This window comes from Triticum aestivum, chromosome 7B, assembly GCF_018294505.1.
Source record: "Triticum aestivum cultivar Chinese Spring chromosome 7B, IWGSC CS RefSeq v2.1, whole genome shotgun sequence".
NCBI lineage: Eukaryota > Viridiplantae > Streptophyta > Magnoliopsida > Poales > Poaceae > Triticum > Triticum aestivum.
In genome coordinates this window covers 46,767,368-46,911,546 of record NC_057813.1, presented here as the reverse complement: position 1 = coordinate 46,911,546, position 144,179 = coordinate 46,767,368, and the positions used below count along the sequence as shown (strand labels likewise).

The 144,179-nt window shown below is 44.9% G+C and overlaps 5 protein-coding genes and 1 long non-coding RNA gene across 6 annotated transcripts; 5 read left to right on the top strand and 1 right to left on the bottom strand.

Annotated features, from left to right (window-relative positions):
* The first annotated feature begins 23,698 nt into the window (after nt 1-23,698).
* Nucleotides 23,699-47,590, top strand: LOC123160270 (ABC transporter E family member 2-like). The gene is made up of 8 exons (XM_044578071.1): nt 23,699-23,889; nt 24,201-25,013; nt 25,123-25,340; nt 25,446-25,641; nt 25,744-25,926; nt 46,381-46,656; nt 47,099-47,344; nt 47,471-47,590. The coding sequence occupies exons 3-8, from the start codon at nt 25,234-25,236 to the stop codon at nt 47,588-47,590; spliced, it is 1,128 nt and encodes a 375-aa protein (XP_044434006.1). The 5' UTR covers nt 23,699-23,889; nt 24,201-25,013; nt 25,123-25,233.
* Nucleotides 47,591-48,917: 1,327 nt separating this feature from the next.
* LOC123157625 (uncharacterized) lies at nt 48,918-50,979 on the bottom strand. The gene is made up of 2 exons (XM_044575885.1): nt 50,751-50,979; nt 48,918-49,912 (listed from the first exon to the last, which is right to left on the bottom strand). The coding sequence occupies exons 1-2, from the start codon at nt 50,977-50,979 to the stop codon at nt 48,918-48,920; spliced, it is 1,224 nt and encodes a 407-aa protein (XP_044431820.1).
* Nucleotides 50,980-51,458: 479 nt separating this feature from the next.
* On the top strand, nt 51,459-54,336 carry LOC123162687 (uncharacterized). The gene is made up of 6 exons (XM_044580464.1): nt 51,459-52,040; nt 52,935-53,106; nt 53,197-53,384; nt 53,668-53,810; nt 53,900-53,965; nt 54,062-54,336. The coding sequence occupies exons 3-6, from the start codon at nt 53,207-53,209 to the stop codon at nt 54,212-54,214; spliced, it is 540 nt and encodes a 179-aa protein (XP_044436399.1). The 5' UTR covers nt 51,459-52,040; nt 52,935-53,106; nt 53,197-53,206; the 3' UTR covers nt 54,215-54,336.
* Nucleotides 54,337-62,959: 8,623 nt separating this feature from the next.
* LOC123157208 (uncharacterized) lies at nt 62,960-66,201 on the top strand. Its single transcript, XM_044575466.1, has 4 exons — nt 62,960-63,843; nt 64,140-64,469; nt 65,472-65,646; nt 65,740-66,201. The coding sequence occupies exons 1-4, from the start codon at nt 63,764-63,766 to the stop codon at nt 66,013-66,015; spliced, it is 861 nt and encodes a 286-aa protein (XP_044431401.1). The 5' UTR covers nt 62,960-63,763; the 3' UTR covers nt 66,016-66,201.
* Nucleotides 66,202-71,050: 4,849 nt separating this feature from the next.
* On the top strand, nt 71,051-85,177 carry LOC123157210 (uncharacterized). Its single transcript, XR_006478808.1, has 3 exons — nt 71,051-71,170; nt 71,255-71,295; nt 84,901-85,177. It is a non-coding gene; the product is annotated as an uncharacterized lncRNA (long non-coding RNA).
* Nucleotides 85,178-138,940: 53,763 nt separating this feature from the next.
* LOC123160919 (uncharacterized) lies at nt 138,941-143,662 on the top strand. Its single transcript, XM_044578765.1, has 7 exons — nt 138,941-139,080; nt 139,333-139,677; nt 142,025-142,199; nt 142,287-142,515; nt 142,912-143,054; nt 143,144-143,212; nt 143,345-143,662. The coding sequence occupies exons 1-7, from the start codon at nt 139,001-139,003 to the stop codon at nt 143,489-143,491; spliced, it is 1,188 nt and encodes a 395-aa protein (XP_044434700.1). The 5' UTR covers nt 138,941-139,000; the 3' UTR covers nt 143,492-143,662.
* Nucleotides 143,663-144,179: the final 517 nt, after the last annotated feature.

Sequence of the window (144,179 nt, the reverse complement as noted above, 5' to 3'; positions counted from 1 at the left end):
AAGCCCTCCGTGGTAGATGCCCCCTCCGGCGGAGCTCTGGAACAGGCCCCAAGATGGGATCTCGTGGATACAGGAAGGTACGGCGGTGGAATTAGGTTTTTGGCTCTGTCTCCGATCTGTTGGGGATACTTAGGTATATATAGGAGGAAGGAGTACGTCAGTGGAGTGTCAGGGGGCCCACGTGGTAGGGGGGCGCCCTCCACCCTCGTGACCGCCTCTGGCGCTTCTTAGAGTAGGGTCCAAGTCTCCTGGGTCACGTTCGGTTGGAAAATGATGATCCCGAAGGTTTCATTCCGTTTGGACTCCGTTTGATATTATGTTTCTCCAAAACACTGGAATAGGCAAAAAAACAGCAATTCTGGGCTGGGCCTCCGGTTAATAGGTTAGTCCCAAAAATAATATAAAAGTGGAAAATAATGCCCATTATAGTCCAAAACAATAGATAAAGTAGCTTGGAGCAATCAAAAATTATAGATACGTTGGAGACGTATCAGGCATCCCCAAGCTTAATTCCTACTCGTCCTCGAGTAGGTAAATGATAAAAAGGGAATTTTTGATGCGGAGTGATACTTTGACATAATTTCAATGTAAATCTTCTTAATTGTGATATGAATATTCAGATCCGAAAGATTCAAGACAAAAGTTCATATTGACATAAAAATAATAATACTTCAAGCACACTAATCAAAATAATTATGTCATCTCAAAATAACATGGCCATAGAAAGTTCATCCCTCCAAAATCATATAGTTAGGCTATGCTTCATTTTCGTCACATAAAGATGTTCCCAACTTCTATACCCCTGATGAAAAGACAACAAATTGTTTCATACTTAAATAATCAAAAACTTTTTCAACCTTCACGCAATACATGAGCGTGAGCCATGGATATAACACTATGGGTGGAATAGAATATGATGATGGAGATTGTATGGAGAAGACAAAAAAGGAGAAAGTCTCACATTGACGAGGATAATCAACGGGCTGTGGAGATGCCCATCAATTGATGTCAACATGAGGAGTAGGGATTGCCATGCAACGGATGCACTAGAGCTATGAGTGCTCAACAAAAGAAAACTAGTGGGTGTGCATCCAACTTGCTTGCTCATGAAGACCTAGGGCATTTGAGGAAGCATATCGTAGGAATATACAAGCCAAGTTCTCTAATGAAAAATTGCCACTAGTATGAAAAAGACAACTTATGAGACTCACTATATGAAAAACATGGGGCTACTTTGAAGCACAAAATAGGAGACTCACTACTTGAAGAACATGGTGCTACTTTGAAGCACAAGTGTGGAAAAAGAGATAGTAGCATTGCCCTTTTCTTTTCTTTTTTTGGGCCTTTTTTTGGCCTTTCTCCTTTTATTTATTTATTTGGGCAATGCTCTAATAATGATGATCATCACACTTCTATTGATTACAACATGACGATTACAACTCGAAACTAGAACAAGGTATGACTCTATATGAATGCCTCCGGCGGTGTACCAGGATGGTGCAATGAATCAAGAGTGACATGTATGAAAAATAATGCATGGTGGCTTTGACACAAATACGATGTTAACTACATGATCATGCAGTGGCAATATGACAAAAGTAATGTATGTCATAACAATGATGAACGGAACGGTGGAAAGTTGCATGGCAATATATCTCGGAATGGCTATGGAAATGCCATAATAGGTAGGTATGGTGGTTGTTTTGAGGAAGATATAAGGAGGTTTATGTGTGATAGAGCATATCGTATCACAGAGTTTGGATGCACCGGCAAAGTTTGCGCCAACTCTCAATGTGAGAAAGGGAAATGCACGGTACCGAAGAGGCTAGAAATGGCAGAAAGGTAAAAGTGCGTATAATCCATTGACTCAACATTAGTCAAAAGAACTCATATACTTATTGCAAAAATTTAGAAGTCATCAAAAATTCAAGTACTACGTGCATGCTCCTAGGGGGATAGATTGGTAGGAAAAGACCATCGCTCGTCCCCGACCGCCACTCATAAGGATGCACAAGCCAGGTACACTTCATGTTTCAAATTTGTTACACAACTTTAACCATACGTGCATGCTACGGGACTTACAAACTTCAACACAAGTATTTCTCAAATTCACAGCTACTCAACTAGCATGACTTTGATATTATTACCTCCATATCTCAAAACAATTATCAAGCATCAAATTTATCTTAGTATTCAACGCACTCAAAAGAAAGTTTCACATATCTTGAACACCAAGTATATTAACATTAAGCAAATTACCATGCTAATAATGACTCTCAAAATAATCTAAGTGAAGCATGAGAGATCAAGTTTCTTTAAAACAAATCCACCACCATGCTCTAAAAGATCTAAGTGAAGTATTAGAGCAAAAATAATTATCATGCTCAAAAAGATATAAGTGAAGCACTATGAGCAAATTATCAAGCTCAAAAGATATAAGTGAAGCACATAGAGTATTCTAACAAATTCCAAATCATGTATGGATCTCTCAAAAGGTGTGTACAGCAAGGATGATTATGGTAAACTAACAAGCAAAGACTCAAATAATACAAGACGCTCCAAGCAAAACACATATCATGTTGGTGAATAATAATATAGCTCCAAGTAAATTACCGATGGAAGTGGACGAAAGAGGGGATGCCTTCCGGGGCATCCCCAAGCTTTGACTTTTTGGTGTCCTTGGATTATCTTGGGGGTACCATGGTCATACCCAAGCTTAGGCTCTTGCCACTCCTTGTTCCATAATCCATCAAAAGAATTCACCCAAAACTTGAAAACTTCACAACACAAACTCAATAGAAATCTCGTGAGCTCCGTTAGAGAAAGAAAACAAAAGACTACTTCAAGGTACTGTAATGAACTCATTATTTATTTATATTGGTGTTAAACCTACTGTATTCCAACTTCTCTATGGATTATAAACTATTTTACTAGCCATAGATTCATCAAAATAAGCAAACAACACACGCAAAACAGAATCTGTCAAAAACAGAACAGTCTGTAGCAATCTGTAACTAACGCAAACTTCTGGAACTCTAAAAATTCCAACCAAAATAGGACGTACTGGAACATTTCTTTATTGATCAGAATCAAAAAGAATCACTGCAAAATCACGTTCCTGTGATTTATTGATTTTTTTCTCGTGAGCGCAAAGTTTCTGTTTATCAGCAGAATCAAATCAACTATCATCATAGCTTATCCTATAGGTTCTACTTGGCACAAACACTAATTAAAACATAAAACCACATCCAAACAGAAGGTAGATGGATTATTTATTCCTAAACAGAAACAAAAACAAAAATCTAAAAATAAAATTGGGTTGCCTCCCAACAAGCGCTATCGTTTAACGCCCCTAGCTTGGCATAAAAGCAAGGATAGATCTAGGTTGTGCCGTAATAATAAGATAAATCTTGAAAGCTCATCTCGTATTCCATATGTTCGGCAGCAAGTTTTCTTTGAGGCAATCAAAAATAATCAAAAGGGCTAAATTTAGCGGGACAAAAATCCCCAAGATCAATCACGGGAGGAACGGGTTCCTCCCTTGGCCCTTCATAGTGCACAACTATTTCATCACTGAAAGCATTCTTTTGGCAAAATCTTGTGAGCTTATATTCGAGAGAGTATCCTAGCTCATTATTTCTAAGGGCAAAATCATTATTAAGCTCGTTAATGCAATCAACTAAGACATTGATAGGGACCTTTTTTCTAAGGTTTTCATTGAAAGTGACATAGTCCAAACATTGAAAACGTCTAATTTCCTCTTGATCATAGAGGATTGCTTCTATGGGTGGACGACCGGCGTCCACCCTATAGTGCGCAAAGATTTCTTTGGCTTCTCTTATGATAAATCTAAATTCATGAGCCAAAAATATAGTAACAGCGCGCTTAATAGAAGAGTGCTCAATATTAGAGAATTCTAAGAAAATTCTCCGTATGCAAGGGTGCATATGCATAAATTGTCTTTCAAGTTCAACCACAAGCATAGCTATAGCATCCGCAAGGCTACTAGTTCTATGAAGGATAGAACAGCCCATGGAAGGTAAAGCACCGGCACAAGTAAAGAAATCTTGAATAACGCCTTTGCCAATGATGTTACCACTACCGATTCGAAATTTTTTGGTATGCAAGATAGGAGGTTCATCGGCCGGAGCCTCGGGATTTTGTGTATTATCATTGTTGTCCATCTCGATGATAATCTCCCAATTTCAGACATAGCGGCAAGCAACCAAACTGACACACAAGCAAACAAAAGGCGACGGGAAAAGGCAAAGGGAAAAAGAGGAGGAGATTGGGAAAGAGAGGGCAAACAAAACGGCAAAGGTGAAGTGGGGGAGAGGAAAACGAGAGGCAAATGGCAAATAATGTAATGCAAGAGATAGGGATTGCGACGGGTACTTGGTATGGTTGACTTGCTTGCATGAGCCTCCTCGGCAATGGCGCCAGAAATTCTTCTTGCTACCTCTTGAGCACTGCGTTGGATTTCCCCGAAGAGGAGAGGATGATGCAGTAAAGTAGCGTAAGTATTTCCCTTAGTTCTTGAGAACCAAGGTATCAATCCAGTAGGAGACCATGCACAAGTCCCTCGTACCTACACAAAACGATAGCAACTCGCAACCAACGCTTAGGGGTTGTCAATCCCTTCACGATCACTTACGAGAGTGAGATCTGATAGAGATAATATTTTTGGTATTTTTGATAGATAGATCCAAAGTAAAAAGTAAAGGCAAAGTAAAAACAAAGCAAGTAAATAAAGTGATATAGATTGATATGATGAGAATAGACCCGGGGGCCATAGGTTTCACTAGTGGCTTCTCTCGAGAGCATAAGTATTCTATGGTGGGTGAACAAATTACTGTTGAGCAATTGACAGAATTGAGCATAGTTATGAACATATCTAGGCAACGATCATGTATATAGGCATCGCGTCCAAAACAAGTAGATCGAAACGATTCTGCATCTACTACTATTACTCCACTCATCGACCGCTATCCAGCATACATCTAGAGTATTAAGTAAAAACAGAGTAACGCCGTAAGCAACATGACATGATGTAGAGGGATAAATTCATGCAATATGATAGAAACCCCATCTTGTTATCCTCGATGGCAACAATACAATACATGCCTTGCAACTCTTTCTATCACTGAGTAAGGACACTACAAGATTGAACCCAAAGCTAAGCACTTCTCCCATTGCAAGAACTACCAATCTAGTTGGCCAAACCAAAACGATAATTCGAAGAGACTTGCAAAGATAACTCAATCATACATAAAAGAATTCAGAGAAGAGTCAAATATTTTCCATAGATAATCTGAATCATAAACCCACAATTCATCGGTCACAACAAACACGCCGCAAAAAGAAGATTACATCAAATGGTTATCCACAAGAGAGGGGGAGAACATTGTATTGAGATCCAAAAAGAGAGAAGAAGCCATCTAGCTACTAGCTATGGACCCGAAGGTCTGAAGTAAACTACTCACACTGCATCGGAGGGGCTATGGTGATGATGTAGAAGCCCTCCATGGTAGATGGCCCCTCCGGCGGAGCTCCGGAACAGGCCCCAAGATGGGATCTCATGGATACAGGAAGGTACGACGGTGGAATTTGGTTTTTGGCTCTGTCTCTGATCTGTTGGGGATACGTAGGTATATATAGGAGGAAGGACTACGTCGGTGGAGCATCAGGGGGCACACGAGGTAGGGCGGCGTGCCCAGGAGGGCACCCTCCACCCTCGTGACCGCCTATGGCTCTTCTTGGAGTAGGGTCCAAGTCTCCTGGGTCACATTCGGTTGGAAAATCACGATCCCAAAGGTTTCATTCCGTTTGGACTCCATTTGATATTCCGTTTCTTCGAAACACTGAAATAGGCAAAAAAAGCAATTCTGGGCTGGGCCTCCGGTTAATAGGTTAGTCCCAAAAATAATATAAAAGTGGAAAATAAAGCCCATTATAGTCCAAAACAATAGATAAAGTAGCATGGAGCAATCAAAAATTATAGATACGCTGGGGACGTATCAATATGCTCATAACTATGCTCAATTCTGTCAATTGCTCAACAGTAATTTGTTCACCCACCGTAGAATATCTATGCTCTTGAGAGAAGCCACTAGTGAAACCTATGGCCCCCGGGTCTATTCTCATCATATCAATCTCTATCGCTTTATTTACTTGCTTTGTTACTTTGCCTTTTACTTTTCACTTTGCATCTATATATCAAAAATACCAGAAATATTATTTTTCATCTCTATCAGATCTCACTCTCGTAAGTGATCGTGAAGGGATTGACAACCCCTAATCGCGTTGGTTGCGAGTAGCTATTGTTTTGTGTAGGTACGAGGGACTTGTGCGTGGTCTCCTACTAGATTGATACCTTGGTTCTCAAAAACTAAGGGAAATACTTACGCTACTTTACTGCATCATCCTCTCCTCTTCAGGGAAAACCAATGCAGTGCTCAAGAGGTAGCACCAACCGGGACCAATGGGCCTTGCACAATGGTGTGGTGGTGGGAGTTTAGTCCCACCTCGCTAGCTGAGAGAGAGCCGCACCTGTTTATAAGGTGCGATGCGCCAACCCTCTCGAGCTCGTCTCTATAGCAGGCTTTCGGGCCTAATCTGTCTCTATGTGCATGTGGGCCTACTGGGCTTACTACGGGCCTGAATCCTGGCCCATTGTTGGGTTTCTAGTCGTATTCAGGCCGTGGGGGCCCAATAGGAGGCACTTTTTTTGTTTTTTTGTTTTCTTTACTTATTGTTGCTATTTTTATTTTTTTCCAGTTTTTTTGTTTTGTTTTCTGCATTATTTATTTTCTTTTGTTTTTTGCTTTATTATTTAATTCTTTTTGCTTTTAGTTTTAGAGAAAATATAAACTTTCTGTTAGTGCCATTAGTTTTCAAATTTGAAAACACTTTTTTTGTTTTCTTTCTTGCTTTATTTATTTTATTTTGTTTCTACTTACAACAAAATACTTATTGTTGCTATTTTTATTTTTTCTAGTTTTTTTGTTTTGTTTCCTGCATTATTTATTTTCTTTTGTTTTTTGCTTTATTTTTTAATTATTTTTTGCTTTTAGTTTTAGAAAAATTATAAAGTTTCTGTTAGTGCCATTAGTTTTCTAATTTGAAAACACTTTTTTTTGTTTTTTTGTTTTTTTTTGTTGCTTTATTTATTTTATTTTGTTTCTACTTACAACAAAATACTTATTGTTGCTATTTTTATTTTGTTTCCAGTTTTTTTGTTTTCTTTTCTGCATTATTTATTTTCTTTTGTTTTTTGCTTTATTTTTTAATTCTTTTTGCTTTTAGGTCAGCAAAATTATAAATTTTCTGTTAGTGCCATTAGTTTTAGAAAAATTATAAACTTTCTGTTAGTGCCATTAGTTTTCAAATTTCAATAGTTAAAATTTGAATTCTTTGAAATTTGTGTGAATCACAAGTTTGTGATTAACTTTACTAAAAAATGAACATAGATGCGCCTATAGAGAAAATTCAACCTAAATTCATAATAAATTGCTATGACTTTCAGAGAAATTCACTATGAATTTAGGTCAAATTCCCTGTATAGGGGCATCTATTTTCACTTTGAGAGGAGCTCAACAAGGCAGAGAGGGACGGGCTTATAAACCGGTTTGAGCGCCCTTCGGTTGGCGAGGTGGGACTAAACTCTGAGCGCAACGAGGACCAACCCTTTAGTCCCGGTTTGTGGCACAATCCGGGACTAATGGTCATGGGCTAGGGGCGAGGCGCATTAGTCCCGGTTAGTGCGTGGAACCGGGACCAATGGCCCATGTGGCTACCCTCTTGAGAGTGTTCTTGGTGAGAACATAGTTGACAAGGAGCGAACAGGATTAATGGTATTACGAGGGCTGAACCATAAGACATTAAAGCATTTCAAATGAACTCTGAAAAAGTTGAAAGTTGGCATGGTATCATAATTTCACCCACATAGCATGTGCATGTACAAAACAGACAATGGTATCATACTCGTCTATTACAAAGTTGGCATGGTATCATCATAATAGTTGCGGGAGAAAGTCTTCACTTTTTATTCACTTGTGTCATTTGCTTATTGCGCCGTAACCATGGATAATCTTCATCATTTATCAGGATGTTGGGGTCAGCCTTGACTTTGAAGGGAGGAATTTCATGAAACTTTTCATAATCTTCAGACATGTCTGTCATGCCCTCCACTCCCATGATGTCCCTTTTTCCTGAAAGAACTATGTGGCGCTTTGGCTAACCGTATAATGTATTCGCTTCCTTATCTTTCCTTTTTCTCGGTCTGGTAGACATGTCCTTCACATAGATAACCTGTGCCACATCATTGGCTAGGACGAACGGTTCGTCAGTGTACCCAAGATTTTTTAGATCCACTATTGTCATTCCGTACTGTGGGTCTACCTGTACCTCGCCTCCTGACTGATTGACCCATTTGCACTTAAACAAAGGGACCTTAAAATCATGTCCGTAGTCAAGTTCCCATATGTCCACTATGTAACCATAATATGTGTCCTTTCCCCTCTCGGTTGTTGCATCAAAGCGGACACCGCTGTTTGGGTTGGTGCTCTTTTGATCTTGGTCAATCGTGTAAAATGTATTCCCATTTATCTCATATCCTTTGTAAATCAATACAGTCAAAGATGGTCCCCTAGACAACAAGTACAACTCATCACAAACAGTGTTGTCACCTCTGAGACGTGTTTCCAACCAACTGCTGAAAGTCCTGATGTGTTCACATGTAATCCAGTCGTCGCACTGCTCCGGGTGTTTGGAGCGCAAACTATTCTTGTGTTCATCGACATACGGGGTCACCAAGGTAGAGTTCTGTAGAACTGTGTAGTGTGCTTGAGACCAAGAATATCCGTCCCTGCATATTATTGAGTCCCTTCCAAGCATGCCTTTTCCAGTCAGTCTCCCCTCATACCGCGATTTAGGGAGACCTATCTTCTTAAGGCCGGGAATAAAGTCAACACAAAACCCGATGACATCCTCTGTTTGATGGCCCATGGAGATGCTTCCTTCTGGCCTAGCGCGGTTACGGACATATTTCTTTAGGACTCCCATGAACTTCTCAAAGGGGAACATATTGTGTAGAAATACGGGCCCCAGAATGACAATCTCGTCGACTAGATGAACTAGTACGTGCGTCATGATATTGAAGAAGGATGGTGGGAACACCAGCTCGAAACTGACAAGACATTGTGCCACATCACTCCTTAGCCTTGGTACGATTTCTGGATCGATCACCTTCTGAGAGATTGCATTGAGGAATGCACATAGCTTCACAATGGCTAATCGAACGTTTTCCGGTAGAAGCCCCCTCAATGCAACCGGAAGTAGTTGCGTCATAATCACGTGGCAGTCATGAGACTTTAGGTTCTGGAACTTTTTCTCTGGCATATTTATTATTCCCTTTATATTCGACGAGAAGTCAGTCGGGACCTTCATACTGAGCAGGCATTCAAAGAAGATTTCTTTCTCTTCTTTCGTAAGAGCGTAGCTGGCAGGACCATCATACTGCTTCGGAGGCATGCCATCTTTTTCGTGCAAACGTTGCAGGTCCTCCCGTGCCTCAGGTGTATCTTTTGTCTTTCCATACACGCCCAAGAAGCCTAACAGGTTCACGCAAAGGTTCTTCGTCACGTGCATCACGTTGATTGAAGAGCGGACCTCTATGTCTTTCTTGTAGGCATATTCTTCCTGCAGCTTCCCAGGTATATACTATCGGTCAAGTAAACAGTGCGTGCATGTGTGGTATCCCTTGTTTGTTTGTCCTAAAAGGTTACTGATAGCGAGCCAATCGTTGATGGTCACGAACAGCAACGCCTTTAGGTCAAATTCCTCCTGTTTGTGCTCATCCCATGTACGTACACCGTTTCCATTCCACAGCTATAAAAGTTCTTCAACTAATGGATTTAGGTACACATCAATGTCGTTGCCGGGTTGCTTAGGGCCTTGGATGAGAACTGACATCATAATGAACTTCCGCTTCATGCACATCCAAGGAGGAAGGTTATACATACATAGAGTCACGGGCCAGGTGCTGTGATTGCTGCTCTGCTCCCCGAAAGGATTAATGCCATCCGCGCTTAAAGCAAACCATACGTTCCTTGGGTCACTTGCAAACTCAGCCTAGTACTTTCTCTCGATTTTTCTCCACTGCGACCCGTTAGCGGGTGCTCTCAACTTCCCGTCTTTCTTACGGTCCTCACTGCGCCATCGCATCAACTTGGCATGCTCTCCGTTTCTGAACAGACGTTTCAACCGTGGTATTATAGGAGCATACCACATCACCTTCGCAGGAACCCTCTTCCTGGGGGCTCGCCGTCAACATCACCAGGGTCATCTCATCTGATCTTATACCGTAATGCACCGCATACCGGGCATGCGTTTAGATCCTTGTACGCACCACGGTAGAGGATGCAGTCATTAGGGTATGCATGTATCTTCTGCACCTCCAATCCTAGAGGGCATACGACCTTCTTTGATGCGTATGTACTGTCGGGCAATTCGTTATCCTTTGGAAGCTTCTTCTTCAATATTTTCAGTAGCTTCTCAAATCCTTTGTCAGGCACAGCATTCTCTGCCTTCCACTGCAGCAATTCTAGTATGGTACCGAGCTTTGTGTTGCCATCTTCGCAATTGGGGTACAATCCTTTTTTGTGATCCTATAACATGCGATCGAACTTCAGCTTCTCCTTTTGACTTTCGCATTGCGTCCTTGCATCGACAATGACCCGGCGGAGATCATCATCATCGGGCACATCGTCTGGTTCCTCTTGATCTTCAGCAGCTTCGCCCGTTGCAGCATCATCGTGCACATCGTCTGGTTCCTCTTGATCTCCAATAGCATCATCGTATTCAGGGGGCACATAGTTGTCATCGTACTCTTCTTGTTCGCCGTCTTCCATCATAACCCCTATTTCTCCGTGCCTCGTCCAAACATTATAGTGTGGCATGAAACCCTTGTAAAGCAGGTGGGTGTGAAGGATTTTCCGGTCAGAGTAAGACTTTGTATTCCCACATATAGGGCATGGACAACACATAAAACCATTCTGCTTGTTTGCCTCAGCCACTTCGAGAAAATCATGCACGCCCTTAATGTACTCGGAGGTGTGTCTTTCACCATACATCCATTGCCGGTTCATCTGCGTGCATTATATATAATTAAGTGTGTCAAAAATCATTACAGAACATCATGAATAGATAATTAAGTGACCAAATTAATAGATGTTCATCATCACATTAAAATCAAAGTACATACATAGTTCTCATCTGAAGGAAATATGCCCTAGAGGCAATAATAAAGTTATTATTTATTTCCTCATATCATGATAAATGTTTATTATTCATGCTAGAATTGTATTAACCGGAAACATGATACATGTGTGAATACATAGACAAACATATAGTCACTAGTATGCCTCTACTAGACTAGCTCATTAATCAAAGATGGTTATGTTTCCTAACCATAGACATGTGTTGTCATTTGATTAATGGGATCACATCATTAGGAGAATAATGTGATTGACATGACCCATTCCGTTAGCCTAGCACTTGATCATTTAGTATATTGCTATTGCTTTCTTCATGACTTATACATGTTCCTGTAACTATGAGATTATGCAACTCCCGTTTACCGGAGGAACACTTTGGGTGCTACCAAACGTCACAATGTAACTGGGTGATTATAAAGGAGTACTACAGGTGTCTCCAAAGGTACATGTTGGGTTGGCGTATTTCGAGATTAGGTTTTGTCACTCCGATTGTCGGAGAGGTATCTCTGGGCCCTCTCGGTAATGCACATCACTATAAGCCTTGCAAGCAATGTAACTAATGAGTTAGTTACGGAATGATGCATTACGTAACGTGTAAAGAGACTTGCCAGTAATGAGATTGAACTAGGTATTGGATACCGACGATCGAATCTCGGGCAAGTAACATACCGATGACAAAGGGAACAGCGTATGTTGTTATGCGGTTTGACCGATAAAGATCTTCGTAGAATAAGTGGGAGCCAATATGAGCATCCAGGTTCCGCTATTGGTTATTGACCGAGAATAGTTCTAGGTCATGTCTACATTGTTCTCGAACCTGTAGGGTCCGCACACTTAAGGTTTCGATGATAGTTATATTATGAGTTTATGAGTTTTGATGTACCGAAGGAGTTCGGAGTCCTGGATGAGATCGGGGACATGACGAGGAGTCTCGAAATGGTCGAGACATAAAGATCGATATATTGGACGACTATATTCGGAGTTCGGAAAGGTTCCGAGTGATTCGGGTATTTTTCGGAGTACCGGAGAGTTACGGGAATTCGCCAGGGAGTATATGGGCCTTATTGGGCCATACGGGAATAGAGGAGAGAGGCCAAAAGGAAGGAGGCCTGCCCCCCCCCCTCTGGTCCGAATTGGACAAGGGGGCCGGCCCCCTTTTCCTTCTCCCTCTCCTCCTCTTTTCTTCTCCAACAAGGAAAGGAGGAGTCCTACTCCCGGTGGGAGTAGGACTCCCTCCTTGGTGCGCCTCCTCCATAGGCCGGCCGCCTCCCCCCTTGCTCCTATATATATGGGGGCAGGGGGGCACCCCAAAGACACAACAACAATTGACCCTTGAGATCTATTAGCCATGTGCGGTGCCCCCCTCCACCATAGTCCTCCTCGATAATATTGTAGCGGTGCTTAGGCGAAGCCCTGCGACGGTAGAACATCAAGATCGTCACCACGCCGCCGTGCTAACGGAACTCTCCCTTGACACTCGGCTGGATCGGAGTTCGAGGGACGTCATCGAGCTGAACGTGTGCTAGAACTCGGAGGTGCCGTAGTTTCGGTGCTTGATCGGTCGGGCCGTGAAGATGTACGACTACATCAACCGTGTTGTTCTAACGCTTCCGCTTTCGGTCTACAAGGGTATGTAGATTACACTCTCCCCTCTCGTTGCTATGCATCACCATGATCTTGCGTGTACGTAGGAAATTTTTGAAATTACTACGTTCCCCAACAGTGGCATCTGAGCCTGGTTTTATGCGTAGATGTCATATGCACGAGTAGAACACAAGTGAGTTGTGGGCGATACAAGTCATACTTCTTACCAGCATGTCATACTTTGGCTCAGCGGTATTGTCAGATGAAGCGGCCCGGACCGACATTACGTGTATGCTTACGTGAGGCTGGTTTCACCGTTACAAGCACTCGTGCTTAAAGGTGACTGGCGGGTGTCTGTCTCTCTCACTTTAGCTGAACCGAGTGTGGCTACGCCCGGTCCTTGCCAAGGTTAAAACAGCATTAACTTGACGAACTATCGTTGTGGTTTTGATGCGTAGGTAAGAACGGTTCTTGCTAATCCCGTAGCAGCCACGTAAAATTTGCAACAACAAAGTAGAGGACGTCTAACTTGTTTTTGCAGGGCATGTTGTGATGTGATATGGTCAAGACGTGATGCTATATTTTATTGTATGAGATGATCATGTTTTGTAACCAAAGTTATCGGCAACTGGCAGGAGCCATATGGTTGTCGCTTTATTGTATGAAATGCAAACGCCCTGTAATTGCTTTACTTTATCACTAAGTGGTAGTGATAGTCGTAGAAGCAATAGATGGCGTAACAACAACGATGCTACGATGGAGATCAAGGTGTCGCACCGGTGACGATGGTGATCACGACGGTGCTTCGAAGATGGAGATCACAAGCACAAGATGATGATGGCCATATCATATCACTTATATTGATTACATGTGATGTTTATCCTTTATGCATCTTATCTTGCTTTGATTGACGGTAGCATTTTAAGATGATCTCTCACTAAAATTATCAAGAAGTGTTCTCCCTGAGTATGCACCGTTGCGAAAGTTCTTCGTGCTGAGACACCACGTGATGATCGGGTGTGATAGGCTCTACGTTCAAATACAACGGGTGCAAAACAGTTGCACACGCGGAATACTCAGGTTAAACTTGACGAGCCTAGCATATAACAGATATGGCCTCGGAACACGAAGACCGAAAGGTCGAGCGTGAATCATATAGTAGATATGATCAACATATTGATGTTCACTGTTGAAACTACTCCATCTCACGTGACGATCGGACATGGTGTAGTTGATATGGATCACGTAATCACTTAGAGGATTAGAGGGATGTCTATCTAAGTGGGAGTTCTTAAGTAATATGATTAATTGAACTTAAATTTATCATGAACTTAGTACCTGATAGTATTTTGCTTGTCTATGTTTGTTGTAGATAGATGGCTTGTGCTGTTGTTCCGTTGAATTTTAATGCGTTCCTTGAGAAAGCAAAGTTGAAAGATGATGGCAGCAATTACACAGACTGGGTCCGTAACCTGAGGATTATCCTCATTGCTGCACAGAAGAATTACGTCCTGGAAGCACCGCTGGGTGCCAGGCCTGCTGCTGATGCAACTGACGACGTTAAGAACGTCTGGCAGAGCAAAGCTGATGACTACTCGATAGTTCAGTGTGCCATGCTTTACGGCTTAGAATCGGGTCTTCAACGACGTTTTGAACGTCATGGAGCATATGAGATGTTCCAGGAGTTGAAGTTAATATTTCAAGCAAATGCCCGGATTGAGAGATATGAAGTCTCCAATAAGTTCTATAGCTGCAAGATGGAGGAGAATAGTTCTGTTAGTGAACACATACTCAAAATGTCTGGGTATAATAATCACTTGATTCAACTGGAAGTTAATCTTCCTGATGATAGTGTCATTGACAGAATTCTTCAATCACTGCCACCAAGCTACAAGAGCTTCATGATGAACTATAATATGCAAGGGATGGACAAGACTATTCCCGAGCTCTTCGCAATGCTAAAAGCCGCGGAGGTAGAAATCAAGAAGGAGCATCAAGTGTTGATGGTTAACAAGACCACCAGTTTCAAGAAAAAGGGCAAAGGGAAGAAGAAGGGGAACTTCAAGAAGAACAGCAAACAAGTTGTTGCTCAAGAGAAGAAACCCAAATCTGGACCTAAGCCTGAGACTGAGTGCTTCTACTGCAAGCAAACTGGACACTGGAAGCGGAACTGCCCCAAGTATTTGGCGGATAAGAAGGATGGCAAGGTGAACAAAGGTATATGTAATATACATGTTATTGATGTGTACCTTACTAATGCTCGCAGTAGTACCTGGGTATTTGATACTGGTTCTATTGCTAATATTTGCAACTCGAAACAGGGACTACGGATTAAGCGAAGATTGGCTAAGGACGAGGTGACGATGCGCGTGGGAAATGGTTCCAAAGTCGATGTGATCGCGGTCGGCACGCTACCTCTACATCTACCATCGGGATTAGTTTTAGACCTAAATAATTGTTATTTAGTGCCAGCGTTGAGCATGAACATTATATCTGGATCTTGTTTGATGCGAGACGGTTATTCATTTAAGTCAGAGAATAATGGTTGTTCTATCTATATGAGTAATATCTTTTATGGTCATGCACCCTTGAAGAGTGGTGTATTTTTATTGAATCTCGATAGTAGTGATACACATATTCATATTGTTGAAACCAATAGATGCAGAGTTGATAATGATAGTGCAACTTATTTGTAGCACTGCCGTTTAGATCATATCGGTGTAAAGCACATGAAGAAACTCCATACTGATGGGCTTTTGGAATCACTTGATTATGAATCACTTGGTACTTGCGAACCGTGCCTCATGGGCAAGATGACTAAAACGCCGTTCTCCGGAACTATGGAGCGAGCAACTGATTTGTTGGAAATCATACTACTGATGTTTGTGGTCCAATGAATGTTGAGGCTCGCGGCGGGTATCGTTATTTTCTCACATTCACAGATGATTTGAGCAGATATGGGTATATCTACTTAATGAAACACAAGTCTGAAACATTTGAAAAGTTCAAAGAATTTCAGAGTGAAGTGGAAAATCATTGTAACAAGAAAATAAAATTTCTACGATCTGATCGTGGAGGAGAATATTTGAGTTACGAGTTTGGTTTACATTTGAAATAATGCGGAATAGTTTTGCAACTCACGCCACCTGGAACACCACAACGAAATGGTGTGTCCGAACGTCGTAATCGTACTTTACTAGATATGGTGCGATCTATGATGTCTCTTACTGATTTACCGCTATCATTTTGGGGTTATGCTTTAGAGACGGCCGCATTCACGTTAAATAGTGCACCATCAAAATCCGTTGAGACGATGTCTCATGAACTGTGGTTTGGCAAGAAACCAAAGTTGTCATTTCTTAAAGTTTGGGGCTGCGATGCTTATGTGAAGAAACTTCAACCAGATAAGCTCGAACCCAAATCGAATAAATGTGTCTTCATAGGATACCCAAAAGAGACTGTTGGGTACACCTTCTATCACAGATCTGAAGGCAAGATTTCCGTTGCAAAATTCGGATCCTTTCTAGAGAAGGAGTTTCTCTCGAAAGAAGTGAGTGGGAGGAAAGTAGAACCTGATGAGGTAACTGTACCTACTCCCTTATTGGAAAGTAGTTCATCACAAGAACCGGTTCCTGTGACAACTACACCAATCAGTGAGGAAGCTAATGATATTGATCATGAAACTTCAGATCAAATTTCTACTGAACCTCGTAGATCTACCAGAGTAAGATCCGCACCAGAGTGGTACGGTAATCCTATTCTGGAAGTCATGTTACTTGACCATGAGGAACCTACGAACTATGAGGAAGCGATGATGAGCCCAGATTCCGCAAAATGGCTAGAGGCCATGAAATCTGAGATGGGATCCATGTATGAGAACAAAGTATGGACTTTGGTTGACTTGCCTGATGATCGGCAAGCCATTGAGAATAAATGGATTTTTAAGAAGAAGACTGACGCTGATGGTAATATAACTGTCTATAAAGCTCGACTTGTTGCAAAAGGTTTTGGACAAGTTCAAGGGGTTGACTATGATGAGACTTTCTCACCCGTAGCGATGCTTAAGTCTGTCCGAATCATGTTAGCAATTGCTGCATTTTATGATTATGAAATTTGGCAAATGGATGTCAAAACTGCATTCTTGAATGGATTTCTGGAAGAAGAGTTGTATATGATGCAGCCAGAAAGTTTTGTCGATCCAAAAGGTGCTAACAAAGTGTGCATGCTCCAGCGATCCATTTATGGACTGGTGCAAGCATCTCAGAATTGGAATAAACGCTTTGATAGTGTGATCAAAGCATATGGTTTTATACAGACTTTTGGAGAAGCCTGTATTTACAAGAAAGTGAGTGGGAGCTCTGTAGCATTTCTGATATTATATGTAGATGACATATTATTAATTGGAAATGATATAGAATTTCTGGATAGCATAAAGGGATACTTGAATAAAAGTTTTTCTATGAAAGACCTTGGTGAAGCTGCTTATATATTGGGCATCAAGATTTATAGAGATAGATCAAGATGCTTAATTGGACTTTCACAAAGTACATACCTTGATAAAGTTTTGAAAAAGTTCAAAATGGATCAGGCAAAGAAAGGGTTCTTGCCCGTACTACAAGGTGTGAAGTTGAGTCAAACTCAATGCCCGACCACAGCAGAAGATAGAGAGAAATGAAAGATGTTCCCTATGCTTCAGCCATAGGCTCTATCATGTATGCAATGCTGTGTACCAGACCTAACGTGTGCTTAGCAATAAGCTTGGTAGGAAGGTACCAAAGTAATCCAGGAGTGGATCACTGGACAGCGGTCAAGAACATCCTGAAATACCTGAAAAGGACTAAGGATATGTTTCTCGTATATGGAGGTGACAAAGAGCTAGTCGTAAATGGTTACGTCGATGCAAGCTTTGACACTGATCCGGACAATTCTAAATCGCAAACTGGATACGTGTTTTTATTAAACGGTGGAGCTGTAAGTTGGTGCAGTTCTAAACAAAGCGTCGTGGCAGGATCTACATGTGAAGTGGAGTACATAGCTGCTTCAGAAGCAGCAAATGAAGGAGTCTGGATGAAGGAGTTCATTTCCGATCTAGGTGTCATACCTAGTGCATCGGGACCAATGAAGATCTTCTGTGACAATACTGGTGCAATTGCCTTGGCAAAGGAATCCAGATTTCACAAGAGGACCAAGCACATCAAGAGACGCTTCAATTCCATCCGGGACCAAGTCCAGGTGGGAGACATAGAGATTTGCAAGATACATACGGATCTGAATGTTGCAGACCCATTGACTAAGCCTCTTCCATGAGCAAAACATGATCAGCACCAAGACTCCATGGGTGTTAGAATCATTACTGTGTAATCCAGATTATTGACTCTAGTGCAAGTGGGAGACTGAAGGAAATATGGCCTAGAGGCAACAATGAAGTTATTATTTATTTCCTCATATCATGATAAATGTTTATTATTCATGCTAGAATTGTATTAACCGGAAACATGATACATGTGTGAATACATAGACAAACATATAGTCACTAGTATGCCTCTACTAGACTAGCTCATTAATCAAAGATGGTTATGTTTCCTAACCATAGACATGTGTTGTCATTTGATTAATGGGATCACATCATTAGGAGAATAATGTGATTGACATGACCCATTCCGTTAGCCTAGCACTTGATCGTTTAGTATATAGCTATTGCTTTCTTCATGACTTATACATGTTCCTGTAACTATGAGATTATGCAACTCCCATTTATCGGAGGAACACTTTGGGTGCTACCAAACGTCACAACATAACTGGGTGATTATAAAGGAGTACTACAGGTGTCTCCAAAGGTACATGTTGGGTTGGCGTATTTCGAGATTAGGTTTTGTCACTCCGATTGTCGGAGAGGTATCTCTGGGCCCTCTCGGTAATGCACATCACTATAAGCCTTGCAAGCAATGTAACTAATGAGTTAGTTACGGAATGATGCATTACGTAACGAGTAAAGAGACTTGCCAGTAATGAGATTGAACTAGGTATTGGATACCGATGATCAAATCTCGAGCAAGTAACATACCGATGACAAAGGGAACAACGTATGTTGTTATGCGGTTTGACCGATAAAGATCTTCGTAGAATATGTGGGAGCCAATATGAGCATCCAGGTTCCGCTATTGATTATTGACCGAGAATAGTTCTAGGTCATGTCTACATTGTTCTCAAACCCGTAGGGTCCGCACGCTTAAGGTTTCGATGACAGTTATATTATGAGTTTATGAGTTTTGATGTACCGAAGGAGTTCGGAGTCCCGGATGAGATCGCGGACATGACGAGGAGTCTCAAAATGATTGAGACATAAAGATCGATATATTGGACGACTATATTCGAAGTTCGGAAAGGTTCCGAGTGATTCGGGTATTTTTCGGAGTACCGGAGAGTTACGGAAATTCGCCGGGGAGTATATGGGCCTTATTGGGCCATACAGGAATAGAGGAGAGAGGCCAAAAGGAAGGAGGCCTGCGCCCCCCCTCTGGTCCGAATTGGACAAGGGGGCCGGCCCCCTTTTCCTTCTCCCTCTCCTCCTCTTTTCTTCTCCAACAAGGAAAGGAGGAGTCCTACTCCCGGTGGGAGTAGGACTCCCCCCTTGGTGCGCCTCCTCCATAGGCCGCCCGCCTCCCCCCTTGCTCCTATATATATGGGGGCAGGGGGGCACCCCAAAGACACAACAACAATTGATCCTTGAGATCTATTAGCCGTGTGCGGTGCCCCCTCCACCATAGTCCTCCTCGATAATATTGTAGCGGTGCTTAGGCGAAGCCCTGCGACGGTAGAACATCAAGATTGTCACCACGCCGTCGTGCTGACGGAACTCTCCCTCGACACTCGGCTGGATCGGAGTTCGAGGGACGTCATCGAGCTGAACGTGTGCTAGAACTCGGAGGTGCCGTAGTTTCGGTGCTTGATCGGTCGGGCCATGAAGACGTACGACTACATCAACCGCGTTGTTCTAACGCTTCCGCTTTCAGTCTACAAGGGTATGTAGATTACACTCTCCCCTCTCGTTGCTATGCATCACCATGATCTTGCGTGTACGTAGGAAATTTTTGAAATTACTACATACCCCAACATCATCTAACAACATAAAGCTCTGCAGAGCATCTAAATTAATTAAACCATACATTGAAACTATGTTAAACATTTCAATGCGAAAACAAATGTGATCATAATCGCAATCAAGGTAACAACTGATCCAACGACATAATGATACCAAGCCTCGGTATGAATGGCATATTTTCTAATCTTCAAACGCATTGCATCCATCTTGATCTTGTGATCATCGACGACATCCGCAACATGCAACTCCAATATCATCTTCTCCTCCTCAATTTTTCTTATTTTTTCCTTCAAGAAATTATTTTCTTCTTCAACTAAATTTAACCTCTCGACAATAGGGTTGGTTGGAATTTACGGTTCAACAACCTCCTAGATAAATAAAATCTATGTCACGTTGGTCGGCATAATTTTCATAAACAATAAATGAACCAATAGTTATGAAAAGACAATATATACCACATCCGAATCATAGACAGGACGAGGGCCGACGGGGGTGGATACCAAAACCATCACACTATATAAGATGCAATAATAAAAGTAAGAAAATAATACAAGTATCTATCTAAACATACAAGTAAGAATATTTTTTCTTTTAGAAAGAAGATAAGAACAAGAGGCTCACCATGGTGGTGCCGGCGATGAGACCGACGCGGGTGATCGACGGCGGTGAAGATGGGGACGGGGCGTGATGGACCGCTAAACCTAGACAAATATTGAGGAAAATGGAGCTTGGAGGTCGAGCTTGGAGAGGAGAAAGCTTAAGTAGTGTGGCTCAGGCATTCCATCGAACACCTTGTGTGCATAGAAGGTGAGCTAGAGCACCACCAAGCCCTCTTCCCCTTGGCGGCCAGAAAAAACAAAGCAGTGTGCTCTCCTCTTAGGCGAGGGGGTATATATAGGCACCTCATTGGTCCCGGTTGGTGGCATGAACCGGGACTAAAGGGCAGCCTTTGGTCCCGGTTCAAGCCACCAACCGGGACCAATGGTGGTGGGCCAGGAGCGAGGCCCATTGGTCCCGATTCGTCCCACCAACCGGGACCAAAAGGTCCAGACGAACCGGGACCAATGGCCCACGTGGCCCGGCCGGCCCCCGGGGCTCACGAACCGGGTCCAATGCCCCCATGGGTCCCGGTTCTGGACTGAACCGGGACTAATGGGCTGACCCGGCCTGGACCTTTGCCCCCTTTTCTACTAGTGCTCGATGTTGCATGGTTCACTTGATCAATACAACCGAACATTTGGTTGAATTGGTATTGAATGGTACCCAACGATGCTCAAGAGAGCTTGGGTTCAGTTTGATGTGACATCCATGTAGTTTTGTAGTACTCGTCAATTCTCCCCCGACAGTGCATTCTCTTCATCCACCAAGAATGTGGTTGGTGAGGAAACATTCTCATCTTGGGAGGACCGATGGCTAGATGGTAGGGTTATCTCTGAGATGGTGCCTAAGCTACTTATTTTAGTCAGGGGCCCATTCAGAAGCGTCGCACTATCCACGAAGCTCCAGTGGATAGACGTTGGATCACGAACATCAAGGAATCGAAATCCTGGGAGGCTTGCTAGGACATCACCAAGAGTGGAGTTCTTCATCTAGCTCTGGCTTGCCAATATTGGGTTGGACCACGAAAGGCTTGCTAGGATAGGGCTTGAACACCCCCCCCCCCCCCCTCTTGCTTTTTGGTCAAAGGACATAACCATGAACCAGATCCATACTGGCCGGCACTTCTTGCCTACCTTGTGATATGAGGTGCTATCACAAATATGATTGATTGCCTGGCTCCCAACCCGACGGATATATTTTTTGATTGGCGATATTGGAGTGTCCACTCCACCCCCAACACCCAAGAAAGGGAAACTCTTCCATGGTCATGCTCACACCTTAGTCAATTTGGGTGCAGTGGAACACGGCCATCTTCGCTAGCATGCACCCGACATTGCTAGCCCACTTGACACAATTCAGGCTGAGGCTTGACTCTGGGTGAAGAGGGGAGTACTACATTGTGGTGATACTTCGAATGGTTCTAGCTCGTAGGATTGTAGGGTTGTAAATTTGGGTGTGGCCCTTCTATGGCATGTACATAACCTTGTTTCTCTATAAATTCACTGACAAGCCTTTGCTTTTTATCAATAAAAATTAAATTACATTTTGACATAGTTCATATTTTGGATCCAAGATGAATTTGTCTAATGAGAGATCACTTCACTTTGCCACTGTTTCTGTCATAGACTGCTGATTCTTTTCACAAGTTTACAGGACGTCAGTGCATAGAAGTTACTACATCATCCAAGTTGTCATTAATTTCGGAGGATCTATGCATTGGATGTGCTATTTTTGTGAAGGTCTAGCTACCTGTCCTTTTGGGGTTATTTCTGGGTACTAATCAATCATAATATGCAACGGAATCTTAATAACTTTCTGTTGTAATGTTACTCATACAGGTATGTCCCTTCAATGCCATCCAAATTATTAACTTGCCAAGTAGTCTTGACAAGGAGACGACACATCGGTACGGGCCAATTCCTTCAAGCTCCACAGGTAGACAAATCTTTTTCATTCTATAATATTCGGTCACCCCACCGCTGTCCTTAAGTTCCAGTTATTGTATGCGAGCTGCTGACTTGGTCTGCCTCGGCTGTTCCTGAGAAACATTTTAAATCTTTTGTAGGCTTCCTGTTCCAAAACCTGGCCAAGTTTTGGGGTTGGTGGGCACAAACGGTATTGGGAAAACTACTGCACTTAAAATATTGGCCGGGATTTTAAAACCGAACTTGGGTAATTTCATAGTAAGTGACGCCCATTTATGTTTGCTATCTTGTTGTGCCAAAACTGGGGTTTTCTTATATTGGGGAGCCAATACTGGTAGGTTATGAAACTAATTGAGAACTTTTGCAGGATGCCCCAAGCTGGGATGAAATTTTTAGGTATTTCCGCGGATCTGAACTTCAGAAATACTTCACTCGTCTAGTGGGAGATAACATGAAGGTACTCCCCTACAGTAATCTATGAATGCAGCTCATGAAACTAATATCACTGGCTATTCTATTATGTTGTCGTGGATGCCCACAAAAAAGAATTTGATTCCTAATAATTATTTCTACTGTTATAGAAATTTTCATTGTGCATCGACGATTTTGAAATTAAATAGGAAATATGATAATGTAGCTGATAATTATAGAATATATTTTCTTCTACGTGATAACAAATATTTTAGTTTACATTTAGACATTTTCTTGTACGTGAGAATTGTTGCGAAATATTTTCTTCTGAATAGCCTTGAATACCAGCATATAGTATCATTAGTATAGTCGCCCATATACTAGTTGGTCGTAGTTCGAGGACATTTCTGCTTCCTTTTTGTGTACTTTTGCATTAAGCTGTGTTATGCATTCTGTGTAACATCTATGGTGCATGGTTTCAGGCAACTATGAAACCTCAATATGTTGACAATATTCGAAAATCTGTTAAAGGGAAGGTTGGGGACCTTCTTAACACGGTAGATGAGAGACAAGTGAAGGACACGTTATGTGATTTTCTTGAACTGAATAAAGTTATGGACCGAGACGTCTCAGGCAGGGCCGGCCCTGGGGGGGGGGGGGGGGGGGCAGGGGGGGCGGCCGCCCCGGGCCCCCAAAATCCAAGGGCCCCCACCCAGGTACGCAAAAAAAAAAAAGAAATATGAAAGGGCTGGGCGCTGGGCTTTAGTCTTTCACGTACGAGGGCAGCAGGCAGCAGGCCGATCGCCCACCCCAGCGATCGATTCAGCCCCGGCGAGTTCTCCACCTGAAAAAAAGAGCGATCTACGCGAGCCTTTCCAATTCCATCAAGGCAATCATGCAGGCACATCTATTCGAGCCCTAAGCCGCCGCCGCCGCCCGACGTTCGTACCGGTATTGGCGTATTGCCGGCTCCTATCTCTCCTGCGTCCTGGTAATTTCCTTCCTAATTAGCTGCTGATTTCAATTTCTAGGGCCCCCATTGTAATTCTGTATAGGCAGTTAGGAAAACGTCTAATCTAGTTTGCGGCTGATTTCAATTCCACGGACTCCCATCTGCAATTCTATGTTGGCACTTGGCACACGCACTAAAGCTCGTCACTATCACCGAATCAACCATCAGGTAGTATATCATATTGTTGTTCCTTGGTGCATAAGTCGGTACAGTTCACCAATTGAAGCAACATTTGTTTTTCCAGCATTGTGTGTTATCATGTTGTAAAGGAAATAAGACATATGCATCAGGTAGCGATAAAAGGAAAATAAAGAAGGCCGTGGAAAAATTGGTACAATCACAACAGGGAGATATGCACAAATTTCTCAGGAGTAAAATTGGTGCTTCCACTGCTTTTGATAAAGCAAGATGATGAGTTGGCGATGGTTGCCATAGAGGAAGAGTTGTAACCTATTGGGAATTCAGAATATTACCAGGGAGAAGAAAATGTCGACACCAACATCGGAAGTAACAATGTAAGTGACTTTGATCAGAATGTAAGTAATTCATCAGATGCACACACATAGTTTGCTAGTCTTGATGAACAACATGTTCATACTCCTAATATTTATGATCCAAGCAATCGGGATAATCTTGATACTAAATCAAGAGACATTTTAGTTGAGAAAGGGCTGTGAGAGAGGAAAAAAAATGGAATACCATGTAGATGGAGCAGGAAGACATTTTTCATATGCTCATTATCATAGGAAATTAAGCAATGGAGAGAAACATAATAGAAAGTGGCTAGTTTATTCAAAAGTTCTCCATAAAGTTTTTTGCTTCTCTTGTAAGATCTTCTATTGTAGTGTCTGCTATGGAGATTTTCGAGCATTGTCAGAGAAGTTGATTGCTATTCTAATATCTCCATTGCTTTCACGGTCGCATCGGCCGAAAGAAGCTTTCCAAAGTTAAAATTATTGAAGAATTATTTGAGGTCAACAATGACTCAGGAGAGGTTAAATGGCTTTCCTGCATTTTGCATTGAGAAGAAATTATTGGATGAGATTGACATCGACCCTATCATAAGTGACTTTGCATGGAGGAACGTAGAAGAAAGTTTTAAGGTAATGTGTATAAATTATTTGATTCGAATAGTAATTTTGAATTCATTTAATTGCTATTGATAATATTTATTATATACACATTTCATTGTTATTATTATGATGTCTATAGTAAGGGCCCCGGGTTTTAGTTTCGCCCCGGGCCCGCAAAATCTCAGGACCGGCCCTGGTCTCAGGTTTATCTGGTGGTGAGCTGCAAAGATTTGCTATTGCTGCTCGTGCCATGAAGGAGGCAGACATTTATATATTTGATGAACCATCCTGCTATCTCGACGTGAAACAAAGGTTGAAAGCTGCACAAGCTATCCGTTCATTGCTTCAACCCAAAAGGTAAAGAGGACATACGTCTCAATTATCTCACAAAATATAAGATTCCTAGTAATTTGATTTATTCATTATACAGATAAGAGAAAATACGCACTTTATATTTTGCAGTTATGTAATTGTTGTGGAGCATGATCTTAGCATTCTCGACTACTTATCAGACTACATATGCTGTCTTTATGGGACTCCAGGAGCATATGGTGTTGTTACTTTACCCTCTTCAGTCAGAGAAGGAATTAACATTTTCCTAAATGGCTTCATACCAACAGAAAATTTGCGTTTCCGTGAGGAGAAACTCACATTTCGAGTAAGGATACTAAGATTGTGGACAAACAATTTCTCATTAGAGCGCCAATTTAGTACTTGCGATGTGATCTTGTATCTAAGGCAATCTTGCTTTGCTTCATAGGTCACCGAGTCTACCGAGGAGAAAACAGAGGGTCAGATACACCAATGCTACAACTATCCTGCCATGATCAAAACAAGACGTGGCTTCAAGCTTTCGGTCACAGAAGGTAGCTTTAATGGTTCCCAAATAATTGTCATGCTTCGTGAGAATGGTACCGGGAAGACAACATTTATTCGTATGCTGGTATAATCCTTTCCCTCAAATATGCTTGGCAGCTACCTACATGTAACACCCACGATACGGCTATATCTCCCACGTGTCGAAGCACGACTTAGAAGCATAACCGCATTGTGGTTTTGTTGCAAGAAGGGTCATCTTCACACAATCCCATGTAATGAACAAGAATGGGATAAAGAGTTGGCTTACAATCGTCACTTTACACAATGAACAAATAATAAATCATACATCATTCAGAGTACACACATAGTCCGACTACGGACGAAGCCAAAAGAAAAGAAGATAACCCAACTGCTAGATCCCCGATCGTCCCGACTGGGCTCCACTACTGATCAACAAGAAACAAACATAGCAACAACTAAGATCTTCGTTGAGCTCCCATCTGAGCTCGGTTGCATCACCTGCACTGGTATCATCGGCACCTGCAACTGTTGTGATAGTATCTGGTGAGTCACGAGGACTCAGCAATCTCAAAACCCGCGAGATCAAGACTATTTAAGCTTATGGGAAAGGAAGGGGTAAAGTGGTGAGGTTGCAGCAGCGACTAAGCATATATGGTGGCTAACATACGCAAATAAGAGCGAGAAGAGAGCAAATGGAACGGTCGTGAACTAGCAATGATCAAGAAGTGATCCTGAACTCCTACTTACGTCAAACATAACCCAAAACCGTGTTCACTTCCCGGACTCCGCCGAAAAGAGACCATCACGGCTACACACGCGGTTGATGCGTTTTAATTCGGATCTGGTGTCAAGTTATCTACAACCGGACATTAACAAATTCCCATCTGCCTATAACCGCAGGCACGGCTTTCGAAAGATTATACCCTGCAGGGGTGTCCCAACTTAGCCCATGACAAGCTCTCGCGATCAACGAAGGAATAGACCTTCTCCCAGGAAGACCCGATCAGACTCGGAATCCCGGTTTACAAGACATTTCGTCAATGGTAAAACAAGACCAGCAAAGCCGCCCGATGCGCCGACAAATCCCGATAGGAGCTGCACATATCTCGTTCTCAGGGCACACCGGATGAGACTAGCTACGAGTAAAACCAGCCCTCAAGTTTCCCCGAGGTGGCCCCGCAGGCAGCTCAGTTCGGACCAACACTCGAAGGAGCACTGGCCCGGGGGGGGTTAAAATAAAGATGACCCTTGAGTCTGCAGAACCCAAGGGAAAAAGGCTTAGGTGGCAAATGGTAAAACCAAGGTTGGGCCTTGCTGGAGGAGTTTTATTCAAAGCGAACTGTCAAGGGGGTCCCATAAATCACCCAACCGCGTAAGGAACGCAAAATCCGGGAACATAACACCGGTATGACGGAAACTAGGGCGGCAAGAGTGGAACAAAACACCAGGCATAAGGCCGAGTCTTCCACCCTTTACCAAGTATATATATGCATTAATTTAAATAAGAGATATTGTGATATCCCAACATAATCCTGTCCATCCTGGAGCAATCTTCAACTTCACCTGCAACTAACAACGCTATAAGAGGGCTGAGCAAAGCGGTAACATAGCCAAGCAACGGTTTGCTAGGAAGGGTGAAAAGGTTAGAGGCTGACATGGCAATATGGGAGGCATGGTAAACAAGTGATAGGTAGCGCAGCATAGCGATAGAACGGAGCAACTAGCAAGCAAAGATAGAAGTGATATCGAGGGTAATGGTCATCTTGCCTGAAATCCCGCAAGGAAGAAGAACGAGTCCATGAAGAAGACAAACGGACGTAGTCGAACAAATCCGCACAACTCCGGAACGAAACCGAAGCTAACGAGAGAAGCAAACCGGAAAGAAGCAAACAACATGGTAAACACACAAGCATAAGCATGGCATGATGCACAACCAAATATGATGCATGTCCGGTTTAATGAGGCATGGCATGGCAAGGTGAAGCAAACAACACTACAATTTCAGTGGAGCTCAATATGCAACGAGTTGCATATTGACGAAACATCACATCGAATTATTTAGTTCTCTCTCGTTTAGGTACAACAATATTAAATGTTATTAAACATGGCAAGGGGTGAAGCATAATTGAACTACATGTTTAGGCAAGTTTAAATGAGGCCGGAAACAACAAACAACAATTCCGGAAAATCCCCATATGTCATTTAGCAATTAAAGCAAACAACAATTTTAAGCATTTTAATTGTTGTTATCATGATGCGGATGACATATGCAAGTTCTATGCAATTTTTATGAAAATGTTGACATGAGCATGATAGGGAGCATCTGGTCACCATGGCAGAACAAAAGGGGTGCCACGGCAACGATAACGAAAATGGTGCCACGACAACGATAACAAAAATGGTGCCACGGCAGCATATCCGAAAATGGTGCCACGGCAACATATCGGTTCCGGTAACTCGATTGAGATACCGATGCAAGAGAGAAGTGTGCGGATGTGCGCAACATGCTAGAGCTGGTGGGGTGCTCCCGACTTCCGGGTTCCCACGGGACGGTGGCATGGCAAACGAGTGACAATTCGGGCACGGTGCAAACATATGGTGCATCTCATACAACACATGCATTTGTTCACGGGCGGTCGCCTCGGGGTTTATACCTTCGAAGCGTGCATTCGGGGCGGAACGAGTTCGGAGCGGTGTAGAGGAAGTAGGCATTCACGGGACGTCGTGGAAGTAGTTGTACACGGTGTCGGTAGAGGAAGTAGTCCTACACGGCGGCGGCGGTAGTGGAAGTAGACGTTCAGGGGATCTCGGCGGGTCGTCGTGTAGCCGTACATGTTCGAAGCGGAACTTGGCGTATCCATGTAGTAGGCGTTCCGGTCCTGTAGTCGTTCGAGCGTCCGTGTGGTCTTGCCGGTGGGGTACTTGGCGCTTGCGGTCCAACTCCGAGGTCATAGCCGTGTAGTCGAACTTGACGAAAACAGGTCTCGCTGGGGACTTGGCGCATCCATCAGGAACTTGGTGGTACTTGGCAAATTTCACGCTCGTTGACCGTTGGGCTTGGCGTCAACAGCAACAGGGGCGCGATGCTGGGACTTGGCGCGATGCAGGAGGCTGGCGCAGCGACGGGGAGGTAGCGATGCGGTAAGGAGCTCCAGCTCCTGTCTATGACAGGCAGAAGAGCTCCGGCAGGACCAAGGCGGCGGCAGGGAGGACCCTGGTGGTCACGGAGAGGCGCAAGGCCATGGCAGCGGAAGGAGCGGCTCGGCCGATGCTGTTCGGTCGAGGACGAAGCCAGAGAAGTAGGGGCGGAGCTGGGAAGAAGCGGCTGCAGCAGGAGCTTGGGGTCGGGTTGGCCATGGCGTGGAGGATGAACCAGGTGGCCTCGGCGAGGAGGAGGCGGTGGCAGGCCGACGGGAGCAGCAGCTCGACGGCGAGGCGTGGCCATGGAAGGAGGGGCGGTCTCGCGGACGGAGGCGCGGGGCGACATGGACAAAGCGGCCGCGGGGCTCGGCGCAGATGGATCGGGAGGAGCGGTGCGAGCGAGAGGAGGGAGGAGTGCAGGGAGGTGAGCGCGGTTCAACGGGCGCAGCCGTGGACATGGACGATGCGAGGAGGTGGTTGGGCGAGGCGATGGTGGGCACGAGCAAGGGAGAGGGAGAGATGCGGGAGGATCGGGCAGGGGGTGCAGCGCGAGGAGGAGAGATGCGGGAGTGCGTGCGATGGCACTGGAGGAGGAACGGGGGAGGAGAAAGGGATCGAGCAGAGCTGCGCTGGGAGCGGTCAGGCTAGGGTTGGAGAGGGGGTTAGGTGGGCTGGGCCTTAGAGGGCGGTAGCTGGGCTGCTGGCCTATGGAGAGCTGGGCTGCGGATGGGCCTAGATGGCCTGCTGGGCTTACCTCTCTCTCTCTCTCTCTTAATGAATAAAAACAGTACAGAGAAAAGAAGAAAGGAAAGAGAGGTTAGGGGGAAGATTTGCGCATGGGGATAATTTTCCCAGACTCACAAAAATGAGCTCGATCCAGGAAAAATAGAAAAGAGGCACGAATGCACGATTTAAATTCTTGAGTTTAATTCAAATGGGTTTGAACGGAAGTGAGGGTTTGGGAAGGTCCGAAAATGTTCGGATTTTTGGTGGAGCTCCGGAAAATGATGAAATAATTTATGGGCAAGGTTGGAGACCAAGAATTGAGATAACAACAGCATGGGATATTTTGCAAGTGTGTTATGATCAATTTCAAAAATGAAATATTTAAATATAGCTCCCTAAATATCGGGAGGGTATGTTATAAAGAGAAGTCCCCATGTGAGTTCCCTCGGTTTAAATGGACCGAAGATCCATGCAATTTATTTAGTTGAGTTTTAAAAAAATTAAATGGCATGATGGCATGATGACATGATGCAATGCAAAATAAAAGAGCAAGCACAAAAGAAAACACATGGCAAACTCGGAATAGCTGGAAGTCTTCTGGAGCGTCGGTCTCGGGGCGTTACAACACTCCACCACTACAAGAGGATCTCGTCCCGAGATCTAGGATGGCACCGGAGAGAAACGGAAGAGGAAGAGAAGAGGTAAAACTAAGTTGCTTCTTTGACGAACGAGTGAAACCACGAACCTTGAGAGGTTGAAAAGTTGAAAGAGAGAACACAATGGAGTTGAACACAATTGAGAGCACTGCGGTAGAAAAATAGAAACAAGGAACACCATTTGAACCTTGGAGGTTGCAAAGCTATGAATGACGAGTACAATGGACAAGAAGGAATTGGAACCACTCTGGTTGAAACGAGATAAACAAGGAACAAGGAAGATCAAATTCGGACAACACTCCGATAGAAAAAGAGATGCAAGACTTGATAAGATGAAAAGAACTTGAAGAGATGACACAACATTCCGGTTAAATGGATAAGCACGAAAAAAACACGATCCTCAATTCGAGAAGATGAGTGAAGAGAGCAACATCACAATGCCTCCGGAAGAAAGAATAGAAGATAGATCATTGGAATAACAGAATGGAGAAGAAAATGCCAACTTCTGCCACAAATGAGCTTGGAAAGCACCCTTCCAAGAAGGTTAGAGCGGAGTTGTTGGAAAACCAACAACGAAAGCACAAGCTTGTTGTGGGCTTATGGAAAACATCTCAAAATTATGAGGTGACAATCTGCCACTAACGAAAACAATGCTTGCTTGAGATCAACGAAGAGATGAAAACTGCTTTTGCCGAGAGGATAGGAGAAAACTTGGATCATTGATAAGCACCACAATACAACATTCCTTAGGGAAGGCTTTAGGTGAAATCTATACCAAGATAACTCCAACGAAGAGATTGATGGATTTAAAATACCTCGTTCTTGACAACATATGAATCATGAAACATGAAGGAAATTGTCAAGAGTGACATAACACCATCTCAAAAGATAAGGTAGAAAGAATAGCACTTTGAAATGCAAGAAGAAGAATACTTGAACTCCTCTGAAAAGAATCTCGATGAACACTTTGAGAAGGAATTAAATCCTTGATGAACCATCATGTAGAGCCTCCATGAAGAACTCCGGTAATAAAAAGGATGATAGAAAGAAAGAGAAGTGAAAATACAAGGTGAAGCCTTGTGATGATTTAGATGGAGCTTCGCGACGAGATAATGCGGAAAACTTGGAACTCCAGAAAAGAAAAGATGAAGCATCTCGAACCGAGAAAATGACATGATGAACAACTCTGGAAAGAAGAAACTAGATCACTTGGATGAAACAATAATAAGAATTACGTTATGCGCATCCTTCACCAATTTAAATTGATGACAAGCAACGGATTTGGCATACTACTTATTCTCGTAGAAAGGATTAGGAGAGATATAGCGTAAACTTGAGAAGGTATTGATGGAACCACCGGTGGAATTTGGAAACAATGAATGAATTGATATGATAATGAAGGAAGTGAAATATTGAACAAACCACCGTAAAATTGGAAAAGAGAGTAGCAAAGGCACAATTCACCGGGAAGAATTGGAAAAAGAATGAAAATACTTGAGGGGATTTGGATACCTGAGAACAAAGAGATCATGAACTGAATAAAGTAAACTTGAACGATGCACCGGTAAGATTTGGAGAACTGAAAGCTGAAAGTTGGAATGAATAATTCTGAGATGATTGGCTCCGGAGAATGAAACTGAAAAGACTCCTGAATTTCTCTGGATGGGTGAAATGAATTCTCACAATCGAAAACAATTATGAGAGGATGGCATAAAGCTAGAACCATGAATCTTCAAGAGAACGGACCAAGATTTAGGAGAAATCCTTCTTCGGTCTTCAAAATTCGAGAATGACAACGAGAAACACCACCATGAATTGTTGAGATACTCCGGGATGAAAATTAGAAAAATTGAACCAACAACGAAAAAAATTGAAAGATCTTGGAGAAAGACATATGACTGATGAAATTTCATTCTTACATCAAACTTTGAAATGAATTTGGGAATAACTCCGAGAGAATTAGAAGAGTCAGGTAAGATCCTGAAAAAGACCTGTGGGTTAGGGCCCACTAAAAGATACACCATTGAACGATTGATTGAAAAAGGGGGATTGCACCGGTTGAATTAAATGACTTGAATGAGATAACAACCTCAAAATAACTTGAACTGATTGAGAATGGAAACACGAAACTTCCGAGATATCTTGAGCACTCCGAATAAGAATAGAGAGAGGTGAACAATTATGAGAGGCACCGGCATGGGATAGCATTTGAACGAGGATAAGGATATGATCAACACCGAAAGCTTGAGGTAAATCCACCAGAGAAGAAAAGAATGAAAAATGATGAACTTCAAAGCTCCGTTAGTATCTTCCTGAGAATCACCGGATAAGAACATTGACGGAAAAGAATGGAGAGACTTCCCACAATAAAAGGATATATGATTAAGAAATCTGAGTCCTTGAAGAAAAGGGTGGGAGGGCGGGAAAACAAAGGCAACTTGGGCAGATGAAACAAACACCGTTGAGAAAACTTAGAATTGATCTTGCGGATGTTGAGAATGATCGGATCCACTTGAAGAGAAGCACGCCGGTTGGAAAAGAATTAACATGACAACCTCGATGATCAAGAAGGATTAGTATTCACATAGCAATATGAGAACACCGTTTAGGAAAGGTATGGATTCAACATTTGACTTTGAAGCAACTCGAATACCACAAATAAAACAAAACAAAGGATTTGGCTTGCAGAATAAGCCGGAACAAACATATGATAGAGATTTCGTCCGAAGTTTTCGTGGTGGGGCCCACACGGGCTCGAGTGTACAGCACCATCATGTACAAGGCAGTGCACATGACATACGAAGTGTCCCCGAACCAGCATAGCCAAGGGTTCTTTAAGACACAACGAGACCACTGTAAAAACGACCGTGGAAAGGCGGACCACTAGACGTCGAACCCCAATCTCATATCGTGCATCTGTCGAAAAGATATTCTAGGAGCTACTTGAATTCCCACCTATAAAACTCCCGAAACTTTCTGGTTATGCAATCTGGTGTTGGGGATACAGGGGAAGCAATATATATCTCACCCAAAACTAACAATCCTACATCCAAGCTGTATCCATCCGTCAACACATAACCAAGAAACCTTCGGAAATCGTGTACCTCAACCTTCGAAAAGCATCCGTTATACGAGTTATGGCAATACTCCCGAGCTCGCCCCAGTACTGGGTTATCGAGGTTATCTCACCAACAACTGCATAAAAGAGATTTTCGATGTCGGCAAAACTCAGGTATTCCAGAACTGCAACGATAAAATTGTGACGACAACACCTCGGAGCTCAACTCCCCGGGTCAATGCCACATAATAGACAGGAGGCACCAAGAACAATGTTCTCGTCACAAAACCATCGGAACGATTCCAAGATACCCGCGTGATCCTAAAATTTTTTAGTGAAATTTGAGGAGAGGAAAGTCAAAACATCTACGTCAGGAGACCTCACCAGAGCGACGAAGGGACTGAGGAGTAAAAAGAATCCTACTCTCCGATATATATAATCCTAAGACTCAAAACATTTTTGTTCTAGACTCAACAACGCCAGCAAACAATCAAGCAGGGGGCTCCTAAGTCGGGGATGGCTCTGATTACCAACTTGTAACACCCACGATGCGGCTATATCTCCCACGTGTCGAAGCACGACTTAGAGGCATAACCGCATTGTGGTTTTGTCGCAAGAAGGGTCATCTTCACACAATCCCATGTAATGAACAAGAATGGGATAAAGAGTTGGCTTACAATCGCCACTTCACACAATGAACATATAATAAATCATACATCATTCAGAGTACACACATAGTCCGACTACGGACGAAGCCAAAAGAAAAGAAGATAACCCAACTGCTAGATCCCCGATCGTCCCAACTGGGCTCCACTACTGATCAACAAGAAACAAACATAGCAACAACTAAGATCTTCGTTGAGCTCCCATCTGAGCTCGGTTGCATCACCTGCACTGGTATCATCGGCACCTGCAACTGTTGTGATAGTATCTGGTGAGTCACGAGGACTCAGCAATCTCAAAACCCGCGAGATCAAGACTATTTAAGCTTATGGGAAAGGAAGGGGTAAAGTGGTGAGGTTGCAGCAGCGACTAAGCATATATGGTGGCTAACATACGCAAATAAGAGCGAGAAGAGAGCAAATGGAACGGTCGTGAAGCTAGCAATGATCAAGGAGTGATCCTGAACTCCTACTTACGTCAAACATAACCCAAAACCGTGTTCACTTCCCGGACTCCGCCGAAAAGAGACCATCACGGCTACACACGCGGTTGATGCGTTTTAATTCGGATCTGGTGTCAAGTTATCTACAACCGGACATTAACAAATTCCCATCTGCCTATAACCGCAGGCACGGCTTTCGAAAGATTATACCCTGCAGGGGTGTCCCAACTTAGCCCATGACAAGCTCTAGCGATCAACGAAGGAATAGACCTTCTCCCAGGAAGACCCGATCAGACTCGGAATCCCGGTTTACAAGACATTTCGACAATGGTAAAACAAGACCAGCAAAGCCGCCCGATGCGCCGACAAATCCCGATAGGAGCTGCACATATCTCGTTCTCAGGGCAACACCGGATGAGACTAGCTACGAGTAAAACCAGCCCTCAAGTTTCCCCGAGGTGGCCCCGCAGGCAGCTCATTTCGGGCTAACACTCGAAGGAGCACTGGTCCGGGGGGGGGGGGTAAAATAAAGATGACCCTTGAGTCTGCAGAACCCAAGGGAAAAAGGCTTAGGTGGCAAATGGTAAAACCAAGGTTGGGCCTTGCTGGAGGAGTTTTATTCAAAGCGAACTGTCAAGGGGGTCCCATAAATCACCCAACCGCGTAAGGAACGCAAAATCCGGGAACATAACACCGGTATGACGGAAACTAGGGCGGCAAGAGTGGAACAAAACACCAGGCATAAGGCCGAGTCTTCCACCCTTTACCAAGTATATAGATGCATTAATTAAATAAGAGATATTGTGATATCCCAACATAATCCTGTCCATCATGGAGCAATCTTCAACTTCACCTGCAACTAACAACGCTATAAGAGGGGCTGAGCAAAGCGGTAACATAGCCAAGCAACGGTTTGCTAGGAAGGGTGAAAAGGTTAGAGGCTGACATGGCAATATGGGAGGCATGGTAAACAAGTGATAGGTAGCGCAGCATAGCGATAGAACGAAGCAACTAGCAAGCAAAGATAGAAGTGATATCGAGGGTAATGGTCATCTTGCCTGAAATCCCGCAAGGAAGAAGAACGAGTCCATGAAGAAGACAAACGGACGTAGTCGAACGAATCCTCACAACTCCGGAACGAAACCGAAGCTAACGAGAGAAGCAAACCGGAAAGAAGCAAACAACATGGTAAACACACAAGCATAATCATGGCATGATGCACAACCAAGTATGATGCATGTCCGGTTTAATGAGGCATGGCATGGCAAAGTGCAACAAACAACACTACAATTAAGTGGAGCTCAATATGCAACGAGTTGCATATTGACGAAACACCACATCGAATTATTTAGGTCTCTCTCGTATAGGTACAACAATATTAAATGTTATTAAACATGGCAAGGGGTGAAGCATAATTGAACTACATGTTTAGGCAAGTTTAAGTGAGGCCGGAAACAACAAACAACAATTCCGGAAAATCCCCATATGTCATTTAGCAATTAAAGCAAACAACAATTTTAAGCATTTTAATTGTTGTTATCATGATGCGGATGACATATGCAAGTTTTATGCAATTTTTATGAAAATGTTGACATGAGCATGATAGGGAGCATCTGGTCACCATGGCGGAACAAAAGGGGTGCCACGGCAACGATAACGAAAATGGTGCCACGGCAACAATAACGAAAATGGTGCCATGACAGCATATCCGAAAATGGTGCCACGGCAACATATCGGTTCCGGTAACTCGATTGAGATACCGATGCAAGAGAGAAGTGTGCGGATGTGCGCAACATGCTAGAGATGGTGGGGTGCTCCCGACTTCCGGGTTTCCACGGGACGGTGGCATGGCAAACGAGTGACAATTCGGGCACGGTGCAAACATATGGTGCATCTCATACAACACATGCATTCATTCACGGGCGGTCGCCTCGGGGTTTATACCTTCGAAGCATGCATTCGGGGCGGAACGAGTTCGGAGCGGTGTAGAGGAAGTAGGCGTTCACGGGACGTCGTGGAAGTAGTTGTACACGGTGTCGGTAGAGGAAGTAGTCATACACGGCGGCGGCGGTAGTGGAAGTAGACGTTCACGGGATCTCGGCGGGTCGTCGTGTAGCCGTACATGTTCGAAGCGGAACTTGGCGTATCCATGTAGTAGGCGTTCCGGTCCTGTACTCGTTCGAGCGTCCGTGTGGTCTTGCTGGTGGGGTACTTGGCGCTTGCGGTCCAACTCCGAGGTCATAGCCATGTAGTCGAACTTGACGAAAACAGGTCTCGCTGGGGACTTGGCGCATCCATCAGGAACTTGGTGGTACTTGGCAAATTTCACGCTCGGTGACCGTTGGGCTTGGCGTCAACAGCAACAGGGGCGCGATGCTGGGACTTGGCGCGATGCAGGAGGCTGGCGCAGCGACGGGGAGGTAGCGATGCGGTAAGGAGCTCCAGCTCCTGTCTATGATGGGCAGAAGAGCTCCGGCAGGGACCAAGGCGGCGGCAGGGGAGGACCCTGGTGGTCAACGGAGAGGCGCAAGGCCATGGCGGCGGAAGGAGCGGCTCGGCCGATGTTGTCCGGTCGAGGACGAAGCCGGAGAAGTAGGGGCGGAGCTGGGAAGAAGCGGCTGCAGTAGGAGCTTGGGGTTGGGTTGGCCATGGCGTGGAGGATGAACCAGGTGGCCTCGGCGAGGAGGCGCGGTGGCAGGCCGACGGGAGCAGCAGCTCAGACGGCGAGGCGTGGCCATGGAAGGAGCGGGCGGTCTCGCGGGACGGAGGCGCGGGGCGACATGGATGAAGCGGCCGCGGGGCTCGGCGCAGATGGATCGGGAGGAGCGGTGCGAGCGAGAGGAGGGAGGAGTGCAGGGAGGTTGAGCGCGGTTCAACGGGGCGCAGCCGTGAACATGGACGATGGCGAGGAGGTGGTTGGGCGAGGCGATGGTGGGCACGAGCAAGGGAGAGGGAGAGATGCGGGAGGATCGGGCAGGGGGGTGCAGCGCGAGGAGGGAGAGATGCGGGAGTGCGTGCGATGGCGCTGGAGGAGGAACGAGGGGAGGAGAAAGGGATCGAGCAGAGCTGCGCTGGGAGCGGTCGGGCTAGGGTTGGAGAGGGGGTTGGGTGGGCTGGGCCTTAGAGGCCGGCTGGCTGGGCTATGGAGAAGCTGGGCTGCGGATGGGCCTAGATGGCCTGCTGGGCTTACCTCTCTCTCTCTCTCTCTCTCTCTCTCTTAATGAATAAAAAACAGTACAGAGAAAAGAAAGAAAGGAAAGAGAGGTTAGGGGGAAGATTTGCGCATGGGGATAATTTTCCCGGACTCACAAAAATGAGCTCAATCTAGGAAAAATAGAAAAGAGGCACGAATGCACGATTTAAATTCAAACTCATTTGAATTTAATTCAAATGGGTTTGAACGGAAGTGAGGGTTTGGGAAGGTCCAAAAATGTTCGGATTTTTGGTGGAGCTCCGGAAAATGATGAAATAATTTATGGGCAAGGTTGGAGACCAAGAATTGAGATAACAACGGCATGGGATATTTTGCAAGTGTGTTATGATCAATTTCAAAAATGAAATATTTAAATATAGCTCCCTAAATATCGGGAGGGTATGTTATAAAGAGAAGTCCCCATGTGAGTTCCCTCGGTTTAAATGGACTGAAGATCCATGCAATTTATTTAGTTGAGTTTTAAAAAAATTAAATGGCATGATGGCATGATGACATGATGCAATGCAAAAATAAAAGAGCAAGCACAAAAGAAAACACATGGCAAAACTCGGAATAGCTGGAAGTCTTTTGTAGCATCGGTCTCGGGGCGTTACAACACTCCACCACTACAAGAGGATCTTGTCCCGAGATCTAGGATGGCACCGGAGAGAAACGGAAGAGGAAGAGAAGAGGTAAAACTAAGTTGCTTCTTTGACGAACGAGTGAAACCACGAACCTTGAGAGGTTGAAAAGTTGAAAGAGAGAACACAATGGAGTTGAACACAATTGAGAGCACTGCGGTAGAAAAATAGAAACAAGGAACACCATTTGAACCTTGGAGGTTGCAAAGCTATGAATGACGAGTACAAAGGACAAGAAGGAATTGGAACCACTCTGGTTGAAACAAGATAAACAAGGAACAAGGATGATCAAATTCGGACAACACTCCGATAGAAAAATAGAAACAAGACTTGATAAGATGAAAAGAACTTGAAGAGATGACACAACATTCCGGTTAGATGGATAAGCACGAAAAAAACACGATCCTCAATACGAGAAGATGAGTGAAGAGAGCAACATCACAATGCCTCCGGAACGAAAGAATAGAAGATAAATCATTGGAATAACAGAATGGAGAAGAAAATGCCAACTTCTGCCACAAATGAGCTTGGAAAGCACCCTTCCAAGAAGGTTAGAGCGGAGTTGTTGGAAAACCAACAACGAAAAGCACAAGCTTGTTGTGGGCTTATGGAAAACATGTCAAAATTATGAGGTGAAATTCTGCCACTAACAAAAAACAAATGCTTGCTTGAGATCAACGAAGAGATGAAAACTGCTTTTGCCGAGAGGATAGGAGAAAACTTGGATCATTGATAAGCACCACAATACAACATTCCTTAGGGAAGGCTTTAGGTGAAATCTATACCAATATAACTCCAAGGAAGAGATGGATGGATTTAAAATACCTCGTTCTTGACAACATATGAATCATGAAACAAGAATGGAAATTGTCAAGAGTGATATAACACCATCTCAAAAGATAAGGTAGAAAGAATAGCACTTTGAAATGCAAGAAGAAGAATACTTGAACTCCTCTGAAAAGAATCTCGATGAACACTTTGAGAAGGAATTAAATCCTTGATGAACCATCATGTAGAGCCTCCATGAAGAACTCCGGTAATAAAAGGATGATAGAAAGAAAGAGAAGTTGAAAATACAAGGTGAAGCCTTGTGATGATTTAGATGGAGCTTCGCGACGAGATAATGCGGAAAACTTGGAACTCCATAAAAGAAAAGATGAAGCATCTCGAACCGAGAAAAATGACATGATGAACAACTCTGGAAAGAAGAAACTAGATCACTTGGATGAAACAATAATAAGAATTACGTTATGCGCATCCTTCACCAATTTAAATTGATGACAAGCAACGGATTTGGCATACTACTTATTCTCGTAGAAAGGATTAAGAGAGATATAGCGTAAACTTGAGAAGGTATTGATCGAACCACCGGTGGAATTTGGAAACAATGAATGAATTGATATGATAATGAAGGAAGTGAAATATTGAACAAACCACCGTAAAATTGGAAAAGAGAGTAGCAAAGGCACAATTCACCGGGAAGAATTGGAAAAAGAATGAAAATACTTGAGGGGATTTGGATACCTGAGAACAAAGAGATCATGAACTGAATAAAGTAAACTTGAACGATGCACCGGTAAGATTTGGAGAACTGAAAGCTGAAAGTTGGAATGAATAATTCTGAGATGATTGGCTCCGGAGAATGAAACTGAAAAGACTCCTGAATTTCTCTGGATGGTGAAATGAATTCTCACAATCGAAAACAATTATGAGAGGATGGCATAAAGCTAGAACCATGAATCTTCAAGAGAACGGACCAAGATTTAGGAGAAATCCTTCTTCGGTCTTCAAAATTCAAGAATGACAACGAGAAACACCACCATGAATTGTTGAGATACCCCGGGATGAAAATTAGAAAAATTGAACCAACAACGAAAAAATTGAAAGATCTTGGAGAAAGACATATGACTGATGAAATTTCATTCTTACATCAAACTTTGAAATGAATTTGGGAATAACTCCGAGAGAATTAGAAGAGTCGGGTAAGATCCTGAAAAAGACCTGTGGGTTAGGGCCCACTAAAAGATACACCATTGAACGATTGATTGAAAAAGGGGGGGATTGCACCGGTTGAATTAAATGACTTGAATGAGATAACAACCTCAAAATAACTTGAACTGATTGAGAATGGAAACACGAAACTTCCGAGATATCTTGAGCACTCCGAATAAGAATAGAGAGAGGTGAACAATTATGAGAGGCACCGGCATGGGATAGCATTTGAACGAGGATAAGGATATGATCAACACCGAAAGCTTGAGGTAAATCCACCAGAGAAGAAAAGAATGAAAAAATGATGAACTCAAAGCTCCGTTAGTATCTTCCTGAGAATCACCGGATAAGAACATTGACGAAAAAGAATGGAGAGACTTCCCACAAATAAAAGGATATATGATTAAGAAATCTGAGTCCTTGAAGAAAAAGGGTGGGAGGGCGGGAAAACAAAGGCAACTTGGGGCAGATGAAACAAACGTCGTTGAGAAAACTTAGAATTGATCTTGCTGATGTTGAGGTGATCGGATCCACTTGAAGAGAAGCACGCCAGTTGGAAAAGAATTAACATGACGATCTCGATGATCAAGAAGGATTAGTATTCACATAGCAATATGAGAAAACCATTTAGGAAAGGTATGGATTCAACATTTGACTTCGAAGCAACTCGAATACCACATATAAAACAAAACAAAGGATTTGGCTTGCAGAATAAGCCGGAACAAACATATGATAGAGATTTCGTTTGAAGTTTTTGTGGTGGGGCCCACACGGGCTCGAGTGTACAGCACCATCATGTACAAGGCAGTGCACATGACATACGAAGTGTCCTCGAACCAGCATAGCCAAGGGTTCTTTAAGACACAACGAGACCACTGTAAAAACGACCGTGGAAAGGCGGACCACTAGACGTCGAACCCCAATCTCATATCATGCATCTGTCGAAAAGATATTCTAGGAGCTACTTGAATTCCCACCTATAAAACTCCCGAAACTTCCTGGTTATGCAATCTGGTGTTGGGGATACAGGGGAAGCAATATATATCTCACCCAAAACTAACAATTCCTACATCCAAGCTGTATCCATCCGTCAACACATAACCAAGAAACCTTCGGAAATCATGTACCTCAACCTTCGAAAAGCATCCGTTATACGAGTTATGGCAATACTCTCGAGCTCGCCCCAGTACTGGGTTATCGAGGTTATCTCACCAACAACTGCATAAAAGAGATTTTCGATGTCGGCAAAACTCAGGTATTCCAGAACTGCAACGATAAAATTGTGACGACAACACCTCAGAGCTCAACTCCCCGGGTCAATGCCACATAATAGACAGGAGGCACCAAGAACAATGTTCTCGTCACAAAACCATCGAAACGATTCCAAGATTCCCGCGTGATCCTAAATTTTTTTTAGTGAAATTTGAGGAGAGGAAAGTCAAAACATCTACGTCAGGAGACCTCACCAGAGCGACGAAGGGACTGAGGAGTAAAAAGAATCCTACTCTCCGATATATATAATCCTAAGACTCAAAACATTTTTGTTCTAGACTCAACAACGCCAGCAAACAATCAAGCAGGGGGCTCCTAAGTCGGGGATGGCTCTGATTACCAACTTGTAACACCCACGATGCGGCTATATCTCCCACGTGTCGAAGCACGACTTAGAGGCATAACCGCATTGTGGTTTTGTCGCAAGAAGGGTCATCTTCACACAATCCCATGTAATGAACAAGAATGGGATAAAGAGTTGGCTTACAATCGCCACTTCACACAATGAACAAATAATAAATCATACATCATTCAGAGTACACACATAGTCCGACTACGGACGAAGCCAAAAGAAAAGAAGATAACCCAACTGCTAGATCCCCGATCGTCCCAACTGGGCTCCACTACTGATCAACAAGAAACAAACATAGCAACAACTAAGATCTTCGTTGAGCTCCCATCTGAGCTCGGTTGCATCATCTGCACTCGCATCATCGGCACCTGCAACTGTTGTGATAGTATCTGGTGAGTCACGAGGACTCAGCAATCTCAAAACCCGCGAGATCAAGACTATTTAAGCTTATGGGAAATGAAGGGGTAAAGTGGTGAGGTTGCAGCAGCGACTAGCATATATGGTGGCTAACATACGCAAATAAGAGCGAGAAGAGAAGCAATGGAACGGTCGTGAACTAGCAATGATCAAGAAGTGATCCTGAACTCCTACTTACGTCAAACATAACCCAAAAACCGTGTTCACTTCCCGGACTCCGCCGAAAAGAGACCATCACGGCTACACACGCGGTTGATGCGTTTTAATTCGGATCAGGTGTCAAGTTATCTACAACCGGACATTAACAAATTCCCATCTGCCTATAACCGCAGGCACGGCTTTCGAAAGATTATACCCTGCAGGGGTGTCCCAACTTAGCCCATGACAAGCTCTCGCGATCAACGAAGGAATAGACCTTCTCCCAGGAAGACCCGATCAGACTCGGAATCCCGGTTTACAAGACATTTCGACAATGGTAAAACAAGACCAGCAAAGCCGCCCGATGCGCTGACAAATCCCGATAGGAGCTGCACATATCTCGTTCTCAGGGCAACACCGGATGAGACTAGCTACGAGTAAAACCAGCCCTCAAGTTTCCCTGAGGTGGCCCCGCAGGCAGCTCATTTCGGGCCAACATTCGAAGGAGCACTGGTCCGGGGGGGTTAAAATAAAGATGACCCTTGAGTCTGCAGAACCCAAGGGAAAAAGGCTTAGGTGGCAAATGGTAAAACCAAGGTTGGGCCTTGCTGGAGGAGTTTTATCCAAAGCGAACTGTTAAGGGGGTCCCATAAATCACCCAACCGCGTAAGGAACGCAAAATCCGGGAAAATAATACCGATATGACGGAAACTAAGGCGGCAAGAGTGGAACAAAACACCAGGCATAAGGCCGAGTCTTCCACCCTTTACCAAGTATATAGATGCATTAATTAAATAAGAGATATTGTGATATCCCAACATAATCCTGTCCATCATGGAGCAATCTTCAACTTCACCTGCAACTAGCAACGCTATAAGAGGGCTGAGCAAAGCGGTAACATAGCCAAGCAACGGTTTGCTAGGAAGGGTGAAAAAGGTTAGAGGCTGACATGGCAATATGGGAGGCATGGTAAACAAGGGATAGGTAACGCAGCATAGCGATAGAACGAAGCAACTAGCAAGCAAAGATAGAAGTGATATCAAGGGTAATGGTCATCTTGCCTGAGATTCCGCTAGGAAGAAGAATGAGTCCATGAAGAAGACAAACGGACGTAGTCGAACGAATCCTCACAACTCCGGAACGAAACCGAAGCTAACGAGAGAAGCAACCCGGAAAGAAGCAAACAATATGGTAAACAACCAGCACATAAGCATGTCATGATGCACAACCAAATATGATGCATGTCCGGTTTAATGAGGCATGGCATGGCAAGGTGAAGCAAACAACACTACAATTTAAGTGGAGCTCAATATGCAACGAGTTGCATATTGACGAAACACCACATCGAATTATTTAGGTCTCTCTCGTATAGGTACAACAATATTAAATGTTATTAAACATGGCAAGGGGTGAAGCATAATTGAACTACATGTTTAGGCAAGTTTAAATGAGGCCGGAAACAACAAACAACAATTCCGGAAAATCCCCATATGTCATTTAGCAATTAAAGCAAACATCAATTTTAAGCATTTTAATTGTTGTTATCATGATGCGGATGACATATGCAAGTTTTATGCAATTTTTATGAAAATGTTGACATGAGCATGATAGGGAGCATCTGGTCACCATGGCGGAACAAAAGGGGTGCCACGGCAACGATAACGAAAATGGTGCCACGGCAACGATAACGAAAATGGTGCCACGGCAGCATATCCGAAAATGGTGCCACGGCAACATATCGGTTCCGGTAACTCGATTGAGATACCGATGCAAGAGAGAAGTGTGCGGATGTGCGCAACATGCTAGAGATGGTGGGGTGCTCCCGACTTCCGGGTTCCCACGGGACGGTGGCATGGCAAACGAGTGACAATTCGGGCACGGTGCAAACATATGGTGCATCTCATACAACACATGCATTCGTTCACGGGCGGTCGCCTCGGGGTTTATACCTTCGAAGCGTGCATTCGGGGCAGAACGAGTTCGGAGCGGTGTAGAGGAAGTAGGCGTTCACGGGACGTCGTGGAAGTAGTTGTACACGGTGTCGGTAGAGGAAGTAGTCGTACACGGCGGCGGCGGTAGTGGAAGTAGACGTTCACGGGATCTCGACGGGTCGTCGTGTAGCCGTACATGTTCGAAGCGGAACTTGGCGTATCCATGTAGTAGGCGTTCCGGTCCTGTACTCGTTCGAGCGTCCGTGTGGTCTTGCCGGTGGGGTACTTGGCGCTTGCGTTCCAACTCCGAGGTCATAGCCGTGTAGTCGAACTTGACGGAAACAGGTCTCGCTGGGGACTTGGCGCATCCATCAGGAACTTGGTGGTACTTGGCAAATTTCACGCTCGGTGACCGTTGGGCTTGGCGTCAACAGCAATAGGGGCGCGATGCTGGGACTTGGCGCGATGCAGGAGGCTGGCGCAGCGACGGGGAGGTAGCGATGCGGTAAGGAGCTCCAACTCCTGTCTATGACGGGCAGAAGAGCTCCGGCAGGGACCAAGGCGGCGGCAGGGGAGGACCCTGGTGGTCGACGGAGAGGCGCAAGGCCATGGCGGCGGAAGGAGCGGCTCGGCCGATGCTGTCCGGTCGAGGACGAAGCCGGAGAAGTAGGGGCGGAGCTGGGAAGAAGCGGCTGCAGCAGGAGCTTGGGGTCGGGTTGGCCATGGCGTGGAGGATGAACCAGGTGGCCTCGGCGAGGAGGCGCGGTGGCAGGCCGACGGGAGCAGCAGCTCAGACGGCGAGGCGTGGCCATGGAAGGAGCGGGCGGTCTCGCGGGACGGAGGCGCGGGGCGACATGGATGAAGCGGCCGCGGGGCTCGGCGCAGATGGATCGGGAGGAGCGGTGCGAGCGAGAGGAGGGAGGAGTGCAGGGAGGTTGAGCGCGGTTCAACGGGGCGCAGCCGTGGACATGGACGATGGCGAGGAGGTGGTTGGGCGAGGCGATGGTGGGCACGAGCGAGGGAGAGGGAGAGATGCGGGAGGATCGGGCAGGGGGGTGTAGCGCGAGGAGGGAGAGATGCGGGAGTGCGTGCGACGGCGCTGGAGGAGGAACGAGGGGAGGAGAAAGGGATCGAGCAGAGCTGCGCTGGGAGCGGTCGGGCTAGGGTTAGAGAGGGGGTTAGGTGGGCTGGGCCTTAGAGGCCGGCCGGCTGGGCTATGGAGAAGCTGGGCTGCGGATGGGCCTAGATGGCCTGCTGGGCTTACCCCTCTCTCTCTCTCTCTCTCTCTCTCTCTCTCTTAATGAATAAAAAACAGAACAGAGAAAAGAAAGAAAGGAAAGAGAGGTTAGGGGGAAGATTTGCGCATGGGGATAATTTTCCCGGACTCAAAAAAATGAGCTCGATCCAGGAAAAATAGAAAAGAGGCACGAATGCACGATTTAAATTCAAACTCATTTGAATTTAATTCAAATGGGTTTGAACGGAAGTGAGGGTTTGGGAAGGTCCAAAAATGTTCGGATTTTTGGTGGAGCTCCGGAAAATGATGAAATAATTTATGGGCAAGGTTGGAGACCAAGAATTGAGATAACAACGGCATGGGATATTTTGCAAGTGTGTTATGATCAATTTCAAAAATGAAATATTTAAATATAGCTCCCTAAATATCGGGAGGGTATGTTATAAAGAGAAGTCCCCATGTGAGTTCCCTCGGTTTAAATGGACCGAAGATCCATGCAATTTATTTAGTTGAGTTTTAAAAAAAATTAAATGGCATGATGACATGATGCAATGCAAAAATAAAAGAGCAAGCACAAAAGAAAACACATGGCAAAACTCGGAATAGCTGGAAGTCTTCTGTAGCATCGGTCTCGGGGCGTTACACAACAGGCCTATTTCTTTTAGCAGTTTCATCAATTGTCTTTTGCCTTTTTTCAGGCGGGGGAATTGAAACCAGACGAAGTAAGTGATGAGCAAGTTGACATGCCTGCATATACTGTCTCATACAAGCGTCAGGAATTGGTCTCCAAATATAGCTCTACAGTATCAGTGAGGGACCTTCTGCACGAGAAAATACCTGGATCATGCACGCAAGCTCAGTTCAGATCTGATGTCATGAAACCAATGAAAATTGAGGAACTCATGGACAGGCAGGTTGCAAATCTTTCTGGTGGAGAGCTGCAAAGGGTTAAACTCTGTATTTGCCTCGGAAAGGTAGGATTACCTTAGATCACCCCCTCCCCTACAAGAATACATCTGAGCTTGTAACTCTAATCAGAGTATATTTAAGAAGAGTAAATTGCATCATTGGTCCTGAAACTATTTTCAGGGTCCCATGTATGTTCTAGAACTTTTTTAATTGTCACATGGATTCCAGAAGTGCTATTAGTGATTCATGCTAGTTCAATACCAGAATAGTCTGAAGACTATATTTTGCCTAGCATGAGTCACTTATTGCACTTCGGGGACCTAGATGATGATTTTCAATGGTTCAGGTCCTATATGAGACCCTAGAAATAGCTCGAGGATAGAATGCACTTCACTCTTAATAAAACATGCATGCTTAATGACTAAGTGTATTAAAAAAATAATATACTTCAAGTATGTGTCCCATTCTCGTCAAATTATTTTAGCAAGACCTCTTTTTTGTCTGCAGCCTGCTGATATTTACCTGATAGATGAACCAAGTGCTCATCTTGATTCAGAGCAGCGCCTTATTGCAGCAAAGGTGATAAAAAGGTTTATCCTTCACCAAAAGAAAACGGCTTTCATCGTCGAGCATGATTTAATCATGGCAGCCTACCTGGCCGATAAGGTACTCGTTTTCGAGGGAAGACCTTCGGTTGAATGTACTGCAAGTGCACCAGAGTTTCTGGCATCTGGAATGAACCGTTTTCTGTCAGTAAGTCTGATAATACCCCTCCTCTCTCCCTTACTATTGGTAGTGTAGTGAATATCTCTCTTGGTTTCATGGTCTATTTGAATGGTAATAATTTTTATGAATTTCCATCCCACTTCTGCCCCACAGCATCTAGATGTCACTTTTAGGACCGATCCGACGACCCACAGGCCTCGGATTAACAAGCTGGGCTCTGTGAAGGACACTGAGCAGAAAGCTGCAGGGTGCTACTACTACCTTGACGATTAATGTAAGAAAGATCACAACCCTTCACTTCACATTGGCCATTTCTTATACTCATACTACTGCCGTTACAAAATCGGCCTACTAGCTATTGCAGAAAGCTTTTGCGAAGGGCATTTATACTTCTGCAAAATCTCCTTCAGAACCGGATGGTGCAAAATCTTTACATCTGCATACTACTCCTATATGTCTGCCAGAGTTCATGGTATGGGCTTGCACTGGTTTTTCATGAGCATTCATGATACACGTAGGTTCTTGATGCAGTAAGTTAGTTACTAGATCACTTGTCTTTGCAGGATTGCTTTGGCACTAGGACATGGCTGGCTCGGCACTTCGTGGGCAAGAACATTATTGGGATGGCAAGTGAAATCTGAGCAGAGTACTTTAGCATTGAAGGTAACTCTCGGCTGGATTTTTTGAAGCTATTAGTCCATGTTTCTACTATTTTTTGCCTTGAGGACTGTAGGAATTTGAATGTCTTTTTTTTTTACCGAAAAGCCCTTTTTGTACAGGTCGCGTTGGTGAAATTTGGGTCGGATTGGTGTGAAGTTGTTACCTGGATGATTTTGGTTTGAACATGTTCAGAAGATGGAACTTTCTATTACAGCCTGCAGTTAAGCGGGAGTTTAGTAGCGTATGTGTCTTCTAAGGTTTCGGAGAACCTTCAGTTCAAGAAAAAAAGTTTCAGAGAACCTTTGGGTTGGGATATTGGGATTGTATTTGCTTTTTCAATAAAGGGTGGATTTTATTGACTCAAAATGAAGCATAAAGAGAATACAAATACAATAAGCACACTGCTTGCCACTTAGTCGTCGAATGATTGCAACGTTGGCTTTGTTTCACTCTGGAACCTATTACATGTTGGACAAACGAAATAACTATAGATAAGTTATTGATCTACACTTTGAATGGTATTAATTGATTTCTCTTCGAACTGAGATCTCGAGGCTCCCTATTTCATTTGAAATGAAACCACAACAGGTCCCAATTGCAACATACTCACACTAGCTAAGCGAATGACCGACCACATTCAACAGACATGTGGGCTGAACACCGTACAAACCCCTACAGATATTAAACACACGGATATATACATTGAACAAAGATGTTTATTTAGTAGGTTCGCTTACATGTCAAAACATGGTTGGAGTTGATGGGAACACTAATGTAACATGGATGGAATACCACCAGTGCAAAAAGGGCAAGGAAATGACAAAAGTGTAACTAAAGACTTACTACTCAAGTTTGTCACAAGCCCACGGCCCTAAGACTGTCGAAGTTCTTAATCTGTTGGCCCGCTAATCACAGACACAAAAATACGACCGGACGAACCTTAGCCAGAAAAGCTACCAGGCAACGTTGACCAAGTCAACTTCACCGAGATTATCACAAAATCATTCTTTATTTCTTGATTATCATGCCCATGGGTTTTAGCCTTGAAAGAACAACAATGTTGGTGGTCAGAACTGGATGACAGTGCAGCAACCTTGAACTTCAAATCTATCGAAGAATTTTTCAATACAGCAACCACAGACCTCTTTAAGCTACATGATTCAGCAACCGCACCGTCAAAGAGCCGGATTTCCTCATTAAACCCACTGCTTAAACATCCGACAGACAAATTGAAACTGCTTTGCACTTCCGAGATAAGAACCTCTACAGTCGCCTCAACTGCATATAAAAGACATGATAAAATTATGTCAACCGCACCACCATCACCGGGAATGCGAAATGTGAATGGCTGATCCCATTTGCCTTCGTGGGCTATGAGTGATGCACCATCGATCAATTGTATGTCATCTTTTTCTTCTTCACCTGCCTTGATCCTCATGTCATGTTCAATTAGAACACTATCCGCCATATCTATCCCTCGCTTAGGGCCAGTCATGTTGATAAGAGAACCCTCCTCCACAACGATGGGATCATCCCTGCTGATATTGATGACATAATTAAGCAATGAATCGATATCATCCCGCACCGCTATGTACCCATACAGCTCTACTAAGCCACCATCCACGGGAATTTCAGCCAACTCCACCGAGTAAAATTGCAGCATGCTAAAAGGATCATGAGTCATGCAAGTTCCATCACGGACGACACAATCCGTGGGATCCGACAATGACATCGCCTCGAGCCGGCTCTCGTTACGGTCGGCAATACGGTACTCTTTCTTCCACCAAAGTAAATCCACATCACTGTATATAGAACCATCACGATGTCTGCTTTTTGCGAGAATATCATCACAAAGTTTTTTTGTAGCTGGTCCTACACGGTGCCCCTTATCTGTGCCGTTGGTCACGCTATGGAGATATGTGCTAGTGCCAGTAGCTACAGAGTGTTTAGTCTGAAAAGGCGGGGCTAATGAACAGTAGCAAGATTCCCTACTAGCTAGTGCGGGCCACTAGCACACAGCAGATGGCGCATGCGGGCACACCAGGAGCTGGCGCCTGCTGCCACCAGCGCGTCCCCCTCCGCATGCTGTTCTGTCTGGGGCATGCAGTCAGCCCGTGACTCAAAACGATGTCTGCGTGGGCAAGTTGCAGGATGCACTGTTCTGTTTCTTGTTTTTTTAATCGGCAACGGTGCATGTGAGACGCGAGTCGTGTCACTTTCATCTTCCATTACAATGCCCCACGCATGTGCAACATCTCTCTTCTCTCTCACAACGTCTCTATCTCCTTTTCTCTCTGAACTGTCACACAATACCTTCTCTCCCTTCTCTTCCGCCTCTCACAGCACCATTCTATTTCTTCCTTTTCTCTCTCTCTTTTCATTTTCTCTGTCGCACACAGCACCTCTCTCTCTTTGTATCTCACGGATTCTCTCTGCCAAAAAAACCACTCTCTTCTCACAGCATATCTCTGTATCAGAAAAAAAACACTCTTCTCTCACGCATGGGTCAATGGTGTGCAGGAGGTGGGATGGAGGAGAAAGCGTGTACAGTGATTTTGTCCCATGCATGTCAGTTGGACCGCAGGCTGACCAGCGTCAGGCATCGGCAGGCGTTGTGATAGAAAAAGGGAGAGACGCTGCTACAGTGAGCATGCGAAGATTATTGTTCTGCAAATCACATTGGGGAGCAGGCCACGGTTCAAATCTCGAGGAAAAGGAATCTGCTGCCAACGGCATAGATAGCAGGTACCGTGTAGCCCCAGCTACAAAAAACCGCTCTCACGAATATCATTCAGGGCATATCCATCCTCCTCGCTGACCATGATTTGAACCGTGAGATCCTCGGCTGCGCTGCTCCGATCTTCGTCGTCACAACCGGTGATGTTAACATTCTCGTTGCTCTGGGAAGAAATAGTAGTAGGAACGTTACCAGAAGAGATGGGCAGTCGCATGGGTGGTTTACCGGACTCATCATCTGCTTGTGCTCGACTGACGGCGGCCATGTTCCGAGATCCACGAGAAAATCGGGGAACACTACGGGCAGCAGGTGGGTTGGGAGCCGCCACGAGCGGGGAAACTCGCCGCGCAAGGGCTGATAGGAGCCACCAGCGAGCCATGGAAGAGAGGCGATCAGGTCGCGGCTCGCGAGGGCCGGAGTCCCAGCGGCCGGAAACCGAAGTCCCGATTCGTACGGGTTATGTGGACTTCTTTCTACGTTTTCCGTTGAGAAGAAAATCCCTCGATCCATCTCCTCGTCGTAAAGAAAAGAAAAAAAAATCCAGACCCTGGTGCCGGTACCTCCCCCACCCCACCAAGCCAAGCCAACCTCCATGGCCACCCCGACGGAACCCCGCGACGGCTTGCTGGCTACACGGCGGTATGGCCTACCCGCCACCCCTCCCTCTCGTTTTCGATCCGTTCCCTGCCTAAGTGGCGATCGAGCTTAGATGCAATTGGTTGTTTGCGGGGTTGCAGAGGGAGGGTTCTTGTAATACATAGATCATCACCTGGTTTCAGTCAGATTTTTGGCCGATTGCTCGCCCCTACTTCGCTTCGGATTCCTCATTTTACCAGCTTAGCCATAGCCGGACGATAATGCAAATTATTCATCTCGTATATAATATAAATCGACATAAACTGGAGCTCTACTCACTCAATGATCCTGCATTAATTTCTGTTTGTTCCACTTCAGGAGCCCGGAGCCGGCGGCTCAAGACGATGCGCAGATGCCGCAAGAGCCAGCAGGTGTCTCATTGTTGAAGGAGGCTCTCCACACTGCAACATTGGAGGAATCGTCTGGCGCTTCCTCTTCCTCTCTGCTGGTGGATGCAGTGTCTCATGATGAGACCATTCTGGTCTCCCCACCATCAGGCCGCTTGTCTCCTGGTCCTGGGCCACCCGTTACGTCCCGGAGACCTTGTGGTTGGCCCAAGACATTTATCATCAGAACTGACCGTGAGGGATCTGTTCATATGTATCCTCCTATTGGTGGGCCATTTCAGAGCTTACAGGAAGCTGATGATGCTATTGTGCGCCATCTTGATGATCTGCGGGATAAGACAGTGTAAAGTTTCCCTACTTCGCTCTAGATCTTCATCACTGGATTTCTCCTATTCTGTGTGCTCACATTTGCAATTGATAATTTTATAAAAATAGTCATATGCTTCTGTGAGTAGGCCACAGAAATTATCAGAGTCTCATACAACACGAACCAGGAAAGGACAATTGCCACAAAGTAGACTAAGCTGACATGTTGGTTAAATTACTTTTCTGGGAATCTGTTGAGGTTAAGAAGACATTTTGTAACTGTGGTTATGACTTGTGACTTGTGAGTGAGTTCTAGCTTAGCTGAAAAGAAAGACAGTATATATGCTACCACTTTCTTTGTATACTAAAAGATAACAAGTACAAAAAATCACATGACTTGTAATTTTTAAAATAACTCATACAGTTTGTCAACTGTTTGTCAGGCTCTCGCCCGCATAACTCTGTTTCTTCGGGTAAACAATGGTCATAGCCAGAATAATAAGTTCCTTTTACTGGTTACTACTCTGAGGTGCAAGCGTACTAAGTTGGAATGGCCTTCAGAATAATTGTTTCATTGATCCTAGTACAAGTACTTCGCCAGTCTCCACTTCACGCACACCATAACCCATCTCCTAATGTGGCGCTTAAACCTGAGTGGTACGGTCAAAATCCCAATCGTTTAGCTTGTTTGGGATTCGGGCGTGCTTGGCTTGAGCCCCAGCCAATCCTAGCAAAAATTGGTTAGCCAATTATAGCAAAAATTGGTTAGCCAATTATTTTAGTTAAGGTTTCGATTACCCAATGTTTTGGCTAATGTTGGCAAGAATGTTCCTTTTAGCATTGACAGAGTACTTTGTGTCACTTTATTTTCCCCATTTTTCAGAAAACAATACAATCTACTAATCAAGTAGAATGCTCTGATCTAAATTAGGTGCCTAGCTGACCTTTCCTTGATGGAGAAAGTTGTACAGCATGCGCTTTACTGGCCTGATGGCACAAGGAAGAAGCTTTCAAAGTCATCAGTAGATCCGGAAAGGATTAACCATACACGCCTATTGGTTCAAGCTCTACTGGACAAATATAATGAGGACCACAATCTTTTGGTGGTTTGCTCTCTCCCTCTCGCGCATTGCCACCCTCTTTATTGGCTTACTCATGTCGCAGTACTCATACCATTCATGATTCCTGTTTAGAACCTTGCGTATGAACTCCAAGATCAATTTGTGGTACTATCATCTCAATTTCACCGCAAGGGCTAAAGGAGACGATGAATTTCACAGTGGCATCGTAAATTTGTTCTTTGCCGAAGTCGCGCGTATCGGAGGAGCATATAAGGATTTTGTGCTCAGCTGTTTCTACATGCTTAAACCTAATGATAATGGTATTATGTACTTCTCACCTATGTCGGGGTCTTGTTACCTTGAACTTATACATCAGTATAAATGTAAATGTGTTTCATATTGTAGTGTTTGGTTGCCCCTTTGTTATGTTTCCCTTCATCATCCATAATCTTACAAATTTAACATCTTCATGCACAGACATGTAAGCGACTTATTGCACACGTTTTTTTTTACATTTCAGTTATTCAGTTATTATTATGTAGTTGGCCTGGTTGACTATTTTGTAGTTAAATGACTTATCTATGTCTCCTTTATTGAATGAAGGTCACTGCCGTGGTTGTACATATAACAAAAGGGTTAACTTGAAGCACCCTAATGACGCTGATGAATATTCTGGGGGTCACTTGGATTCATATTTGCCTTATGGTGGTGACAATACTATACAAGATAGCGGCTCTGATGAGAATGTATGCTAATTTACTGTATGGTGTGCGTGAGTGCATCTAACATTTTGCTGCTTAACTCTTTCTTCCATGCATCGCCCCTCTTTTTACAGTTCGATGCGGAGGAGGAAGCTAGGCTTCAAGCTAAGGAGGAGGCTAGGGTAAAACGTATATACGGGGTAATATATAGTATATCTTTTGTGGATAGTGTCATTCTAGTAGCATGGTTTATTAATTGACTGATTATTCCCTGCTTGTGGATTCATTCACTTTAGTGCTTTGATGATCCAAGCTTTTTGGAGCAAATGAGAAGGCGTTTCAAAGATCATCCGCGTGCTGAAACAGTTTTTCAGCTAAAAAAAGAGACAAAATCCTCAGAATGCAACACCATTAGTGGACCAGCAGGGTGCAGTGGAAGACTGAAGTGACCGGATGCGACTCCACCTACTTATGCCTCGTACTAATTTGGAAGATATAGGAATTTCGTAGAAATTCTAATGGTTGGGCAAGGAGGGAGAAACACATTGGTAACAACTAAGGCGTCAAGGTATTGTTGTGCATAAGATGTTGTTCAAGATGGTGCAAACATGACAACCCACTTGTAAATATATATTGTGCAATCACAAACCTTTTAATATTCAATATCCCCAAGTTCCATACCCAGGTAGCTTGTTATTTCTTTAAAAGACACCAAGAGGAAAACACACTCGTACTGATACAAAGAGAAATCTTTTTGTTTGAGATGGACCTAATTTTAGCAAGTAACAAGCTACACCTAATTAAGTTCACTAGCAAGGCGTCCGTGTAAGGGCCCATTGTTAGGTTAGTTGTGGCTCATTTGGTTGTTATTCTTATTTGAAAGATCAAGTAAAAGTAGTGTAGTAGAGGGTGCGGGGATGAATGCCAAATTATAATAGACCAAATGTTGATTTGTGGAGGTACATAGTTGTGAATAAAGAGTAAAAGCTAGCGGAGGTACACTGCACGGATAGTTGATAGACAAACCCAGGAGGATAAGTTGTGTATAAAGAGGTGAAGCGTCTCAACTCTCCAGAGGAGAGCACGCAGAGTTATATTGATCGTCGAGAGAGAAAGCTCTCGTGAGATTACAATGATAGGGACTACAACCGTGACAGATTACACAGAGGGGAGATAGGAAGTTAAAAGGAAATCTCCCTACAACTTCTAGAGATGTAACCTTCCATACAAGAGATATAACGTGTCATACACAACATGATGTTTAACACCTGCCCTTCACAACTACGCAAGTTGAGATTATGCTTAAACTTTTGGCAAGCAATGCTTTTGTGAACCCATATGCAAGATGGTCCTTCGAAGGAATTTTCTCTCTAACCTTTTATTTGCAACTCGTTTTTTGAGAAAGTGAAATTCTATTTCAATATGCTTAGTCCTAGCATGAAAAACTGGATTAACAGACAAATAAGTTGCACCAAGATTATCACACCAAAGACAGGGAGGTTGAGCTTGTGGCACTCGAAGCTCTTTTAGTATAGACTGAACCAAAATAACTTTAGGTGTTGCATTTGCTAATGCTTTATATTCTACCTCTCTACTTGAATTGGAAATAGTAGCTTGTTTCTTTGCACACCATGAAATTAAATTTGATCCACGGAAAATTGTAAATCCACAAGTTGATCTTCTATCATCTAGGCAACCAGCCCAATCCGCATCAGAGAAGGCACTAATGCGACTGGGTGAAGATTTACTGAATGTTAGACCAAGACCCCCTATATTCGTCACATACCTCAAAACAATTGTGGGTGCATGCAGAAACTTACAAACTCTATTTACTACAAAAGAAATATCAGGCCGAGTAAGTGTTAAATACTAAAGTGCACCAACTATGCTTCTGTAACTGGTAGTATCTTCCTGATGAAGAGTTCTTCTGTCAAGGACAATGATTCTGAACTGGACAAAGGTGTTGAAGGTTTGCAGTTTTGCATGCCGACTCTAGTTAACAAATCAATTGCAAATTTTCCTTTTGATAATTGAATGACATCTCTGATTTTCTTAACTTCAATGCCTAATAAGAAATGCAAATCTCCTAGATCTTTTAGAGCAAACTCTGGACCCAAATCCTTTAGTAATCATGTTATTGAAAGTGTCCTCATAGTCAATGTCATATCTTTCCTTAAATCCTTTTGCTATTAGCCTTACTTTATAATGATCAATAGTGCCATCTTATTTTTGTTTTAGTCCTATAGATCCATTTGTAGTCAATTAATTTTTTTTACTTCCCGACGAGGAGCTAGATGCCATGTTTTATTATTATGCAATGCTGAATATTGTAGGATCAAAAGTATGTCTAGAGGGGAGTGATTAGACTACTCGACCAAATAAAAATCTGTCATTTTCCCAATTTTAGTTGTGGGTAGATTTTGGTAATTATGAAAAGTCAAGTAACACCCTACACATGCAAGTCTAAGAGTATAGCAGCGGAATGTAGAACATTGCACATCTAAGAGAAGGGAAGGGTTTGAAGAAGGCAGACTCAATGGGGACAAGAAGATTTTTGCCATGGTTCCGATAGGTGGTGCTATCGTACATCCACGTTGATGGAGACTTCAAACCATGCATGAAGGATAACGGCTGCGCGAGTCCACGGAGGGCTCCACCCATGAAGGGTCCACGAAGAAGCAACCTTGTCTATCCCACCATGGCCATCGTCCATGAAGGACTTGCCTTACTCGGGTAGATCTTCATGAAGTAGGCGATCTCCTTGCCCTTACAAACTTCTTAGTTCAACTCCACATCATTTCGGAGGCTCCCAAGCGACACCTAACCAATCTAGGAGAAACCACTCTCCAAAAGGTAATAGACTGCGTGTTAATGATGAACTCCTTACTCTTGTGCTTCAAATGATAGTCTCCAACACTAAACACTCTCTCATAGATTTGGTTATGTGGAAGAAGGATTTGAATGGAAAGCAACTTGGGGAAGGCTAGAAATCAATGTTCAAATGGTAGGAATGGAATCTCTTGATCTCAACACATGAGTAGGCTGTTCTCTCTCAGAAAATGAATGGTGAAAGTGTAGGCACGTACTGATGGCTCTCCTCTTTGAGGAAGAAGGGGTGGAGGGGTATATATAGCCTCCACACAAAATCCAACCGTACACAATTTTGACCCATCTCAGTGGCACCGATTAGCAAACTCGGTGGCACCAATCTGTGTAAAAATATGAACATTAGGAATGGTGGGATCGACGAGAACACAACTCGGAGGGACCGATGTGCAGGGGCTTAGGGAAAACCTTGTCTCTGTGGCACCGATTGCATCATCTCGGTGGGACCGAAGTGAAGCAATAGGGCAACAGAAAATTGGTCAAGCCATCTCGGTGGGACCGATTGCAATTCTTGGTGGAACCGAAACAATTGCAATAAGCAACACAGAGCTAGCAAGGCCATCTCGGTGGGACCAAGATCCATATCGGCAGATCCGAATTGTTAGGGTTTTGGCAGTGGCTATGTCCAGATGAACTCGGTGGCTCCAGGTAGGAAATATTAGTGGGGCCGAGTTGGAATTTAGGGTTTGGACATATTTGGATAGAGAAAGTGGCTGGGTTTTTTGAAGCAATATCACTAAGCACTTCAACAACAAGATCATTAAGCAACACCTCATCCCCTTTTAATAGCGTTGGCTTTCCTATGGACTCAATGTGATCTTGGATCACTTAACCCAAAATGAAGAGTCTTGAGCTTTTTACCAATCCATTTCCTTAGCATTTTGAGGGGTCCACAATCACTAGTCCCTGCCATGCCAATCATTGGACATCCTGAAATATTTAACTTGAATAGATATTAGTTCAATGAGATATATGTTGTTATGAATTACCAAAACTACCCAGGGATTAGTTGCACTTTCAAATATTCCTCCTCCATTGCCTTTCTCCACCTAGCATCACTAAAGCCTTCACTCAAAGTATTAGGTTCACCTGATAACCATGCCAGACCAAACTTTAAAATATTTGGTAATGTATGCAGTTGATCACTTCCCTTTGAAGCTGTGTGTGTGGTGGTGTAATGATGGCATTAGGAGGAGCTGGCTCAAAGAATCAGGGGGAGCAGCAGGGGATCCAACATCTGCAGTAGAGGATGGAGCAGAAAGTCCAGGGGGGCACATGAGATCCAGGTGTTGATGTAGACGATCCCGGGGACACCAATCTCGTGGCGGGTCCGCATGCTACAATAGTGGCCACACGCCCGGCTGGGCTGGGATGTATAGAAGCTGCTACTGAACAACTAACAGGAGGGGCCGGTAGGTGGGGTCGGCCACCCAGTTGTGGCTATGGGCGAAGCGACCCTCATGTGTCATGTGGGCCCAGCTAGCTGGTGCGGTCGGTCGTTTGAAGCGGAGACAACGGCGCGCCTTAGCTGATGGAGAAAAGCCCAGAGGAGATCACCCTGGCGTGACTGCGACGCCTGGCGCCATCGATCCCAGGGTAGATCGTGCCGCAGACTATAGTTGGAGGGATCGCGAGGCAGATTTGCCAGAGGAGTGCGTGAGCAAAGGGACACATAAAATAATGCACATTGCACCGTTTTGCAGTGTTTCATCATTTGCACCATTGTTTCCTTCGTTGTTGGAGCCTACAACATCACACTCAGACTGAGGATTAGGAGGATTAGTCAAAGTTGTATTAGTACAATTATTACCAGCATCATAATAGAAGCCGGAGAGATGTGATTGGAGGTGAAGAATTTCTTGCTGCAGAAGGGCACCGACATTGAGATGGATTTTTAAGAAGGAAAATTGGGTCATCAAAGACAACGCCACGAGAGATGTAAACACGTCCATTAGAGACATCAAGGCACTTGACCCCTTTGCATTGCACACTATAGCCAATGAGTACACACTGTGTGTAACAAAAAATGAGTTTACGTTTATTGCAGGGATGAAGGTTTGGCCAACAGGCACAACCAAAAACATGAAGTGAAGTGTGATCAGGTTTGAAGTGTGAAAGGCGTTCAGTAGGTGTCTCATTGTTAATGACACGATAAGGCAAGATGTTGATGAGGTGAACAACACTAAGAAAAGCTTCATCAAAATTTAAATGAGAAAGAAGCAGTAGCAAGTAAAGTGAGTCCTACTTCCACAATGTGCCTATGTTTGGGTTCTGCAGAACCATTCTATTGGGGAGCATGTGGACAAGAGACATGATGAGAAATTCCTATTTCCTGAAAAATAATAATTTATTTTTCGTATCCACCACCCTAGTCTAATTGTAAAGAAATGATTTTGCTAGCAAATTTAAGTTCAAAAAGTGCTTGGAAATTATGGAAGACTTGAAACACATTAGCCCATTTCTTAAGGAGATATATCCAAGTATATTTTCTACAATCATCAACAAAAATGGATGTGTGTCTATCAAGAAGAGGGAGCTGGACCCCAAACAACCGAAAAAATGAGTTGTAAAGGTTTGATAGAAACACTAGGGAAAATAGGATATAGTAGTTGATGACTTTTGGCTCTTTGAATGAATAATAAACTATTTCAGAATTACGTTCACCAACAACTGGGAGTTTATTTTTACTAAGTACTTGATGAACAATAGAAAAGACGGGGTGACCCAAACGATGATACCATCTTCTGATGAGAGTTTGATGGCACCGCACACTAGTTTATTGAATCCGCTTAACTAGGGAATCAACGATAGAGCCCGTCCATGCATCTACCTCGATAAATGATTTTCTTCGTGGCATGGTCCTTGATCAAAAAGAAGTGTGGGTGAAATTATAGAAAAGCATGATTGTCAGGGTAATGTGATGGACTGAAATAAAATTCTTGGAAGTACTAGAAGCATGCAGAACATTATTTAGATTAATATCCCGATGTGGGGTTTTAATAATTAAATGAACGACATGAGTTATCCTCATACCTGCACCATCGATGTTGTGGACTTGATCGTGGCCATGATATCTCTCGTGTATGATGATCTTCTCAAGTTCGCCAGCAATGTGGTCGGTGGCACCTGTGTCGGACTAGTTTGAGTCTGCTCCATATCGGAAGTGCCAATGGTAGCAGCTACCTTTTTTTTCTTAGAGTTATCTTTGGCATGGCGCCAAAGGGAATCTTTTGCGGTATGGTTAGTTTTTTTGGCATATTTGACAAGCATCTTCGCCATACCCTTGTGAAGAGGAACCACCATCACCATGGTGGTTTTTATTGTTGTTGTAGTAGGGGCGCATTTTGGTGTTGGTTATCGTTGTAGCCTCCGTCGTAGCCATGATGGCCATTATCTTGGCCACCACCATAGCCGCCGGTCTGGGCACGGTAGCCGCCGACACCCTGATGTGGATGGCCGGCACCATAGCCATTGTTCTGGCCACCGCCGTAGTTGTTGTTTGGGCCACGGTAGCCACCGCCACCTTGGCCAGAGTGTCCTCCGGCGCTGCCCTGGCCTGGAAGGCTCTGCCACCATCATCTCCATTGCGAGGCCGCCCTTTGGAGAAGCCGTCCTGACCGTGCCCATCAAGGTTCATCAAAGACTTGAAGCCACCAGCGCTCGTGCTATGGAACAATTCTACAGGTTGATCAAAATTGCTCACGGTGGAAAAATCATCATCAACGGAGAGTGGGTCGGTGCGGAAGTAATGAGTAAACTTAATTTTCAAACATTGTATTTTCCATTGGTAGTGTTCTGTTGTATTTCTAGGCTCATTAAAACTTATAGGTATTAACTAGGAAACATGCCCGTGCATTGCAACTGGAGATTTTTTTTATCATACACTCGTAGTCGAATAAGCAAGACTCATTATCCTCCTTTCCTTCCTCTATTTCAACATGGTGCCCCACCTATGTCACGGCTTACCCTCGGTTCCTTCCTCGACGGCAGTGACCATGGTGTCCACCTGATCATAGTGTGTCCGAACATATTCCCACATGACTCCTTAGGGTACGGTCATATAATCATATAAATTTTAGCACCCAATCATGACAAGAAAAGGAGGCACACTGCACATGTGGTTGGATGATAGGGGAATCTAGCAGTCGAGGGGAGGGGGCGCTTAGATGTGATGCCAACTATACCTCCACGGTGGGCGTCGGAGCTTCTAGACCTTCCGCCTCGGCCCCCTCATGTGCCCGATAAGTACACCTCGCCCTTGTCCTCTTGCTTAAACATAAACCCCCTTTCCTTTCAATCTCCTCAGAAAAGGTTTGCCACTTCAATAAAATTGAAAATAGTCAAAAGTATCAAGAATCATTCTTAAAAAAATCATTTTCAACAAGAAAAGTTCACATCGTTTGATATATCTACCTCTCTAATAACGATATTAATAGTAGAAATATGTCTTCCCCTGTATTTAGTAGTTCACACCTTTTTCACACTTATTTATTCTATACTGGTTGAATCCGAATATAAGCATCAGAATGGTTTCAAAAAATGATTAAGTCCTAATTTATTACTATAAAATACGTTGTTATTGTTATTTGAGCATCAAAATGGTTTCCAAGCCAAATATGGACATGCACAATTTCTCTCGATAGACAGCCAAATAAGAGCAACACTACAACACATGATCACACATTCGGCCTTAACCACACGACGCCTCAATCCTTCGAGGACTTTTATCCCACTTGTATACCCACACAACAATTCTTCCTTTTTGAGCCCTTAATCCATCATGCATATATTTGGATCTCTTTTCTCCTCAGAGCCACACCTGATCCTTTCTTTATTTGTTTCTGAGGAGGCTTATTGATTTGAAAGAACAATAGTATATAAACTGATTTGATTGCATGTAAAGGAGCAAGGTGGGATTATTTTATGTGTAACAAACATGAAAGAATTGAGTATAGGCAGCTCAAAAGCCGAGAAAAGCTTGGATGGGCCGGCCCACAAAAAATATGGGCGTCTGGTCTCCATCTTCCCACTGAATATATACAATCTCTCTCTAATTATGAACAAGTTGATTGTGTGGTGTAGTGGCTATTCTGGGTTTCTCCTTCTTGTGTTCGAGCTGCAGTCTCGCCAACTAATGGTTATATATATATTTTTTTTTACTCTGATATGCAAGGGAACCAAAGCGGGGAAAGCAAACGGGAGCAGGACGGATGAAAATAGTGAGAAAATAAGACGGACGAAAAATCTTGTGGTCCCACAATAGACAAAAAAGTGGATAAAGAATCCTCCCTTTAATGGGGTAAAGATTACTCCACTTCTGATATTATTAGTTAAAAATAATCAGCTACATAAAAATCATGCAACACAATCTATAACAGGACGCGAGAACAATGATAGCCAATTACTAATGAGACATGAGAAACTCAACATAAACTATTTCTAGACATGGTGGTGGTCGAAAGGGTGCCCATCATCATTTTATGGACCCAGATATGTAAGTAAATAAGTAGTTCACTGACTTGCTAAAGTAGTGTGATTACACTCCAAGTTTGTCACAAGTCCACGACTCTAAGACTGCCGAAGTTCTTAATATGTTGCCCTGCTAATCACAAACACGGAAGTACATCTGGACAAACCTAGCTTAGTCAGAAAAGCTACCAGGCAACGTCGACCAAGTCACCTTCACCGAGATTAACGCAAAATCATTCTTTATTTCTTGATTATCTTGCACATGGGTTTTCGCCTTGAAAGAATAGGAACAACAATGTTGGTTGGAACTGGATGACAGTGCAGCAACATTGGACTACAAGTCTATCGAATAATTTTTCCAATACAGCAACCACAGACCTCTTTAAGCACATGATTGAACAACAGCCCCATCAAATAGCCGGATTTCCTCACTAAACCCACTGCTTAAGCATCCGACAGACAAATTGAAACTGCTTTGCACTTCCGATATAAGAACCTCTACAGTCACCTCAACTACATGTAAAAGACATGATAAAATTATGTCGACTGCACAACCATCGCCAGGGATGCGAAATGTGAATGGCTGATCCCATCTTCCTTCGGGGCCTATGATTGATGCGCCATCTATCAGCTGTGGGTCATATTTCTCCTCGAGTTGTCTTGATCCTCATGTCATATTCAACTAGAGCGTTATCTGCCATATCTATCTCTCTCTCTCTTAGGGCCACTCATGTTGATAAGAGAACCCTGCTCCACAACGACGAGGACCCTGCTAATATTGACGACATAATTAAGCAAAATGGATCGATATCGTCCCGCACCGCTAAGTATCCGTACAACTGTAGTAAGCCGCCATCCACATGAATTTCGGCCAACTCCACCAAGTAAAATTGCAGCATGCTAAAAGCATCATGAGTCATGCAAGTTCCATCACGGACAACACAATTCACGGGATCCGACAATGCCATCGCCTCGAGCTGGGTCTCGTTATGGTCGGCAATACATACTCTCCCTTCCACCAAAATAAATCCCTGTCCCTGTATATAGAACCATCACGATGTCTGCTTTGTGCGAGAATATCATCCACGGAATATCCATCCTCCTCGCTGATGACGATTTCAACCGTGAGATTCTCGGCTGCACTGCTCCGATCTTCGTGACAACTCACAACCGGTGAGGTTAATACTTTCGTTGCCTTGGGAAATAGTAATATGAATATCAAGAGATGGGCTGTCGCATGTGTGGTCTACCAGACTCATCATCGGCTTGTTCTCGACTGACGGCGCACATGTTCTTAGATCCACGACAAAATCGGGGAACACTACGGATGGACTGGGAGCCGCCACAAGCTGGGAAACTCACTGCGCAAGGGCGGATGGCCACCAGCGAGCCATGGAAGAGAGGGCCAGTGGGGAGGTCGCGAGGGAGACGAGAGGCGGTGCATTGGAGCAGGAGAGGTGGGGCGTCACGAGAGGGATTTCCCTGCCAACCGAGTCCGAGAGGAAACAGAAGTACCGATTCGTGCGGTATGTCAGTTAGAAGAAGAAATTCCTCCGATCTCCTCCTCTCTCGGCCCAACGAATAAAGCAGAGAAAATACACAGGGCCCGGTGCTCTTCCACCGGCCGGCAAGGCAAAACCTCCATGGCCACCCAACGAGACGTCGACGCGAAAGTGCGCCTCACCGCCCCGACGGAACCCCGCGACGGCTCGTTGGCTAGACGGTATGAGTATGATTTATCACCCGTTTTCTGTTCCTTGCCTTGTCGCGATCCAGCCTTGGGAGGGGATAAATTGGTTGCTTGCGGGGTCGCAGAGGGAGGATTCGTGCGGGTTATATACACAAATCATCGCGTCATGATTTCTCGCCGATTACTAATGCTCGGCCCTACTTCAGTCGGATTTCTAGTTTTACCAACTTTTAGCCATAGGCCCATAGCGCCTCACGATAATGCGGATTATATATTACTCGTATATATACGTTGAGATAAACTGGTGCTCTGTTGTTTTTCTACTTCAGGAGCCTAGAGCCGACGGCAGCGCAAGACATCTCGTTCTTGAGGGAGGCTCTCGATACTGCAACGTTGGCGGAATCATCTGTCACTGCCGCTTCCTCTTCCTGCCCGCCACCCGGGCTCTCACCACCGCCACCCGGGCGCTTGTCTCCTGGTCCTGGGACTCCGGCCATCACGTCTCGAAGACCTTATAATTGGGCCAAGACATTTATCATCAGAACCGATCTCCGGGGATCTTTCCACATGTATCCTCCTATTGGTGGGCCATTCCAGAGCTTACACGAAGCTGATGAGGCCATCGCTCGCCATCTTGATGACCTGCGGGATAAGAACGTGTAAGGTTTTCCTGCTCTGCTCTAGATTTACATCACTTCATGTCTACTATTCTGTACGTTAACACTTGCAATTGTGTTCAAAAAATCAAGGGTGTGGCTAGATCTCAGACACAACATATAGAAAAGAAAAAAGAAAAAAAGAAAAGAAAATATTACACGGATCTCCGTGTAAGATCTCATGAATATGACGTCGACTGAGACTTCATTAAGTCCCAGTCAACTGAGATTTAGCAATCCCGTAAAACCAAATACCCATATATATGCTTCTGTGAGTAGTCCACAAAAGATTATCACAATTTCTAGAGTACGAATCAGGGAAAAGGACAATTGCCCAAACTAGACTGTCGGAAAGCTGACAAGTTGGACTTAGACTTCTAAGCATGCAAATAGTCCAGTGTAGTTTAGATTTTGTTGATCACTGGTACCATTATTATTACCACTGCCACAAACCAAGGTTTTGGTTACCGAATGGTGTATTTTTACTGAGGAGAAGCGGTAAACGTGGTTACCACGGTTACCACAAAATTTCGAGAAAAATTCAAATGAATTTCGAATGAAATTTATAATTAAATTTTGAATTCAAATTCTTTCAAAATAGATATAGATAGCACTTGAAATTATATATTTATCATAAAAGAGCTACTAGCTCAGTGGAACGTTGTCTACCCGCGTGTTGTCAAGTGCTGCCATACTTTACTATACATTGAGCATTTGAATTCAAAAAATTCAAAAAATCAATTTTTTTTATCGAAATGCCTATTTACTGAGGGGGACCGAAATATGCGCTAACCGTGGTAAACCTCGAAATTTCGAGCGGTAACCAAAACTCTGCCACAAACTACCATGAGCTAACTCAAGAGACCTGGCAGTTGTTTGATGCCTATTTACAACTAATTCACCTAGCGGTATGTCTGGCTGGCCTAGACACGTTTTGAGTACATCAAATCACTTTGCAATCTCCATTTTTCAGGAAGTGTAATACAATGCTTTGATCTTAACTAGGTGCTTAGATGGGATGTCCTGGACGGAGAGAGTTACAAGGCGGGCTCTTTACCGGCCTGATGGTACAAGGAAGAAGCTTTCAAAGTCGTTATTAGAACCGGAAAGGCTTAAGCATACACGCCTATTGGTTCAAGCTCTACTGGACAAATATAATGAGGACCACAATCTTTTGGGGGTTTGCTCTATCTCCGTCCTGCCGACACCCACACTTTCTTTGCTATCTTACTCATCTAACATTTACTGATACGACTTATGCTTCCTGTTTTAGAATCTCGCATATGAACTCAAAGATATTGTGTGCATTCAGTCAGTTTGTGAGGGCAGCCCCTATAAGTATGATTGGTACTATCATCTCAATTTCACTACAAGGACTAAAGGAGTTGATGAATTTCACAGTGTCACCGACAATCTGTTCTTTGCGGAAATCACACGTATTGGAGGACCATATAAAGATTTTGCTCTCGGCTGTTTCTACATGCTTAAACCTAATGATAATGGTATTATATACTCTCTCACCTTATATGCTACTCCCTCCGTCCCATAATATAGGACTTTTTTGACACTACACTAGTGTCAAAAAACGTCTTACATTATGAGACGAAGGGAGTAATAACTAAGTAATTGTAAATATGTTTCATATTACAATGTTCGGTTGCCCCTTTGTTATGTTTTCCTTCATCCATACATTATACCTAACACTAGTAGAAAAGAGGGCTTTGGTCCAGGCCGGGTTAGCCCATTAGTCCCGGTTCGTGAGCCCAGGGGGCCGGCCGGGCCACGTGGGCCATTTGTTCCGGTTCGTCTGGACCTTTTAGTCCCGGTTGGTGCCACGAACCGGGACTAAAGGGTGTGATGCCCATTAGTACCGGTTCGTGGCACCAACCGGTACTAAACGGTAGACCTTTAGTCCTGGTTCGAGCCACCAACCGGTACTAATGGGGTTTGAGGCACTAGTACCGGTTCATGGCACGAACCGGTACTAAAGGTCCCATTTTCAAACTCTACCCCCCCTCCCCCCGTGGATCGTCTTTTCAGTTTTAAAATAAATAAAAGAAAATGATGAAAATATCAAAAAAAAAAAATAAAAGAAAATAAGTTTCCCATGTGATATGTGGTCTAGTTGTTGGGAAAATTTACAAATATGAATTTTGACTTTATTTGCAAAATCTCTCTAGAATTTAGTAAAATGGGCATAACTTTTGCATACGAACTCAGATTAAAAAGTTTTTTATATGAAAAATCATCTACTCGAAAAGTTACGGGCCTTTTAAGATCTGGAGGCAAAAATCATCTACTCGGATTAAAAAAAATTTTATATGAAAAACCATCTACTTGGATTAAACATTTTCAAAATCCTCAAAAACCTAACAGAAAAAAAGTTACGGGCCTTTTAATATCTGGAGGCAAAAAAATTCAAAAAATATCAGTTTTTTTTGAATTTTTGTTAAATCTGGTCAAACTATGGTCAAACTACTTATTCAAGAAGTATTAGTGTTACTAAATAATTATTTCAGTTTTTTTGAATTTTGGTCATATCTGGTCAAACTGTGGTCAAACAATGGTCAAACTAATTATTTAAGAAATATTATTGTTATTTTTTAGAACAATAGTTTCAAACTCAAACAGTGAAATGTGTGACTTCATGCTCAAGCTATATTCCTGAGGTTAGTAGGATTGACATCTTACTATCGTTAGGAAAACAACAAGTGCAGACTTAGAAACGAGGGAGAATAGAACCCGAAAGTTATTCAGTTATTCTCATGTAGTTGTTTCTGGTTGGCTATTTCTATGTGGTAGGTAAATGACTTGTCTACTCTGTCTCCTTTATTTATGGAATGAAGGTCACTGCCGCGGTTGTTGAACATATAAACCCTGCTAGAGTGGTAGTCACACCGAAGGCAGCCACGTCGCCTTTAAATCGCTCGTGCCACTGCCTGTTATTTTCGTGCGCCGCCGAGGGCATTTTTGTCATTTCGCATCCGGGCGTATAAAAGCCAACCGCTCCTGTGGAGAGGACCTGGCCGCCGCTCTCCTCTTCCTGCCGCCTCGGCTCACTCCTCCCATCTCAGCTCTCTCCTCCCTCCAAACCCTAGCCCCGCACGCCGCCGGTCGCGCGGCTCCGCCTCCTACTCTCCTCCTCCCCTTGAAGCCCGAGCGCGTCTGACCGCGGGGTGGCCGGCGGCAACGGGCGAGCGGGGGCGGCTGGGCGCGCCGAGCGGGGGCCGGTGTGGCAGGCGAACAGCGGCAGCCGGAGGCGAGGCCAAGGGCGGGCGAGCAGCAAGCGCACGGGGCTGGCGAGGCGGCGCGGGCGCGGGCGGCTGGCGCGTCTGCGGGCGGCAGCGGCAACAGCGCGCAGCAGCAGGCAGCGGCGACCGCGAGCGCGCGGGGCTGGCGAGGATGCGGCAGCGTGGCAGGGCGGCGAGCAACGGGAAGTAGCAGGAGCTCGCCGCGCGTGTGGAGCTGCGTGGACCAGTGGGTCGACGCTCCGTGCTCTCCCTACGCCGCAGCAGCCTCTTCGCGTCTCCCCGCCCCTGTCGCCGCCGGTGACCCCTGTGCCCCTTCTTCTCCGTGCTCGGCCACCCCGCGCCACTGCTGCACCTGTCGCTTCTCCCTCCGCCTCTAGACTGGGCATGTGGAGCGCGGCGCTGTCGCCATTGTCCTCGACGTACAGGGAGCGCTGGCTGCAGAGAAGGCCATCCACGGTGCCGTCGCCCCACAACAGAGAAGGTCGAGAAGGATTCTGGGTGGTTTGGCCTATCCCTTATGCTTTTCCTTTTTCCCTTTTCAATTTACGCTTTGCTGCTCTTCGATTTGATCCATTACAGTGTTGTAGCTGCAAGTGTTGGACTGGTCGTTCCTCTAACCGGAGGCCTTGCGATGGTTCTGTTGGGTTCAGGTTAGTCACTTTCTTTTGCTCCATTTATTTTCTGAATATCTAAATTTATTCTGGATAGTCATGTTTATATTGTTGGTTTATTATAGGTAAAACCCGGCAATGAACTTTAGAGTTAGTATCCTCAAGTTACTTTTTAACTGCATTACTAGACAGCGGTTGGCTTTCAGTTACCAGGTTAGTATCATATCTGAAAGAATGGCAATTGTGACAGTAACTTTATGCTGCTTGATACTGTGCTGTACTACACATATATATCATTACCAATCTATTTTTTGTTTACCTTTTCCTGACTTTAGAAAGGTGATGTTTCATTATGCTTGGTACAAACAACTGGCAGCTATGGTGCCTTCCTAATCCAAGCATATGTTATTTTTCAGGTTTTTCAGGTTTTGCTGCTGTTAATTGTATTTGGTAAGTTGCCTCTCATTGTGCTTGTCGTCGGAACCAGCAACAGCAGAAGCTTGCCTGCTGCCCTACCTCTTCAGCAATCTGATGGATTTACAGGCTTGTTTGTTTCATTGGTGGCTTGCTGCTCGGGTATGCGATCACATCAGTTGGTTATTTGCACTCGGAGCTAAGATCTTTTCTTCTCGTCTCCTGAATCCTGTTCGATAAAATGTGTCTGAGCTGAGACATTTTTTTCTTCCATGTTCCTTTCTATGTGCAGGTTCTTTGTTGATTTTGTTGGATGTGTGTGTTGTTTACCAACAAGGTTAGGTTTCCTATTGGCTTGCTTGATTAGGTCTTGGTACATATTCCATGAACTGGTGCGTTTGTGCGGTCAGCTTGGCTGTATATAAATTTTGAGGTTCACCTGCTATGGATATGCTTTTCTAATTGTAGTGTGACAGCTTTAACCAAAGTCTGTTTAGTTCACTCAGCCTTCTATTCATTGATTTTGTATATGGTTCTTGGAAGTAGAGCTTGCTAAGCATTTGAGAGTGTTCCAGTTTGCTTAATCACTGCGACTATGTGCTCTGGGTTAAAATTCTAAATTTTCTCTTTGTAGGAGCTTCATAAGGGTTGCTCACCAATGAACTAGAAGATTGTTTTGTCCTGGGCACTCACACGATTAAGGAAGAAATTGGTTATTCCTGGATGTGCTATGCAGATCAAAGGTGAGCTCATCATATTTTCTTTCTTCAATCTTAGCCGAAGATTTATCTCCGGTTTACTTGCATTTGTCATGTTGGTTCTTTGTGTAGATGTGCCAGCTAGCTTAGAATCTGTATCATCATCTTTGTCTTTGAGTAGAACTGAACTGGGGATTTGCTTTGTTCTGTATAGTTTTTATAAAAGATTTTAAATTCCTGCTCATTTCTGTCGACTTTACTGTAAATGTTTTACATTTAAATTTATCGCATGGACAAGAGCAAAATTTCTTCTGAGAGTTATATTGTTTTGCGTCTGTTACAGATTTTGCAGGTTATTTAGCCATTCCCGTGCTTCCAAAGCAACTCATGACCCCTCTTATAACTCTGCCTGCAATACTTAGGTGTTACAATAACAGTTTGACCATTTTTGCCTTATAATGAGAGTCCTTTCACTATTTTGGAGATTGGTGCATTCTTTCTGCAGTTTAACACCTGCATTGGTACTTTTAACCTTTCATTTAGCGAGTTGACAAGGTCATCGTGTTAGATTGCGCAGAGCTTCTGAGGCCATCTAAATATATTCCATGCACTGAATGAAAGCACGTACCTTGTTGTGACCAGAAACTGAAGTGAGTATAGCCCAAGTCGACTCTGGCTTTTTGTGACCAGAAACTGAACTGAGTATAGCCCAAGTCGATATTTACCTATTCTGTAGTGCAGACCAGCAGCTGAGAATGTTCATTAGATGTTTTGTTCTGTTCCAAACGCGCAAGCAACTTGCAGGGGGGGTCCATTTCTTAGAAACGCGTCGTCAGTTAACTATATGTATGCTTATTTCATAATGTAGACTAGCAGCTTGGAATTTCTAATCAGATGATTTGTTTAGTTGTTTCCAAATGTGCAGGCAACTGGAAGGAGAATGCACATCTCTTATGTTGTACAAGCTCATGTGGAATTCAATTTTAGGTTGTTTGATATGGTGCAAGGGCATGCCCTAAATGAGAGAAAGAACCAACACAAGGGGAGGAGCAGGGGTCAAACAACCGATATCTTGGCAATCACTCTATTTCTGACTTTCTATGTTATTGTTTTCATTCGTTATGAGGAAGGGGATAACCATCTGATTCGGATATACAAAATTGTGTATTAAACCATTTAATCATATTGACCTACTGGACTATTACCTTGTGTGAAGTTGCTTACCATGGGCCTCTATTCCTATAGTAGACTTCTAATTTCATGATGTTACTGAGTTTACAATTGAAGTTGCTTACCATGGGCCTGTATTGCTTTTCTAATTTCATCAATTGAGTACTTTGATGTTTCAGAGTTTATACCATGAGTGCATCTGCAGCAATTTGGTATTTGGTTTTTATTTCATTTTCTTACAATTCACAGTAAGCCTTCTCGAATAAATCACAGTGTGACCTAATCTTACGTGATTGGATGTCGCCTAAGTATGCTTCCTGCTATTTTTTACACTATTGTTAACGCCAAACTGTTGTCATGACTTACTGGTGAAATTTAGAAGTGATATATATGCGCATATATACGGGTATTTAACATAACATGATTTGCATGTTCTGAATCTGCAGTTCTGCACTATGCTTTGCTGGATGTCGCCTAAGCAGAGGATGCGGCAGTCTTGGCCACATTTGGTTTTCATAAGCTAATATGGGTTTCTTTCCCTTTTATTCTTGCAAGATATGGTAAGATCTTTCCTGCCGTCTCCTGTTCGATGAAATGCCTGTGAGCTGAAACATTTTGCGTTGCATGTTTCTCTGCCTGTGCAGGTTCTTTGTTGGTTCATTCGACCATGCCGTTAACCAACAAGGTTAGATCTGCTCAGATTGCCTTGGCTTATTACTTCTTGATAATATAGGCCATGAACTCCTGCATTGGTGCGGCTAGGTTGCATGTCTATGTGTTTCACGGTTCACCTATTATGTTTGCCGTGCTTTGTATGGGTTTTCCTTCATATCTTGTTAGAAAAAATGTGTTCTTGTTTACTTATGCTTGTCCTGGTGGTTTTCTTCCTGGGTGATTGTGTGCTCATATGCCATTGGTCGATATCCATGTTTATAGAGGATGCCCACTTTTCTTAGTTTCATACGGATTCTTAATAGTCTTGCAATGCCTGCTCGGGTTAGTTCTTTGAATGAATAGAGATAATAAATGTATGGGGGTTCCAATATCAAGTGTACCACCTGGTTATTGCTTACCCAACTAATACGTGCTCTTGTTGATAAAGGAAAAACAGCTAGAAAAATAATTAATAAAGTGTACCATCTTATTGTTTTATACACAGTCGCTTGATTCTTTTTGTTCCTCTATAGGTGTCAGGACCCCGACTCAATGCCACATCGATCTAGCATGTAACGCCTCATATCACTTTGCGGCCTCACGCACGGTATCCCCACGGGTGTCGCCTTACCTTTGCCTGGGACCGATTGCGCATTTTGGCACACGTATATGATGGTGTCGCTAGCATCCATATGATAAAGAGCCCGGGCTGACATGGCTAGTTGTAAACCCAAAGTGGCACTAACTTACAGGGACAAGCATCCATGACCCAACATCGAACGTGTCGGTCATCAACGAGTGAAACCAGGCTGTAGCACTGGGCTAACAGGACTCCGGTGAACCGGGCTGTAGCGGGCTAGCAGGACTCTGGTGTTCATCGCGTGACATTTCCCCGAAGGGACAGACACAGGATCGAAGAAGGACACATGCCGGCCTGCCTAAGTGTTCCGGAGCAGTAGCAAGCTACCAGGGCTCAGTGGAAGCACTAGGAGACATTTCCCGGTAAGAGAGGCTACTAAGAATAAACAACTAGGTAGTCAGATCCCACACATAGCAATACACATTACACGTACGCATAACATGCAAGTATGTGCTGTACAACATGGCATCACAGCATAACTCAACAAACATATAGATAAAGGCTCAGAAGAGCCATCATAGCATTTATTGCAAACAGGGGTCACAAAACCCATCATACAGAGCATACAAGCAACAAGCGGAAGCATTACATGTCTGGGTACAGACATCTACAAATGAAAAAGGCTGAAAGCCTGACTATCTACAACATCCGATCAAGATCGTAGCTGAGGTACTAGCTACTAGTCGAAGTCCATGAGAACCCTAGTAAGACCGAAGTCTCCGCTGCAAAAACATAATTAAAGCAACATGAGTACAAAGGTACTCAGCAAGACTTACATCAGATCCTATCATACATGCATTTGTATCAAGAGGTAATGTGGGGTTTAGTTGCAGCAAGCCAGCTTTGACTCTGTGGCTATCCTGTTCTACGACTACCAGAAACTCTGGAGGTGAAACAACGTACACGAGTCCACTAATCACCATACAATACACTACTATGGATTCATCCCCGTCTCCCTACGAGAAGGCCATCCATAGCACTCACACTTGTCTTGAGCATTTTAGAGTATCCACTTCAAGTTGTCTATGTACCATGTAAGCATCCAAGAAGTCCATAACCGCGGACCCGGCTATTCGAATAGATCATGTTAACCCTGCAGGGGTGTACTTCTTCACACACGCTCTCGCCACTTACCGCCATGTACACGTCATGTATCTCGGCAACCTTCAAGCGGAAGCCTGGCGAGGGTGTCGGCCACGACCTGACTAACCACACAAGACTCTAGTCCAGGTTTATCGCCTATTCGGGTTCCATCCGCAAGGAGATCCGGCCGGGGTGTCGCTCACGGCCCCAAACGATGTGAGCAGGGTTCCCGAGCCCACCAACCGGGTGCCACTCGGTACACCGGGCCACGTGTGCCTAGTCTGTCCCAAGCCCACCCTGCCGGGTGCCACTTGGTAGAAAAATAGCACTACCTACAAACACCAGAAACTAGTTGCGACTCCTGGACAGAGATCAAGTTGGCTAATAAGTCGAGAGGGGCACTTAAGCATTCCAATGTGTGGTAGTATCGAGTCATTGGACAACATACATAGAACTCAGTGCTTAAGGACGGTTCCAGTGAGACAACCCACCATGTACTCCTACATGGCCTCTCACCGCTACCTTTACCAAATCGTGTTCACACACTTAACTCTCAGCATCAGAACATATCGTAACACTCCAATTCATTCCCAATGAATCAGACCTGACACAACTCTAAGCAATAGCAGGCATAGCATGGTAGGAACACAACAATGGCTTCAATCAACTCCTACACATGCTAGTGGGTTTCAACTATTTACTGTGGCAATGACAGGTCATGCAGAGGAATGGGTTCAACTACCGCAGCACAAAGTAGCAGATGAACCGTTGTTGTCCTAATGCAATAACTGAGAGCAGGAGCGAGAGAGTAGGGTTTTATCGAAATGAACAAGGGGGTTTGCTTGCCTGGTAAATCAACAAGGGAGGCACTGCTTCACAGACAGGTACTCTGGAACGTCTCCGGAGCAGGACCTATCGAGAAGGAACGGTGCCGGCAATCAAACACAATCATATGCAACAATATGATGCATGAACATGGCATGTAGATGTGATGCTGTTTGAGCTAATGTAACTAGTAATCATTTGGTTTGAAGTCCATTTGAACCAAAGGTTCAAATGCATCTCCAAATTAAGCTCCTACATATGCCATGATGTGTTTCCTCATATTCAGCGTGTATAAGTTGGTTTTCATGCATGAAACTAGTACAGATGGAAAGATTGCATTTTTTTGATAATTTTTCATATATAAATTATTTTAATCTGAGCTACGGTTGAATTGTTATGAATTTTTGAAGTTTAAAACAATTTCTGGAATTTTCTGATTTAATTTAAATCCAGAAATCATATTATTGCGCCAGCATGACGTCAGCACGACGTCATCGGTCAACTGGGCTGGTCCGGGTCAAACCTGACGTGTGGGGCCCACACGTCAGTGACAGGGGGTTAAACAGGGGTTAATTTAGTTCTAATTAAAAGTTAGTGGCGCTGGGGCCCACTGTCAGTGTCAGGGGGGTTAGTTAACGGTGATTAGCACTAAGCTAATCACCTGCCGACGGGGCCCACTCGTCAGGCCGGTGAGGTCGTCGGCGGCGACATCTGGACGCGGCGGCGTCCGCGAAACAGACCACGGGGGCGGCGTCGGAGAGCACCGGGGCGTAGCCCGGGCTCTCGCGCATCTGGTAGGGCAGGTGGAAGTAGCGGGGGAGGCCGGAGCTCGCCGGAGCAAAGCTCGCGGCGGCGGCCAGAGTTCGGGCGCGAGCGGGATCGGGCTGCGGGGCACGGGGAGGCCACCTGAGGGGCTCGGCGGCACCCTCGTGGCACCGGGAGCGCAATGGTAGGCTCGGTTTGGGCGGAGGCGGGCCGAGACGGCGACGGCGACATGGACGGCGGCGAGAGGCTTCGGCCGTGGTGGGGAACGGTGCTACGGCGCGGAAACGAGGGGGGAAAGAGAGGGGAAACAGGGAGATGCTCACGGCGATCACGCAGAGCAGCACAGCGGGGTCGGGGGAGACCTAGTGACGGCGAATCGACGGCGGCGGACGGCGGAGCCCGAGGAGGAAGACGATGGCGATGGCGGCGATGGAGGCCGTCCGGAGGTGCGTGGCTCGACGAGGAGGTAGCCGGCGACGTGGCGGAGCTCGTGGACTGCTCAGATGCTCTCGAGGGGCGCGGTGGCTACGTCTACGGCGAGCGGTGGCGTCGGTGGCGTTTGGCCGTGAGAGAGAGAGAGACAGAGGAGAGGACGAGGGCGAGGGGGAGTGCGAGGGGGTTGGGGTGGCTGCGTGGCGTCGTCCGGGGCATCCAGACGAGGAGGGGAGAGGCAGGCAGGCAGGGAGGGAGGTGGCGTGGCGCGGTGGCGCGCGCGCGCGCCGGGCACGCTCCGTCCCCCTGTCGGGGAGGAAGACGAAAGAGGAGGGGGGGCCAGGTGGGCTGGGCCGCCTGCTGGCTGGGCCGGCCTGCTGCGGCTGGGCTGCACAGGGGGAAGCCCCAGGTAAGCCCCTCCTCTTTATTTCTGTTTTCTATTTTTTTCTGACATTTGTTTTGATTTAATAAAATACTAAATCAATTTAATACCTTATGCCAATTTTTGCAGGAGCTGGATATATTATTCCAGAGCTCCTTTATAAATGGCATAATTTTTGGACCATATTTCATATATATAGCAATATATTTCCAATGCAAATATTTATCGAATTAATCCAAATGGCCAAAATAAATATCCATGAGCTCCTAAAAATATTGTTTTGATTTTTATCTCTGTCCAATATTTTCAGAGAGCAACATGAGCATTTTCTTGGACCCTTTTGGAGAAATTTTTATTTGGGTCATTTTCAAAAATGATTCTGAGGGTTCCACCAATCCTCATTTCAAATTTAAATGAAATTTAAATATGATGCACAAATGGCTAGCTAGTCTAAGTCATACCAGACTAGGGATGTGACAACTCGCCCCCACTTGAAAGAATCTCGTCCCGAGATTCAGGGGTCGACGGAAAGAAAGCGGGGTACTCCAGTCGAAGACGATCTTCTCGCTCCCAAGTAGCTTCTCTCTCGGAATGATGAGACCACTGAACTTTGAGAAACTTGATGTTCTGACGTCGAGTAACACGCTCTGCTTGATCAAGAATGCGAACCGGGTACTCTCGGTATGTGAGGTTATCTTGGAGATCAAGCGTTTCGTGGTCCACTCCACGGATAGGATCCGAGAAGCAACGCCTGAGTTGAGAGACGTGGAAGACATCATGAACTCGAGAAAGATGTGGGGGTAGTTCCAACTGGTAGGCAACCTCTCCTCGTTTAGCGAGAATACGAAAAGGACCAATGTAACGAGGAGCCAACTTGCCCTTGATACCGAAACGATGGGTACCCTTCAAAGGAGTAACCCGAAGGTAAGCTTGGTCGCCAATTTCATAAGTCATATCCTTATGATGACGATCGTACTGGCTCTTCTGACGAGACTGGGCTGTTTTCAAATTCTCACGAATGATGCGAACTTGCTCTTCTGCCTCCTGGATCATATCCGGTCCAAAGAATTGTCTTTCACCGGTTTCTGACCAGTTCAAAGGTGTTCGACATCTTCGTCCATAGAGAACCTCAAAAGGAGCTTTCTTGAGGCTGGATTGGTAGCTATTGTTATAAGCAAACTCGGCGAAAGGAAGACATTTCTCCCAATCCATACCGAATGAGATAACGCAAGCTCTGAGCATGTCTTCGAGAATTTGATTGACCCGTTCCACCTGACCACTCGACTGAGGGTGGAAAGCGGTACTGAAGGAAAGATGGGTTCCCATGGCAGTTTGGAAACTCTCCCAGAAATGAGAAGTGAAAAGACTGCCACGGTCTGAATTGATCTCTAGTGGAACACCATGAAGTGACACTATTCGAGAAATATATAAGTCAGCAAGCTGACTAGCAGTGATACTCTCTCGAACAGGAAGGAAGTGAGCCACTTTGGAGAGACGATCAATGACTACGAAGATAGCATTATTCCCTCTCTTGGTCCTGGGAAAGCCGGTGATGAAGTCCATACCAACTTTATCCCATTTCCATTCAGGAATAGCTAAAGGCTGAAGGGTGCCAGCAGGTCTTTGATGCTCTGCCTTAACGCGACGACAAACGTCACATTTAGCAATGAACTCAGCGATTTCTCTCTTCATCCTAGTCCACCAGAACCTCTGGCGTAGGTCCTGATACATCTTAGTACTACCGGGATGAATCGTGAGAGGAGATTCATGCGCCTCCTTAAGAATCAATTGTCGCAGATGTTGATTCTTGGGAACCACCAAGCGATTCTCAAAGAAAACAACACCACGATCATCCATAGAGAAACACCCACCAACTCCCTTCTTAATGTTTCTCTTAATGCGGATAACCCCCCTATCAACTTCTGGTCAGAGATGATCTGATCCTCAAGGGTAGGTTTCGCCACCAAGGTAGAAAGGAATCCGCGAGGAGCAATGTGAAGGTTAAGCTTACAGAATTCCTCATGGAGAAGTGGTTGGCCTTGCTGCAACATGAGATTGTTGCAATAGGATTTACGACTTAGAGCATCAGCCATGACATTGGCTTTGCCTGGGGTGTAGGTAATCCCTAGATCATAATCTGTGATCAACTCCAACCAACGTCTTTGCCTAAGGTTCAGATCCGGTTGGGTGAAGATATACTTGAGACTCTGGTGATCGGTGTAGATCTCGCAACGTTTACCAAGAAGGTAATGTCGCCAGGTCTTGAGTGCATAGACTACGGCTGCAAGCTCTAGATCATGTGTAGGATAATTCTCCTCATGTGGATGCAACTGTCGAGATGCATAGGCAATCACATGACGATCCTGCATAAGAATGCAACCTAGTCCCTGTCGTGAGGCGTCGCAGTAGATAATAAAGTCTTTAGTGAAATCCGGTGGCACAAGTATGGGAGCAGAAGTCAGGCGTCTTTTCAGTTCCTGAAAACTGTACTCACACTGTGGGGACCACTCGAACTTTTTATCTTTCTTGAGAAGTTCCGTGAGGGGTTTGGCTACTTTGGAGAAGTTTTCAACAAAGCGGCGACAATAGCTGGCTAGACCAAGGAAACTCCTAACTTGTTTAACGGTCTCAGGTGGAGTCCAATCGAGAACGGCTTGAACTCTCTCGGGATTGACAGCAATGCCCTTACCAGAGATTACGTGGCCTAGGTAGGTCACTTCTGGCAACCAAAATTCACACTTGGAGAACTTGGCATAAAGGCGGTGCTCTCTGAGTTTTTCTAAAACAAGTCTAAGATGTTCGGCATGCTCTTCCTCGTTCTTCGAGTAAATAAGAATATCATCGAGGTAAACCACGACGAACTTATCTAAGTACTCCATGAAGATCGAGTTCATCAAGCGGGAGAATGTGGCTGGGGCGTTGGTTAGGCCAAAGGACATGACGGTGTACTCGTACTGACCATAACGAGTGACAAAAGCTGTCTTGGGAATGTCCCCGTTTCTGATTTTGATTTGGTGGTATCCTAACCTTAAATCCATCTTGGAGAAGACTGAGGATCCAGCGAGCTGATCATACAGGTCGTTGATCCTGGGGAGCGGATACTTGTTCTTTATCGTGACCAAATTAACGGGACGATAATCTACAACCATCCGGTCCGTACCGTCTTTCTTCTTGACGAAGAGGACGGGGCAAGCCCAAGGAGAAGAACTAGGACGGATGAAACCCTTTTGCAAGGACTCATCGAGTTGTTTCTTAAGCTCGGCTAGTTCTAGGGGTGCCATCTTGTAAGGTCTCCGGGAGATTGGAGCTGTTCCTGGGATAAGATCTATGACGAACTCTACATCTCTGTCAGGTGGAACACCTGGCAGTTCCTCTGGAAAGACATCCGGAAAGTCACGGACTACCGGGATATCTTCAAGGTCTGGAAGAGGGCTGGCATTAAGAGAATAGAGCTGACGCTTTGCAACTCTAGTGGAGACGGTGACTATCTTGCCAGATGGGTGTGTAAGCTGAACAGATCTGGTGTAACAATCAATCTTGGCATGATGAGCTGTCATCCAGTCCATACCCAAGATGATGTTAATATCTGAGGACTTGAGGGCTACAAGTGATGCAAGGAATACAAGTCTATCAACAAGGATTTCGTTACCATGGCTGATTCTGGTGGTCTGCCATCTAGACCCTGGGGTTTGGATTTCAAGCGGAGTTGGCATATCACAAAATGACATGTCGTGCAAACGAGCATAGCCTTCAGAAATGAAGGAGTGAGATGCTCCAGTATCGAATAGAACTGATGCTGGGTGACAATTGACAAGGAGTGTACCAAGAACGACATCTGGATCATCATGAGCGTCTTTAGCTGAGACGTGATGCACACGTCCACGTTCAGTGGGGACTGACTTGACACTGATCATCTTGCGTGATGGCTTAACACAGCCAACAGTCTTCTCGGGCTGGGGTGGAGCATAACTAGTCTGAGAGCAATCACGTGCATAGTGTCCTGGCTTCCCGCATGTGAAGCAAGTCCCTGAGGTTGGACGTGGACCCGCACTGACAAGCGGTCTACCAGTAGGCCTGGGTGGAACATACGACTGAGCTGGGGAAGGCACCACATAGGATGGCCTCGGTGTATAACCGGAAGGAAGAGCGGAGTTTGGAACCCAAATCCGGCGCTTCTGGGAACTAGAGCCAGAGGAGGATCCCAAATCACGGGTGTGCTTACGAGACTCCTCGTAAGTGAGCTGAGCTGTCTCTGCATTAATGGCTTTGTTCACAAGAGCTTGGAATGTATCACAATGATGCAGGTGGAGATCACGACGCAACTTGGGGTTGAGACCCTTCCGGAACCTAGCCTGCTTCTTGGCGTCCGTGGACACTTCTTCTGTGGCATAACGGGCGAGGTTCTCGAACTCTCTGCTATAAGCATCAACAGCCATCTTACTCTGGGTGAGACTACAGAACTCTTCTCTCTTGCGATCAAGGAGGGCTTGGGGAATGTGATGCTCGCGAAAAGCCTCAGTGAAATCCTTCCAGGTAGGAATCTGGCCAGCTGGAAGCATAGCCTCATAGTTCTGCCACCAAAGACTAGCAGGACCTTCCAGGTGGTATGTGGCATAAGTGACCTTGTCATCTTCAGCTACGCTCGCGGAAAGCAGCTTATGAGTGATGCTACGGAGCCAGTCATCTGCATCGAGTGGCTCGATGGAATGATGAAAGGTAGGTGGGTGCAAGCGAATGAAATCATGAATGGTAGCAGACCCTTTGAACTGATGTGCGGTGTTCTCCTCGATACGTGCCAACAAACGGTTAGACTCACGCTTGTTCCTCTCCATCTCTAGCATGAACTCTGTCAACGAAGGCGGGTCGGGAGGATCCTCATTCCTACCATCTCCGTGGTTCTGGCTACGAGCGACGGAACTTCGCTTAGCTGATGACATCCTGAAAGACGAACCAAGGACGGAGTCAGCATCAATCTATAGGCTATAGAATGTAGGACAAGGGATTAGTATCACTCGAACTCCTAGGGAAATTCCGGCAGCATAACGGCAGTAAAATGCTCAGAATGAGACATCCTACTAAAAATGGGGTGGTAACATACTCATCATCATCACTCGAGGTTCGGAGGTAGTACTAAACAGACTACACCGGAAATACTCAAAACTGGGGTATGACTCTGATCAACCAATCCTATGGAACTACGGAGTAGTAACACGTGATCCTGATAGACGGAAGAGAAGCCTAGTTCCTTAATCCCGTCGGAAAGATAGGACGACTCAGATCAGAAGGTCATGAGGTATAAGGAGTAAAAAGAGCCTTACGTTCCACCCACAATCAATTCCCTTACATAACTAAAGATTTTCTAGACTCGACTTCGACCAGTTTGGCTTGGTAATCCTACAGGCAGTCAGGCTCTGATACCAGCGCTGTCAGGACCCCGACTCAATGCCACATCGATCTAGCATGTAACACCTCATATCACTTTGCGGCCTCACGCACGGTATCCCCACGGGTGTCGCCTTACCTTTGCCCGGGACCGTTTGCGCATTTTGGCACACGTATATGATGGTGTCGCTAGCATCCATATGATAAAGAGCCCGGGCTGACATGGCTAGTCGTAAACCCAAAGTGGCACTAACTTACAGGGACAGGCATCCATGACCCAGCATCGAACGTGTCGGTCATCAGCGAGTGAATCCAGGCTGTAGCACTGGGCTAACAGGACTCCGGTGAACCGGGCTGTAGCGGGCTAGCAGGACTCCGGTATTCATCGCGTGACATTTCCCCGAAGGGACAGACACAGGATCGAAGAAGGACACATGCCGGCCAGCCTAAGTGTTCCGGAGCAGTAGCAAGCTACCAGGGCTCAGTGGAAGCACTAGGAGACATTTCCCGGTAAGAGAGGCTACTAAGAATAAACAACTAGATAGTCAGATCCCACACATAGCAATACACATTACACGTACGCATAACATGCAAGTATGTGCTGTACAACATGGCATCACAGCATAACTCAACAATCATATAGATAAAGGCTCAGAAGAGCCATCATAGCATTTATTGCAAACAGGGGTCACAAAACCCATCATACAGAGCATACAAGCAACAAGCGGAAGCATTACATGTCTGGGTACAGACATCTACAAATGAAAAAGGCTGAAGAGCCTGACTATCTACAACATCCGATCAAGATCGTAGCTGAGGTACTAGCTACTAGTCGAAGTCCATGAGAACCCTAGTAAGACCGAAGTCTCCGCTGCAAAAACATAAATAAAGCAACATGAGTACAAAGGTACTCAGCAAGACTTACATCAGATCCTATCATACATGCATTTGTATCAAGAGGGTAATGTGGGGTTTAGTTGCAGCAAGCCAGCTTTGACTCTGTGGCTATCCTGTTCTACGACTACCAGAAACTCTGGAGGTGAAACAACGTACACGAGTCCACTAATCACCATACAATACACTACTATGGATTCATCCCCGTCTCCCTACGAGAAGGCCATCCATAGCACTCACACTTGTCTTGAGCATTTTAGAGTATCCACTTCAAGTTGTCTATGTACCATGTAAGCATCCAAGAAGTCCATAACCGCGGACCCGGCTATTCGAATAGATCATGTTAACCCTGCAGGGGTGTACTTCTTCACACACGCTCTCGCCACTTACCGCCATGTACACGTCATGTATCTCGGCAACCTTCAAGCGGAAGCCTGGCGAGGGTGTCGGCCACGACCTGACTAACCACACAAGACTCTAGTCCAGGTTTATCGCCTATTCGGGTTCCATCCGCAAGGAGATCCGGCCGGGGTGTCGCTCACGGCCCCAAACGATGTGAGCAGGGTTCCCGAGCCCACCAACCGGGTGCCACTCGGTACACCGGGCCACGTGTGCCTAGTCTGTCCCAAGCCCACCCTGCCGGGTGCCACTTGGTAGAAAAATAGCACTACCTACAAACACCAGAAACTAGTTGCGACTCCTGGACAGAGATCAAGTTGGCTAATAAGTCGAGAGGGGCACTTAAGCATTCCAATGTGTGGTAGTATCGAGTCATTGGACAACATACATAGAACTCAGTGCTTAAGGACGGTTCCAGTGAGACAACCCACCATGTACTCCTACATGGCCTCTCACCGCTACCTTTACCAAATCGTGTTCACACACTTAACTCTCAGCATCAGAACATATCGTAACACTCCAATTCATTCCCAATGAATCAGACCTGACACAACTCTAAGCAATAGCAGGCATAGCATGGTAGGAACACAACAATGGCTTCAATCAATTCCTACACATGCTAGTGGGTTTCAACTATTTACTGTGGCAATGACAGGTCATGCAAAGGAATGGGTTCAACTACCGCAGCACAAAGTAGCAGATGAACCGTTGTTGTCCTAATGCAATAACTGAGAGCAGGAGCGAGAGAGTAGGGTTTTATCGAAATGAACAAGGGGGTTTGCTTGCCTGGTAAATCAACAGAGGAGGCACTGCTTCACAGACAGGTACTCTGGAACGGACTCCGGAGCAGGACCTATCGAGAAGGAACGGTGCCGGCAATCAAAGCACAATCATATGCAACAATATGATGCATGAACATGGCATGTAGATGTGATGCTGTTTGAGCTAATGTAACTAGTAATCATTTGGTTTGAAGTCCATTTGAACCAAAGGTTCAAATGCATCTCCAAATTAAGTCTCCTATATATGCCATAATGTGTTTTCCTCATATTCAGCATGTATAAGTTGGTTTGTCATGCATGAAACTAGTACAGATGGAAAGATTGCATTTTTCTGATAATTTTTCATATATAAATTATTTTAATCTGAGCTACGGTTGAATTGTTATGAATTTTTGAAGTTTAAAACAATTTCTGGAATTTTCTGATTTAATTTAAATCCAGAAATCATATTATTGCGCCAGCATGACGTCAGCACGACGTCAGCGGTCAACTGGGCTGGTCCGGGTCAAACCTGACGTGTGGGGCCCACACGTCAGTGACAGGGGGTTAAACAGGGGTTAATTTAGTTCTAATTAAAAGTTAGTGGCGCTGGGGCCCACTGTCAGTGTCAGGGGGGGTTAGTTAACGGTGATTAGCACTAAGCTAATCACCTGCCGACGGGGCCCACTCGTCAGGCCGGCGAGGTCGTCGGCGGCGACCTCTGGACGCGGCGGCGTCCGCGAAACAGGCCACGGGGCGGCGTCGGAGAGCACCGGGGCGTAGCCCGGGCTCTCGCGCATCTGGTAGGGCAGGTGGAAGTAGCGGGGGAGGCCGGAGCTCGCCGGAGCAAAGCTCGCGGCGGCGGCCGGAGTTCGGGCGCGAGCGGGATCGGGCTGCGGGGCACGGGGAGGCCACCTGAGGGGCTCGGCGGCACCCTCGTGGCACCGGGAGCGCAATGGAAGGCTCGGTTTGGGCGGAGGCGGGCCGAGACGGCGACGGCGACATGGACGGCGGCGAGAGGCTTCGGCCGTGGTGGGGAACGGTGCTACGGCGCGGAAACGAGGGGGGAAAGAGAGGGGAAACAGGGAGATGCTCACGACGATCACGCAGAGCAGCACAGCGGGGTCGGGGGAGACCTGGTGACGGCGAATCGACGGCGGCGGACGGCGGAGCCCGAGGAGGAAGACGATGGCGATGGCGGCGATGGAGGCCGTCCGGAGGTGCGTGGCTCGACGAGGAGGTAGCCGGCGACGTGGCGGAGCTCGTGGACTGCTCAGATGCTCTCGAGGGGCGCGGTGGCTACGTCTACGGCGAGCGGTGGCGTCGGTGGCGTTTGGCCGTGAGAGAGAGAGAGACAAAGGAGAGGACGAGGGCGAGGGGGAGTGCGAGGGGGTCGGGGTGGCTGCGTGGCGTCGTCCGGGGCATCCAGACGAGGAGGGGAGAGGCAGGCAGGCAGGGAGGGAGGTGGCGTGGCGCGGTGGCGCGCGCGCGCGCCGGGCACGCTCCGTCCCCCTGTCGGGGAGGAAGACGAAAGAGGAGGGGGGGCCAGGTGGGCTGGGCCGCCTGCTGGCTGGGCCGGCCTGCTGCGGCTGGGCTGCACAGGGGGAAGTCCCAGGTAAGCCCCTCCTCTTTATTTCTGTTTTCTATTTTTTTTCTGACATTTGTTTTGATTTAATAAAATACTAAATCAATTTAATACCTTATGCCAATTTTTGCAGGAGCTGGATATATTATTCCAGAGCTCCTTTATAAATGGCATAATTTTTGGACCATATTTCATATATATAGCAATATATTTCCAATGCAAATATTTATCGAATTAATCCAAATGGCCAAAATAAATATCCATGAGCTCCTAAAAATATTCTTTTGATTTTTTATCTCTGTCCAATATTTTCAGAGAGCAACATGAGCATTTTCTTGGACCCTTTTGGAGAAATTTTTATTTGGGTCATTTTCAAAAATGATTCTGAGGGTTCCACCAATCCTCATTTCAAACTTAAATGAAATTTAAACATGATGCACAAATGGCTAGCTAGTCTAAGTCATACCAGACTAGGGATGTGACAATAGGCCTCTGATCCTGTCTGTAGTGTGCGGCTAGGTTGTTCCTCCGCCTGGGTCGTAGCTTCTTTCCTTTCTGCCGACGGCAGGTACAAGACTCGAGCAATGGTTAACGGGCAAGCACTATATACACCATTCATCTATGCTAATATAATCTGTCTTTTAAAGCCAATGTATGCTATCACCAAGTGATCTGAATATTTTGTTTCAAGCATCAAGCTTTCATGTAATGGAATATAAGTATCTTTAAGTTGATTCTAAATCAATCTCATACACATGCTTTGAATGCTTGGCTCGCTCTTGCTTTTTGTGCCATGGTCAAACATGGAGCGATGACTCTGTCTAATGTTTATCACTTCATAGCGCCTATATGTGACTATCTACTTTCTTTGCTAATAACATTGTAAATAATTAATCGTAAGCTTCTTAGAACACTAAGTACCATCACTAAGCATCTATCTACCAGCAATAGGTACTTATTTTCATATGTTTCAATATGTGCCCGAATAATATTAATGTACACTCTTTCAATACATGGCATACTCTCGGCCTTTGCGCCATTGGCGCAACCAGTCATCTAGTACATATAACAAAAGAGTTAACTTGAAGCACCCTAATGACGCTGATGAATACTCTGGTGGTCACTTGGATCCATATTTGCCGTACGGTGGTGACACTAATATACAAGATAGCAGCTCTGATGAGAATGTACGATGATCTATTTATGGTGTGTGTGGGTACATCCAACATTTTATTGCTTAACTATTTATTACATTATTGCCCCTCTTTTTATAGTTGGACGCTGAGGAGAAGGAAGCTAGGCTGCAAGCTAAGGAGGAGGCTAGGGTAAAGCGTATATACGCGGTAATACATAGTATATCTTTTGTGGATAGTGTTATTCTAGTAGCATGATTTGTTAATTGACTGATTATTCCCCGCTTGTTGTGAACTCACTTTAGTGCCTTGATGATCCAACTTTTTTGGAGAAAATGAGAAGGCGCTTCAAAGATGATCCGCGTGCCGAAGCTTTTTTTCAGCCCCAAAAAAGACAAGATCCTCAGCATGCAACACCATTAGCGAACCAGCAGGGTGCAGTGCAAGACTGAAGCGGCCGGATGTGACTCCACCTTTTTATTTGCCTAATACTAATTTGGAAGATAGGAATTCTGTAGAAATTCTAATGACCACGGAAGGATCAAGGGAGAAATACATTGGTACCAGCTAGGCTCCAAGGTATTGTTGTGCATACTACGCTGTTGTTTAAGATTGTGCAAACATGACAACCCACTTGTAAATATATTAAACGTCCAATCTCCCAATTCCTTACTCAGGTAGCTTGGCAGGGGAAACGTATGTGTCCTCTGCTGCTAGACTTGCGCTCACCAACGCCTGTCTCTCCGCCATCCCCACATTTGTGATGGGTCTCTTTATCTTAGGGGAAGAAGCGCACATGAAATTTGACAAAGATCTAAATAACAGGGAGGTTTAGGGATTTCCATTTCGAGAAAGATCAACCTGGTCCTAGTCACTAAGGGGATTCGGGAGATTACGCAGGATGACGACGGCCTTTGGGCCTGTATCTGTAAAGCTAAATACTTTCCCAATGGATATTTCTTTACCAGTAGAACCAAGGGTTCTCAAAAAAAAAAAAAAGGGTTCTCAAATCTGGAATGGGACCGTTCAAACAAAAAAAAATAATCTGAAATGGGATTAAGAAGTGCAAAGAGATCTTCAACCTACCGTGAGATTCTCTGTAGGGAATGGTCGTGACACTAAATTCAGAATCAATGCTCACTGCAAATGACCATGTCAAATTATCCAGATGAAATTCATATACCCTTTGTCAAATTGGCGGAGTCCTGGATTAGGGGGTGTTGGGCATGTCGGTTACTAATCCTTTGTTCTCGGCCGAGCCCCCCCCCCCCCCCCCCTAAACTCGTCAACTGGTGGGCCTCATTCGTCTAGCCCAAGAACACAAAGAAGGAATGACCCGAAGACTTGGTGCATACTCCAAGGTTTAGAGATAGTCTCCGACACATTTGCTCCTAGATGCAACCGACTTATGTGTAACCCTAGGCACCCCTGGTATCTATATAAACCGAGGTGCCAGGGCCATAGTGTTGGAAATGTTGGGGAACACAGTAATTTCAAAAAAAAAATCCTACGCACACGCAAGATCTATCTAGGTGATGCATAGCAACGAGAGGGGAGAGTGTTGTCCACGTACCCTCGTAGACCGTAAGCGGAAGCGTATGACAACGCGGTTGATGTAGTCGTACGTCTTCATGATCCGACCGATCCTAGCACCGAAAGTACGGCACCCCCGCGATCTGCACACGTTCAGCTCGGTGACGTCCCACGAACTCTAGATCCAGCCGAGGTCGAGGGAGAGTTTCGTCAGCACGATGGCATGGTGACGGTGATGATGAAGTTACCGGCGTAGGGCTTCGCCTAAGCACTGCAACGATATGACCGAGGTGGAAATCTGTTGAGGGGGACACCGCACACGGCTAAGACAACTGTCAACTTGTGTGTCTATGGGGTGCCCCCCTCCCCCGTATATAAAGGAGTGGAGGAGGGGAGGGACGGCCCTCTCATGGCGCGCCCAAGGGGGGAGCCCTACTTCCGGTGGGAGTAGGATTCCCCCTTTCCTAGTAGGAGTAGGAGAAGAAGGAGGATGGAAAGGGGGCCCGGCCCCCACCCCAATTCGGATTGGGCTTGGGGGGGCGCCCCCTCCTTGGACGCCTCCTCCTCTCTCCCACTAAGGCCCATTAAGGCCCAATGACTCCCCGGGGGGTTCCTATAACCTCCCGGTACACCGGAAAAATGCCCGAACCACCCGGAACCTTTCTGGTGTCCAAACATAGCCTTCCAGTATATCAATCTTTATGTCTTGACCATCTCGATACTCCTTGTCATGTTCGTGATCATATCCGGGACTCCGAACTACCTTCGGTACAGCAAAACACATAAACTCATAATATCGATCGTCACCGAATGTTAAGCGTGCGGACCCTACGGGTTCGAGAACTATGTAGACATGACCGAGACTAACTTCCGGTCAATAACCAATAGTGGAACCTGGATGCTCATATTGGTTCCTACATATTCTTCGAAGATCTTTATCGATCAAACCGCATAACAACATACGTTGTTCCTTTTGTCATCGGTATGTTACTTGCCTGAGATTCAATTTCGGTATCTCAATACCAAGTTCAATCTCGTTACCGGCAAGTACCTTTACTCGTTCCATAATGCATCATCCCGTAACTAACTCATTAGTCACATTGCTTGCAAGGCTTAAAGTGATGTGCATTACCGAGAGGGCCTAGAGATACCTCTCCGACAATCGGAGTGACAAATCATAATCTCGATCTATGCCAACTCAACAAACACCATCAGAGACACCTGTAGAGCATCTTTATAATCACCCAGTTACATTGTGACGTTTGATAGCACACTAAGTGTTCCTCCAGTATTCGGGAGTTTCATAATCTCATAGTCATAGGAACATGTATAAGTCATGAAGAAAGCAATAGCAACAAACTAAATGATCAAGTGCTAAGCTAACAGAATGGGTCAAGTTAATCACATCATTCTCTAATGATGTGATCTCGTTAATCAAATGACAACTCATGTCTATGGCTAGGAAACTTAACCATCTTTGATTCAACGAGCTAGTCAAGTAGAGGCATACTAGTGACACTCTGTTTGTCTATGTATTCACACATGTACTAAGTTTTCGGTTAATACAATTCTAGCATGAATAATAAACATTTATCATGATATAAGGAAATATAAATAACAACTTTATTATTGCCTCTAGGGCATATTTCCTTCAGTCTCCCACTTGCACTAGAGTCAATAATCTAGGTTACACAGTAATGATTCTAACACCCATGGAGTCTTGGTGCTGATCATGTTTTGCTCGTGAGAGAGGCTTAGTCAACGGGTCTGCAACATTTAGGTCAGTATGTATCTTGCAAATCTCTATGTCTCCCTCCTTGACTTGATCGCGGATGGAATTGAAGCGTCTCTTGATGTGCTTGGTTCTCTTGTGAAATCTGGATTCCTTTGCCAAGGCAATTGCACCAGTATTATCACAAAAGCTTTTGATTGGACCCGATGTACTAGGTATGACACCTAGATCGGATATGAACTCCTTCATCCAGACTCCTTCATTTGTTGCTTCCGAAGCAGCTATGTACTCCGCTTCACACGTAGATCCCGCCACGACGCTTTCCTTAGAACTGCACCAACCTACAGCTCCACTGTTCAATATAAATACATATCTGGTTTGTGACTTAGAGTCATCCGGATCAGTGTCAAAGCTTGCATCAACGTAACCATTTATGACGAGCTCTTTGTCACCTCCATATACGAGAAACATATCCTTAGTCCTTTTCAGGTATTTCAGGATGTTCTTGACCGCTGTCTAGTGATCCACTCCTGGATTACTTTGGTACCTCCCTGCTAAACTAATAGCAAGGCACACATCAGGTCTGATACACAACATTGCATACATGATAGAACCTATAGCTGAAGCATAGGGAATGACTTTCATTTTCTCTCTATTTTCTATAGTGGTCGGGCATTGAGTCTAACTCAACTTCACACCTTGTAACACATGCAAGAACCCTTCTTTGCTTGATCCATTTTGAACTTCTTCAAAACTTTATCAAGGTATGTGCTTTGTGAAAGTCCAATTAAGCGTCTTGATCTATCTCTATAGATCTTGATGCCCAATATATAAGCAGCTTCACTGAGGTCTTTCATTGAAAAACTCTTATTCAAGTATCCTTTTATGCTATCCAGAAATTCTATATCATTTCCAATCAACAATATGTCATCTACATATAATATTAGAAATGCTACAGAGCTCCCACTCACTTTTTTGTAAATATAGGCTTCTCCAAAAGTCTGTATAAAACCATATTCTTTGATCACACTATCAAAATGTTTATTCCAACTCCGAGATGCTTGCGTCGGTCCATAAATGGATCGCTGGAGCTTGCACACTTTGTTAGCATCCTTTGGATTGATAAAACCTTCGGGTTGCATCATATACAACTCTTCTTCCAGAAATCCATTCAGGAATGCAGTCTTTACATCCATTTGCCAAATTTCATAATCATAAAATGCAGCAATAGCTAACATGATTCAGACGGACTTAAGCATCGCTGCGGGTGAGAAGGTCTCATCGTAGTCAACTCCTTGAACTTGTCGAAAACCTTTCGCAACAAGTCGAGCTTTGTACGCAGTAACATTACCGTCAGCGTCAGTCTTCCTCTTGAAAATCCATGTATTCTCTATGGCTTGCCGATCATCGGGCAAGTCAACCAAAATCCACACTTTGTTCTCATACATGGATCCCATCTCAGATTTCATGGCCTCAAGCCATTTTGCAGAATCTGGCCTCATCATCACTTCCTCATAGTTCGTAGGTTCGTCATGGTCAAGTAACATGACCTCCAGAACAGGATTGCCGTACCACTCTGGTGCGGATCTTAATCTGGTTGACCTACGAGGTTCGGTAGTAACTTGATCTGAAGTTACATGATCATCATCATTAGCTTCCTCACTAATTGGTGTAGGAGTCACAGGAACTGATTTCTGTGATGAACTACTTTCCAATAAGGGAGCAGGTACAGTTACCTCATCAAGTTCTACTTTCCTCCCACTCACTTATTTTGAGAGAAACTCCTTCTCTAGAAAGGATCCATTCTTAGCAACGAATGTCTTGCCTTTGGATCTGTGATAGAAGGTGCACCCAACAGTCTCCTTTGGGTATCCTATGAAGACACATTTCTCCGATTTGGGTTCAAGCTTATCAGGTTGAAGCCTTTTCACATAAGCATCGTAGCCCCAACCTTTAAGAAACGACAACTTGGGTTTCTTGCCAAACCATAGTTCATAAGGTGTCGTCTCAACGGATTTAGATGGTGCCCTATTTAACGTGAATGCAGCCGTCTCTAAAGCATAACCCCAAAACGATAGTGGTAAATCAGTAAGAGACATCATAGATCGCACCATATCTAATAAAGTGCGGTTATGACATTCGGACACACCATTACGTTGTGGTGTTCCGGGTGGCGTGAGTTGCGAAACTATTCCGCATTGTTTCAAATGAAGACCAAACTCGTAACTCAAATATTCTCCTCCACGATCAGATCGTAGAAACTTTATTTTCTTGTTACGATGATTTTCCACTTCATTCTGAAATTCTTTGAACTTTTCAAATGTTTCAGACTTATGTTTCATTAAGTAGATATACCCATATCTGCTGAAATCATATGTGAAGGTCAGAAAATAATGATGCCCGCCGCGAGCTTCAACATTCATCGGACCACATACATCAGTATGTATGATTTCCAATAAATCGTCTACTCGCTCCATTGTTCCGGAGAACGGAGTTTTAGTCACCTCGCCCATGAGGCATGGTTCGCAAGTACCAAGTGATTCATAATCAAGTGATTCCAAAAGTCCATCAGTATGGAGTTTCTTCATGCGCTTTACACCAATATGACCCAAACGGCAGTGCCACAAATAAGTTGCACTATCGTTATCAATTCTGCATCTTTTGGCTTCAACATTATGAATATGTGTGTCACTACTATCGAGATTCAACAAAAATAGACCACTCTTCAAGGGTGCATGACCATAAAAGATATTACTCATATAAATAGAACAACCATTATTCTCGGATTTAAATGAATAATCGTCTCGCATAAAACAAGATCCAGATATAATGTTCATGCTTAACGCTGGCACCAAATAACAATTATTCAGGTCTAAAACTAATCCCGAAGGTAGATGTAGAGGTAGCATGCCGACGGCGATCACATCGACTTTGGAACCATTTCCCACGCGCATCGTCACCTAGTCCTTAGCCAATCTTCGCTTAATTTGTAGTCCCTGTTTCGAGTTGCAAATATTAGCAACAGAACCAGTATCAAATACCCAGGTACTACTGCGAGCATTAGTAAGGTACACATCAATAACATGTATATCACATATACCTTTGTTCACCTTGCCATCCTTCTTATCCGCCAAATACTTGGGGCAGTTCCGCTTCCAGCGACCAGTCCCTTTGCAGTAGAAGCACTCAGTCTCAGGCTTAGATCCAGACTTGGGCTTCTTCACTTGAGCAGCAACTTGCTTGTCATTCTTCTTGAAGTTTCTCTTCTTTCCTTTACCCTTTTTCTTGAAACTATTGGTCTTGTTGACCATCAACACTTGATGCTCCTTCTTGATTTCTACCTCCGCGGCTTTTAGCATTGCGAAGAGCTCGGGAATCGTCTTATCCATCCCTTGCATGTTATAGTTCATCACGAAGCTTTTTTAGCTTGGTGTCAGTGATTGAAGAACTCTGTCAATGACACTATCAACCGAAAGATTAACTCCCAGCTGAGTCAAGTGATTATGATACCCAGACATTTTGAGTATATGTTCACTGATAGAACTATTCTCCTCCATTTTATAGCTATAGAACTTATTGGAGACTTCATATCCCTCAATTCGGGAATTTGCTTGAAATATTAAGTTCAACTCCTGGAACATCTCATATTGATCATAATTCAAAATGTCGTTGAAGTCCCGGTTCTAAACCATAAAGCATAACACACTGAACTATTGAGTAGTCATCAGCTTTGCTCTCCCAGGCATTCACAATGACTGGTGTTGCTCCTGCAGCGGGTCTTGCACCTAGCGGTGCTTCCAGGACGTAATTCTTCTCTGTAGCAATGAAGATAATCCTCAAGTTACGGACCTAGTCCGTGTAGTTGCTAGCATCATCTTTCAACTTAGCTTTCTCTAGGTACGCATTAAAATTCAAAGGAACAGTAGCACGTGCCATTGATCAACAACAACATAGACATGCAAAATACTATCAGGTACTAAGTTCATGATAAATTAAAGTTCAATTAATCATATTACTTAAGAACTCCCACTTAGATAGACATCCCTCTTAATCATCTAAGTGATCACGTGATCCAAATCAACTAAACCATGTCCGATCATCACGTGAGATGGAGTAGTTTTGAATGGTGCACATCACTATGTTGATCATATCTACTATATGATTCACGCTCGACCTTTCAGTCTCAGTGTTCCGAGGCCATATCTACATATGCTAGGCTCGTCAAGTTTAACCCGAGTATTCTGCGTGTGCAAAACTGGCTTGCACCCGTTGTATGTGAACGTATCACATCCGATCATCACGTGGTATCTCGGCATGACGAACTTTCGCAACGGTGCATACTCAGGGAGAACACTTGTACCTTGAAATTTAGTAATCATCTTATAATGCTACCGCCGAACTAAGCAAAATAAGATGCATAAAGGATAAACATCACATGCAATCAATATAAGTGATATGATATGGCCATCATCATCTTGTGCCTTTGATCTCCATCTCCAAAGCACCGTCATGTTCACCATCGTCACCGGCTTGACACCTTGATCTCCATCGAAGCGTCGTTGTTGTCTCGCCAACTATTGCTATCACGACTATCGCTACCGCTTAGTGATAAAGTAAAGCAATGACATGGAGATTGCATTGCATACAATAAAGCGAGAACCATAAGGCTCCTCCCAGTTGCTGGTAACTGTTACAAAACATGATCATCTCATACAACAATTTATATATCATCACGTCTTGACCATATCACATCACAGCATACCCTGCAAAAACAAGTTAGACGTCCTCTACTTGTTGTTGCAAATTTTACGTGGCTGCTACGGGTTTAGCAAGAACCGTTCTTACCTACGCATCGAAAACCACAACGATTTTTCATCAAGTGTGTTGTTCTAACCTTCAACAAGGACCAGGCGTAATCACACTCGATTCAACTAAAGTTGGATAAACTGACACCCGCCAGCCATCTGTGTGCAAAGCACGTCGGTAGAACCAGTCTCGCGTAAGCGTACGCGTAATGTTGGTCCGGGCCACTTCATCCAACAATAGCGCCAAACCAAAGTATAACATGCTGGTAAGCAGTATGACTATTATCGCCCACAATTCTTTGTGTTCTACTCGTGCATATAACATCTATGCATAGACCTGGCTCACATGCCATTGTTGGGGAACGCAGTATTAAAAAAAAATTCCTACGCACACGCAAGATCCATCTAGGTGATGCATAGCAACGAGAGGGGAGAGTGTTTGTCCACGTACCCTCATAGACCGTAAGCGGAAGCGTTATGACAACGCGGTTGATGTAGTCGTACGTCTTCACAATCCGACTGATCCTAGCACCGAAAGTACGGCACCTCCGTGATCTGGACACGTTCCGCTCGGTGACGTCCCACAAACTCTAGATCCAGCTGAGGTCGAGGGAGAGTTTCTTCAGCATGATGGCGTGGTGATGGTGATGATGAAGTTACTGGCGCGGAGCTTCGCCTAAGCACTGCAACGATATGACCGAGGTGGAAATCTATGGAGGGGGGCACCGCAGACGGCTAAGATAACTGTCAACTTGTGTGTCTATGGGGTGCCCCCTCCCCCGTATATAAAGGAGTGGAGGAGGGGAGGGCCGGCCCTCCCATGGCACGCCCAAGGGGGGAGTCCTACTCTCGGTGGGAGTAGGATTCCCCCTTTCCTAATTGGAGTAGGAGAAGAAGGAAGAAGGAGAGAGGGAGAAGGAAACGGGGGCCGGCCCCCCACCCCAATTCGGAATGGGCTTGGGGGGCCCCTCTTTGGCTGCCTCCTCCTCACTCCCAGTAAGGCCCATTAAGGCCCAATGACTCCCCGGGGGGTTCCGGTAACCTCCCGGTACTCCGGAAAAATGCCCGAACCACCCGAAACCTTTCTTGTGTCCAAACATAGCCTTCCAATATATCAATCTTTATGTATTGACCATTTCGAGACTCCTCGTCATGTCCGTGATCATATCCGGGACTCGGAACTAACTTCAGTACATTAAAACACATAAACTCATAATACCGATCGCCACCGAACGTTAAGCGTGCGGACCCTATGGGTTCAAGAACTATGTAGCCATGACCGAGACTCACTTTTGGTCAATAACCAATAGCGGAACCGGGATGCTCATATTGGTTCCTACATATTATTTGAAGATCTTTATCGGTCAAATCGCATAACAACATACGTTGTTCCTTTTGTCATCGGTATGTTACTTGCCCGAGATTCAATCATCGGTATCTCAATACCTAGTTCAATCTTGTTACCGGCAAGTCTCTTTACTCGTTCCATAATGCATCATCCCATAACTAACTCATTAGTCACATTGCTTGCAGGGCTTAAAGTGATGTGCATTACCGAGAGGGCCCAGAGATACCTCTCTGACAATCGGAGTGACAAATCCTAATCTCGATCTATACCAACTCAACAAACACCATCGGAGACACCTGTAGAGCATCTTTATAATCACCCAGTTACATTGTGACGTTTGATAGCACACTAAGTGTTCCTCCAGTATTTGGGAGTTGTGTAATCTCATAGTCATAGGAACATGTATAAGTCCTGAAGAAAGCAATAGCAACAAACTAAACGATCAAGTGCTAAGCTAACGGAATGGGTCAAGTCAATCACATCATTCTCTAATGATGTGATCTCGTGAATCAAATTACAACTCATGTCTATGACTAGGAAACTTAACCATCTTTGATTCAACGAGCTAGTCAAGTAGAGGCATACTAGTGACACTCTGTTTGTCTATGTATTCACACATGCACTAAGTTTCCAGTTAATACAATTCTATCATGAATAATAAACATTTACCGTGATATAAGGAAATATAAATAACAACTTTATTATTGCCTCTAGGGCATATTTCAACAATATTGTATTATTATATTTCTGTTTTCATAATTAAGAGTTCATATTCCATGCTATAACTGATATGATCCTGGAATATGTGGTTCAGTGGAAAACTCATATGCACATGTGAAATGATAAACTATAAAGAATAGGTTCCTAGTTTCGCCTCTAAGACTGGCTCAAGTGTTGTTGATGATCATGTTTCCTGGATCTGAGGATATCGTTAAGTATAACAGTAGTCCTAAAACAACACTGAGACTATGACGTTAGAAGAACAGTCATATCGAATCGACCCAAACTTGTTTGTTATACTTTGAGATAATATCGTCTGAAATCAATTGTTATAACACAGAGTGTGAACTTGTCATTTAGTTCCTCGGACCATGAGAGTATCGTAGTCACTTCCTACCATACAGTGGACTTTTGGGGATGATCAATCGTCATCTGTAACTAGGTGATCATAACTACAACTTATAGGTTCATTGGAAAGTTTGACAAGGGACTAGATAGCTCGAGAGTGGGATTTGCTCCTCCGACGATTAAGAGATATTCTTAGGACCCTCTCGGTGTGACGACATAAATCATCTTCTGGCTAGACACAGGTTACTATGTCACGGGGATGCCGAAACACTTCAACGAGAAAGAAGAACAAAGCCCATAACGAGGATGACAGTATACTGAGCATGTTAATGACTCAAGAGGATACTGGCACACCTCAGGTTTTGTAAAGTATCACTAAGCAAAGGGAACATCACATGTCAACCAAAGGTTCACTCGAATGTGTTGGGGTCTACGGTAGGGTGCATCAACTGCAAATTAAAATTTCCTACGCGCAGAACAACCAAGAACATGCTACGGGAGATGGACCACAGATCGTTACCACTAGACGCGTAGTGCCGTGCAGCGGAAGAAGAGTTGGGGCAACGCGTCCACGTGGATCATCTCCTCCTCGTCCGATCTCCCTCGAACAGTCAGTCGTTCGATCCCATGTACAAGTTCGCCGGAGCGGTGCAAGTGCACTGCCTCTAACGGTATCCGCCCGTGCAGGAGGAACACCGTGTGGCGGACTGCTAGGTCCGATCACACAGTCGGCGGCAAGTGGAGGTGGCTATTCGCAACACATGCAAACCTTAGTCGCAGTGTCGTAGCTATCAAAACCATGAGTGTGCCGTACCTCCACTTTATATAGGCGTCCGTCGCAGGCTCAACACTTGGGCCTCGCACGGACCCTAAAGCCCAAAGTCTACTCGGTCACGTTCCTAGTCCAGTTCGGATCACATCCGATCAGTGTCCTATGAACCGACCTCGTAGGTTCCTTCTCTTAAGCGCGCGACCCCTTAGGTTCAAGTCGGCTTGGTCACAGTTCGGATCACCTCCGACCTGCACGGTTGGTAGCGGCCTCTAGCAAGGCGTGCCAACCACCAAGCAGACTATGAAGCTGGTTAGGGGAACCTGTACAACGCGTCACACTTATGTTCCCTTTGCCTCACGATATATGTTGTCGGGCTCAAGGCGAGACTGTCATCCTTGTGTAGCCCGACCTCTTTCTCGTTCCAGTGATACCGACCACAAACCGGATTATCTCATAATCCCTGTCGCATGGCCATGCTTATCCTAGTCGGATCACACGAGGGGCCTAGAGTATATCTCTCCTGATCGGAGGGGCAAATCCCATCTTGCTCGACCATGTCTCGCAGCATGGGACTGGACAAACCCGAAACCTACCTCTGTAACTACCCAGTCACGGAGTAGCGTTTGGTCGGCCCAAAGCAAGTCTGTCACCATCCCGAGTACATGCGTCATCTCAGGTCTTAGGACATAGAACGTATGTTCTACTAGAGACTCACAAATGACATATCGCTGCGTCTCATAGTTGGGTCTGTCCGACTCGGACCTTATCTCGACTCGGATCCGACTATGTCGAATCCGACCAGACCTTTCCAAGTCCATATTATCCGGTTAGCATCCAATGCTCCATGGCTAGTGAGACCAAGCCATCGACCGTGTCATATGCTAGTCTAGTCGGCTGCGCGTCCACACAGCCCTTTCGACTAGGGACCTTTTAGGACAGTCATCATACAATGCATAGTCCCACAAACAAGTCACATACTTGTTGATACACATCATTGATAATGTCCAAGGACTATCTTTATTCATAAACACATAGGAAATATCATCATACATGATTGCCTCTAGGGCATATCTCCAACAGAATGTCATTCATGTAATCATAGGGATCAATATGGACAGTCACGGTTTTGCCATCGGTCATTGAACAAATAGCTTTCGTTCATGTCTATGATTAACTGAACCTGTGGGATCAAAAGCATAAGGTAATCATGATCTGCTGAATATTAGGGGACGAGAGTATCAAGGATTTATTTGTGGAATTGTTTCACTAATATTCGGAATAGTTCTGACTGGAACTAGATGCGCTTCAGGGTCTTTGGAAGGGTTTCAGATTTTATCGGGCAATATCGTGTATTACCGATTAATAATATATATAGGTGAAAAATATTTTCGGTGATGTTCAATATATAATAAAAGGCTCTAGTAATTGTTAGGTGGCTTTTATATTTAATTTAATATCAATAGCCTTGAAAGGCCAAGTAGTGGAGAGAGAATTGGCCACAAGGGCCCAAATAGGGGTGGCACCTCCCTCTCCATCGAAAGGAGGGAGGGGAGACTGACTTGGAGAGGGGGTCCCCCTCCTCTTGGTCGACCAAGGAGGGAGGATTCTTCCCCCATTGTGGTGCCCCTCCTTCTGCCCTACATGAACTAGAGGAGGCCCCCTAATCTCTCATTTTGGAGCCTCCTCTAGTTCATGTAGCTCTAGTTCTATTGATCTTAGTTGGTCTAAAGTTAGACCTAATTCCCCCAATCCTCATAATTAGAAGCTCAGTGTGGTTCTAATATTCTCCCTCTCATTCTCTAGCAACGATTAGCTTCGAACGGCGAAGCGCTGCCGGATCATGAGGACCGTACACTTGCAACCAAGTAGAGAGGCCGTGCTTTCGGTCTTCTGTTCGAGGGATCGTTCGAGGGCGGTTTACGGGATAGTCATACATGGTTTGAGGGACTCCAAGTATGATCTACATCGACTCGTCTACTTCTGCTGCACTCCGAAGTTGCTAGTGATCCAAACTGTTTATGCATCTTCATATTGTTCCTGGGTGTTCGTAGAACGGTTTTTTTTGTTTTCTACTATGTTTCCCAACACGTAGACGGACGAACACATTCATATCTGATCTTGCGGTATATCACCTATACTTTGTATCTCATCAACAACAATACAATCAAAGCAGGAGTAAGGTATTATCTCTTCAACAAAGCCCGAACCTGGGTAACACAATGTCCCATGTTACCATCGTGTCAAGGCTATCAGATGTTGGGGAACGTAGTAATTTCAAAAAATTTCCTACTTACACGCAAGATCATGGTGATGATATAGCAATGAGAGGGGAGAGTGTTGTCGACGTACCCTCGTAGACCGTAAGCGGAAGCGTTATGACAACGCGGTTGATGTAGTCGTATGTCTTCACGATCCGATCGATCCAAGCACCGAACGTACGGCACCTCCGAGTTCAGCACACGTTCAGCTCGATGACGGTCCCCGGGCTCCGATCCAGCAAAGCTTCGGGGATGAGTTCCGTCAGCACGACGGTGTGGTGACGATGATGATGTTCTACCGGCGCAGGGCTCTAGCCTAAACTCCGCGACGATATGACCAAGGTGGAATATGGTGGAGGAGGGCACCGCACACGGCTAAGGAACGATCCGTAGATCAACTTGTGTGTCCTGGGGTGCCCCCCTGCCCCCGTATATAAAGGAGGGAGGGGGGAGGCCAGCCGGCCCTTGTGGGCGCGCCAAGGAGGAGGAGTCCTCCTCCTAGTAGGAGTAGGACTCCCCTTTTCCTACTCCTACTAGGAGGGGAAAGGAAGGGGAAGAGGGGGGAAGGAAAGAGGGGGGCGCCGCCCCCCTAGTCCAATTCGGACCAGAGGGAGAGGGGGCACGCAGCCCATCCTGGCCGCCCCTCTCTCTTTCCACCAAGGCCCATGTGGCCCATTATCTCTCCCCGGGGGGGTTCCGGTAACCCTCCGGCACTCCGATTTTCTCCGACAACGTCCGGAACACTTCCGGTGTCCGAATATAGTCGTCCAATATATGAATCTTTATGTCTCGACCATTTTGAGACTCCTCGTCATGTCCGTGATCACATCCGGGACTCCGAACAAACTTCGGTACATCAAAACTTATAAACTCATAATAAAACTGTCATCGTAGCGTTAAGCGTGCGGACCCTACGTGTTCGAGAACTATGTAGACATGACCTAGAACTATTCTCGGTCAATAACCAATAGCGGAACCTGGATGCCCATATTGGTTCCCACATTTTCTATGAAGATCTTCATCGGTCAAACCGCATAACAACATACGTTGTTCCCTTTGTCATCGGTATGTTACTTGCCCGAGATTTGATCGTCGGTATCCAATACCTAGTTCAATATCGTTACCGGCAAGTCTCTTTACTCGTTACGTAATGCATCATCCCGTAACCAACTCATTGGTCACATTGCTTGCAAGGCTTATAGTGATGTGCATTACCGAGAGGGCCCAAAGATACCTCTCCGACAATCGGAGTGACAAAACCTAATCTCGAAATACGCCAACTCAACATGTACCTTCGGAGACACCTGTAGTACTCCTTTATAATCACCCAGTTACGTTGTGACGTTTGGTAGTACCCAAAGTGTTCCTCCGGTAAACGGGAGTTGCATAATCTCATAGTTATAGGAACATGTATAAGTCATGAAGAAAGCAATATCAATATACTAAACGATCAAGTGCTAGGCTAACGGAATGGGTCATGTCAATCACATCATTCTCCTAATGATGTGATCCCATTAATCAAATGACAACACATGTCTATGGTTAGGAAACATAACCATCTTTGATTAATGAGCCAGTCAAGTAGAGGCATACTAGTGACTATATGTTTGTCTATGTATTCACACATGTATCATGTTTCCGATTAATACAATTCTAGCATGAATAATAAACATTTATCATGATATGAGGAAATAAATAATAACTTTATTATTACCTCTAGGGCATATTTCCTTCAGTCTCCCACTTGCACTAGAGTCAATAATCTAGATTACATAGTAATGATTCTAACACCCATGGAGTCTTGGTGCTGATCATGTTTTGCTCGTGAGAGAGGCTTAGTCAATGGGTCTGCAACATTCAGATCCGTATGTATCTTGCAAATTTCTATGTCTCCCACTTGGACTTGGTCCCGGATGGAATTGAAGCGTCTTTTGATGTGCTTGGTCCTCTTGTGAAATCTGGATTCCTTTGCCAAAGCAATTGCACCAGTATTGTCACAGAAGATCTTCATTGATCCCGTTGCACTAGGTATGACACCTAGATCGGTAATGAACTCCTTCATCCAGACTCCTTCATTTGCTGCTTCCGAAGCAGCTATGTACTCAGCTTCACATGTAGATCCCGCCACGACGCTTTGTTTAGAACTGCACCAACTTACAGCTCCACCGTTTAATAAAAACACATATCCAGTTTGTGATTTAGAATCGTCCGGATCAGTGTCAAAGCTTGCATCGACGTAACCATTTACGACTAGCTCTTTGTCACCTCCATATACGAGAAACATATCCTTAGTCCTTTTCAGGTATTTCAGGATGTTCTTGACCGCTGTCCAGTGATCCACTCCTGGATTACTTTGGTACCTCCCTGCCAAACTTATTGCTAAGCATACGTCAGGTCTGGTACACAGCATTGCATACATGATAGAGCCTATGGCTGAAGCATAGGGAACATCTTTCATTTTCTCTCTATCTTCTGCTGTGGTCGGGCATTGAGTTTGGCTCAACTTCACACCTTGAAGCACGGGCAAGAACCCTTTCTTTGCCTGATCCATTTTGAACTTTTTCAAAATTTTATCAAGGTATGTGCTTTGTGAAAGTCCTATTAAGCGTCTTGATCTATCTCTATAGATCTTGATGCCCAATATGTAAGCAGCTTCACCTAGATCTTTCATTGAATAACTTTTGTTCAAGTATCCCTTTATGCTACCCAAAAATTCTATATCATTTCCAATTAATAATATGCCATCTACATATAATATCAGAAATGCTACAGAGCTCCCACTCACTTTCTTGTAAATACAGGCTTCTCCAAAAGTCTGTATAAAACCATATGCTTTGATCACACTATCAAAGCGTTTATTCCAACTCCGAGATGCTTGCACCAGTCCATAAATGGATCACTGGAGCTTGCATACTTTGTTAGCACCTTTTGGATCAACAAAACCTTCTGGTTGCATCATATACAACTCTTCTTCCAGAAATCCATTCAAGAATGCAGTTTTGACATCCATTTGCCAGATTTCATAATCATGAAATGCAGCAATGGCTAACATGATTCGGACAGACTTAAGCATCGCTACGGGTGAGAAAGTCTCATCGTAGTCAACCCCTTGAACTTGTCGAAAACCTTTTGCGACAAGTCGAGCTTTATAGACAGTTACATTACCATCAGCGCCAGTCTTCTTCTTAAAGATCCATTTGTTCTCAATGGCCTGCCGATCATCGGGCAAGTCAACCAAAGTCCATACTTTGTTCCCATACATGGATCCCATCTCAGATTTCATGGCCTCTAGCCATTTTACGGAATCTGGGCTCATCATCGCTTCCTCATAGTTCGTAGGTTCGTCATGGTCAAGTAACATGACTTCCAGAATAGGGTTACCGTACCACTCTGGTGCGGATCTTACTCTGGTAGACCTTCGAAGTTCAGTAGAAACTTGATCTGAAGTTTCATGATCAATATCATTAGCTTCCTCACTAATTGGTGTAGGTGTCATAGGAACCGATTCATGTGATGAACTACTTTCCAATAAGGGGGCAGGTACAGTTACCTCATCAAGTTCTACTTTCCTCCCATTCACTTCTTTTGAGAGAAACTCCTTCTCTAGAAAGGATCCATTCATAGCAACGAATGTCTTGCCTTCGGATCTGTGATAGAAGGTATACCCAACTGTTTCTTTTGGGTATCCTATGAAGACACATTTCTCCGATTAAGGTTCGAGCTTATCTCGTTGAAGTTTCTTCACATAAGCATCGCAGCCCCAAACTTTAAGAAACGACAACTTTGGTTTCTTGCCAAACCACAGTTCATAAGGCGTCGTCTCAACGGATTTTGATGGTGCCCTATTTAATGTGAATGCGGCCGTCTCTAAAGCATAACCCCAGAACGATAGCGGTAAATCAGTAAGAGACATCATAGATCGCACCATATCTAGTAAAGTACGATTACGATGTTCGGACACACCATTTCGTTGTGGTGTTCCGGGTGGCGTGAGCTGCGAAACTATTCCGCATTGTTTCAAATGTAAACCAAACTCGTAACTCAAATATTCTCCTCCACGATCAGATCGTAGGAATTTTATTTTCTTGTTACGATGATTTTCCACTTCACTCTGAAATTCTTTGAACTTTTCAAATGTTTCAGACTTGTGTTTCATTAAGTAGATATACCCATATCTAGTTAAATCATCTGTGAAGGTGAGAAAATAACGATATGCACCACGAGCTTCAACATTCATCGGACCGCATACATCTGTATGTATGATTTCCAACAAATTTGTTGCTCTCTCCATAGTACCGGAGAACGTTGTTTTAGTCATCTTGCCCATGAGGCACGGTTCGCAAGTACCAAGTGATTCATAATCAAGTGATTCTAAAATTCCATCAGTATGGAGTTTCTTCATGCGCTTTACACCGATATGACCTAAACGGCAGTGCCACAAATAAGTTGCACTATCATTATTAACTCTGCATCTTTTGGCTTCGACATTATGAATATGTGTATCACTACTATCGAGATTCAACAAAAATAGACCACTCTTCAAGGGTGCATGACCATAAAAGATATTACTCATATAAATAGAACAACCATTATTCTTTGATTTAAATGAATAACCGTCTCGCATCAAACAAGATCCAGATATAATGTTCATGCTCAACGCTCGCACTAAATAACAATTATTCAGGTCTAAAACTAATCCCGAATGTAGATGTAGAGGTAGCGTGCCGACCGCGATCACATCGAATTTGGAACTGTTTCCCACGCGCATCGTCACCTCATCCTTGGCCAGTGCTCGCTTATTCCGTAGTCCCTGTTTCGAGTTGCAAATGTTAGAAACAAAACCAATATCAAATACCCAGGTGCTACTGCGAGCTCTAGTAAGGTACACATCAATAACATGTATATCACATATACCTTTGTTCACCTTGCCATCCTTCTTATCCGCCAAATACTTGGGGCAGTTCCGCTTCCAGTGTCCAGTCTGCTTGCAGTAGAAGCACTCAGTTTCAGGCTTAGGTCCAGACTTGGGTTTCTTCTCTTGAGCTGCAACTTGCTTGCTGTTCTTCTTGAAGTTCCCCTTCTTCTTCCCTTTGCCCTTTTTCTTGAAACTAGTGGTCTTGTTAACCATCAACACTTGATGCTCCTTCTTGATTTCTACTTCCGCAGCTTTTAGCATTGCGAAGAGCTCGGGAATTGTCTTGTTCATCCATTGCATATTATAGTTCATCACGAAGCTCTTGTAGCTTGGTGGCAGTGATTGGAGAATTCTGTCAATGACACTATCATCAGGAAGATTAACTCCCAGTTGAATCAAGTGATTATTATACCCAGACATTTTGAGTATGTGTTCACTGACAGAACTATTCTCCTCCATCTTGCAGCTATAGAACTTATTGGAGACTTCATATCTCTCAATCTGGGCATTTGCTTGAAATATTAACTTCAACTCCTGGAACATCTCATATGCTCCATGACGTTCAAAACGTCATTGAAGACCCGGTTCTAAGCCGTAAAGCATGGCACACTGAACTATCGAGTAGTCATCAGCTTTGCTCTGCCAGACATTCTTAACGTCGTAGGTTGCATCAGCAGCAGGCCTGGCACCCAGCGGTGCTTCCAGGACGTAATTCTTCTGTGCAGCGATGAGGATAATCCTCAAGTTACGGACCCAGTCCGTGTAATTGCTACCATCATCTTTCAACTTTGCTTTCTCAAGGAACGCATTAAAATTCAATGGAACAACAGCACGAGCCATCTATCTAGCTACAACAAACATAGATAAGCAAAATACTATCAGGTACTAAGTTCATGATAAATTTAAGTTCAATTAATCATATTACTTAAGAACTCCCACTTAGACAGACATCTCTCTAGTCATCTAAGTGATCACGTGATCCAAATCAACTAAACCGTAACCGATCATCACGTGAGATGGAGTAGTTTTCAATGGTGAACATCACTATGTTGATCATATCTACTATATCATTCACGCTCGACCTTTCGGTCTCCGTGTTCCGAGGCCATATCCGCATATGCTAGGCTCGTCAAGTTTAACCTGAGTATTCTGCATGGGCAAAACTGGCTTGCACCCATTGTAGATGGACGTAGAGCTTATCACACCCGATCATCACGTGGTGTCTGGGCACGACGAACTTTGGCAACGGTGCATACTCAGGGAGAACACTTCTTGATAATTTTAGTGAGAGATCATCTTAAAATGCTACCGTCAATCAAAGCAAGATAAGATGCATAAAGGATTAACATCACATGCAATCAATATAAGTGATATGATATGGCCATCATCATCTTGTGCTTGTGATTTCCATCTCTGAAGCACCGTCGTGATCACCATCGTCACCGGCGCGACACCTTGATCTTCATCGTAGCATCGTTGTCGTTTACGCCATCTATTGCTTCTACGACTATCGCTACCGCTTAGTGATAAAGTAAAAGCAATTACAGGGCGTTTGCATTTCATACAATAAAGCGACAACCATATGGCTCCTGCCAGTTGCCGATAACTTCGGTTACAAAACATGATCATCTCATACAATAAAATATAGCATCACATCTTGACCATATCACATCACAACATGCCCTGCAAAAACAAGTTAGACGTCCTCTACTTTGTTGTTGCAAGTTTTACGTGGCTGCTACGGGCTTAGCAAGAACCGTTCTTACCTACGCATCAAAACCACAACGATAGTTCGTCAAGTTAGTGCTGTTTTAACCTTCGCAAGGACCGGGCGTAGCCACACTCGATCCAGCTAAAGTGAGAGAGACAGACACCCGCCAGCCACCTTTAAGCACGAGTGCTCGTAACGGTGAAACCAGTCTCGCGTAAGCGTACGCGTAATGTCGGTCCGGGCCGCTTCATCTCACAATACCGCTGAACCAAAGTATGACATGCTGGTAAGTAGTATGACTTGTATCGCCCACAACTCACTTGTGTTCTACTCGTGCATATGACATCTACGCATAAAACCTGGCTCGGATGCCACTGTTGGGGAACGTAGTAATTTCAAAAAAATTCCTACGTACACGCAAGATCATGGTGATGATATAGCAACGAGAGGGGAGAGTGTTGTCGACGTACCCTCGTAGACCGTAAGCGGAAGCGTTATGACAACCCGGTTGATGTAGTCGTACGTATTCACGATCCGACCGATCCAAGCACCGAACGTACGGCACCTCCGAGTACAGCACATGTTCAGCTCGATGACAATCCCCGGGCTCCGATCCAGCAAAGCTTTGGGGATGAGTTCCGTCAGCACGACGGCGTGGTGACGATGATGATGTTCTACCGGCGCAGGGCTTCGCCTAAACTCCGCGATGATATGACCGAGGTGGAATATGGTGGAGGGGGGCACCGCACACGGCTAAGGAACGATCCGTAGATCAACTTGTGTGTCCTGGGGTGCCCCCTGTCCCCGTATATAAAGAAGGGAGGGGGGAGGCCGGCCGGCCCTTGTGGGCGCGCCAAGGAGGAGGAGTCCTCCTCCTAGTAGGAGTAGGACTCCCCTTTTCCTACTCCTACTAGGAGGGGAAAGGAAGGGGAAGAGGGGCGAAGGAAAGAGGGGGGCGCCGCCCCCCCTCCTAGTCCAATTCGGACCAGAGGGAGAGGGGGCGCGCGGCCCATCCTGGCCGCCCCTCTCTCTTTCCACCAAGGCCCATGTGGCCCATTATCTCTCTCCGGGGTGTTCCGGTAACCCTCCGGCACTCCGGTTTTCTCCGACAACGTCCGAAACACTTCCGGTGTCCGAATATAGTCGTCCAATATATCAATCTTTATGTCTCGACCATTTCGAGACTCCTCGTCATGTCCGTGATCACATCCGGAACTTCGAACAAACTTCGGTACATCAAAACTTATAAACTCATAATAAAACTGTCATCGTAATGTTAAGCGTGCGGACCCTACGGGTTTGAGAACTATGTAGACATGACCTAGAACTATTCTCGGTCAATAACCAATAGCGGAACCTGGATGCCCATATTGGTTCCTACATATTCTACGAAGATCTTTATCGGTCAAACCGCATAACAACATACGTTGTTCCATTTGTCATCGGTATGTTACTTGCCCGAGATTTGATCGTCGGTATCCAATACCTAGTTCAATCTCGTTACCGGCAAGTCTCTTTACTCGTTACGTAATGCATCATCCCGTAACCAACTCATTGGTCACATTGCTTGCGAGGCTTATAGTGATGTGCATTACCGAGAGGGCCCAGAGATACCTCTCTGACAATCGGAGTGACAAAACCTAATCTCGAAATACGCCAACTCAACATGTACCTTCGGAGACACCTGTAGTACTCCTTTATAATCACCCAGTTACGTTGTGACGTTTGGTAGTACCCAAAGTGTTCCTCCGGTAAACGGGAGTTGCATAATCTCATAGTTACAGGAACATGTATAAGTCATGAAGAAAGCAATAGCAATATACTAAACGATCAAGTGCTAGGCTAACGGAATGGGTCATGTCAATCACATCATTCTCCTAATGATGTGATCCCATTAATCAAATGACAACACATGTCTATGGTTAGGAAACATAACCATCTTTGATTAATGAGCCAGTCAAGTAGAGGCATACTAGTGACTATATGTTTGTCTATGTATTCACACATGTATCATGTTTCCAGTTAATACAATTCTAGCATGAATAATAAACATTTATCATGATATGAGGAAATAAATAATAACTTTATTATTGCCTCTAGGGCATATTTCCTTCATCAGATAGGGGCCCCCCTACCCATGATCTGCCGGATTTTGCTCCAACATTGGTGGGCCATGTAGGTCTTTCTGCATAGTTGAAGCAACCCGATGGCATTTCCAGATCAATGATCGCATTGGCTATGGCTTGGCCTTTTTCTAGTACAACCATTTGTCATCGGTAGCATTACCCTCCATGAAGATTCGATTGGTCACCTCGACCAAATTGAGACATTTGCTCTAGGCCGGATCGTTAGATCCGAAAACCTGGAATACACCGTGGATTATTATGGTGAACTTGTGTTTTCAAGCTGGGTGTCAGACTAGATTGAGTATCACACTGACACACCCGTCCAGGCCTTGGAATTAACCCCACCTCAGAATGACAGTGTGGTACCTACCTCGGATCTAGCCTTGAGTCTGGAGTCAGGCACTCACTACTAGGGAAAACCTTATACACAAAATCTTAGGAGCAGTGCAGCACAAAAATAAGTGCTACTGCTAATTAGCAGTGGCGCGGTTAAGAAAAACACGCTACTGATGCTAATTTAGCAGTAGCGCGTGAGGGCTAAACCGCGCTGCTACAAAAATCGACCGACAGTAACCAACAACCTAAATTTAGCAGCAACACGGTGTCACGATGCACGCTACTGCTAATGCAATAGTAGTAGCGCGCTTTTTACTCACGTCGCTGCTGCTAATTTTGAAATTGTCCACACGGTTGGTCCCATTTAGCAGTAGCGCGTGTGAGAAAAGCGCGCTACTGCTACGCTCTTATCAGTAGCGCATTTTTCCTCCCGCGCTACTGCTAAGACGCAGCACCCGACCACCTTTTTCCACCCGTCCTCCCCTCCCCCATCTCCTCTCCTCCCTTTCCCCTACCTCCCACATCCTCCCTCTCTCACTCTTCTTCTTCCTCAATACTTCTCCCCCCATTACTCTCCCTCTTCTACCTACCTTTCTCTCTCTTCATTACTCCTAGCTAACTACACCACCTCCATTAATGCATCTCCTTTCTCTTTTTCCTTCCCCCTCCACTAGCTGAAGTTGTCTCCTCCCAAATTAGCTAGCTAGGTAGATGTAGCATTTTGTTAAGTGGCCTATTTGCCCCCTAACTAGATCTATCTTTGTCAAGAAGAGCTTTGTGCACTTTTGATCTCCCTACATCATCATCTCCACCGTGTGCTCGATCTCGAGATAGAGGTGATTAAAATTTCATGCTTTTGCAAAATGGAAATATGTATATTTGTGTGTGATATGATAATTGGGCAATATGATGGAAATTGTGTGTGTGGCATGAGTTGACGGCAAATTGTGCTTTTGAGTTGCCTATGTTTTGCCGAAATGTCGATTTATTTCCGTTTCGGCGAATTCCTGGCAAACTCTAGATCTATATGTCCTATTTTTAGGGAAGGTCATGCCGAATTTTTGTATGACCTTGATGCATGCATGGATTTTTATATTCAATTTGTTTATTATTACCGTGCAGACGTTCATGATGGTAAGTGGAACGATGGTGGACACGTGGTTGCGGTCGGCGGTGCAGGACATGAAAGAAAATAACTGGACAGAGGTTTTATGGCCGTGTCGAAAATGCAAAGGAATAGTTTGGCTCGACCCCTATGACGATGGTTGTGTCGAAGCGCACCTGCTCATGACTGGTTTTATGGATGGTTATACTCGATGGATAATTGAAGATGAGGATGACGATGTTGAGGACGCCGACGGGGCAGCCAATGACGACATGGGGCAAGACGAAGAGATGATCGATAATGGCGGCGAGGAAGAGGCTGGACATGGCGGCGGAGAAGGGGCCGGACATGGTGGAGGAGAAGGGGCCGGACATGGCAGCGGGGAGAACGTGGACTCCACGCAACAGAGTTTGTCGGTACTAAGTTCAATCATGCGGGACCCTCATGTTCAAGCACTACTTCGCAAGGATACGAGTACTGAGAGAGGTGCTTCTAGAGAGGAGGCTAAGATGGAGCAACTGGCGGTAGACTCGAACACTCTATTGTATGATGGTTGCAATCCTGAGGTGACCCGCTTGAGTTTCACGCTCCAACTCCTGAAGACGAAGGCTAAAAACAAATGGACCGACACTAGCCTCGATGAGCATCTTAAGTATCTAAAGGATGTTCTTCCCGTGGGGAATCTATGTCCTACTAGTGTTGATGAGGCCAAGAAGATCGTGTGCCCTCTTGATCTGCCGCATGTTAGATATCATGCATGCATCAACGATTGCATCATTTGTCGGAAGGAGCACGTGGAAAAACAAGTTGTCCGGTGTGCAATGCTTCTCGATAAAAGAAGGTCAGGAAGAAATGTATGGTACTTACCGATCACTCCCCATCTCCTGCGGTATTTCATAGATCCCAAGGAAGCAAAGCTAATGCGCTGGCCCGCGGAGAGGAAGAAGCCCGACGATGGAGATGATCCGAAGCTGAGACACGTCAAGGATGGAAGCCAGTGGAGAGTGTTGAACAGCTTCTATCGGTATTTTGAATGTGATGCAAGGAAGATCGTGCTCGGCGCGTGTATCGATGGCATGAATCCGTTTGGCAGCCAGAACACCAACCATAGCACATGGCCCGTGTTTGTATGCATGTACAACCTACCCCTGGTTGTGCATGAAGTCGAAGTACTTTCACATGAGCATGCTTATTCAAGGGCCGAAACAACTAGGAAATAATATTAATTTGTATCTGGGGCTACTTCAAGAGTAGTTAGACACGTTATGGAAAACGCCGACCAAGACATGGGACGCCAGCAAAGGCGAGTATTTCTACATGAGAGCCGCGCTAATCAAGACGGTGCACGACTATCTCGGTTATGGATATGTCGCGGGCCAGGTGTGCCATGGATATTGCGGATGCACGCGGTGCATGGATGATACAACGTCCCAGCAGCTAACGTCAAGGAAAGATGGCGGGTCTGGGAAAATCGTGTACATGGTGCATCGAAGATGGCTCGAATAGTACGACCCGTGGAGAAACCGTTGAGATCTATTCAATGGTCACGCTGAGCATCGAGGACCTCCACGTAAGCGGAGCGGCACCAAAATCGATGAGCTGTTGAAAAACTGGAAGGAGTGCCCCGCGCCGGGGAAGACGATGAAAAAGGCGCTGGAGCCGCTGCTGAAGGTATGGAAGACGAGGTCTGTGTTCTGGGACTTGGAGTACTGGCACAAACTCGATACACCTCATTGCCTTGATCAAATGCATATATGTAAGAATGTCCTTGAGAGCTTGCTCGCGACACTGATGAACATGCCGGATAAGACCAAGGATGGGCCGAAGGCAAGAAAAGACTTGCAAGATTTAAATATCAGGGAAGATCTGCACATGCTGCCCCGTAAAAAGTCCGACGAGATAGAGACGGAGACAGAGGCGCAGGAGAAGAAGGGCAAGAAAATAAATAAATAGGATTATTTCCCCCTTCTTGCTTCACCTTAAGTCAAGCTGAGATCGATCAATTCTTTAAGTGCCTTACCGGAGTCAAAGTTAGTTCCGGCTACTGTGGCAAGATAAGCAGATATCTAGACACGGACAAGAAAAGGTTCAGCGGGATGAAGTCCCATGACTGTCATGTGATGATGACGCAGATACTACCTGTTGCCCTTAGAGGGATAATGGACAAGCACGTCCATGACACGCTTATTGGTCTCTGCAACTTTTTCGACATCATCTCTCGAAAGTCGATCAGTGTGAAGCAGCTCCGAAGGCTACAGGAAGAGATCGTTGTGATACTGAATGAGCTTGAGATGTACTTCCCGCCCGCGTTCTTTGACATGATGGTGCATCTGTGTGTCCATATTGTGGACGACATAATAGACCTGGGGCCGTCATTTCTGCACAACATGATGTCGTTTGAGAGGATGAATGGGATCATCAAAGGATTCGTTCGTAACATGTCCCATCCAGATGGAAGCATCGTCCAGGGCTATCTGACACAAGAGTGCATCTCTTTCTGCGAGAATTTTCTATATGGCGCAGACCAGCCGCCTGGTGTTAGTGTTGGTTTGCCCGTTAACAAGCACGATGGGAGGCTCGAAGGAGAAGGTCACTCCAACGGTCGCAGGGAACTACACGTGGCATACTCAGATCGACGCAGCGACTTTGACAGAGCAAACTTGGTAGTGCTACAACACCTAGACGAGGTAGATCCTTTCGTGGCACTGCACAAAGAAATTATCGCAAAGAAGTATCGTGACCGGGGGGTATGCAGGACGGATGCCGAAGTTACTAGAGAGCACAACTCCACTTTCCTGCATTGGTTCAAAGAGCATATTATTGCTAATCCCCCGGAGGAGGGCTCTAAGGACGGATTGCTCATATACGCCTTAGCACATGGCCCCTCGCCCAACCTCGTAACCTATCAGGCATACGATATCAACGGATACACGTTCTACACGGAGGCCAAAGATATGGACAGTGATGATCAGAACTCAGGGGTGACGATGGAATGCATGACCGGCAGCGACAACGGCGCAACTGAACGATTTTATGGAAGGGTCGAGGAGATCTGGGAGCTTGACTACTCTGGACTGCACAACACGACGATGTTCCGTGTCAGATGGGCTAAGAATGTCGAAAGAGAAAACCGGAATTTCACTACCATGACTATACCCGACGCCAAGAGCGCTACCGTGAACGCTATCGTAAAAAACGAGCCATGGGTACACGCTAAGCACGTGACACAATGCTTCTTCATAACTGACCCGCGCAATCCCAGCCGTGTTGTCCCGAGGAGAGGAAAAAGGAACATCATTGGAAATGGATGGAGTCGCCAACGAGGAAGACTACGATCAGTACGACAACCCAATGAGAGAAGATGACGACAATGATGAAGTATACGTCTAAAGAAGAATCAATACTACATTACCTAAGAAAAATCATACTCCATGGAAAAGGCAAAGTCACAATGAGGATCTCAATTATTCTTCAATGAACAAGAAGGGAAAGAAGCTGACTCAAAAACAAAAAGGTCAACGCTGAGGAACCGCATGTTATCGGTCAAATGATGTAATATATATGTTCCTATTTTGTATACACACTTAGCCATTATATATATGTTCCTATTTTGTATACATATTTAACCGTCAAATGATGCAATATATATCGCCTTCCCTTCGTTCACTCCTCTCGGAAAAAAAAAGAAAAGTGAGAGAAAATAAAGGAAAAGAAAATAGAAGGAAACAAACAGGAAAACTGTTATATAGATACTGGTTATAGCAGCAGCGCTTTTGTGAGAAAAGAGCTACAACTAGTCAAGATAGCAGTAGCGGTTTCTACACGAAACCGCTATAGCTACCTGGAGTAGCTATAGCGCGTTTTGCCTAAACGCGCTACTGCTATGGCCACTTAACCCCCAAAATCCCCACTCCTCCCTTCATCCCGCCTCTTTTCTCCCATATCCCCACACTCTCTCTTCCCCCGTCGCACCGCCGAAGCCCTGTCCTCTCCACGTCTCTGTGCTCGCCCCTGGCCCCGACCCCGACCAACCCCGGCGCCGGCTCTGGCACCGGCCCCCCGACCCCGACCATGACCCCGGCTTTGGCCCCGGCGCTCGCCCACATCCCTAGCCCTGACCCCGACCCCGGCTCCGGCCCCGGCGCTCGACCCCGGCCCGACCCCTCCCAACCTCAGCCGTCGTCGGGCCTGCACCCTCTGTAAGCCCCCCACTGCTCCTCTCTCTGGTAGCTAGGTTTTTTGGTTAATTTAGTTAGGTTTTAGTTAGGGCAGATGGTTAATTAGGTTATATATTTAGTTATGAATTTAGCTAGGTTTTTTCTTCAAGTTCTATATTTTTCTTCATTTTATATGCAAATTTGAAGTGGACATGTGATGTTTTGGACATGTCATATTTGGAATTTGGACATGTCATTTGTACATGATGATTATGTGCAAGGTAAATGATCCGAGTGGCCTATGTTACGTCGGAATGTTGATTCATTTCCATTCCAGTGAATTTCAGGCGCTCGATATGTCCATTTTTTTAGCAAAGGTCATGCCAAAAATTTCCGTGAATTTTGGCATGATTTGTGCTAGATAGTAGGCATATCGAGTGCTGGGAGTTGCTGGGAAACGACATTCCGGCAAACATAGATTTCTTTTTGATGTGATTTCTCATTTTTTTCATAGTTTTAGAATTATACGAGGAGACTTAATCATAGGAAACATGTCGAACAACGAAGAAACTGGGCCTTCTAACCAAGATGCAGACGAGATGGATTATGAGGGTGAACAAGAGTACCTCGACTATTTGACTGCTAAGCAATTGCAAAGTCAAGGTTTGCAGGTGGGCCTCGATGATGGTACTGACGCCGACATCGACACCGACGGTGCCGACACTGATGGCGGCGCCGGCATGATGGCGGCACCGAGACTGGCGGTGAAGGTACCGGCGCTGATGCCACTACCAAAAAGAAGAAGCAGAGGATACGAAAACCTATCAAACTAGGGATTGGACGACTGGTGATCACAAAGATGGCACCTGGCAAGTTTGAGCCATTAGAGCCGGAAGAACCTCGCAAGTGCTATGGGAACCAAGTAGGATGTATCCTACGGGAATGCACGAGCATCAACGACGATGACTTAAGGAGTAAAGAACATTTGACGCAGTTGCTCCTGACGAAGTTGCACAAGAGATTCAAGTTCCCCGGCCGGGATGATAACATAGAACAACCGTGGGGTGATCCGAAGATGAAAAAGATTAACAATCACGCCATGGGCATGTTTAGCAATGATTTGGCCTCCTGGAAAGGGAGGGTGAAACAAGCTATTGAGGCTGAGGAACCCCTGTCAAAGATTCTGGAGGAAAATCCGACACATATGGAAGAGGAGTTCAAAAAGTTCAAGGACACTTGCGGTACCGAGGCAGCCAAGGCTAAGGCTGCGAAATTCAAGAGCCTTCAGCAAAGGAACACGGGGAAGCATCGCCTCGGAAGCCATGGCTACCTCGGTAAAAGGCCCATATAGGATAAGGAGGACGCGGAACGTGAAACCGCGGGTATCCCAGACCCCTTCGCGAAGTTCACCAACCCCTTGGAGTGTGACTTCATCAGGGCCCGCTACAAGTGGGACAAGGAAAAGAAGTTTTTTTACATGGACCATATCACGAGGAAATTGATTAGACTACCGGTAATTATTCTTTACCACCTTAAATTTAGCTCCAGATCTAGTCGACTACACATTCCTAAACGGTTCATGCTCCTTCTGCAGGAGAAGCAACACCAGCTTGCAGCCGAAAGCCCTACTTCTCCGATGAGGCCCAAGTGGGACACCCCTCTCAACCGGGCCTTGAACGAACTTAAGGGACTCCCTTTGGGCCAGCGGCCGCAATATGGTCGTGTGCACGATGCTGGAGACAGCGCACGTGGAAGGTGTTTTACAACGAGGGCCCTGAGGCCAAGAAGCAGAAAAAGTAGTCAGGCGGACATCGACGAGAAGGTGAAGCTTGCGGTCGAGAAAAAAGCAGATGAGGACGCGAAAAAAAACAGCCGAGGAGAAAAATGAGTTGCTACAGCACGCAGTCAATGCAGCTGTAACTGCCTGCAGAAATTATTTCGCTACTAACTTGGTTCCAGCTATCATCAACTGGACGAAGGAAAATCCACACAAGACGGTACATGATTTCCCCTTGCCCTATTTCGTCGAGAGCAACTCCGTGAACAACAACACCACCGCACCATCACTTGCTCACGCAACCGGGCCTCCTCTCGCAGTCGCTCCCGCTAATAGCAGCCCGTCCTCAGTCTCTAGCGTGCTAGGTGGGCCTTCGTCTTTGGCTGAGCTCGACGCCCTGACGGTAATTACTCGTCGCACCAACATATATATATATATATATATATATATATAGAGAGAGAGAGAGAGAGAGAGAGAATATTCCATTTTCGTTGCCTTTCGGATGTTTTACGCCACAGACATGTGTTTGTAGGCCAAAGAAACCCCGTGCACCATACTCTACTTTATCAAAGGCCAGAAGGTGGACGTGGGAAAGGGGATGATATTGAACCCCTTGCAACCCACGTTCCACAACCAGCCGATCCCCGCTGGGCACTTCAGGGTTAACTTGTCCAGTGTGAAATCGGGGCACGAGGATTTGCCTCCTCCAGTACAGCATGTGGGAGAGGATGACGAGACCCCGCCGTGGATTGGAAGCTGCAAGGGTTGGGTGCTGCTATGGCCGAAGAATCTTGTTCGTCTAGAGCCAGCCGAGAGCACACCAATAACCACACATCAACAACCATGTGCGGAGACCACCACCACGCCTACGCAATTACCAGCTCCTGTAGTGCCGGGTGAGAGCAGCGAACGACGTGATGAAGGGGGTGCAATAGTACTGGCTGATGTAATCGGTCCTGTAGAACAGAGAATGGATGATGAGACGGAGGTCGACCCAATGGCTTTCCTCAATACAAACGCGTATGAGTGTGACTTAAATATGATGAGTCAACCATATGACGAATCGGGCTATCAGCATGCTAATGACGATATGGATGATCTGCCCGGGCAGGAAGGTCGTAGCAGGGATTGCAAAAAGTCTCTCTTCATGAAATCCTCACAGGACACGCCTGAAGATGCCGCCTCAACACAGGCTCAACTAGCCGGGGTCGTACAGTGCTTAACCAATGAACACTGGGCAGGGGTTAAGGAAGGGCCTGGAAGGTGTGCCCAAGAGAAAGGACAGGAAGAGATCGGGGAAGATAGCTGCCTCCAAACAAGCTAGAGCACATAGCAGCCAGACGATGGATTCTGAAGAGCGTGTACCCATGAAAGGTGCGGCCATGTTCAATCTCACGGGCGAGCCGATGCTACCGCCGAAACCGCTGGAGGCACTATCAGGGGATCTCAGGAGACTGCACGACCATGTGCTGTCGACTGAGAAAAGCCTACTAGCCTCGAAGGATCCAGGATATCCGACATACGCGGCTCGTGTGCCTGAGGGGAAGTGCTACGTCGACACACGGCCCGCGGAGGTGTTCTTCCTGCGGTTTGACCATATCTTTGAGATGTTTCTGACAAGGCGGCTCGATTTTACAATCGTCCGCCTTTTTGCGCTACATATGAGCTCCGTCATGAAGAGAGAAGAAGTCTCGCAAATCTGTGTGGCGGATCCGTACTACATGCACGAGTCTTTCTTGAGTCTCGGCGACTTTGAGCGTGAAACTGCTAGGGACTACCTCCAAAACTTCATGGTACAGAATAAGGACCAGGAAATTGTCCTCCTGCCTTATCATCCAAAGTAAGTCAGTTCCGGACAACCCTTTCGTACATTTCAATCATTCCTTCTCGCTCATATGGAGAATAATTTGAGGTGTCTTTTCCCCGCAGCAACGGGCGCGCCGTCCTTATCGTTCTTTACCCGCGAGTCTCCCACGCCGTGTATTTCGACCCTTCCAGAGACTACGAGAAGAAGGACTACACCCACATAATGAATATTCTAGATGATGCTCTCCAAGGCTTCAGCATTAGAGGTGGCCACATGCAGATCAGGAAACAAAGGAACAAGAAGATGGGTTTCGCGCATAAAACTAACTTCTGCTGCATCCATGTCCCAAAACCAAGCAAGAAAGATGGATTCTACATCCTCCATCTCATGATTGAGTTCAGCACGGATCACCAAAAGCTTCGCATGACAAGCAGAAATGATGATCATATCCACAAGTGGGTAGAATCTCATGGAGAAGCGGATTGTAAACTTAGAGATGACTTCTTTTGCATCCAAAGGGACATTGCGACGATCATCATGAAAGAAGTCGTCGATGAGAAGGGGATGTTCCACCACGGCCCTATATCGCGAGCTGACGTCCGAACTCGCATAGGCATGCAACGTCATGACCTCACGCCGTTCAAGAAGCTAGGGTCCATCCTCGATGATATGGAAGGATGGAACTTCTAGTGATTTATGATGCCGATGATGATGATATGTGTCGGTTGAACTTGTATACTTTCTGTAGTGATGAAACTTTGTGATGTCCACGGTCCCTGCCGAACTTGCGTAACGCTACTTTGTTAGTTTGGGTACGATGACCTGCGTACCTCTAGTTAATTAGTTTGCGTACTGTATGTTGCATCTAGTTGCTAACCCTTTCTTTTTCGTGTTGCTCTAGTATATTTTGTTGCATATGATTGTACATCCTCTTGATGAAGATGCATCTCTAACAGGTACCTAGTTTCTTGATGGCGAGATGGCAGTGATATGTCGTGTACAAAGGGAAGGTTCCGGGGGTGTACAACAAGTGGCCTGAGTGTCAGGCGCAAGTGAATGGGGTCTCGGGCGCCAGCCATAAAGGCTTCAAAAGCAGACAAGAAGGAGAAGCTAGTTACTTGAGGTTCACGCTAGCGCGAGAGAGGACTCGTAACCGCCGCCTCATGTACTGCATAGTTCCGCTCTCACTCATAGTGATAGCTCTTCTCGCGTATACCATTGTTTAGATGGATGACGTTGTAGTTGCAAGTATTCGAGACTTGCATGTATCACTATTTTTGAGATGATGACGAGATACCACTTTGGGTTGGATGATGATTATGATGAGACTATTTGTATGTATATGCTATGATTACATTTGTGGTCTCGCAGCCATTTGTATGTGTATCATGATGACATTTGTATCTGCTAAAGATTCTTGTATAAAGCCTGTTCAAATACAAAACAAATATGCAGAAAAAAATCAAAAACTACTAAAATTAGCAGTAGCGAGTGGAGAAAAGTTAGCAGCAGCGTGACAGTAGCAGTAGCGCGTCCAGCCAAAGCGCGCTAGAGCTATTAGCAGTAGCGAGCTTCCACGCAGCACGCTGCTGCTACACTTGTATAGCAGTAGCGCGGGCGTGCACGCGCTGCTGCTATGGGTTAGCTGTAGCGCCTTATTAATAGCGCGAGTCCCCGCGCTACTGATATACCTAGAACCCGCGTTGCTGTTAGGCTTTTCCCTAGTAGTGACTGTCATTATGGACCAAGCATCTAGCGTGGCCGAGGAAGAGCCCGAGGCCATGTTAGATCAGACCTTGGACAATTCCCATTGGTAGTGACCTTCGACCGAGGCATGGATGAAAGCAAGAAGACTCTCGTGAGCGAGATGTTAGATTGAATTCAGAAACTCGAAATCTTGTACGATTGGAACTCAGTTTACAATCAGATCTAGGAGAAACCGAGAGAGGTTGGAATTTTTAGCCTAACATCACCCATCTAGTCGCCAAAGTCGAGTGTTTAACCGACGTTTAGCGCCGCGGGGATTTAACGTCGAGGATAAAATTATGTTGACGGCACCACCGTCGCCCGAGATGCGAAATGTGAATGGTTGATTCCATTTGCCTTCGAAGCCTATGATTGATGCACATTCGATCAATTGTCGGTTATCTTTTTCTTCTTCACCTTCCTTAATCGTCATGTCATATTCAATTAGAGCACTATCCGCCATATCTATCCCTCACTTAGGGCTAGTCATGTATGTGTATGAGAGAACCCTACTCCACAATGATGGGATCATGCATCCCTACTAACATTGACTACATAATTAAGCAATGCATCGATATCATCCCGCACTGCTATGTATCTATACAACTCTACTGAGCCATTGTCCGCGCGGATTTCAGCCAGCTCCACCGAGTAAAATTGCAGCATGCTAAAAGCATCATGAGTCATGCAAGTTCCATCGTGGATGATGCAATTCGCCGGATCCGACAATGCCATTGCCTTGAGCAGGGTCTCATTACGGTCCGCAATATGATACTCTCTCTTCCACCAAAGTAAGTCCACACCATTCTATATAGAATCGTCATGGTGTGTGCTTTGTGCGAGAATATCATTCACCTCATATTCGTCCTCCTCGCAGGCGATGATTCAACCGTGAGATCCTCGGTTGCGCTGCTCTTATCTTCATCACATGTGTGAGATCCTCGGTTGCGCGCTAGAGCTATTAACATTCTCGTTGCCCTGGGAAGAAATAGTATTAGGAACATTAAGAGAAGAGATGACCAGTCGCATGTGTGGTTTACCAGACTCATCATGGGCTTGTGCTCGACTGGCAGCGGCCATGTTCCGAGATCCAGGACGAACTCGGGGAACAGTATGGGCAGCAGGTGGACTAGGAGCGCACAAGAACTGATAGCCACCAGCAAGCCATGGAAGAGAGGCCCAGTCCAAAAATGCTACACGCACAGACTATTACATGCTATTATGGACTATTTCAAACTAATTAAACTTGCCCCCCCCCCCCCCCTCCACCCGTTGAATTTCAGCTGGGGTGGGGCCCTCACCCTGATTTACACCCAATCAAAAAACCCACCTCAGCCTCTTCGTTAACCCCGTAAAAGAGATGCACATATGTGTAGCATTGCTCGGCCCATTCCAAGCGGAAACAAAAGTCCCAATTCGTACGGGATACCAGTTTTACGCTTTTCCGCTAAAAAAGAGCAATTTGATAAAGTAGCACGTTTTTCCTTGTACTTTGACTCAATGACACATCTTTCTTTTTATTGGATAAACTGGCATACTTTTTGATTCATAGCTAGATAAAATGGCACAAACTGGCTTTTTCGTTCCATTTTAGGTTTAGGCCTGCACGTAAAAATTTGTAGGACGATTTTACCCTCGGTCGCTTTGACCTGGCTACTGGTTCGATAGAACCTCACTAGAGAGACAGACGAGACAGCGACCAGAACATCCGAGACAGAACAACGCCGCCCCCTCGCTCTCCTCGCCATGCCTCCTCCATGGCGCACCGCGCATCCTACCGCTGTCGCATTGACGCGTGGCTTCTCCCCAGCGCTCCGCCCGTCTACCCGGTCTCGCCGCGCTACAGCCGCTCCCTCACCGGCCGGAGAGAAAAGGCGCAGTCCCTTCAAGCGTCCCAGTCAGACACTAATGGCTCGGACCTCCTCTAGATACCGCTGCGACACCGTCTAGTCGGCCCAGTTGTCCATGCCGCAGCAGCGCCATCTAATAAAAGGAAGGGTGTGCCATTGAGTCACACTAGGAGGAAAAGTGTGCCGTTTTATCAAATTGCTAAAAAAAATCCCCCGATCTCCTCTTCTCGGCCAAACGAATCCATATCTACTAATACTAGCACATATGCCCGTACGTTGCAACGGAAGAAAAATTAGTATGCATTTGTAGTTAGTAAGAATTATATATGCAAGCAAAACACTTTGCGAACGTGAAAAAATGAACATTTAGCTTCTCAGTTACGCCGGGTGTGAAGTAATCAATCCGCTATTTTTCACTCATTGATCGAGGGCATTTAAGAGTTTTGTTATGTCATCGTACGCCAGAGAAGGCCCATGAATTATTCAATCTACTTTTCCTTTCAATCAAGGAGATTTTAAGCTATGAAGTTTCTAAATATTGCAGAAAACAAGAACCATTTTTTAAATCCTGTACAGGTATTTTGAAAATTATGTACACTTTTAGAAAAATATGAACAAAATTTGAAATAGGGACATTTTGTAAATTAAAAAATACTTTTTTGAAAACACCGACTTTTTATAAAAACACGAAAATTATTTAAATTTCTGAACATTTTTTAGAACGGGAACATGTGTTAAAAATTCATAACATTTTTCAAAAATGTGTATCTTGTAACATTATTTTGAATAGTGAAAATTTCACTAACACAAGAATATTTTTCTAACTTGGAGCATTTTTTTAATTTCCATTTTTTTAGAAATCTCAAACAATTTTGAAAAGGGCCATTTGCATTTCTGTCCCTAACTCGAACCACCTAATCAGATATACCCCTAATTCAAAAGCCTGCTCAAAAATGCCCCTCCGCCGTTATGTGCACTTATAGAAATGCCCTTCCGCTCCGTTTCCGTCCGGTCAAAGGGGTTTGACCGTCTAACTGACGTTTTTTGGACAATTTGCCCCTGCCTCCATGTGTCACTTACAAGTGGGACCGAGTGAGAAAAAATAAAAAGGAAAAACACTTTCTCTCACCCCTCACTCTCTCTACCCTCTCTCTCACTTACACGTGGGACCCCACATGTAAGTGTCTAGTTATTTTTTAAAATAGTTTAGCAGTTTTGTTAATTGGTAGGGCCTGCCGATTAGTCTCGGTAATTAGCATAATATTTAACACACGCTAGGATTAGTGCTAATATAGCTAAGGGGCCCCACATGTCATAGGAAGCCCATTAGTACTAATCGAACCACCGGCGTTAAGCCGCCGGCGAGCACACGCCACGGCGGAGGGCAGGGGAGCTCTGTTCCAGCGACCAAATGACTGGTGGAATGGTCCTTTGCGCTCCTGGGCTTGCTCCGTGTTGAATAGAAGTGGTAGGGCGAGCGGGGACGGCCAGAGTGTCGGGCATGGCTGAGGCCGGCGGCGGCGGCGGTCAAAGCTAGGTGGCAGGGGGCTAGAAAGCAGGGGGGAGAGGGGTCGGCATCAGCGTCTCACTGCGAGCATGCCAGAGTCTTCAAAGGGTCTGGGGACGGCCGAGCATGAGCACATGGACCTCGCCTACGGCCGCCGGAGCAAGGCGTCGTGGGGAGGCGGCTGGACGAAGAAGAGCTCGTTGGCGACATGTCCGGCAGTTTCGCAACACCATATGGATCTCCTGTACGATAAGGGAGCACCGAGGGACCTCGTACGACAGCAAATCGAAGACGGCGGCCGGTGGGCAGAGGTGGCGGTGATCTCGTCGGTTGTGTAGTTGCAAGGCACCCGAGGTCCAGATCTACGGTGTGGTGATGCTCTGTTCTACGGTGGGCCTTGCAGACACGGCGGTCCGACTTCTTGCCGTCGTTGGCCACGTTAACGGCGGCGCTCGGGTGAATGGGCGGGCGGACACGCCCTTAGCCTCTGAAGACGAAGAAGGTGACCAACCAGTGGGCTGGGCTGGCTGGGCTTTTCTGGGCCAAAAGCTAGCATGCGCTCTCTCTCTACTATTTGAATTTCTGGCTTATTTTTTTCTAGGGGAAAAATGTCCAACAAACGCCCAAAAAAGGTCAAAGGCCTTTGACCTGACGGAAACGGCACGGAGGGGCATTTCTATAAGGAGACTTGACGGCGGAGGGGCAAATTTGAGCAGGCTTTGAAGTTAGGGGCAAATCTGAATAGTGGGTTCGAGTTAGGGACACAGATGTAAAAGACCCTTTTGAAAAACAGTAAAAAAAATTTGAACTAATGGGAAACTTTTTTCAAGTTCTGCATATTTTTCAAAATATCAACAAAATTTTGGAATTCTGAACCTTTTCTAGAATTTGATTTTTTTATTTAAATTCTGAACACTTTTTGAGAATTTTGAATTTATTAAATGACTTCTATAAGCAAAATAAACTTGGAAGTGAAAAAAGAGATAGGGGAAGGAGAATGAAATAGAAATAAAACATAGAAACAAATAAAAATGGGCCAGCCCATGATTGCTTGTCATGTGTGAAGCTCCGACTATTTGTCGCCCTGTGTGAAAAATGTAATTTTTGCAGTAGTATGGGCAGAAAAATAAGTGGGCTGGCTTCGCTGGGCCACATCACGCAGCCCACGTATAAAATTCTGGAAAAGCCTTTTTTCTAATAGATGAAATGGATAAGAATTTATTACCACCACGGATAGAAGGAGAGTGCGTTTCGCCAAATTTTTCATCCGTTCACCGTCGAACTTTTTTTCCATGCGAGGTTGTACTAAATTCTTATATATTTTTTTGAGAATCTCACAAAGCTTTATTACTGAATCAGAATGTTCATAGGTACAAAAAGAAGATCGCCGGGTTGTCCTAGCCAGGTGTGTCGGCCAAACCCTAAAGATAATACATGCTTTGCGAGATTATGGGCCTCCGTATTGGAGGTCCTATACTCATGAGTAAACGTAACATGAAATAAACGTAGTTGCTCTAGCCTTGATTTCTTCGACAATGGCTCCAAAGTTTGCTGAGCTTCCTTGCATGATTGCATCTACCACCACCTTACAATCGGAGGCCACCTGTATTTGGTTGATATAGAGATCTTCTGAAAGTGCTAATGCCTCTCGAATAGCTAGTGCTTCTAGCACCTGGGGGTTGCGGAGTCCCCTGAAAACGAGAGCTGACGCTCCCATGAACAAACCCCTCTCATCCCTGCAAACCACACCAACTGCGCCAAACGTGCCCGAGCGTGACACGGCCGCGTCCACATTGAGCTTTCAGTAATCTATTGGTGGCGGAATCCACCTATGGGGTCGTGGTACTGCTATCCCCTGTGCTTTCTCCTTCTTCAAAAACTCTATGTCTGATAAGCAAGCTTTGATGAAGTTGTCAGTGGCAAACGGAGTCTGGTATATATCTTCTGAAGGAAATATGCCCTAGAGGCAATAATAAAGTTATTATTTATTTCCTCATATCATGATAAATGTTTATTATTCATGCTAGAATTGTATTAACCGGAAACATGATACATGTGTGAATACATAGACAAACATATAGTCACTAGTATGCCTCTACTTGACTAGCTCATTAATCAAAGATGGTTATGTTTCCAAACCATAAACATGTGTTGTCATTTGATTAATGGGATCACATCATTAGGAGAATGATGTGATTGACATGACCCATTCTGTTAGCCTAGCACTTGATCGTTTAGTATATTGCTATTGCTTTCTTCATGACTTATACATGTTCCTGTAACTATGAGATTATGCAACTCCCGTTTACCGGAGGAACACTTTGGGTACTACCAAACGTCACAATGTAACTGGGTGATTATAAAGGAGTACTACAGGTGTCTCCGAAGGTACATGTTGAGTTGGCGTATTTCGAGATTAGGTTTTGTCACTCTGATTGTCGGAGAGGTATCTCTGGGCCCTCTCGGTAATGCACATCACTATAAGCCTTGCAAGCAATGTGACCAATGAGTTGGTTATGGGATGATGCATTATGTAACGAGTAAAGAGACTTGCCGGTAACGAGATTGAACTAGGTATTGGATACCGACGATCAAATCTCGGGTAAGTAACATACCGATGACAAAGGAAACAACGTATGTTGTTATGCGGTTTGACCGATAAAGATCTTCGTAGAATATGTAGGAACCAATATGGGCATCCAGGTTCCACTATTGGTTATTGACCGAGAATAGTTCTAGGTCATGTCTACATAGTTCTCGAACCCGTAGGGTCCGCACGCTTAACGTAACAATGACAAATTTATTATGAGTTTATAAGTTTTGATGTACCGAAGTTTGTTCGGAGTACCGAATGTGATCACGGACATGACGAGGAGTCTCGAAATGGTCGAGACATAAAGATTGATATATTGGACGACTATATTCGGACACCGGAAGTGTTCTGGACGTTGTCGGAGGAAACCGGAGTGCCGGAGGGTTACCAGAACCCCCCGGGGAGAGATAATGGGCCACATGGGCCTTGGTGGAAAGAGAGAGGGGCGGCCAGGATGGGCCGCGCGCCCCCTCTCCCTCTGGTCCGAATTGGACTAGGAGGGGGGGGCGGCGCCCCCCTCTTTCCTTCCCCCCTCTTCCCCTTCCTTTCCCCTCCTAGTAGGAGTAGGAAAAGGGGAGTCCTACTCCTACAAGGAGGAGGACTCCTCCTCCTTGGCGCGCCCACAAGGGCCGGCCGGCCTCCCCCTCCCTCCTTTATATACGGGGGCAGGGGGCACCCCAGGACACACAAGTTGATCTACGGATCGTTCCTTAGCCGTGTGCGGTGTCCCCCTCCACCATATTCCACCTCGGTCATATTGTCATGGAGTTTAGACGAAGCCCTGCGCCGGTAGAACATCATCATCGTCACCACGCCATCGTGCTGATGGAACTCATCCCCGAAGCTTTGCTGGATCGGAGCCCAAGGATCGTCATCGAGCTGAACGTGTGCTGAACTCGGAGGTGCCATACGTTCGGTGCTTGGATCGGTCGGATCGTGAAGACGTACGACTACATCAACCGCGTTGTCATAACGCTTTCGCTTACGGTCTACGAGGGTACGTGGACAACACTCTGCCCTCTCGTTGCTATATCATCACCATGATCTTGCGTGTACGTAGGAGATTTTTTGAAATTACTACGTTCCCCAACAGTGGTATCAGAGCCAGGTTTTATGTGTAGATGTCATATGCACGAGTAGAACACAAGTGAGTTGTGGGCGATACAAGTCATACTGCTTACCAGCATGTCATACTTTGGTTCGGCGGTATTGTGAGATGAAGCGGCCCGAACCGACATTAACCATACGCTTACGTGAGACTGGTTTCACCGTTACGAGCACTCGTGCTTAAAGGTGGCTGGCGGGTGTCTGTCTCTCTCACTTTAGCTGAATCGAGTGTGGCTACGCCCGGTCCTTGCGAAGGTTAAAACAGCACTAACTTGACGAACTATCGTTGTGGTTTTGATGCGTAGGTAAGAACCGTTCTTGCTAAGCCCGTAGCAGCCACGTAAAACTTGCAACAACAAAGTAGAGGACGTCTAACTTGTTTTTGCAGGGCATGTTGTGATGTGATATGGTCAAGACGTGATGCTATATTTTATTGTATGAGATGATCATGTTTTGTAACCGAAGTTATCGGCAACTGGCAGGAGCCATATGGTTGTCGCTTTATTGTATGAAATGCAAACGCCCTGTAATTGCTTTACTTTATCACTAAGCGGTAGCGATAGTCGTAGAAGCAATAGATGGCGTAAACGACAACGATGCTACGATGAAGATCAAGGTGTCGCGCCGGTGACGATGGTGATCACGACGGTGCTTCGGAGATGGAGATCACAAGCACAAGATGATGATGGCCATATCATATCACTTATATTGATTGCATGTGATGTTAATCCTTTATGCATCTTATCTTGCTTTGATTGACGGTAGCATTTTAAGATGATCTCTCACTAAAATTATCAAGAAGTGTTCTCCCTGAGTATGCACCGTTGCCAAAGTTCGTCGTGCCCAGACACCACGTGATGATCGGGTGTGATAAGCTCTACGTCCATCTACAACGGGTGCAAGCCAGTTTTGCACACGCAGAATACTCAGGTTAAACTTGACGAGCCTAGCATATGCAGATATGGCCTCGGAACACGGAGACCGAAAGGTCGAGCGTGAATCATATAGTAGATATGATCAACATAGTGATGTTCACCATTGAAAACTACTCCATCTCACGTGATGATCGGTTATGGTTTAGTTGATTTGGATCACGTGATCACTTAGATGACTAGAGAGATGTCTGTCTAAGTGGGAGTTCTTAAGTAATATGATTAATTGAACTTAAATTTATCATGAACTTAGTACCTGATAGTATTTTGCTTATCTATGTTTGTTGTAGATAGATGGCTCGTGCTGTTGTTCCGTTGAATTTTAATGCGTTCCTTGAGAAAGCAAAGTTGAAAGATGATGGTAGCAATTACACGGACTGGGTCCGTAACTTGAGGATTATCCTCATTGCTGCACAGAAGAATTACGTCCTGGAAGCACCGCTGGGTGCCAGGCCTGCTGCTGATGCAACTGACGACGTTAAGAACGTCTGGCAGAGCAAAGCTGATGACTACTCGATAGTTCAGTGTGCCATGCTTTACGGCTTAGAACCGGGTCTTCAACGACGTTTTGAACGTCATGGAGCATATGAGATGTTCCAGGAGTTGAAGTTAATATTTCAAGCAAATGCCCGGATTGAGAGATATGAAGTCTCCAATAAGTTCTATAGCTGCAAGATGGAGGAGAATAGTTCTGTCAGTGAACACATACTCAAAATGTCTGGGTATAATAATCACTTGATTCAACTGGGAGTTAATCTTCCTGATGATAGTGTCATTGACAGAATTCTCCAATCACTGCCACCAAGCTACAAGAGCTTCGTGATGAACTATAATATGCAAGGGATGAACAAGACAATTCCCGAGCTCTTCGCAATGCTAAAAGCTGCGGAAGTAGAAATCAAGAAGGAGCATCAAGTGTTGATGGTTAACAAGACCACTAGTTTCAAGAAAAAGGGCAAAGGGAAGAAGAAGGGGAACTTCAAGAAGAACAGCAAGCAAGTTGCTGCTCAAGAGAAGAAACCCAAGTCTGGACCTAAGCCTGAAACTGAGTGCTTCTACTGCAAGCAGACTGGACACTGGAAGCGGAACTGCCCCAAGTATTTGGCGGATAAGAAGGATGGCAAGGTGAACAAAGGTATATGTGATATACATGTTATTGATGTGTACCTTACTAGAGCTCGCAGTAGCACCTGGGTATTTGATACTGGTTCTGTTGCTAACATTTGCAACTCGAAACAGGGACTACGGAATAAGCGAGCACTGGCCAAGGATGAGGTGACGATGCGCGTGGGAAACGGTTCCAAAGTCGATGTGATCGCGGTCGGCACGCTACCTCTACATCTACCTTCGGGATTAGTTTTAGACCTGAATAATTGTTATTTGGTGCCAGCGTTGAGCATGAACATTATATCTGGATCTTGTTTGATGCGAGACGGTTATTCATTTAAATCAGAGAATAATGGTTGTTCTATTTATATGAGTAATATCTTTTATGGTCATGCACCCTTGAAGAGTGGTCTATTTTTGTTGAATCTCGATAGTAGTGATACACATATTCATAATGTCGAAGCCAAAAGATGCAGAGTTAATAATGATAGTGCAACTTATTTGTGGCACTGCCGTTTAGGTCATATCGGTGTAAAGCGCATGAAGAAACTCCATACTGATGGAATTTTGGAATCACTTGATTATGAATCACTTGGTACTTGCGAACCATGCCTCATGGGCAAGATGACTAAAACACCGTTCTCCGGTACTATGGAGAGAGCAACAGATTTGTTGGAAATCATACATACAGATGTATGCGGTCCGATGAATGTTGAAGCTCATGGCGGATATCGTTATTTTCTCACCTTCACAGATGATTTAAGCAGATATGGGTATATCTACTTAATGAAACACAAGTCTGAAACATTTGAAAAGTTCAAAGAATTTCAGAGTGAAGTGGAAAATCATCGTAACAAGAAAATAAAATTCCTACGATCTGATCGTGGAGGAGAATATTTGAGTTACGAGTTTGTTTTACATTTGAAACAATGCGGAATAGTTTCGCAGCTCATGCCACCCGGAACACCACAATGAAATGGTGTGTCCGAACATCGTAATCATACTTTACTAGATATGGTGCGATCTATGATGTCTCTTACTGATTTACCGCTATCATTCTGGGGTTATGCTTTAGAGATGGCCGCATTCACGTTAAATAGGGCACCTTCAAAATCCGTTGAGACCACACCTTATAAACTGTGGTTTGGCAAGAAACCAAAGTTGTCGTTTCTTAAAGTTTGGGGCTGCGATGCTTATGTGAAGAAACTTCAACGAGATAAGCTCGAACCTTAATCGGAGAAATGTGTCTTCATAGGATACCCAAAAGAAACAGTTGGGTATACCTTCTATCACAGATCCGAAGGCAAGACATTCGTTGCTAAGAATGGATCCTTTCTAGAGAAGGAGTTTCTCTCAAAAGAAGTGAATGGGAGGAAAGTAGAACTTGATGAGGTAACTGTACCTGCCCCCTTATTGGAAAGTAGTTCATCACATGAATCGGTTCCTATGACACCTACACCAATTAGTGAGGAAGCTAATGATATTGATCATGAAACTTCAGATCAAGTTTCTACTGAACTTCGAAGGTCTACCAGAGTAAGATCCGCACCAGAGTGGTACGGTAATCCTATTCTGGAAGTCATGTTACTTGACCATGACGAACCTACGAACTATGAGGAAGCGATGATGAGCCCAGATTCCGCAAAATGGCTAGAGGCCATGAAATCTGAGATGGGATCCATGTATGAGAACAAAGTATGGACTTTGGTTGACTTGCCCGATGATCGGCAGGCCATTGAGAACAAATGGATCTTTAAGAAGAAGACTGACGCTGATAGTAATGTAACTGTCTATAAAGCTCGACTTGTCGCAAAAGGTTTTCGACAAGTTCAAGGGGTTGACTACGATGAGACTTTCTCACCCGTAGCGATGCTTAAGTCTGTCCGAATCATGTTAGCCATTGCTGCATTTCATGATTATGAAATCTGGCAAATGGATGTCAAAACTGCATTCTTGAATGGATTTCTGGAAGAAGAGTTGTATATGATGCAACCAGAAGGTTTTGTTGATCCAAAAGGTGCTAACTAAGTATGCAAGCTCCAGCGATCCATTTATGGACTGGTGCAAGCATCTCGGAGTTGGAATAAATGCTTTGATAGTTTGATCAAAGCATATGGTTTTATACAGACTTTTGGAGAAGCCTGTATTTACAAGAAAGCGAGTGGGAGCTCTGTAGCATTTCTGATATTATATGTAGATGACATATTATTAATTGGAAATGATATAGAATTTCTGGATAGCATAAAGGGATACTTGAATAAAAGTTTTTCAATGACAGATCTAGGTGAAGCTGCTTACATATTGGGCATCAAGATCTATAGAGATAGATCAAGACGTTTAATAGGACTTTCACAAAGCACATACCTTGATAAAATTTTGAAAAAGTTCAAAATGGATCAGGTAAAGAAAGGGTTCTTGCCCGTGCTTCAAGGTGTGAAGTTGAGTCAAACTCAATGCCCGACCACAGCAGAAGATAGAGAGAAAATGAAAGATGTTCCCTATGCTTCAGCCATAGGCTCTATCATGTATGCAATGCTGTGTACCAGACCTGATGTATGCTTAGCAATAAGTTTGGCAGGGAGGTACCAAAGTAATCCAGGAGTGGATCACTGGACAGCGGTCAAGAACATCCTGAAATACCTGAAAATGACTAAGGATATGTTTCTCGTATATGGAGGTGACAAAGAGCTAGTCGTAAATGGTTACATCGATGCAAGCTTTGACACTGATCCGGACGATTCTAAATCGCAAACCGGATACGTGTTTTTATTAGACGGTGGAGCTGTAAGTTGGTGCAGTTCTAAACAAAGCGCCGTGGCGGGATCTACATGTGAAGCTGAGTACATAGTTGCTTCGGAAGCAGCAAATGAAGGAGTCTGGATGAAGGAGTTCATTACCGATCTAGGTGTCATACCTAGTGCATCGGGACCAATGAAGATCTTCTGTGACAATACTGGTGCAATAGCTTTGGCAAAGGAATCCAGATTCACAAGACGTCCAAGCACATCAAGAGACGCTTCAATTCCATCCGGGACCAAGTCCAAGTGGGAGACATAGAAATTTGCAAGATACATACGGATCTGAATGTTGCAGACCCATTGACTAAGCCTCTCTCACGAGCAAAACATGATCAGCACCAAGACTCCATGGGTGTTAGAATCATTACTATGTAATCTAGATTATTGACTCTAGTGCAAGTGGGAGACTGAAGGAAATATGCCCTAGAGGCAATAATAAAGTTATTATTTATTTCCTCATATCATGATAAATGTTTATTATTCATGCTAGAATTGTATTAACCGGAAACATGATACATGTGTGAATACATAGACAAACATATAGTCACTAGTATGCCTCTACTTGACTAGCTCATTAATCAAAGATGGTTATGTTTCCTAACCATAGACATGTGTTGTCATTTGATTAATGGGATCACATCATTAGGAGAATGATGTGATTGACATGACCCATTCCGTTAGCCTAGCACTTGTCCTTTAGTATATTGCTATTGCTTTCTTCATGACTTATACATGTTCCTGTAACTATGAGATTATGCAACTCCCGTTTACCGGAGGAACACTTTGGGTACTACCAAACGTCACAACGTAACTGGGTGATTATAAAGGAGTACTACAGGTGTCTCCGAAGGTACATGTTGAGTTGGCGTATTTCGAGATTAGGTTTTGTCACTCCGATTGTCGGAGAGGTATCTCTGGGCCCTCTCGGTAATGCACATCACTATAAGCCTTGCAAGCAATGTGACCAATGAGTTGGTTACGGGATGATGCATTACGTAACAAGTAAATAGACTTGCCAGTAATGAGATTGAACTAGGTATTGGATACCGACGATCAAATCTCGGGCAAGTAACATACCGATGACAAAGGGAACAACGTATGTTGTTATGCGGTTTGACCGATAAAGATCTTCGTAGAATATGTAGGAACCAATATGGGCATCCAGGTTCCGCTATTGGTTATTGACCGAGAATAGTTCTAGGTCATGTCTACATAGTTCTCGAACCCGTAGGGTCCGCACGCTTAACGTTACGATGACAGTTTTATTATGAGTTTATAAGTTTTGATGTACTGAAGTTTGTTCGGAGTCCCGGATGTGATCACGGACATGACGAGGGGTCTCGAAATGGTCGAGACATAAAGAATGATATATTGGACGACTATATTCAGACACCGGAAGTGTTCCGGACGTTGTCGGAGAAAACCGGAGTGCCGGAGGGTTACCGGAACCCCCCGGGGAGAGATAATGGGCCACATGGGCCTTGGTGGAAAGAGAGAGGGGCGGCCAGGATGGGCCGCGTGCCCCCTCTCCCTCTGGTCCGAATTGGACTAGGAGGGGGGGCGGCGCCCCCCTCTTTCCTTCCCCCCTCTTCCCCTTCCTTTCCCCTCCTAGTAGGAGTAGGAAAAGGGGAGTCCTACTCCTACTAGGAGGACTCCTCCTCCTCCTTGGCGCGCCCACAAGGGCCGGCCGGCCTCCCCCCTCCCTCCTTTATATACGGGGCAGGGGGCACCCCAGGACACACAAGTTGATCTACGGATCATTCCTTAGCCGTGTGCGGTGCCCCCCTCCACCATATTCCACCTCGGTCATATCGTCGCGGAGTTTAGGCGAAGCCCTACGCCAGTAGAACATCATCATCATCACCACGCCGTCGTGCTGACGGAACTCATCCCCGAAGCTTTGCTAGATCGGAGCCCGGGGATCGTCATTGAGCTGAACGTGTGCTGAACTCGGAGGTTCCGTACGTTCGGTGCTTGGATCGGTCGGATCGTGAAGACGTACGACTACATCAACCGCATTGTCATAACGCTTCCGCTTACGGTCTACGAGGGTACGTGGACAACACTCTCCCCTCTCATTGCTATATCATCACCATGATCTTGCGTGTACGTAGGAATTTTTTTGAAATTACTACGTTCCCCAACATCTTCGTGTATAGCTTTCCGCCTTGCACTCCAAATCGCCCACAAAGTAACGATCATCAACTGAAACTGTTCCGGTGGAAGAGACTCATTCATAGCAAAGAGCCATAACCGTGTGTCAGGTTCCGAAGTTGCCAACATGTGCTCGACCATCTCGGCTTCTAAAAGTGCCCACACACACCTAGACACATTACAATCCAGCAAGGAATGTCGCCAGCTATCCTGCCCTCCACAGAGGGAGCAAGCACTCGTAGTGGCCATATGACGATGGTTTAGGACGCCTCCCATAGGGAGTGAGTGTTGCGCCAATCGCCAGGTGAAAAAACGCAGTTTCGGTGGCACTGGCATGTTCCATAGCGAGTTCCACCCCCTCATCTCATGTTCAGAGTTGGAAGGATCCTCCCTTTCCTCCAGCCATGCCTCATGCCCAATCTTGATCTTGACAATCATCTTATAAGCTGACCGTACAGAAAAGCGCCCCCTTGGATCATCATTCCACGCCCACAAATCTTCCACAAGCCATGTACAGAGCGGGATTTGCAAGATAGCCTCCGCGTCAATAGGTATGAACACTTGTCTGAGCAAGTCCTCTCGCCATGCAGCTCTAGTATGGTCAATCAGATCTGAAACCAGTTGCGGTGGATCAGCAACTAAAGAGGCAACCGGCTTCATCATTCTGTCCCTTGGGATCCCACTATGTTGCCATATGTTCGTGGTAGTTCCATCCCCAATTCGCCGGATAGCTCCTTGGGTGATAATATCTCTACCATCAAGGATAGATCGCCACACCTGAGAAGGATGTGGGCCTAGTTGAGCTTCAAGGACTGAACATTGTGGGAAATATGATGCTTTAAGGATTTGTGCACTAAGAGAGGAGGGATCATTCAATAATCTCCAAACTTGCCGAGACAAAAGTGCCAAGTTGAAGATCTCTATATCCCGAAAGCCAAGTCCTCCCAAACTTTTCGGTCGAGTCATCAAATCCCAAGCTACCCAACATGGTTTTCTCTTGCCTCTCTTGCGCCCCCACCAAAATTGACGAATGAGTGACATAATGCTTTCACAAAGGCCTCGAGGTAATCTGAAGCAAGACATCGAAAAAACTGGTAAAGCTTGAGCCACAGATTTTATGAGAACCTCCTTTCCTGCCACTGATAAAAGTTTCTCTATCCATCTCTTTATCATTTCCCAAACTCTATCTCGTAAATATTTGAAGGTGCCATTTTTGGACTATCCAACATCGGTCGGAAGACCCAAGTACTTTTCACTCAAAGATTCATTTTGCTAATTGAGTATATTCTTTATCTCCACTCTAAGGGTCTCCGGACATCCCTTACTGAAAAAGATGGACGATTTATCATAGTTCACCCTTTGTCCTGAAGCCAAGCAATATGTATCAAGTAGGTTTGGAACCTCATTTGCCCCGTGGACACTAGACTTGAAAAGCAGCAGGCTGACATCTGCAACCAAAAGGTGGTTCACTGCTGGAGCCGTGGGCGCCACCTTTATGCCACCGAGCACTGATGACTGAGAACTGTGTTTTAAAAGGCACGAAAGGCCCTCCGTTGCAATCAAGAATAAGTAAGGGGAAATAGGATCTCCCTGCCTGATACCTCTGGAAGGTGAGAAGCTCTCCAATCTTTCTCCATTAAACAAGACCGAGAACGAAACAGAAGTGATCATGCTCATAATTGTATGGATCCAATCTGGTGCAAAGCCAAGCTTAACCATAATTGCCTTTAGATAAGGCCATGCTAATCTGTCATATGCCTTCATCATATCAAGCTTGAGTGCACAAAAGTTGTTTGTCTTGGATCTGTTTCTCTTCATGAAGTGCAAACATTCATACGCACATATAATATTATCCGTGATTAACCTCCCGGGGACAAAGGCTGATTGCTCCTTCGAGATAATATCTGGCAATATCAACTTCAATCTATTCGCCACCACTTTAGAAGCAATTTTATAAATCACATTGCAAAGGCTGATAGGCCTAAACTGGGTAAGGAGAGTGGGGTTTTGTACCTTGGGTATCAACACGAGTACCGTATCATTAATACTTGCAGCAGTCTCCTCTCCACGGACAATCCGAAGCACCACTTTAGTTATTTCATCCCCACAAATGTCCCCGTGGCGCTGATAGAAGTGTGCAGGAAAACCATCTGGGCCCGATGCCTTCATGGGAAACATCTGAAACAGGACCTGCTTTACCTCCTCACTTGTGTAAGGGGGCGCAAAGCGAAGCATTCATCTCTGGAATTTCTTTCCGAGGCACATGTTGTAATACGTCATCTACCCCCTGTACACCTTCCGCCGCGTGCAAAGTTTTATAGAAATCTGTCACAAGTTGTTTCATCTCAGCCTTGTCATCTACTCGTATACCCAGCACATTGTATAGAGCTCGAACCATGTTCTTCCTTCTCCGCATATTTGCTCTCATGTGAAAAAAAATTGTGTTGTGATCACCCGCAGTCAACCACTGTATGCGAGATCTTTATCTCCACATTATCTCCTCCCTATGATAGAGCTCAACCAGTCGTTCATTCAACTTTTGCTCAAGGTGATTTGGAGCAGTCCTAGACGGAACACTCCAGAGCCTCTCTAGCTCCGCTTTTGCCTTCTTGATCTCCTTTCTAACACTCCCAAAAGTTGCATCATTCCATGCCTAGAGGTTCTTTGACAACAGCTCCAATTTTCTGCGAATCCCCTCAACTCCTTGACCAGCTTGAAGTTCGCTCCATCCTGAGCTGATAGTGTCACGCCACAATTCATGTGACTCCCACATCACTTCGTACCGGAAGCTCGGTTTAGGACGTGATAAAACCTCTTCAAACTGCACGAGTATGGGTCCATGATCCGAGGAGGCCAAAGTTAAGTTTGTAACCTTGGCCATAGGGTAAACCGCAGCCCAATCTGCTGTGGCCATCGCTCTGTCTAGCCTCACGCGGGTGTAGGATCCCCCGGTCACTTTTTTCTCAAAAGTCCAAAATCTGCCATGATAGCCCAAGTCCATCAACATGCAAACGTCAACTGCATCCCAGAAACCTTGTATTTGTGCATTACTCCGATTGGCAACTCCCTCATGTTCATCCAGACGTAACACTTCGTTAAAATCCCCCAAACACAGCTAAGGGAGGTTGCTGAAAGACGCCAATCCCTTTAGAAGATCCCATGTTTGGTGTCTCAGTTGTGTCTAGGCCTCGCCATACACGCATGTCAACCTCCACGGGTCTTTCCCATCCTCTACAACCTTTGCATCAATATGATAAACAGAATCACCCAAGATCTCAATATTTATTGTATTATTCCAAAAAATCCTATTCCTCCACTTCTTCCTTGACTATCTATCGCATAGGCATTATCACAGCCCAAAGTGTTAGCTAAAGCTTCTACACGTGCACCTTTTAATTGAGTTTCAACAATACACAACACGGTAGGGGTAAATTTCTTCGCAAAGTCGCGAAGCTCACGAACTGTCGCGGCTTTACCCGCACCGCGACAGTTCCAACAAAATGAACTCATTGCGTCCGGCGGCACTCCTCGAAGGAGCCCGTCGATCCATCATCTTGGTCCTTGCCTTATTCCACTCCATCTGTCACCATACTCGGTGTCCCTGCATCAGACAGCTCCTTAAACAGGGCTCCTTTATTGCCAACATCTTTCTTCGGTCGTTTCACTTCTTTCCTTCGAGAAACATATACAGGCGGCATTGGTGGAACCCCGGCCGGCTTTACAAGAGCTGTAGATCTCACTGGGGCCACAACCCCGTCTCTACCATCGCTCGACTGAGCTGTCTTTGGGTGGTTGTTGTCAGAGGATTGCCTCTTGTTAATTGCCACCACTACCCCCAGCGCTGCAGCACTCGGTGCCTCGATCATCACCTGGGGCTCGCTCGGCCCTGATACATCTGTGGTCATTGCATTGTCTGCTCCTCCTGCCTCCGAGCCTTCCTGCGGGGTTCATTCTGATATGCATTGAAGCGCCAGCTTTGATTGGGGTTATATTGCTCTCGTCCCCTAGCTCTTCCTCCTGCATTCCTTGGGCCGCCTCGACCCCTCTGGTTACCAAATCCACCTCTGCCCGGTTGCTTGAAGCGAATATTGTCGGCCAGAACAAAGTCACCCCACTCAAACTTAGTCTCATCATGAACACCATCACCACACTCCTCGTGCCAATGCCCGCATTCACCACAGTTAAAGCAAAAGACAGGTAATTTCTCATATTTTACTTGGTATCTAACTCGTTCATCCCCCTTCTTTCCAGTGACAAACCTCTTAATTTTTGCATTGATATCGATTTTCACCCTCACCCGAACAAATTCACCGGAAAAACCTGCCGGTAGCTTGAGTTGAACTTCTTCCACCTCGCCAATTCGTGATGCCATCCCCCTGACTGCAGGCTCAATCAAAAAGTTGTCAAGTAACCGATGGATTTGCGCCCAAACAACCAGCTTATCCAACTTGATGCTATCAGGGTTTTTGAACCCATCATACTCCACCAATATCACTGCTTGGTCTCTGAAAAGCCACGGCCCCTCTAGCATGGCCTTATTCCAATCCCCTAGACAACTAAACTGAGCTGTGAATAAGTTGTCCTTCACCTTCCTCCAGACCACCGTCTTCGCCGGGTTCCAGGCTGCACGCATATCCCCATAAAGAGCATTAGGGCTGAAAGTCCTTGTAGTGTGCACCCTGGCTATGGCTAGCCACTTCGCCGACGCCCCCAGATCCGGCAATCCCTCTTCCCACACGAACTCATCATCTTCCTCCTCCTGCAGATTCAACCTGGCTAGCAGTTCCTCCGTCGTCTCCTTGCCCTGCCGCCCCTGCGAGCTTGATCCCGACGCCATGAATAGACCGATCTAGTCGTCACCAACGAAAACCCTAGGTCAACCTGCCGGAGAAAACCACGAGAACCAAGGCCGGGTAAGGTCACGAGGGGCCTCCCTTGATCAGCCTGAGTCCAGGGGATCACCAGCAAGATCGCCCGGGGAAAAGTAGGTAAGATCCGGCCGCGACGCCGGAGTACATCGAAACCCTAGGCTATCGCCGTCGGGGAGAGAGAAAAACCCTACTAAATTCTTATATATTCGTCTGCTAGAAAAAAAAGGCTTTTCCAGAATTTTATACGTGGGTTGTGTGCTATGGCCTAGCAAAGCCAACCGATTTATTTTTCTGTCCACCCAGCTGGGAAAATTCTATTTTCCGCACATCGTGGCAAATATAGTAGGAGCTTCGCACAGTACAACCAATAATGGCTAGCCCATTTTTTCTTTGTTTCTGTGTTTTACTTCTATTTTTATTCTTCGTCTCCTATCTCTTTTTCCCTTCCAAGTTTTTTTCTTAAAAAAATTTATATCATAAATTCAAAATTCTCAGAAAAGTTCAGAATTTAAAAAAAATAAAATTTTGGAAAAAGTTTAGAATTCCCAAATTTTATTGCTATTTTGAAAAATATTCGAAACTTGAAAAAAGTTTCCCTTTTTTTGTAAAAAAATATTGTTTTCAAAATTGTTGAACATTTTTAAAAAGAAAATGTCATTTTAAAAAATGCTCCAAATTCGAAAAATATTCTTGGTTTATTGAAATTTTCACAATTCAAAATAATATTCGCATATAAAAGATAAAAAAATCAAAAACATTTATGAATTTTCAACAGATGTTGCCGTTTAAAAAAATGTTCACAAATTTAAATAATGTCCATGTTTTCATAAAAGGAATTTGGTGTTTTCAAAAAATATTTGTGAATCTTAAAAGATGTTTCTGTTTCAATTTTTGTTCGCGTTTTTCTAAAAGTTTACATAATTTTCGAAATTCAAGATTTAAAAAATGGTTCATATTTTCTATAATATTAAGAAATTTCATATCTTAAAATCTCCTCGATTGAAAGGAAAAGTAGATTGAATAATTCATAGACCTTCTTTGGCGTACGATGATGTAACAAAACTCTTAAATGCCCTCGATCAATGAATGAAAAAAATAGCGGATTGATTACTTCACACCCGACGAAACCGAGAAGCTAGATATTTCTTTTTTCACGTGCACATAGGGTTTTGTTTACACATATAATTCTCACTAACTTTAAATGCATAATTTTTTCTGCCATTCCAACGTAGGGGCATATGTGCTAGTAATAATAAAGTAAAGAAAATATCCAGACCCTAGTGCGTTAGTGCCGGTACCACTTCCACCCCCCACCAAGCGGCCAAGCCAACCGAACCTCCATGGCCACCCGCCGGGACGTGAATGTGGAAGTGCGCCTCGCCGCCACGACGGAACATCGCGGCGGCTTGCTGGCTACACGGTAAGGCCGCGGCCACACCTCCCTTTCTATCACGATTTACCGCCCGTTTTCTGTTCCTGATTTAGTCGCGATCGAGCATAGAATAGATGGGGATAAATTGGCTGCTTGCGGGGTCGCAATTACAAAAGGAGGGTTCTCGTAATACATAAATCATTGCGTAGTTTCATTCAGATTTCTGGCCAATCGCTCGTATAAGTTGACATAAACTGGTGCTCTCCCCAATGATCCTTATTTCTGTCTGTTCCACTTCAGGAGCCCGGAGCCGTCGGCAGCTCACGACGATACGCAAATGCCGCGAGAGGCAGCAGATCTCTCATCGTTGAAGGAGGCTCTCGACACTGCAACATTGGAGGAATCGTCTTCCTCTCTGCAGGTGGATGCAGCATCTCATGATCACATTGGAGGCCGCTTGTCTCCTGGTCCTGGGCCACTCATTACGTCTCGGAGACCTTGTGGTTGGGCCAAGACATTTATCATCAGAACTGATCGTGAGGGATCTGTTCATATGTATCCTCCTATTGGTGGGCCATTTCAGAGCTTACAGGAGGCTGATGATGCTATTGTTCGCCATCTTGATGACCTGCGGGATAAGACAGTGTAAAGTTACCCTACTTCGCTCTAGATTTCCGTCACTGGATTTCTCCTATTCTGTCTCTTCACATTTGCAATTGATAATGTTTAAAAATAAATCAAATAGCCATAGGCTTCTGTGAGTAGGCCAGAAAAAAATTATCAGGGTTTCGAGAACACGAATCAGGAAAAGGACAATTGCCCCCAAAGTAGACTAAGCTGACAAGTTGGTTAAATTCCTTTTGTGGGGATCTGTTGAGGTTAAGAAAACATTTAGTATCTGTAGTTGTGTCTTGTGAGTGAGTTCTAGCTTAGCTTTGTATACTAAAAGTTAACAGAGTACAAAAAATCACATGACCTGTAATTTTTTTTTAAACTTGCGCAATTGGTTAACTTTTTGTCAGGCTCGGCCCCATAGCTCTGTTTCTTCAGGTAAACTATCGTAATAGCCAGAATAATAAGTTCCTTTCACTGGTCACTACTCTGAGGTGCAAACGTACTAAGTTGGAGATCTGATAACAAAAGATGAGTACTGTTTTTTTCTTAAACTAGCAGTGGCCTTCAGAAACGCGAGGGCTTCTATTTTTAGTGTGTTGGAAGTGACCAACAGGCAACAGATGAATTTATTGTTTCATAGATCCTACTACAAGTAACTTTGCCACTCTCAACTTCAAGCACACCATAACCCATCTCCAAGTGAGGCGCTTAAAGCTGAGTGTTAGGGTCAAAATCCCAATCATTTAGCTTGTTTGGGATTGGGTTTGAGCCCCAGCCAGACTTAGCAAAATTTGGCTAGCCAATTTTTTTGTTAAGGTTTCGGTTGCCCATGTTTTGGCCAGTGTTGGCAAGAAAGTGAACTAGAGTTGGCTAGAGGAAATGCCAAAATATTGGCAACCATCCAAACAAGAGCCAAAATTTTGGCTATGATCCGACAGTTGGTATGGCTGATTTTGGTAGCCATCCAACCATACCCTTATTCCTAACCCAATGCCCAGCATTTATTCTTAGTGCCTTTCAGTTTTGTAAGCACCCCTAGAATAGTACTCCCTCTGTTCCTAAATATAAGTCTTTGTAGAGATTTCAATAGGTGGACTACATACGGAGCAAAATAAATGAATCTAAACTTAAACTGCATCTATATACATCCGTATGCGGTCTATAGTGGAATTTCTACAAAGACTTACATTTAGGAACGGAGGGAGTAGTTTGCATTTGAGGTATTATCCTTACGTGGACACTTGTATTGTTCTCTTTAAGAGTTTGGATAAGCATTCTTGCATTGAAGATGGCCAATGTACCTCCGATCCATAGTTACCTTCGACACTTGAGAATTTATTTTCCTTGTCAGTTCTAGGCATGTTTTTTCGAGCGAGGATTGATCTTGTGTTCCTTCCTATCACTTAAAAACTGATTGAGAGATGTATCACGGAGAACAACACAAGCATACATTTTTCAACAAAAATTAACATTTTCTTTGGAGGGAGACTGCAGTCAGTGTAGACATAGGCATAATCATATATTAGTAAAGGATGAAAATGATAAATACAATATGATGCATGACAACTTAACTGATTACGAAGAGTGTAAGACATCTATATTAATCAGGGTACCTAATACTTCTTTTTTTCTTATTCCTCGGTCAATATATTATGGGAGAATCAGATGGGCTTCTAATAGATATCATGTAATTTAGAAGATAAACAAGGGCATGCACATGTATGTAGCATCTTAACAATAAGTTAATTAATTACCCCCCATAGAAGTTAGAACTTTTGAAAGTAGCACAAAAGTATGAACAACTCCTGCCTGGGGTGACGTTGTTGCATGACATGTATGCTTGGTGTAGAGAAAGCACCATCAACATACGACCATGCTATAGAAGGAAAATCTATGGAAACATGTACTTCAGCATTATTAATATGGAAACAGAGCGACACTTCTTTGGTGTAAGGTTTTGGCCGTTGATATTTTCCATTCAGAAAATACAAATTGGATGATGAGGATGAACATGGTGTCTTTAAAAGGAACCCCATATATATAAACGATGCATTGAGAACTTAGACTTCCAGGCATGTGAAAAGTTCAGTTTAGTGTAGTGTTTGTTGATCACTGCTACCATGATTACTACCACGAAATACCATGAACTAACTCAAGAGACATGGCAGCTGTTTGATGCCTATTCAAAACTAATTGACCCTAACCTTATGTCCTGCTTATGTCTGACATGTATCATTGACAGAGTAATTTGTGTCACTTTGTAGTTCCCATTTTTCAAAAGTACTCCAATACAATCTAATCCCTCCGTCCAATATTAAGTGTCGCTCAAATAGATGTATTTAGCGTTGAATCAAATAGAATGCTTGGTCTAAATTAGGTGCCTAGCTGACCTTTCCTTGATGGAGAAAGCTGTACGACATGCTCTTTACTGGCCTGATGGCACAAGGAAGAAGCTTTCAAAGTCATCAGTAGATCCGGAAAGGATTAATCATACACGCCTATTGGTTCAAGCTCTACTGGACAAATATAATGAAGACCACAATCTTTTGGAGGTTTGCTCTCTTCCTCCCGTGCACTCTCACTCCCTTTATTGTCTGTTCATGTAACAATACTTATACCACTCATGCTTCCTGTTTTAGAACCTTGCGTATGAACTCAAAGATATTATGTGCATCCGATCAATTTGTGAGGGCAGCCCCCATAACTGTAAGTGGTACTATCATCTAAATTTCACCGCAAGGACTAAAGGAGACGATGAATTTCACAGTGGCACCGACAATCTGTTCTTTGCCGAAGTCACACGTATCGGAGGACAGTATAAGGAGTTTGCGCTCAGCTGTTTCTACATTCTTAAACCGAATGATAATGGTATTTTATACTCTCACCTTAGATACATTTTGTTGGGGCCGTGCTAACTTGAAATTGTATGTTAGATGTAAATGTGCTTCATATTGCACCGTTTGATTGCCCTTTGTTATGTTTCCCTTCATCTATTCATTATACCTACAATTTTAATATCTCAAGCTGGTTCATGCACAGCCATGTATAGTAACTATTGGAATTATCTTATTTGCCGAGTGCCCCAAAACTCGGTAAGGCTAGTTAAAACTCAGCAAAGTGGTTCATGCAAAGCCATGTATAGTAGTGACTTATTGTACACGTCTCTTTACGTTTCAGTTATTCAGTTACTGTTATGTGTTTGTTCCTGGTTGGCTATTTGGTAGTTAAATGATTTATCTCCTCTGTCTTCTTTACTGAATGAAGGTCACTGCCGTGGTTGTACATATAACAAAATGGTAAACCTGAAGCACCCTAATGATGCTGATGAATTCTCTGGTGGTCACTTAGATCCATATTTGCCGTATGGCGGTGACACTACTATACAATATAGCGGCTCTGATGAGAATGTATGATGATTTATTTTATGGTGTGTCTGAGTGTGTCTGACATTTTATTGCTTAACTGTTTCTTAGATGCATCACCCTTCTTTTTACAGTTGGACACCGAGGAGGAGGAAGCTAGGTTGCAAGCTAAAGAGGAGGCTCGGGTAAAGCATATATACGCGGTAATATATAGTATAGTAGGGAATATATAGTATAGTAGGAGGTGACTAGAATGAGATCAGGATAGTGTCATTCTACTAGCATGGTTCGTTACTTGACTGATTATTCCCTGCTTGTGGATTCATTCACTCTAGTGCCTAGATGATCCAAGTTTTTTGGAGCAAATGAGAAGGCGCTTCAAAGATGATCCGCGTGCCGAAACATTTTTTCAGCCAAAAAGAAGACGAGGTCCTCAGCATGCAACACCATTACCGAACCAGCAGGATGCAATGGAAGACTGAAGCGGCTGGATGCGACTCCACCTACTTATTTGCCTCGTACTAATTTCGAAGATAGTAATTATGTAGAAATACTAATGGCCAGGGAGGGAGGGAGAAATACATTGGAACCAGCAAGGCGCAAGGTTTGTTGTCTGTGCATACGCTGCTGTTCAAGATGGTGCAAACATGACAACCCACTTGTAAATATATAAATTGTCATCAGAAACATTTCAATGGACTAGAATTAGGACTTCGCCCGGCCCCCGCGTCGCTCCGCTTGGGGCGACTCGGGCGGCGCCGAACCCTAGCCGCCGAACCTCCCCTCCCGCCTCCCCCCTCCCCCCTCGCCGCCGCCCGAGGGGATCTCCGGCGCCGCCCGCGGGGTCGTCAAGGACGGCGGCGGCGAGGATTTGCTGCTCCCGACCGGAGGGCTCCGGACGCCGAGGCGGCGGCCTCGGGTGGCGAGGCGGCGCTGTCTCCCTGCAAGCGGCGCCGCAGGTGGTGACCCTCCGTTCCCTTGGTCGCGAGGGTGGCGAGGGACGGCGGGAGTTGTCGCCGGTCGCGGCGGGTGCGGCGCTCCCCTCGCCCGCGGCTGGATCTGAAGGCGGCCCCTTCCCCCACGCAGCACTCTGCCCCGCCGGATCTGGTCGTCGGTAGCCTTTGGCCGCCGGATCCGGCGTTGGGCTGCCCGGAGATGCGGTTCGAATCA

Coding starts and splice junctions, on each gene's coding strand:
- LOC123157208 (XM_044575466.1), top strand. CDS start 63,764: ATGGCCACCCAACGAGACGTCGACGCGAAAGTGCGCCTCACCGCCCCG. Junction 63,844..64,139: donor GACGGCTCGTTGGCTAGACG/GTATGAGTATGA, acceptor TTTCTACTTCAG/GAGCCTAGAGCCGACGGCAG. Junction 65,647..65,739: donor AGGACCACAATCTTTTGGGG/GTTTGCTCTATC, acceptor TTCCTGTTTTAG/AATCTCGCATATGAACTCAA.
- LOC123160270 (XM_044578071.1), top strand. CDS start 25,234: ATGAAGGAGGCAGACATTTATATATTTGATGAACCATCCTGCTATCTC. Junction 25,642..25,743: donor AGGAGAAACTCACATTTCGA/GTAAGGATACTA, acceptor TTTGCTTCATAG/GTCACCGAGTCTACCGAGGA. Junction 25,927..46,380: donor CAACATTTATTCGTATGCTG/GTATAATCCTTT, acceptor GCCTTTTTTCAG/GCGGGGGAATTGAAACCAGA.
- LOC123160919 (XM_044578765.1), top strand. CDS start 139,001: ATGGCCACCCGCCGGGACGTGAATGTGGAAGTGCGCCTCGCCGCCACG. Junction 139,081..139,332: donor GGCGGCTTGCTGGCTACACG/GTAAGGCCGCGG, acceptor GTTCCACTTCAG/GAGCCCGGAGCCGTCGGCAG. Junction 139,678..142,024: donor GACCTGCGGGATAAGACAGT/GTAAAGTTACCC, acceptor GGTCTAAATTAG/GTGCCTAGCTGACCTTTCCT.
- LOC123157625 (XM_044575885.1), bottom strand. CDS start 50,979: ATGGCCGCCGTCAGTCGAGCACAAGCAGATGATGAGTCCGGTAAACCA. Junction 49,913..50,750: donor GAATGATATTCGTGAGAGCG/GTTTTTTGTAGC, acceptor AACACTCTGTAG/CTACTGGCACTAGCACATAT.
- LOC123162687 (XM_044580464.1), top strand. CDS start 53,207: ATGAACTCCAAGATCAATTTGTGGTACTATCATCTCAATTTCACCGCA. Junction 53,385..53,667: donor GCTTAAACCTAATGATAATG/GTATTATGTACT, acceptor TATTGAATGAAG/GTCACTGCCGTGGTTGTACA. Junction 53,811..53,899: donor ATAGCGGCTCTGATGAGAAT/GTATGCTAATTT, acceptor CTCTTTTTACAG/TTCGATGCGGAGGAGGAAGC.